This window comes from Pipra filicauda, unplaced genomic scaffold (assembly GCF_003945595.2).
Source record: "Pipra filicauda isolate LSUMZ 115617 unplaced genomic scaffold, ASM394559v2 scaffold13_size5146498_pilon, whole genome shotgun sequence".
NCBI classification, from domain to species: domain Eukaryota; kingdom Metazoa; phylum Chordata; class Aves; order Passeriformes; family Pipridae; genus Pipra; species Pipra filicauda.
Window position 1 is genome coordinate 1,063,558 of NW_024103874.1, and position 121,896 is coordinate 1,185,453.

Sequence of the window (121,896 nt, forward strand, 5' to 3'; positions counted from 1 at the left end):
GTGGGCAGAAAAAGCTTCTTTGGTCACACAGACTGACTGGGGTGACCTTTTTCAGCTGTGATACAACAAAATCTTCATCTGGTGAGTATTTACAACACTGATTCTGTGCTGAAAACCCTGAACGGCTTGTTCACCTCCTGCAGTTGGCAGCAGGATTTCCTCCCTTCCCAAAAGTAATTCCTCAATCCCACGTGGTTTTCAGCATGTGGATTTTGTGTTTGTAGAGCAAACCCTGTGCCCAGCCCTGAACCTGTTTCTTACCCAGGAGTCCAAGCTGGAGTTTGGAGAAAATATAGGAAGGAAAAGCTCAAGGCCAGGCTGTTTCTCTTTGCCAGATGGGTAGAACTGGGTGGTCTGTGGGTGTCTGCAGAGCTGGACCAGGAGGGATTGCAGGCTCTTCCCCATGTCCTGGCCCATGGTTTTCCCCTTAGGGCAAACCCCAAGACAAAGGCCAACACAAAAACTGCATTTCCAGACCAAGCCATTCAACACACAATATCTGAAACCCTTCAGATATTTTACCTCTTGTCCTAATCTGCCAATCAGTCTATAAAGGATCTTCAGAAAACAGTGGGGTAAAAAATCCAAAACCAGTTTGGTTTAAGGAATTCATGAATTTTACCTGACTTTATGTCTGAAATGTCATATTTCTTGAACAGACCTGAACCAGAATGATACTCAGATCTTTTTTGGATCAAAGGCTCAAGTTTGCTTTCAGTGTGAGGTTTTTATGTGAAACCTCAAAGAAAAAAGTCAAAAGCTCGAGTTTGGAAACCATGAACACTTTTCTCCCTTCAAACTCTATTTTTAATTCACAGCAACCCTAAATATAAGAGGAAAGACCAAAAAAAAGGGGAGAGATGGATGCTTTTATGGAAAGCTGTGGGAAGCAGTTGGGGAGAGGGGATGTGTGAGCTGTCCAGAGTGGGGTGGGGTGCACACAGCTCACATGGGAACTGCCAGCTCAGAAAATAGGGTGTGTTCCTTCTCTCTCTACTCTTGGATCATGTTGAATCCAGGGAATGTGTTCCCAGGCATCCAGCCTAGGTGTTTTCCTCCCTCTCTCTCTGCAAATCTGGGACAAGTTTACTTCCCAGCTACTTTCAGCTGAATGTCAATATTTCCACTGATTTCCGTCTTCTCCAGGGTTATTTGAGCTCTTTTTCCATATAGAGAGGAACAAGGTCACAGAAAGATCTCTTGAAGGTTTAATCTTTCTCAAGATTTTTAAGGGAAGAACTAATTCTCTAAATTTCCAAGCAAGAAAATCATAAACCAGTCTGACACCTTCAGAGAATTGGATGGTGGTTATGAGTGAACTTCTATTTTCTTTAATGAGGCAAGAGGGAAATTGCTTAACTCTCTTTTTTTGTTTTCTGAGACTGAAATTTCCACTTAGTATAATACCAAATTTTCTCACCATGCAATGTTTCATATAGACTTAACAGTTAGTTTGTAATTGTTTTCTTTTATCTATGTGACTAATGGAATGTACATGATAAAGGACTGTACTAAGAGGCAAATGAGGATATTAGGAGCTTTTATATGTTGCAAGTTTTATATATTAAAGGTGGAAATTAAATTAAGCTTCAGTCTCTTGGAAATTTATATCTTGGCCCTCGTTATACTTCATATATTTAATTAAAATGATAATATATTTGGCTGCAGTTGTAAAATTATTTTAAAGGAAAGTAATCTCTTCTGGGACCTTATTTGGGTTGTGAATTAAAAGATGTAGAGATGCAGAAATAATAACAAAGTCTGTTGGGAGAGTGGTCAGAGCCTATTATTGAGATTTTATTTAGACCTCGAGTAAATTCAGATTAAAATGCCTCCCCAAATTAAGGTTTCTTATAATTGTGACTGCTGCATTAATATTAGAAAGAAACATTTTCCTGATGCTTTTCCCTTGTTTAGTTGTTACAATTACAGACCCAGAACTCTGCTTGGAGTTTCATAAATCCCAGAGAAACACACTAATGTCTCCATTTCCTTTATCTTTTAGTGTAGTTAAAAGAAGAGCTTTTCAAAGACTCTGTGATTGGAATGACTTATGCTGACCAGTTCCAATTTTCTCTCCTTGTAAACTCTGTTTAATGTTACAAAAACAATTCAAAGGCAGATTGTAGGTGCCACACATCTCCTCTGACCTTTAAATCAAATTTAGCATTTCACTCTGGAGGAGGCCACCAAGCAGAACTCGACAGCTTAATAAAGTGGAAATTTTAGGCAATAAATCTGAGCATTCTTCCATCATTCATGAGAAAAGGGATCAAAGCTTTGCCATATCATTGAATATCTCTCAAACTAGAGCTTCTGAAACTTGGGTAGAATAAAAACTTGTATTGTCAGAAGTGAATTCTCCTGCCCTAAATAATAAATCAAGAAGCAGCCAAGTGTCTGCTCCAGCTCTGGGAGAGCCTGCATGACATGCACCAGTCATCTCAACTAAGATCAATTAATGCAACTCTCTGATTAAATTACCAGTGATGAGCTCTGAATTTCAATGTATCCAGTCCCCAAAAGAGCTCCCTTCCCCCAGAAATAAAGGGCACATTTTAGAAAGGTTTTTGGTCAAATAACAAATAATTTGAGTCAAACTGTGGGATAATGGTACTGCTCATAATTCATATAAAATTATGTTTCTCTGCTCTAGATACAGTGAGAGGAATTCTTGTCAGTCCTTGTCAGGAGTTACATGGTGCAGGTATTTATGAAAACAGCTGTGGTTTGTTTTTTTACTGACAAAGCAGTTTTACAGAAATACCTTTTTTTTTTTTGACAATGATCTGTGTCCAAGGTTAAGGGCATCATGAAAGGTAATGACAGCGGGAAATGCAGCTTTGGGATCAGAGGCAGAACAAAAACCAAAGAGAACAATGAAAATATTTGAGGCTGAATCACAAATAAACATCATTTCTGGGGAGAAAAAAAAAAAAAAAGCCCTGGATTCAGGGACAGAACTATTAGGTCAGAGAAGGCTTTCATTCAAAGAAGTGTGTGATTGTCTTTGCCAACAAATCTTTGGAGATCAGGTCTGTTTTTCCTAAATATAGGGGATTCCAGCATGAAATCTTGCTTTTCTATCAGGATTTGGCAATTAAACAAACAAAGTCACATACACAGCAATGGGAAGTTGTTCATGGAGGGTTGGGCTGGAGCTGTGGGTGCTGTTTGTCTTTGCAGCTGAAGAGGTTTGGAGTGGTTGGGATTTGAAAGTTCTCTTTGAAGAGGGATAAATGAAAGCTCCCTGATTTCAGATATTGCACTTGTCTGGGAATCCATATTTTGTAAAATACTAGAGTTTTGAAGTAGAGTTTTTTGTTCCGTGGGAGAATCATACTCAGATCTTCTGAAAGAGTGTAAGAACTGCCCTGGATGCCCAGAGCTGTGCAATCAGGACACTTATCTGGACATCATCAGACAGGGAAGGACAAGACTTCAGGTTTTCCATATATAAGTTCCTCCTCTCTCATGGTTCTGATTAGAAATTTTACTGTGACTTTACTTGGAAAAATGTTCTTATTTCAATGAATCAACATGTTCTGATGGGGAGAAAAGGAGATTGTTTCACTTTCCACAGAAAATCCTCATCCTTAGCTCCTGGATGAATCAGCCTGGCAGTATCCAAAGGGTGATTTTTCCAAGGGTGATTTTTCTGAACAAGGCAACACGTGAGATTCCATACGTGTTATACTTGTTATATGCTTGTTTGACCTCTGTTTCCCTGGAAAAAAAAAAAAACCTGCTTAGCTTAGAAAGGAATGTGAGAGGATCGAGTCTCCTTGTGGAAGTCACTTAATGGGGCTTCACATAGGGTGTAATCCTGGACTGGAAATGCTGGGTTTTGAAAGGAATCCACACAGAGACCCTCATTCTTTTTATTCTAAGCATTTAAAGCAGAGTTTAACAAGTCCTGGGACCATTTTGCAGATCTTCTGTCTCAAGATGAGTTTCACAGTAGGACATAGGTTTCCTGTTTGCTTGGCAGGTTCTTTTTTAGCTCTTTTGAAATCAATCATTAAGTACTTGTGCAATACTAGGACTGTGAATTAGACTAGGAGAAATATCCCTTTGTGTCCCCTCTAAAGAATAAAACCAGGCTTTAAACATCACAAATGTGTTCACTATAAATCCAGGGACTTTGTTAAGTCATTAATCTTCTGGTGAGGATGGTAAAACATTGTCTACCATATGAGTCACCTACATTGACAGTATCCGATAAAAACAGTAAAAGAATTGGAATTTGCTTTTATCAGTTCAGTGTAAGTGCAAATTCAGATGGGATCCATTGTTACTGTGTTAATTTATTGTCTAGTATTAGCTAAAAAATACATCACTTCAATGGAAATATCAGTAGCAATGTATGTAATTACATTTCTTTTCTCCTTTGTTTTGCATGCCTGAAAGGGGGAGACTTAAATTAAAGGGTGGGAAAATCTTCAAATAGGAAGGGAAGTTGATTCAGCAGGGCAAAGCACAGGGATTTACACCCCTTTATTAGTGGGATCTGCTAAAGAGAAAAAAAATTCAAGCAGAAAATAAATAAATAAATAAACTAACCAAAAGCCCCTTATTTTATTACAGAAAATACAAGTTTTCTGTCAACCTTGCAAATAAGAGAAAAGGGCTTAAGTTCTTTCCTTTAGACGTAATTCATAGAGTAATAACAGATGAATTTGCTCCCATAGTAAAGATATACTATTTCAAATTGGTCCTATATTTAAATATGAAATGAGCTGGCATTCTGTCATGTCAGCTAATGAAACTGCTGGGAAAAATCTGAGGATAAAAAATAGACAATTAAATGGTTTCTTTGAAAACAAAAGAGGGATTTGCATATCTCTTTATAATGATGAGATTGCAGTTCTTTTCATCCAGGGTCCCCAAAAAGTGTAAATGTAACTCTGTAATGTCTGAGATCCTGAGCACTTCAGGTTTCTGGGATAAGAGTTCTTTGTGTTATTGCTGTCATCTGCAGCCCCAGGCTGGGAAACACTGAAAAAGTAACAGATAACAAAAACCATTCCCTTTCATGATGCCAGAACTATAATTCCATCAAATATTTGGCTTGCAAAGAAGGGCTCTGAGAAGGGAATACAATGGGTGCTGCTGAAAGCTCAGGATTCACTGCCTTGGGCATTTGTGGTGATTGCAGCACGTTCCTGTACTTAAAAGAGGAGTCACTACAATTTAGGAGATTTTAACAGCTCCCATGGCATGATTCAATGTAGGAAAGTCTGGGATGAGGCAGAGGAAATGGTGCTCTGGGACAGACACCTGATTTGTCCAGTCAGCACAACCAGAGTTCAGTGATGCTGTGGTGAGTCAGAGGAGCTGTGATTTATGTGAAATGATGCCTGGGGCAGGTTTTAAGGAAATCAGCAGGGGAAAAAAAATGTTTGTATGAAACAATATTACACTCTCATATCCCAGATCACAGCATAATCATAACCAGGGTCTACCTGCACTAAGGATTAACAGGCACGGGACAACAGACAGCCCTGAGACTTAAAAATTCTGATAAAAATAAATCTAGTGGAGGATGGTCATTTCAGGAGGAATTTCTTCCTGTAAAGGGTCTTCAGGCATTGGAAGGGGCTGCCCAGGGAGGTGGTGGAGTCCTGGAGGTGTCCAAGGAAGAACTGGATGTGGCACTCAGTGCTCTGGGCTGGGGGACAAGGTAGGGATGGGGCACAGCTTGGACTCGATGGTCTGTGAGGCTTTTCCACCATAATTGGTTCTGTGATCATCTCTAACATAGTTTAGCAGCTTCCCATGATCATCACAGTTGGAGCAAGGCTTGGAATAAGGACCAGATCCAAGGCCCTGTTTCCTGAACTATTCACTTCTGCAGTTTCAGAAGGGATTTGCTGACACCTTTATGCATTGGATCTACTGCCTTCTGTCACAGCAGGATTAGCACCTGAGGTACATTTTCATGCAGTTACAGATGATGGATATTCTGTGTCTGCACCAGTTTGCTTTGCTCATCTTTCATGGTTTCCTAGGCAATGAAAAGGGAATGTACAATGGCCTGCAAATTTTCATTTAGTTTGTGTTCAACAGTAATGGAAGGGTCTATATTGGTAATAGAAGAAAGAGGGTAGAGTCAGAAAAATAAAAATATACATAAGTCAGCCAGTATTGATGGCCAAAATCCATTAATTTTATCTCATTTTTAATATGGAATTGAAAACAACCAACCACAAAAACAAAGCAAAAAGCAACCTGACAGACCTTAATGGAATATTGGGCTATTCCACTGACTCCCATGGCATTGCTTCTGATTTACCCAGAAAATTTTGCAAAATATCCTAAGTCAGATTGTGTCATAGTTGGCATTTTTTGGTACATGTGAGAAATGTCAGTGTAAACCCCTTTAGCCTGAGAAAAGCTAAAGATTTTTACATTTATTTCCAAAATCATTGCTTTGGGCTGATACTGTTTTAAAAAACATTCTGAGTGTTGACTGCTTGGAATGACTGTTTGATGCATTAAGTTGTGAAAACTTAAGTTATTCCTGTGAATCTTTTAGTGAAGTCCAGTATATTCACAGCAGGTGAGATTTATTGGACTGGCAGCAACGTGCCAAACTATCTGATCTAGAGAAGGGCCACAGATTTTAAGCCTGAGAGCTCCACGAAGGTTTTGTCCTGCAGGATTTGCCCAGAGAGCAAGTTTTCCAGTCAGGGAGCAGTGCCAGGCACCCCCAGGCATGTCTGAGCTCCCTCATCATCCTCCTCCCTGATGGGAAAAGGAAGCATCACAAACATTTTCATCAATATCTACCAGATTTAGTTATTAAATATACAGAAGTAAGGGCCCTTTGTCATTGTTCCCTACTCCAGCTTCCCAGAAAATGCAGTCCTGGACTCTGCATCAACTGCTTGGCTCTGTGGAGGCTGTGATTCAGCTGATCCCTACCAGCACTGGAGAGGCTTCTTGCCTGTTGCCAACTGTGCCAACTGTTGGCACCAAAAACCCTTTCCCTAAAAAAATGCAGGTACATCAAAAGAAGGAATGAGATGGTAATGGGGTGACATGATCAAAAGCTTTCCTTGCACACTTAGTCATGAGCCAGATCATCCACGAGCCTTTACTGATCCTTGGGAAGCTCCAGGTGAGCACACAACCAGCAATTCCTGGTGCTGACAAGCCAAGGACATGAGCCCTAACCATCCATGTGGGCTGTGGAAGAGAAACTCTCCAACTTCAGCAGCAGTTTTCTATGGTCTCAGCAGGACCTTTTCATGATACTGGCAGAGATTCAGGCTGTGTCTCAGTGTGCAAAAGGCATTTCTGCCCTGGAACAACAAATGAGCCCCTTCTCAACATGGAAAAACCCCTCTGACTACACAGTGGAAACCAGTGTCTAAACCAGATTAGCACAGGGTAGCTTAATAAAAACTGGGATATGTATTTTTGCTGCTGATATTTGCTAAAGAATCGTTCTGCGCTCCAATGGCTTTGATAGGAGGAATAGAAAAGCTCATTCTGTCAGAAATGCCTGAATGTTGTATTGAGCTGGATAACTACTACAAATTCCTTCCCTGTATGTTATACCTTTAAATCTCCAAGGAATCCTCTGGCTTTCGAGGTAGACATCCATTTTGTACTCAAGGCAGAACAAGCTCTTGCAAAGATACACAAACACTGGGAGCTTCTTAGGGGTATTTTCTCTCATTTTTAGCCTGGTTCCCTAAGGAAACCCTCATGTTTTGCAGGTGGGTGGAAGGTTTATGCACATACATCTGTCCTTCTGTGCTCCCTTCTAAAAATTCCCATTGTTTGATTTCAGTTTTTCCAGGCAAACAAGCAAGTGAGAAAAGCTGCAGTGGGAGTTTGCAGCTTATTAGACACCAGAGAATCTACACCAGCCAGCAGCACTATAAACACTTCGAGATTCAAAATGCTGAAAAAGCTTTACCAGGGGCATGCAACTTCTCAAGCTCCCAAAAAATCCACAGGGGGGAATTTGTGACCTGGGAGAAAGCAGCTGGGCCAGTAGGATTGGGGGGGAGGGAAGAGATGGTGGATTTTAGTCCTTAACATTCAGAAATTGCTGTAGAGAGAAGCTGGGCAAAACCTGGCTGCTCAGGACTCCTTGGTGAGTGGAGCAACACCAGGCTCAGGGGGTTTGTCTGTCCTGGAAAATATTACAGGGAATCAATATCTATCAATATAACTAACTCAGGAACTGGTGACTACATGCACAAGCTGGTAGATGCAGATGACAGGAAACCTTAGTAGGATTCAGGTAGAATCATTTAATCAGGCAACACAAATCCATAGGAATCAGAAGTCATTAGTTCTCATGCTCAGCAACCTGCCTATTTTTCTCCTTTTCTCTCATTCAGGCTGGATTTAAGAAGCTGATTCTCATGACAGAAAAAATCCCAGACCACTGACCCCTATTCTAGATTTAGAGCACGTCCCAAATCTTTTGAAGTCAGAATTTTGTTTGGTTGTTATAAAATGCATGTTCAAGGCTGCATCATATTTCTCCATCTTATTCCCTGATCTTTCCAGAGGCCAGGCAGTAATTACTTTCCAACAAGTTCCCTTCCTATGTGATCATAGCAGGCTCCAGTTTCTGTGTCAGCGCTGGGAAGAGTGAAATCCATAGGATCTTTTCTTTAGCTTCTTTAGCTTTCTGTAGCTTCCTGGGAGTCAGATCCTTTCCTTAATGCCCTCAGGTGCATGCTCTTGGTGTCTCAGCCACAACGTGCATGGCACTCCTGTCTTATGGCATCCCCTCTCCTGGGATGAGGAGAGGGAACCGAGCTTTGTACAGCCCTTCTTCCATTTGGGATAAAATCAAAATGCAGGGAGGGAGCTTCAGTGCCCACCAGTACCTGGCTGTGTTGGTAGGGCAGGAGCCTGGAGCACCTGGAGAGGGCTGGTCCTCAGCATCAACCACAGGAGCTTTATGGAACAAGGGTGAAGCAACAGTTGATTGTTTATTCATAAAGCTGACAAAATAATGGCCATCAGGAGCTTTTTGAAAGTTTATTAGGAAGAAAATTAATTGCAAATTGGCTTTTGCTGTGTCCTTTCCTTAATGAAATACAGTAACAATTCTAAAGCGTCAGGTAAGGGAAGCTTATTTTTATTTCCTATTATCCCTTCAGCAACTATTCTGGTTTCTTTTTCTGTTTTCTTTCAGTATCTTCATCCCAGGGCACCAATCCATGATTATTGGCAGATTGCAAGATAAAAACTCAATAATCTCCCTTGATACTTTCCCCCTCCTCTACCATATGCTTCAGAATTAGTACTTTCTGTCAAGACAACACCAAATCCCTGTGCCTGTGAGGGGTTTCACTTGTGAGACTCAATGGGAACTGTGTGCACAGCAGAGTATAAAGGGATTTAGAAGGTGGAAGGCATTGATTGATCTACACAGGGCTCCATCCAACCCTAGTGAACCAGTGCTCTGGATACTGTTTGAATCCTTCTCGGATTCCCTATTTATGACCATGGAAGCAGAGGTAAGAAAGCAAATTAATATTAACCATCATAGACTAAGTGAATGCAATTAGAATTCCCTGCTAAATTTGTCTCAGGGTTTGAATAAACAGAGATTTATGTAGAAATCTATATCTCTTCTTCTTCTGGAGTCCAAGGCACAGAAGACATAAAAGCAAACTCATACCCTATTCCCTGTTATCTGTGGAAGTTGGATTACAGGCTTCTCAGAAGTGAGGAGGTAGCAATATTTTAATGACTTTTTTTTTTATAAAAACTGCACAATAACAAAAGCCATTGTAGGCTGGTGAATGCCTTCAAACTAATTATCAATCTGAAAATGATATGAAGAAAGGTTTTTCAGAGCTTAATCAGATTGTAAATGAATAAGACCAAAAATTAAGGGGGAAAAATATAGGAAAGGATACTAAAACAATTTTTGGAAAAAGACAGAAAAAAGAACTTAGGGTTGACTAAGGAGTCCTGCATTATTAGATTCTGGATCATATCCAAATATTGCTTTGACTGAAAGGGTGTTCTGAAATCAAATACCACTTTTCACATATTGGGAAGAAACCATACTGGTTTGCTACCTAAACTAGGCCTGTGTGACACTTCTGAGTCTCTAATCTGGAAACCAATGTTGCTTGCACGCACTTTTCTGTGAATAAAAAACTTGAGTGATAACACACTAATTTTTTCCTACTATCTAATCTAACCCTGTTCTCTTTCAGTGTGAAACCTTTCCCCCTTGTCATAAATCCCATTAAACTTAGTCCTGTTATTTCTGAGTACAGGAGAACCTGTTTCTGGTTCTCATTCCAGGTCTCATCCCATCATTTTAATCATCTATAATACAGTCCTATTCCACCACCAATAACCTGCCAGCCCAACCACAAGGATGAACCAAACATCCACGTTAACACACCTGGCTCAGAGCTGGAGATGGAGCAGGAGCTGATGTGCTCAAAACCATTGCTGAATTTGGTGCTCCTCAGAGTGAGATTGGCAGTGAGATTGTGGGAAATCCTCTAGTTTAGCAGAGCTGTGAATCACAGGTAAAGTCCGTCTTTATCCCAAAAGCTGCAAATATACACTTAGCAATGGGAGCTGAGCCTGTTCTTAAAATTAACCACACTGGAAATGCACTTTATTAATATCAGGGAATTTATTCACAGGGAGAAGGGCAGGGCAGCTTCTGCTGTGCTGTTTTGGACACAGAGAGACTGTTTTCAGGGCAAAGCAGGAGGAGTTTTGGTGTGTCAGCACAGTGACCACAGGCTTCCTCCTGCCCTTCCCTGCCCACAGGTGCCTGTGCCAGTACCCCCAGTGCTGAAAACCAGCCAGGCACCAGCTTGTGGCACCCACTGAATCACAGCCAAGGGTGTCTAATTGCCAGGCCAGTGTGAAAACTTTCCTACTGACTTTAGAAAAGTGAAAAAATGTAGGTTTTGCTGATGGAAAGACTTTCTGAATTAGCCCAGGCTAAAGCTGAAGGGCTCTAGAGGCTGTTCTGGGTGTTATGAACCCGGGCCCTGCTCAGTGCTGCCTAATAACCAGTGAAACCAAGGGGAGGAAACAGTTTCAGGGTGAATTTTTGAGTTTCTTCAAGCTTGATACTGCAAATAGCTCCTCTGAAGTCAATAGCAGTGCTCTGGGAGAAAATACCTATTCAGCAAGGATAAGGGTATAAGAGTCCATCCCAAGCTACTGGGAAAAGGCTGCTCAATACAGTATTTGTATCTAGTGTGTAATTTGAGAAATATCAGCGTTTCAACAGCGCCATGGGAGTGCAAATGTTTCAATAGACTTGTTATAATTGCCTGGAGTGGCAAAAGGCAGTTTTCACACAGTCAAAATTGTATTTCCTGTTGATTAGCAACATTTTTTTCTTCTCTGTAGCTGGAAAAGTGAAAAAGGATATCAGGGTTATAGCTGATTCACTTACACAGAACTTCTCTCTCTCTCTCTGTTAAATTGAACTCTACAAGTTAGAAATGCAAATAATCTATTTCAGCTCAGCTTGATTCCAGGGGGTGAAAATATTAAAATGTAGCATCTTGATTTCAGAGGGACTGAATTAATTGAATTAATCACTGAGTAATCATTTAAGTCATTAAGGATCTAGTAATTTGTCAGAGCTGGAGTCAGATTCCTCTCTGGATGTCAACCAGGTGAGTCTGTTTGGATGCACAGTCTGGTCCCTTGATCATTTAAACCTTTGCTGGTCTCATAGTTGGCTTTGCCAACTTTGGAGTTGCCAAAATGCACGTGGACTTTAAACAAAGGAGGGTTTACATAAATATTTTACTTCTCAAAAGCTGCTTTGCACGATGCAGGTACAGTTTGGATCAGCTCTTGACCTGAGTGAGGCCAGAATTTCTTCTTAAAGATTTAGGACTCAATCCGAAGAGATTTTACTCATATGAGTGCTCTTTGCCCCTGTGTCCCTGTGAATTATGTCAGCTTGTCACTAATTCTAATAGAAGTACTATTTTCTCTGCTTCTGTATCTACAGTCATAGCTGAGCTGCAGGGACTCCTCAAGTGAGGGTTTATATCTGAATCAGGAAAGCAGTTACTAGCACACATCATCTGGAATTTGCTGTGATCATTCAAGCCATTAATAATGAAATTAGAAAGAATTTCATTAAAATTATATTCTGTATTTGACATCACGGGTTAGTCTTAGTATATAATGGCAGACTTAGCCACCAGAAAGGCCCATTGCATTGTTTCTGCTGGAAAAATAAGATGCTCTTGATTTCCTTACCTTGGAAAATATATGAACCAGCCTAAATTTCTCATAATTACAGTAGGTAATAAAGATCCATTTTAATAGGAGAAACTAATAGTAGGTGACATCTTTATAGAGATGACAGATGATATATCACTTTGTTCTGCATATTTTTTGTAAAGTAGGAGGGTAAAGCCTTTGATTTGAGGCACTAAATAAGTTATGAGGATGCAATAAAATACTGTAGCTTTAAAAATATTTGTCCTTTTAAAATACTTCCTACAGATGATACAGAAATAAATGGATTGTGGTTCTCCACCTCAGGAGTCTCTCTGTTCCCTTTCTCTCTTCAGCAGCCCAGTGGAACGGAACCATATTTGAATTCTGGTCTCTCATAAAAAGGTTAATCTGGTGCTCCCAGTTGTGTTAGAACTTCCAAACAGTGAGGATATCAAAGGGGTCTTCATCCCATAGTGCTGGAGACATGGAATCACAGCAGTGGCCCTGGCAGGGCTCTGCTCAGCAGGATCACCAAGAGCATCAGAAATAAAGAAACATAAAAATTATTATTATGCAGCGATAGTTGCATAATAATTAGTATTAGTAGTATTATCTAATTAATCCATAATTTAATTATTATAATTATTATTTAATTATTGTAATCATTATTAGTGATTATAGTAGTAGTAGTAGTAGTAGTAGTATAGATGCATGATTATTAGGCAGAGATAACTGCATTAAAAAAATCTTGTAGCTAAGCTTATCTTTTGAGTGAAAAAAAACCCCACCTAGATCTCATTGAGGCTGTATATTTTCCTCAAAAACCATGGATGATTATGAAAGCCCTCAAAACCCATGGATGATTATGAAAGCCCTATAAGGTGCCCTGTTATAGGTTGACCTTGAAGAAGAGCAGCCTCTGAGACTAGAGATGAGCCAACGTGGCAGCATCAGCGCTGGCAGTGACAAGTCCTGGGCTGCTTTAGAAAGGCTGAGTTTGAAACTCTTGTCTATTTTTCCACGTTTGACAAAGTCTCAGTCTGATCTGAACTTCATTCAGAGAGCTGGAGGTTGATAACATGTCACAGAATACAGAAATATTTCATCTGGAAGGAGCTCGCTCAGCCTGGCTGGCTCTGGTAAGGCTGAATCAAACGTTTTGTCTGGGAATGTGTCTCCTTCAGTGGCTGTTGATGATTCCAGGAGTGGTTCACAAGACCAAAATTTTTATTCTCTTTTGGCAGTGTCTGAATCAATTCATATTGACCATGTTAATGATTTTAAGTTTGGAGAACGCTGAACATCTGAAAAGTCTGTGTAATTTGGACTTTCGCAATTTGGAACGGATAAATTATTTACTGTATCAACTTTTCACCCAGAGGAGTGTAATTAATATAGTAAAACAGTATCATTTCTTTCGTTTGAAAACATAGATTGGGCACCAAAGTTATTTTGCTGTCACTTGTATGAAAAAACCACCCAGAAACAGCTCAAGAGCAAACAAGGTGCGGGTTGAGCTGGATGAATTTCTCTGTGGTTTTGTCTTGTGCCTTTGTGGCACTTTTCCAAAGGATTCTGACCAGCAACTGCTGAGAAACCAGGAGAAAGTGCAAGTCCAGTAGATAAACTACTAAAAAAAAAGCATTTTTAGAAGTGGCTCTGTGGGTTTTTGAAGCCTGTCCTTTTCCAGCAGGCTGTGTGAACCACAGCACAGCACCCACAGCGCTCAAGGTACCTCTGCCTCCGGATTTGGGCCTTGGTGGGAAACCAGATTTGATCCATGAATCCATGCAAAACCTGGACTCTGCACTCTGGATCCTTGCTACCCATCACCACAGGAATATTGAAGCCTCCAGCTTTTCAAAGGACACTCATCTGGGATATCAGCTGGACCTGAAGCTCAGAGTCACTTCTGTCACTTGTCCACGAAAAGATTCTCTGTTTCAAAAGGGTTGACAAGAAACATAAATCCATATTTGTGTCTGGAAGTGTCCAAGACCAGATTGGACAGAGCTTGGAGCAAGCTGGGCTAGTGGAAGGTGTCCCTGCCCATGGGAACTGGATGATCCTTAAGGTCCTTTCCAACCCACGCCATCCTCTGGTTCTGTGATTCTGTGATCTGTTGGAATATGGGTTTGGGGAGAATTCAAGGCTGCCAGCAGTTATGAAGTCCCTGCTCCTCTTGCACTGGCTTGAGAGGTTTCCTCCTTCATGAGGTTCATGAGGTTAATTTTGGAATTTCAATGAAATGGACCTTTGGAAAACTGTAAAAGTTGTCCATAGGAACTTTTCTGGCTGAAGAAGGGCACTCAAAATGGCAGCTACTTTCAAAGATATAAAAGCTTTTTTAGAGCAGTCTTAATTCTATATGATTGTTACATTAAAATAAACTTTTTGGAAAAAAAATCAAAGTTCTTTTACCACAAAAGGCTACTTTCTCATTAAAATGGTGAGAAAATAGGATTATTTTTAACAAATCTACAGGAAAAAAGTTATATTCATGTATTAACTGTATTTAATCTTACTTCTTGTTCCTCTATAGAGACAAATTGCATTAAGGAATGAGTTGGCACCACTCCATAGAAGTTAATGCAGTTTCTGTTAGTTCATACCTGCTAAGAGTTTCATCCATAAAAATATAGCATAATTTCAGAAATCATTAGAAAGTGCAAAGACATTTCTGGCTCTGCATGCCAAGCCATTGTAGTCAGGGGAGCTGCCAGCACTGTTCTTATTCAAAGAGATTTTTGTGTTTAAGTGATGATTAACAGCACTTAATGTGTTTATTCTGCTATGCCTGCACACACACCACTTCCATTAACATTAATGTGGCTTCTGCATCCTCTGTCTTGGAGCTATAACCCCCTTTAAAGAGGATGCCATTTGTTTTTTCTATCCATAAAATCTGAATTGGTAAAATTAGAAATGTAGAAAAATCTCCTGCAGCTTTGATTGATGCCAATTCAGAGTCTTGTGCATTAGGCTGATGATGGAAATTGTGGGACTGACTCCTGCCTGTGTGTGTGATGGAGATGCTAAAACTCAGTAACACCTCCAGCACCTTAACAACACTCTTGGATAAAGATCTCAGATTTGAATCTTTCCCTAGGGGCCCAAAACCACAGTTTCATTTCTATCTGTATCTTCTCTTGTCATTATTTTTATCTCTATCTTTTTCTTTTTTCATTTTTATCTCTATAATATCAGAGAAGAGCAGTTCTCCTCGCTGCTGTTGGAAAGGCAGACAATACCTACAGCCACAGTGGGCATTGTCACCACAGAACATCCCAGCACTGGGTGCCTGTGGAATTGTGTGGGATTCCTGTGCCATGCAGGGGAGGTGCAGAACAGCTCAGAATGACCCCACCAGGTGCAGGACACAGGGGAGGAGGTGCCCAGTGCTGGCTGAGAAGGGAAGGACCAGCACTTGCACATCTTACTTGTTACTCCACCATCACCTGAGGAATTCTCTCATAAAGCTCCCTGGTTTTTTTTCCTTAGCAGGAAATGAGGGTCTTTTTTTTTTTTTTTTTTTTTTTTTTTTTTTAATAACCAAGGGCGAGAAGGATCACAGTTCATTTTTGGGTGAACCCACTCACCAGCTCAGTCCCACCCTCTGCCTGGGGAGCCACGACAGACACCCCAGGAATTGCCCCCATTCCCAATGCTCATCTCACTCCCCCTATTGAAGGTATTTATGTTTCAAAAAGACAGAAAGATTTAATGCTTAGATGGCACTGGGTAAAATCTTGTCCTGAGGAAGGAGAGCAGTTCTGCTTCCATATCATGGCCCAGAACCACCTCTTTGTTTTTGTCTGCAAGCAGTTTGTGTCAGGTGCAGCTGAGGCTTTAGGTGATAAAGCAAACAGATAATTTGTAATTGATTAAAAAAAGAAAGAGAATCTGACTAAGCCAATAAATTGGTCCAGTAGAGGAAGAGAAGGTGATAGAGATTAAAAGAATGAGGGGAAAAAAGGAAAGCTGTATTAATTTTTTCCCTAATAATTTCCTACATAAATATTCAGTTTTTCTCACAAACTTTATATTTTACAGTTATCAGCGGTGGACAAGAAGTAACTGTATCAATGTTCTTTTAGCTTTATTAATTACATGAGATATTTATCTAAAACTGCTCCAGAAACTGTCTGCTTCATTATAGCAGTTTACAGTGAAAAACTTTCACTGTTTGTTCTGAATGAGGAATGACCAATATCCACTTCAAATATAACAGTGAGAACCGTGTTACAAAAGTTAGATGAGAAAGAGATGCAGAGGTTTGATTCTCAGGATGCAAAATGCTGTTCCAGTTCCCATGTGTGGTAATTGTATATGCAACTGGGTGACAGAAAATATGCAAATGGATATTTAGGTCTGCAATTAGCTGACTGGAATGCACAGACATGGGAATTACTTAATCAGGTTAGGAAACCAATTGCACATGTATTTTCTGAACTGCATAACTAAACTTCACAGAAATCAGTGTTGAATTATCTAATCTGGGGCCTGTGACTGCTCTGTAAAATGTGCAGTATTGCCTCATATCTGTAAGATTCCTTTTATAGGTCTTATATATTTCATCCCCAAAAAGTTTCCAGCTGTACATTTTTCAAAGCTGTGGGAAGAACCATATTATTCTGTTTTGTTTATTTGTAATACAAGGTTATAAAATGGCTGGAGCTATTCCTGAAGCAAAAACCTCGTGGTGGTCATTCATTCAGACAATCAGAGTCAAGGCCATGCTTTGCAGTGCTCAAGGTGGATCCAGGAGTGGACATTCATCATCCATAGATGAGCTGCTCTCTCTAATTTTGATGCTTTTCCTGCCTTCTAATTTGTTCCAGCCCTGCTTTCTCCTGGAGACCAGAGGGGTTCAGTGAACACATTGTTTAAACCAACCCGAGGTACCAAGGTAATTGTGTCCCAAAGGTATCAATCCAGGGGAAAACCATTTGTGCTCACAATGGGAACTCCAAAAGAAAAAGCTTTTCTCTTTGGGGCTTTTTAAAGTGTAATGCATTAAAAGTGCCTAAAGATGCAGGTGGTAAAGAAATCCCTGCTTGTATTCCATTTTCAAATGTGAATCAAGTATGTAAGGAATTAGGGACCCATGGACTCACACCTACTTGCATCCCACCTGTTCAAATTTTATAATGCTGTTGGAATAACAGTCCTGTGTTTACTGACATGGCAGTGAAGTTTCTGTGGGTGTTACTATGGCTTTCAGAATATAGATTCTATGTAACAACTACATATTTTCTCCTAATGGAAAAGGAAAGTATGTCTGTTTACCAGCTGTGGATTCCTTGGCCAGCTACGTTTGTACAGTGTGAAATTATTAATAGAAAATAGTTCAGAATAATGAAAAATCTTCATCTCTTTTTTTTTTTTTTTAGTATTTTGTCTTTTTTCAGAATGCTTAAAAGCTTTGTCATCAAATTACTGCAATTATAAATAACTTAGTATTAATTTACCAGTGTAAACAGATATAAAACCTGAGTGGGACACTCACTTCAAAGATTTACCTATTATTCACTGAGGTTTATTTGCCCCAGTTTAGTATGTTCATGGGTTTATTTTATTTCTGTTAAATGTAAACTTATTCAATGTAGAGCATTTTCATTCAAAATTTAAAAGATTTGTTCTCTGATTTATCTCAGTGGAATTTAGGAGCAGTTCCAGCTCCCCTCTAGGAAGTCAAAGGATGTGGCTCAGTCTGAGTCCAGGATAATCATGTTTTTCATAGGCTGGATTAAAGAAAATTATAGAACTATATCATCAGTATTAACCATCTTGCCAAGCAGAACTGTGGGTGTAGAAAAACCTCTCCAAATTCTTTGCTGGTACTTCAGGAGATTAACACTCTCCAGCTCCTCAAAAACACTAAAATAGATCAGCCACTGAGTTTTTGTAAGTTCATCTCTGTGGACTCCAACAATTTAATAAATTTTCTAGTGCCAGCCTGAACTCTCCTCCAAGCTACAGCTGATGCAGCACCGGGAGCTTTTCTTATTTTTTTAATGGCTAAATCAATTTGCTTTAATCTTTGCAGTTCTGGCAGATCCCTCTGCATGTCGGTGTGTGGAGAGAAGGAAGCCTGAGGAGCCACATGGAAAACTGGTCCTTCCCTCCTCCCTCTGCTTGCAAACAGGATGGAGTTGGCAGAGTTTGCTGTCGCAGGTGACCTGGCTCTTCCCACAGACCTGCTGCACGTCTGGGAGCCCAGCCAGGCTCCTCTCCCAGCACAGCTGAGGGAATGGGAGGGCGGGAGGAGTTTCTGGTGCAGCTCAGGCTCCTCTGACAGCCCAGCACAGGGGCAGAGCCAGTCAGGGCCCCCCGGGGCCACTGCAGCTGCCAGAGCTGCACTCACAGCAAATGGCACCTAATTTTAAAAAGTGCTCTCAACTGTCCCCCCAAAAATCCCCTGATATGTTCTGATTTTCTTTGTGAAAGCACGTCTTCCTCTTTTTTGCCCAGAAGATGCACCTCCTGCCACTTTCTGAAATTGTCCAGAGCCATTTCCATACACACAATGACAAATCAGGGACTGCTCAGCAAAGCCTGATGAGAAAAACCCATGTCCTGCCTCCTCCCTTTTCTCTCAGTGAACTCAGAAGGAAGAGTTTTCTCTATCATATTGTGACAGAGTCAATATGTAATCATGGGAAAGTCCTTACACAATATTATCCTCACAGCACCCACAAGAAATGTAAAGTCCTTTTTTTACGTATTGATTCCACTAAGTTACCTACCAGGACATTTTCTGCTCCACAAAGTATCCCACAGAGGGGTGTCTGCTGCTGGCTTTGGAGTCCCTGTGGTTTAACCCGTGCCATGGGCTGGTTCTGACCACTGTGAGGGACAGGAATTTGTGTCTTTTTTAGGATGTGGTGGCAGATCCTCAAATAGCACAAATTGCCCTGGTTCTGCTGAAGTCAACACTTTTTACCAGCTGGGAAAGAGCATGAAATAGTGATCATTTGTTCCAATCTACCTCTGTCCTTAATCCAGGATTCCCCTCTGCTCAGCCAGGAGAGAAATTTAACTCAGGAGTAAGAGACCTCAAATGTGGTGAATCTCTGATTTATTAAATAGATTTTATTTTAAGAAGGATTGTTATGAGGGTGGGCAAGCCTATTAAATATCAAAATGCTACTATTTGTCAATTTGCCTGCAAGAGGAAAGAATAAAAGGCTTCTCTGTCAGTATGTATTATATCAAATATTTAACAATTATATCAAATATTTAGCAATGGTTTCTTGGAAACTGGCATGTAAAACAGGACCATTGATCTTGGATCAAGTGGTTTGTTTTATTAGATTACAAGTGAAATCTGCAAGCGGCAAAAATTATGTTTAAACAACAGGAACATTTGTGTAGCAATTGCTGTATAATGAGGAAGCTCAATAGCAGATAATTGGACAAAAGCTATTTTAATGCTAACTACCTACTTTAAAAAATTGTAGCAAGATTGAGTTCATAATTAAATTATAATTATAAGCAAACGAGAAATGGTGATTATTCTCAGCAATTTGCATGGTTTATTTTCAAGGTTCTGTAGCTCTTTTTTTCTGTGTGAGGCATCTCGGTGACAGTTACTGTGCTCCTTGTTTTGTCCCTCTTGGATTGATTTGCAATCTAGTGTTTATATAAAATAGAATACATTCCTGCTGAACTGTCATCCATAAATATGGACATTTTTAACCACAAGTCATTTGCAAGTAAAAAAAAGGATATGTATTAAAAGTCATTGACCTCTGATTACCAAAATAATAAATAAAGCAAACCAAATTTGGATATTCCACAGATGTAAAATGACGTGAGTGTTGGAGCTGCACATCCTGGCAGTTGTAAACCTCTGCCTGTTTACCCCTAAATTAAATATTAGCTCCTGTTCTTGGTGCAGCAGCTCTAGAAGGGAAACTGTTTGTGGGGGATCCTCAGGTGGACAAAGCTGCTCCCCTCAGAGGTGGGAGGAGGCTTTGTCTGATACTGAGGGCGATGCTTGAGCATCTGAGATGCCAAGATCTAAAAAAAAGGAAAGATGGTGTGTCTGGTACCTGCTTTTAAGCAGAGCAAAAATCCAGCTGACTCCAGATCAAGATCACGAGGAACAAGTCTCTTTGCTTCTTTCTTGCCCTCTGATGCAAATCCCAGGCCAGTGTGTGGATCAGACCTACACTGCTCAGCTTTTAAAGTTGCTATTTTGTAACAAGCCATTTTTAAAGCTGTGACTCACAAGGTGCTTCTGCTTGTTGGGTTTGGATTTTAGTGAGAAGTGAAAAGACAAAGGAAAATGATCACTTTGTATTGAGCCCTAAGAGATTTCCTGCATGGTTGGAGGAGTTTTGCTTGTTTGCACCAGTTTGGAAGTGTGAGAAATAGAAATTTATCCCAATCTGCCTCTGTCCTTAATCCGGGATTCCACTCTGCTCAGCCAGGATAGAGGGGCAAAACTCCTTCACCCCGCCTTTCCTCCTCCTGGAAACTGGAAGATTCCTGGAACTTCAAACAAAATTTCCACTGAAAATGGAAGTCTTCTTCCCTTCTGCCATTTGGTGCTGGGGCACCAGCCCACATTCCTCTTCTTGCCATGTAGGACAACACCATCCTTGTCCAGAGCAGGTTCACTCCCAGCAGCCCTGAGTCTTATCCCCAGTCCTTTCTGTTTCTCAGTGCTGACTTTTATAAAAGTTATTTAGATTATTTTTCAAGCCTGGGCTGTGCAATATTTGCAGTCATGTTTTATGCAAGCAAAGGGTAGAAAGCTTCAATACAGGAGATGAATAATCTGCCCTATAAAGGCTTGTTTCTCTCTCTTTTCTTGTACACTGCGCTCCTTGCATATGAACACGCTCTCACAGGGGGGAACTGAAGTCACAAGTCCCTTGTTTTAAGAAGTCTGAGTCCTCTCCTGCCTTTGGAGAGCTAATACAGCACGTCAGTGTTAACACCACCCAGGAGCTGGGGGTTTGTGCTGAATTTAAAAGCCTCTCTCAGATCGTTCATATTCCTCCAATGAGCTCCACCACTTTTACTCAGCGTAAACGAACCTCCTCCCTTGAGCTGTGCTCAACATAAATCAGACCCATCACATTAATGTCAATAGTAGTTATTCACACTCATGAAGAGACAAATAGCCCTTTCAGTTCTTTTCATGCACACAGAAATCCTGAAGTATTATTTTAATGCATCAATTTAATGACAGATCTCATTTGTGTCATCAGACCTGTTCCTCCTTCCTCCCTTTCAGACAAGACAAAAACAACCCAGAGCTGCTTTTTGAAACACTCACATAACCAGCAATATGCTCCTAGATGTGTCCTTTTCCTTTTCCCTTTCTTTTCTGCACACAAATACAATGTCACAGCAATTTCCCTCATTGTGAAAACAATGCTGTTCTCATGTTAATATTATTTAAAGAGTAAGTTATAATTTAGCTACTTTCTGCTAACAGCTGCAGGGCTGAAGCCGAAAGAGAACACACTCATTTTTGACAAGGCTGGAGGAGATTTTTCATAGACAGGGTGAAGCAGGTGCTTAAGATGAGAGAATTGGGGTCTGCTCTCCTGGACTCTGCCTGTGACAGGGACCTGCTGCCTAATCTAGAGCTTGTCCCATCTCCTCTGTAGCACTTTTGTCCTATGGATGTCGTCCCTTCTGGGATATTCTGCATCACCAGCCTGTCTAGTGCTCCAAATATCACAGATGGAGAATGCAAAGGGAAATATTCTGCAGGAAAAGCCCCATCTTGCTGCAGGAGGGGGAAATTTGCTTCCAGTGAAGCTGCTTTGAGCTGTCCTGCCTATGTGTTCTGGTGGGGAATTGTGTTCTGCAACCACAGAGCATCAAACCTACATCAGGTTTCTACAGGTAGCAGCAATTTAAAGTGTCTTTCCCCTTCATGTCCTCCATAATAATGATGATATTTAATATAAAACATTAAATAGCATTTTATTTAATACATGTGTCTACAGGATTCAGTAATCAATATTGTCTTTCTCCTGTTGAACACAGTTGGTATTCTTAGGTGGAAAATATTTAGAGCTCCCAGGGGTACATCACCACTCTGTGGGAAGTCTAAGCAGTCTCAGTTGCTTCCTGCAAACTCCACATATTGGGAAGCAGAAGCCTCTGTGGAGCCTTCAAGACAATCCCACTTCACTCTGAAAATACAAGAGAAAGCACCAGTTTTGGTCTTATGGTCTCTCACGTTGCTGGGATGCACTTCTGCCATAAAAGCAGAAATGAGCAGTCCTGATGTAATTCCAACAGTATCAATTTTATTTATAGGTAATCTAGTTTGTTCGTTTATTGTCCCTATTTTTATAAACATAAAACAGTTTTGGTTGTGAAAGAGAATAAACTTAATCCCTTGTGGAAGACAATAAATGTAGTAAAATAAAAGTTTGCAAGTAAATCATCCTTTAGTTGGATACTCTTTTATTTGCATCCTTGTGATATAAATCTTTGTCTTTCTACTCTGAAGAAAGACGATTTCATTCTCTCTTTTTCTCTCTTCCTCTTGCACACTCTGTTAGTATAATCCAAATCCCTCACACTTCATTAGAGGTTCATTTTATTTATAATTAAGCAGTGATGCAGTCCTATGTATTGTTGCATTTGAAGGATGTTCTCAGCTATGCTGGAAAGCTGGAGATTCTGAGCAGGGCGCATTAAGGTTAATTGCCCAATAATTTCCAGTATAAAATACACTTGCAGACACTTTGATTTTCACGAATCGTGGCTCTGAACAAAGTAAATAAGAATTTGCTTGTATTTCAACACTGTGACCATGGGAAAAAAATAATCCCTTTGTGGCATTTATGATGCCCTTTCTTTCTCCTTGGCTTCGATGGCACATGGGCAGCCTTCAGTGGGGAATCATCCAGAGCACTGGAGTCTCACAATATTCATTTTATAATGATTTTCCTTTCTTAATACAATTCAGATGTCAAATGCAGAGCAGCTGACTTTTATTGCATTATAGGATATCAAAGGTGTTATGCTACAGAGACAACATTAATAGGGTTTGATGTGTTGGAAAGGCAACTTTGAGGGTCTCAGGACAAAGTGGAAGGACGTGAAGCCACGAGCACGAACAGAGAGTTAAAATCCTGAACTCTGGGATCTTGCTCTCTCCTGAGACTGTACAACAGTGTGTATTGTCAGGTGGGGAAAATCCCTGTAGCTTCACTGAACTCATGAAAAACAGGCAGAACACTCAGTGTGAGAGGAGAGAGGTTTAAGTGTTCCCATCAGGATGTGCCACTCTCCCTGGGACTGTGCTGTGGACTCCGGGTGTGTCGGGATCGCCGGGACCGAACGCTGAGCCCTCGCTCACGGGCACACTCCGAGATATTCCCAGCTCATGGAGCGTGCAGAGACAACATTTCCAACTCCCACTTCACGTCTTGCCGACAGCTTTTTTTAGGGATTCTCAGATGAGTATAATCAGCTCTAAATAAGACAGCACAGAGCTGAGGGACTTGGAGGAAGCCTATTGAGCAAAGACAAAAATCTCCAAGGGAAAGGGTGATAACCTGTGGGCCTGGACCTGTCCTGCCTTATCTCCAGCAAAAATAGGCAGTAATTCATGTTGTCAGGATAATTCCTGAGTATCTTACTCTGCCAGAAACAGATTTTTTAATTATTTTTTTTTTTATGGTGAAAGTATCATTTGGAGTTTAAATGTTCCATGTTATGTAGCAGCATAATTCCCTATCTATCAGTTCAAGTTGTTTTCCTTAATTCTCCCATCCTGAATTCTACCCCTTTGCATGGCACCAGAGCATGTCTCTGATTCCCCAGCTAACCCACCCCTCTGTGCAGGAGGGATTCATTCAAGTGTTTGGAAAGGGGCTTTTTGGTTTCTTAAGGATGCTTTTTTTTTTTTTTTTAATGCTCTGTTGAGTAGCTGAGAAAGAAATTGGGATATTTTTGACTGCTACAAATAGATGCATCTCACCTATTGTGGCAAGCTTGCACATCTTTTCTATTAGGTGTTAACAGTGTGTGAAAGCATTAATTGCATTGAATAAATACTAATGTTTTTAAGAAGGAGCCTCAGTGGCTTTCCAGCCTTCTGTGCTCAGCCAAAAGCAGCACACGGGAGCAGTGAGGAGAAGCTGAGAAACCCTTCACCCCAGGAGACATCAGCCTTTACAGAGGGGATAAAAAGATCAGGCTTCAATATTTCATGCTGCAGATGGTCAAATACTTTGCCTTCTCTTTCTTATCTTTCTTTTTTTGGTGTTCAAAATCCATTCAGAAATTTCCCATTAAAGGTTTCTCAAAAGTTTCGCTCCAGACTGAAACGACCATTCTTCTTTCAGCTGGATTCCAGCCTGATAATTTGAAATAAAAACTTGGGTCTTTTCAATTTCCTCCCTAGGAAAATAGGAGTTATTTGGGGAACAGATTCCCCTCATCACTCCCACTGTCCAACATTTCTTAAATTCTTTTGAAGAAAGTTGTAACAAAGTGAAACAGGGAGAGTGTAAAGATATTTTTCTCACTTTTGGCTTCTTTTACTGCAGGAAAAACTTCATGGAAAGCTAGAAAGGGATGAGCAATGGGGTGGATCAGAATGCATTCTTACTTAATAATTTTAAATACTCTGAATGAAAACATTTAACGCATAGTTAGAGGACAGGTTTGGAGTTTTTTACAGCTTCCTTGCTTTAGACTTTTCCTCCAACATTTTCAAGGAAAAGTTTTCACTTAGAAAAGTGAGCAAGTAGAAGCTCTGAATTGTTCTTTGTTCATAGGCTCTTAATTCTTTGTCATTCCCTCAAGAATGGAAATAAGGAAAGAGGGAATATTTTAAAAGAATAGGAGAAGCAAATCCAAAGAAGCACAGAGATTTTAGAAAATAAAGCCAACAAAAAATTAAAGAACCCACAACAGAAAGCAACACATACACTTGGTCCAGCCTAGCCTGGCAGGAGCCACACTTCTCATCCTAATATCTTTATTTATACAAGGAGAAATGAGCCAGATTCCATAACCTAAATCACTCTGAGAAGTGCTTGTACACCCCACGGGCCCACAAATACAACAAATTGCAACTCAGGGTAAAGAGGAGAAGATTAGGACCTGCTGATGAGCACATAAAAATAAATCTCTATAATGGTAGTTTACTTAAATAAGCAGCAATTAGAAAAAACAATTTGCAATGTATATAGGGGGTCTTGAACACTGATAAAATCTTTGTTGTAACGTATAAGAAACCTTTCACTATTAAGGATCAAAACCACCTAATTCTTAAAGATTCATTCTAAACAAAATTGCTAAACAAAGGGGGATTTATTGAGAGAAGACTTTAACAAACCAGGCAGTCACTTCATCTTTAAAACACTTTTGTTGCATCCAGTATTGAACTGTGAAATCTTTATATTTAAAAGGAAATCAATATCATTGATTAAACAAAATAAAAGCTGCTTCATAAGAAACTATTGCTAAATCTGGCTGTTGGAAAAACACATTGTTTTAAAATCCAGCTGATAAAAATCAAGGTGAGTTTCTTACAGCCAGACATGATGACAAAAATGCACGATGAGTAACAGGGAATTATAAATTTTATCAAGAAAACATATGCCAGGAGTCTGAAAAAGCTTCTCATGTCCTTGCTCCTTTCTCATGCAAACAGCTCTGTGAGCAAAGCAATTTGCTGGGGGCTTTTATTTAAGTGAAACATTTTAATGGGGGTTTTTTTCTCTTCCACACGGTGCACACAGCAGTCAATCAAATTAGTGTCAAATCCTAATCACAATAAAATAGCCAGCTTCCTACAACTCCTGAAGGCACAGCCCTCAGATTCAGCTCTGTGTGTGTTCATAATACAGCTCCATCCAGCAATCCTTGCACCAAACACCTTCCACAGAGGAAGGAAATTCAGCTGTGCCAGTTTTGCTGACAGAACTAAAGGGCTGTTTCTCAATTTTAGTAGTACTATTCCAACCTAGTACTGAATTTCTATTTTAATAGTTTTATCAGTCTTACAGAAGCTGACATTGGATAATTAAACTGGCATCCAGATCACCAATGTAAATGCACAATGTTATATTTAAAGGCACAAAATAAAGTAAATTATGACTTAGGCTGACATAAACCAAAATTTTGTGTGCAAAGTAGTTACTCACAACTTTCTTAAAGAGCTTCTTTGTTAAAGCCACACAGTTCCTTAAAAAAAAAAACAACCTGTCTGTCAGAGATACTTCAATTATCTTTATTTTACATTGGTTTTCTTCTAGAAATAATAGTAAAGAAGGTGCTAGGAATGCTTTTATCTGAAGCAATAAACCTCCAGGATATTCAAGTATAATTAATTGCATTGCTTAAAAGTGAGGGTTTCTAGCAGAATATACAAGCCTTGACATTTTTGTTATGCATAAACTCGATTAGGCTTATGCCATAATTAAGCATCTGGATTATATTTTCCTTCCATTCTTAAATTTTCATTAAAACTAGAATGAGGGAAACTTATAACAAAAGCTACACTTGAGTAAAAAGTGATGACACATTCCAGGATTGAGGTATCTGAGAACTGAGATCATCATGTCATAAACACATTTCTTTCACGTTTGTCAGACGAGCTATTCACTTGAAATTTAAAAAAGACAGTAAAAGTTGCAGAAAGCAAGTCAGGCTTCTGCACTGTGCAAAGTCTTCTTTTATAACACAGTTAACACAATTTTCTTCTGAGTTCTAAAGCGATTCAACGTCATTAGGCAGCTGCAGGGATGGACTGGGCACAGCTCAGAAGGGTCTCATCAGAGTTTCAGGGGGACTTTATGTGTTACCAAACTTCTCTGCAGCTCAGGGAAGGGTGAGACAGCACCACGTGAGAAAGCTGCAGCACAACACACAGCAGTGTCTGTTCTGCCAGATGTTGCTGCTTCATAAAAGACAATAAATTGGTTTATTTTTACCCAAATCGAGACAGGCTGCGGCTTCGAAAGGGGAGATGAATCCTAAAGACCTGATGCAGTAAATCCATGGTGTGGGTGAGGACAGGGAGAAAAGGAGTGAGAACTTCAGCATTTAACAAATTCCTTCCAAAGGACTCAGATTTCCAGATTCTCACTGGCTGGTATTTTTCATACATCAGCTTGAAGATTTCCAGCAATCTAGATTCCACCAGAGGTTTTTAATGGGAACAACCTTGAGCTGCTCTCGATAAAGGTTTTTAGCAGCTTACCCAGAAATGTTATTTTTCCACTTTTAGTCTCCTATTTTGACCTTTAATCTGTCTGTTTAGATCCAGACTGCAGGCAGAGTATGATCCAACAGAAAGATTTCTGTTAGCAGTAGGATATTTCTCCTATATCAACACTGACTTTCCTTATCATGTGTGATCCCTCTCTGTTCACAGTCCTTATAGCACTTACAATCCCTCTCAAATAACAAAATGTCTATCCCATAAGTCAGTGGGATCATTCATAAGCTGCCTCAGTCTCAATTTCTTTCTGTCTGGCACATGGTAGTTGTGGCTCTGCTGGCTGAACTCAAGTTTGACTGAACTAAAACAAGAACTCAAACCTATGGTTTGACTTTGGCCATCCCTGAGCTGATGGAAATAAGGAAACAAGCCAGATTCCCAGATGTAGCCCAGTTTCTGTAGCTGCTTTCCTGCTCTGTACATCACATTCTTTGCCTTCTCCTACCCTTTATCCCCACTCCTTCCTCATTGTGTAGATCTGAAGGAGGGTGGCCTTAGTATATAGGCTGAAAATTATCCCATTAATGGCCTATTTATTTAAGATTGTATTACCTGTGTCTACACAACACATTCAGAAAACCTTGGCAGAAGGAAATGAGTAGGACTTCATGAGAACAGTCAGCAGGCTGTGAGGGCAATGCTGAGTTCATCACTGACTCGATATATCTTTATTAGTAGTCAGGACTAATTTTGTTCCTGTGCTTTCTTTGTGTTGGAGAATGAAGAATTATCAACTGAGGTCCTTGAAAAGAGGCCTTTTTGAGTTGTGGCCACTTAGTAAATGCCTAAAGGATCCAAGAAGGACAAAGCAAATAGCTTTGTTATCACCATGCAAGGAAAGGAAGTGCCAGTGCCCCTAGACAGGAATGTCCCATTAGGAGATAATTCTCTGTTTCCATGTTTTTACCCCTGACTTCCATTGTGTAGGCTCTGCAGTCCTTCTCATTAAGAAAAGTTCGTATCTATGATGCTGAAATGTCATCAGATCTAGGCTTGGAGAAAGAATATACAGTTCAGCTCCAGGTTAGGGATGAGCTGAGTCTATACAGGTTTCAGATCCAAATTCAATAGAAAGTCTCTACACTCTTCCTGAGCAATTGCAGACACAGTGAATGAAAGGGTTTAGTCAGAGCCTCACAAAAGGGAGTGAGGCAATTTTAACCATCTCCAGTGGGAAGTGGAAACAGGCAGAGCTGGCCCAGTTAACAGGTCAGCAAGTTCAATTCTTGTGCCCCCTCCTTTGTATTTGCAAATACATCCTGCATTTGAAAGGGTTGATCAGCTACATTCATCTGCACTCCTCCAAGGTTGTTTTACCTCTAAACTGAAAATTCACACTGACTCAAGCTCAAGTCTCAGTACGAAATATGTAGGATTTTCTCCCACAATTTCTCTAGAAATAATTCTGTTTTACATTTGGATGTGACTTGTACTAAAATCTCAGGGATAAATTAGGACTCTTTGTGTTGAGTTCAGTTCCCCCATCCTTAGAAATCTGAAATTCAAGACTGCAACTTAGAACCCTCTTCTCACATCGCTCTGCAATTCATTCCACTTTCTGAAGGGAGTTTCCTATATTAGGAAAGAACTTTGTATTTTAAGGATCTGTTGGACACACATATCATCTGGTGAGTAGCTCAGCTCTGGCCACACCACTGCAATAAAGCATAAGTTTTCTTATTTTTGTATGCTCGAGGCTGTAAAAAAAAAAAAAAAAAAAAAAAAAAAAAACAGTAGCAGAGGGTCTTGTCACCTCATACACACATTTTAACTCTCTGTATTTTGAATCCCAGACTCTGCAGTCAGTTGTGCTCCTTTTATAGCCAAAAATCCCCTGAGGCTTGCAAATTAAGTCCTCAAGGTGAGCGTGAGTGTGTCCCTCTGGGCTCAGCTGGGACCTTTTCCAGTTCCCCCTTCGTAGCCATCAGTCCCCAAACTGATGGGCTGAACAAGACCCAGGTTTTAAGCACTTTGAGCCCTGACCCTCACTTAGTGCATTAATGTATTTATGTGGCTCACAGGTATTTCTGCAGCCTACAGAAACACGGTAATGAGCACAGAGCTCAGGAAAACTGTGCTAAAGTGTGCTGTTGGATTCTGTAATATTTTTGTTAAATAGCAGCCGGAAGAGAGCTGGGAGCAAAGAAACATCCCTGTGCTGTCTGGTGCTCACTTCCTCTGTGACCAACTCCAAAAATCTCCAGCTTCAAAGGGAAAAAAAATTACACTGTTGGTGTGTTACATTTTGCTTTGCCTTTGAGCACCTTACTCAGTTTTTAAAGGATGGGAGTTATTTCACTCCATCTCCTACAGATGTGAGATTTGAATTTAGAGTCTGGCCTCAAATTAAGGTGATTTAATGCTGTTACATTTAAGGTCCTCAGTTCTGTAAGTAACCAGGATCTCCAGCCTCCTCCCATTGAAATTTCATGTTGCAGGTGAATTAAAAGCAGTCATATGGCCAATACTGAAAGCCTTTCAGAACTGTCTCTAAACTACTGTTTTAACTACATTTTAATGACAGTGCTGTGTTCAAGGCCAGTCACCTGGGAGCTCATTGCCACAGAAATTAATCTTGCTGTAACCAGTTCCTAGCAGTGTAGTCATATTCTGCAGTATTACAACTTCACTCAAACTAATATTTCTAAGTCTAAAGGGGAGCTTCTTATCTCTTGGTAAAGAATGGGCATCTAGAAATGCATAAATACATAAATAATCCAGTTCCTAACCATTTCAAAGATGAATACCAACCACTCTCCTCAATCTGTGTAGACAACATCAGAGGAAATGCCAAAGGGAATGTGAGTGTTTCTAATGCCAGTATGAATTTTGAGAAAGCATCTTTAATACATTAAAGGGTAGTATATTTTGTAACCCACTGCATGCTGGCACTTCTGCTCTTGGTTATTTGGGAAACTAAAAATACATGAAATGTTAGAGACGATAAACAAGTTTAGATTTCCCAAACCTATATAATGACTCAGATGTATGAAACCTATTGTGTCTCTCTCTGTAAAATACAGGACTAGACTGAGGGAGGGATTGAATTGCAGCCTCCCACTCTTGCAGAGTCCAGTCAATCCCAGTAAGTGCATGATAATACTCTGCTTCATTACCTGCATCAAAAAAAGGTATTAAAAACCTCTCTTGGGTAATTTGCACCAGGTCAGATTCATCTGACCAGGCAGACCTGGTGCTCCTGTTTCCCTGTTTCCCTGTTTTCTGCCATCCCCCTATGTACAAAGCACAGTTTTCCATTCCATTGGGTGGGCAGTGAGTACCCCAAAATGAGGGTGGGGGGTGGGGGGCTGTGGCACAGCAGTTAAAGCAACACCTGCTCCCACAGCCCAACCTGGGCTAAAGGGGGGATGGTTCTAATATTTATTATCTTGTCATATCCCTTCCTTTGCCAGAAAACTGCAGATTTTTTTTTATTTTATGAATACTAACGTGACTCATCCTGATTTTGGCCTTCTCTGAAGGTGCCCAAATCCACCCACACTGTTCCAGTTCGGTTGGAGCCTCCTGGAAGAGGGGAGGAGGTTTCATCTGTGAGCGATGCCCTGAGTTTAGCACAGCAAGAGGAGTTTGCTTGGCTGCCTGCGTGTCAAATTCCTTTTGAAAGCATTTAAAATCTCTTCTGTTGGTGCAACAAAGAATAAAGCAGATGCATAACTTCAGACGTGGAAGCGAGTGCACCAAAATCCATGAAATCACGTCAGATTTGAGCATTATACATGTGCTTAACTGTCTGCTGGATCTTGTCCTTGCTTACGTGTGTAGTGATTATGTAAAGACTCTTCAGAGTCTGCCTTACAAATATAAATAGCTTTGGGATCTTTTTCAGAGTCTTTATTTTGCCAGTACCAGAAAGATTATGATCCTCCAGAATTTCTCCAGTAGATGGTTTGTCTTTCACCATTCAAGGCATCAGTAATGCCTATACTTTTCCAGCTAATTTAAGTTGGATTTGGTGTGTCATCAGTCTAAATCTCACTCCAAAATTCAATCAATTCAGCTTCAAAACGTGCTAAATTGTTCAGATATTTTAAAACTCTTCTTCCTTAAGGCTTCTGAGAGAAATTCTACATTTATTTAATAAAGCAGCCAGGATTTACTACACTAGTGCTGGTAAGCACTTTTTACTTTCCTCAAGATAGATTACAGTTGACTGTATACTTTTTTTGCTACAACTGCACAAGTTTACAAGTCACAATTGAATTACCAAACTGAGGAAAAGAAAGATTATTCCTGTGGGTGCAATGCTGGTTGCAGACTTGTTTTCTCTCATAGAAGGGTTTAAAGAATTAGCAATAAATGTTATCAACTGTAGCTAGAAAATGATGCTGACTTATTACTTTGTGGGGACCCTAAGGGGCATCATGAAAACCAAATTCCTTAGCTGAGCTTTCCAGAAGAAAATGGGGGGGGGGGGGAATCTAACAATGCCTTTTGAACACCTTAAACTCAGATTTACTATAGAGAAAAAACAAAGCTTAAGCAGTGCTTAAACAGTTACTGATTTGTTTACTGTTTAAAGTGTCACTCAAAATGTGTGAGGTGAGGAGGTTTCTATTGACCATCACCCAAAACAGGGCCAGGCAGTTCACCCACTTTCAGTACAAACCTCCAAGAGCACCAGGAGAGGCTGGTTTTTATTTCATAGCATGCTGGAGTGATTGCTCCACTCATCTGGATGGACATCACTGCTCTGCAGATGTTCCCTTTAGTAATTATCACCAAATAACCCCCTGGCTTTAGGGGTACATTTGAGGTCTGGAAGACACAAACTCAGGGCAAAGCAGAAACTTTGACCTGACTCTTCCATGCCTCAGTCGAGCAGCCCTAACTGCAGGCAATATCATGATGTTCCCAGAGTTTCTTCAAAAGGCTTTTTGAATGTTATTTTTGCAAGTTTTGCAGGTGCTGTTGCACACCAGGCTTTGCGTGGGGTTTTTTTTCTTCATCTGAAAAAAAAACAACATTGTGAGGTGTCATCTTTTTTTCTCCATAAAATGTACTTGCTACATTTTGTCCAGCTCCACTGAGCAGCCTTTCATCTTGAAACCGTTGGACCATGTGCTCAGCAAAATCTCTCATCTCAGGGTGAGTTCTTGACAAATCCTCAAGTTTAGAAATGCTCACAATTGGCATCCTGCATGTCATCCTTACTGGAAACCCCATTTAAGCCAAGTCTGTGTCTTAGCCAGGACTGACAATGACAAGCACAAGAAAACCCCCACAGCCTTTTCCACCAGATGTATGTGCATAATATTGAATATGACTTATAAAAACTGGGGACTTGTCTGCAGCCTACAAGTCAGAATTTTAAACTCAACATATTATCTGTTTCTGGCATTGTTACACAATCACAGTTACACACCCTCAGCTGTCTCTTCTCTCAGAGACCTGAAGAAAAGTGTCTTCCATCCTCAGGCACTGAAGTAATTCTTGTACCAAGTACATGACAGCTGAATCATGCCCAGTGAATCACTGTTTGCAGCAGACTAAACCCAGACCACCTCAGTTAACTGCTGTTGAATTCAAGGCAACTAAGAGAGATGCTCTTGGACTTCTCTCCTTCAGAAGCCTCCACCACTTTTGCAGGAATCCATTTAAACAGTCCACAAAAACTGAAACACGTGATGCCACTGCAGAATTCATTTCTCTTACACAGACATGATGTTCCTTAATATTCCCGTGGTTTAGGTATTCATTCTTCAATCTTTTCATTATTTGGATCCCAGTTTTGCTTTCTAGAAATGATCTATTTCTAGATATATTTTATCTTATATCTCCCAAAGACATGAGAAATGAGTTCCTTAAACAGATGTGTACCTCAGGTTATCACCTGCTGTTCTGGCTGTAAATCTGTGTTGTTTGAGCAGTTCCACCTGGACAGTGATGGCTGCAACTGCTCTCTACAACTTTTTGCAGTTTCCAAGCTGGTGTTGAAGGCCTTCTTAGGCAGCTGGTTACTGTCTCTCTTCAGTGCCTATAGAGGTTTATGATTACCTCATTAATAAAAATAAAAAATTGCCCAACAGGAACCAAATGACATAGTGTTGGTTAACTGAGTTAATACCTGTACCAATAACTGTCAAATTAAGCCAACATGATTATCAATTTTTAAATATTGATTTAAATATATGTGGTTGGCCTCAAGTCCACCTCAAGTCCCTCAAGAGGAAGGGAATGCAGGGAGTTTGTTGCCTGAAATGTCCCTTTTCCTCAGCTTTGAAAGGACTGATTACGATTCTTGGCCAGACATTTGGCCAGTTCTGAGGGTCCCACAAGACTCTCAGAATTAGAATTTATGAGAAAGCTTAAATAAATAAATAAATAAAATAAACTAGTCACCAACATCGTATTTGGTAGCAGTGACTGTGGGGGAAGGTGGAGTCAAAGAAAAATCACCTTCTGTGTGAAAGCTGGAGCCCTTCTACCCTGACCCCAAAGTATCCAAAGTGCCCATGGAAATTCCTCTGAGCTTGAATCTGATCTGAGCCTCCAGTGAGTTCCTTAATCCAGGTGAGCTAAACGTGATCTTGGTTTTCTCAGTAGGAGAAATCTGCAGTGTTTGCTCCTCCCTGAGAATGAAAACAGCCCTCCCCAGGACATTAGAGGTACCTTCTGAAATTAAAGAAGTTTATGAAGTCTTTGTGTGGTCTTTTCAATGGCCAGTTTTGTGTGCTTTAGAAAATCAATGAATAGGATGGAAATAATGATTATGGGAAAATGTTTGCTTTATGTTAAAAGGAAAAAATAGAGAGAGAGATTTGGAAATATAATAATAAAAAAAAACTGAACAAACTTCCAAAACTGTATGATTTTTCCCTAAATTAAATTCCAGTGGCAAAAACAAACAAAAAAAACCAGAAGCAAAAAAATCAAACAAACAAACCACCAAAAAAAAAAACCAAAACCACAATCCCCCTGCAAAACAACAACAACAAACCACCTTAAAGCAGTATGTGTTTAAATGTTTTATTTGCAAATATTTATTTTGAAAGTTCAAATGCTTTATTTCAGTTTCAATTCTTTCCCTTTTCTCTTTGATCCAACATAATCTTTCAAATTAAAAGTGAGCATAAAATTAAATGTAAGAGCTTTTGGATTCAAAATAATTTTCTCTTTTTTTTTTCCAAAAAAAACAAAAAAATAGTTTCTTCTAATGCATCTACTTTTTGCTAGCAATAATTGAATCCCAAAGGTGTTTTCTGGTTGGGAATGGCTTTGAGAAAAATTTTCCAACCTGCAGTAGGTGGGAACCTTGTGAAGGCTGCTCGGATGGTTGGGAGGCTCTGGAGGAATTGCACTGAGCCCTGTTGTCCCAGGAAGATGCTCCAACATTGGCACTAACTTGCCTCTCATGAAAATGCTGCCCTGCAGCTGTTTCTACTCCTGGGCAGCAGGAAAAGGTGGAATAATGAACTCTCTGTTGTATTGAGTTTCCAAGCTGGTTTGTACGTACATGGGAGAGAGGCCAGAATCAATTTTGCTCCTTTATATTTAGTTGTGTAGTAGAGCACAGACTATTTTAATTCATTTTGCTACTTAATTGCATGGCTTCAACTTCAGAGAAATGCAGCCTTGCTGTAGACTTTTTTTTTTACATTTATTTTCTCTCAGCGTTAAAGATGGCCTTTGTTTGAGAATCCCACACGTTCACTGCAAATAGACCTTGCTTTACAAAGAAAGGGATAAAATAAACCCCCAAACACTGATTTTTAAATTGAGTGGAACTCCAGGACAGCCACCAGCCTGTCTGGCTGCCACAGCACTGCTCAGACTCCTACAGCCCCACTGGGGTCAATACAGACCCTCCACCTGGGCAGGTCTTGTCTCTGGTCACTGTGCCCAGTGCTGTGGAGATCTCCCTCCTACCAGCATCAGGACTATACAGCACCACTAAAACTCCTCACTCAGGGATTAGGATGCAGTATTTTCCCTGTGTCAGCAGCGATTCCAACATATCCACACTCACAGCTGGTTTCCAAGTGTGTCACAGTTCATCCACACATTCGCCCTTGGCACCGAAATGCCCCCGGGGTGAGGGACCTGCTGTGCAGGAGTAAATCCAGGCACACACACACAGATAAAGCTGTTTTATTTGATCATTTCCAGTGCTCTGTACTACCCTTCTACATCCAGTTTCCTCCAGCAGGACCAAAAGCCATCAGAAGACAAGTGGTGGCTGTAAAGGGATGGGTCGGGGTCATGCACTGTAGAAGAGTCTTACCTGTATAAGCAGAACATATTTAGGTATTTCACTGAACTGGATGCTGGGTCAGGAACATATTTAGGTTTATTTTGTTGTTTTACCCCGCTCTCCTCTTTGGGTTTTCCCCCCACATCAGATACCAGCAAAAAAAAACCCCAAACAACCTCTCATCCCTCTTCAGAAATGAACTTTTCTTAAGTCGCTGCCGATCACTTTCTTCCTTTGCAGCCAAGCAGAACCACGAGACAGAAGGGAAATGGCGGGGGGGAGGAGAATAAAAAAAGGAAAAGAGCCTGTTAAAAATGATGCAACTGGCTCTTCCCTTCCCCCAGTCTGTGAAGATTAAAATAGTGATCACTTCCATCAAACGCCTCAGATCACAGCTCTCACTAAACACACTATTCAAGCCACTTCCCCATTATTCTCATCCTCAGTTATATAACAGTGACTGATTTTATTATTATTCTTTGTATGCATTCTCCTTAGTGCTTTAGGGTAGGAAAGGGTTTTTTTTCCCTCCCCATTCCTAAGCAGCAACAGATAAATAAGTTTAGCTCAGTGTCTAAGACAATTTCTTTTCTCAAAGGAGCCTTTTCTGTCTGGACAGCAAGAGCACAAAAAATATGTTGTTGTGTCATGTGCCAGCCAGTAAATTCTGTCACTGGGAACCTTCACTTATTTACACTGAGTCAGCTGGTTAATGTTGTCTTTAGAAGACAAAGAGTTTGAATACTATAAAGAGCTCTTACAATATGAAGGGCAATGAATTGTTAAGGTAAAACATGCTACCAACTCAGAACCTCTTCTAAAAGGAGCAGAACATTTATGTGTTTCTCTTCTTCAGCCCATATTTCATGTTAATGGTTTGGCTTCCTTGTTGTGGTTATGACACACAACTTCTTGCATTTCTTTCTCTAAGACCTGCTTGTAAAGATGCTGTATGTGCAGATGTGTTGATTTGGGGGCTTAAAAAAAAAAAAAAAGAATTGAGAGTTAATTGTGAAATTTTTGGGGCATTTAAAGCTGTTTCACTGGATTCAACTTTCTAGGAATATTATTTAGAGATAATATGAAAGGGGAAATACACCAGAATACCATGTACTCCAAAACTATAATTTGTTTTTAAAAAATGCCTCATATCAGAAAAAGGATTGATCCAGCAAACTGAACAGAGCCAGTCACTGGTACTGGATATGTTGACACCCAAACACTGTCTCCATTTTCTCAGTAGTAACACTGAGGTTTCAATACTTACCCTGCCATGACCTGGCCAAAGTAATTTAATTAACACTGAGAAAATGTTCAGGTACTACTAGAAAATGATGTAACACGAAACAAATACAAAATGTTGCATTAAAAAAAAATAAAAAAGGAATTTTTTCCTTTCTCTATGCTTCAAAGTTAGTTTTTCCTTTTTATGTAGAGACAAAAGAGCTTGTGAAAATTTCAAAGCTACCTCAGTGCCTTTTCCAAAAACACTGCTGCTCCCAGGCTCTTTTGAACAGTATCTTTTTTGGCTCTGCAGGCATTTGGCATGTGCAGCCTAAACTCTTCATAGTGCACAGGAATCCACAGAACAGAGCAGGTTTCTACACTGGGTGAACCCAGGGGAACAGGGGGACCTGGCTCTACCAACAACATTTACATCACTCAGGAGTGAAAGAAAGGAAAATAGAGAGGGTTTTTTCCCTTAATTTTACAATAAAATAGGGATAAAATATAAATAAAACAGATCAAAAAAATAGAGAGATCACAGATAATTACAATATATCTGTTATTTTCAGAAAGTAAGTTCTTTCTTTTGTCCTTACCTCATGTGGCTAAAAGGTTTTCTTGCACAATCAACCTTTGGAAGCTACAAAGTTCACTGCAAAGTGGATTTATGCTCAAGGCTGTGGGTGTAGATCCTCAGCACATTCTGCAGCAGGGATACATACAGAGGGAGGAATAATTCTGCCCTCTGCAGAACCAAGAGGACTGGATCATGGAATAGAACAGGACCAGAAAACCAGCTCTAACCTTTACAGTGCAGCTCAATGCAGGTTTAAGTTCTTGAAAAAGAGTCAAACCTCTAACCTTAAATACCTTTTGAAATGTGGAGTGTCTCCTGAGCTGTTGCTGCTGAACAGGAAAACTGCTGTAGAAGTAACACGGGAAGGCAGAAGGGGAAAAAAAGGGATGAGGAGAGAGAAGAGAAACAGGATTTTCCAGACCCGGCTCATCCTTCTCTTTTGGGAGTGACTCCTCTGGGGCAACACAATAAGATCTGCAAAGTAGCTCAAATTGTGGTCTAACCCCCATAGTTTGTTGCTATTTAAACATTTAAATGTGAGCTGAGAGCCCTGCCTGTCCCCAGGGCCACCTCTGAGTGCTCAGCACTGTGTGACAATATCAGGAGCTGCTTTCCAGGGACTCCAGGGAAATTTCTCCTTTAACTGGCAAAATAAGGATTTCAGAAGCTGATGGCAAAAATTTAGGATATTTCAATCAAAGTGTAACTCCCTAACTGAATAACTTCCCAGCCTCTCTAGCTGAAGTTTAAGTAACTGTTGAGGACTGAAGCAACCACAAATGTTTTGCCAAGGGGAAATCACTACATTAAGGTAGTTCAAGATTATTGTTGAATGCTGAAGGCAGCTTTTAAAGATGATATGTTTACAAATTAAAGAAGTTAGATACATTTGATCGTTCTGAAAGTATACTGACACCTTTAATGCCACTTTTCTTCTGTCTGTGTAGCAACATGTCTTTTACATTACATATATTTCAATGGGTGAGATTTCAGATTTTACCAATCTTATACAAAATATTGATGTTCCCCTCTGAAATAAACCCTTATGACAAATAACCTCTTTATAACATCATGCATACTATGTGCTGTAATCCCAGGGGGGTTCAGATATACATATATATATATACACACACATTTGGGGGGTACAGCAGTAACACTTTTTGATTGGTCATAACAATTTTTTATATTTTTCAGCCACGTAAATCATTAATCATCATTCATTGCCAAGTCCTTCTACTTCCTCCCAAACTGCAGTGCTCAATATTGTGTCTAAAAAATCACCTCCTCATCTGACATCTCATAGAGGGGGAATATTCCCACCTACCCTCCTGAAATGGCCCAAAAAATCCTGTATGTTGGGTGTTGAACAATAAGGAATTTGGGCACAGTGTTGGGCACTGATTCCCTGGCATTTTTAATCAGGAGCATCAACCAACCAACTGACTTTAAATCAATGAAATATCCATTTACAGCAGCTGGAGCAACATGGCACTGCACTTGACTAACAAGTGAACAAATTGGAACCAGGTCATCTAAAGCAGCAAATTCCAGCCTAAACTGGCTCTCAGGGAAGGTCCCAGTTGCTGCAGGTCCTTCCATCCAGAAACATTTTCAAGTACACAGTATTTTTTAATTTAGAACCATATCCTTCATGATATGCAAGGCACAAAGATCCATCGATTCAGTGTCTATTTTGGGCACGAGGGATGAAGGTTTCATTAGCAGCTCCTGTGAAAATCATTTTATTTAATATTCAATTTGATGGCACTGGAGTTTCATGCTGATGGTAAAAACCTAAAGCAACAGGTTTCATCCAAAACCCTTTGGAATCAATGTGATTCTTAACAGTAACTTCAGTGAGGCCAGGATTTCTGCCTAAATCTTTTTGTTTTTTAAATAAAATGCATAGGTTATTTTTAGATCCTTCTGATTACCTCTAGGATTCTGCCAGACTAACTTATGGCAGTTTTCCTGCCTCCTGGGGTAGTTTCTGTGAATCCCAAAAGCTTACATTTTGCATATAATAATTATATCCAATAAAAAAATAGCATGAAGCAACTTCCAAAATCCAAAGGTCAAAAATTAAGCTAACATATATTAATCTTTATTATGTAACAGTGATATAATAAATAACTTTATGAATTCACATGACCTGTACAAAAAGCTGAAAAGCTTTTGTACCAAGTTAGGTACCAGCTATTTGGATTTAACATTTGTTAAATATATGACCTAAAATTATATACAGTTGTGGAGTTAAGGCAAAATCAGATTTAACACAACAGAAGGTTTGAAAAATACACATAAATACAAACAAGGGGGATCTCATCTCCAGCTAACAAAGTGGTTGTGGCTAAGGATTTTAATAAAGCAGTTTTTATCGTTCATGTTAATTAAAATTGAAGAATAAGTGTGAGACTTCCTGCAGGGCAAAGCTGTTTTGCAAAGCTGTGCCTGAGTGATCACCTTTAACCCTGGTAAGTTTTGTCTTAATGGTTATAATCTGCTGTTCTTTTCAGAAATCAGCAGGTGGAAAAGAGGAATATCTTTCATATCCGACTAAAATACACCCATGACCCTTTAGTTTATGTGGGCTACACTTGATGGGAGCAGTGACAGAGCTTAAATATCTGGGTGAACCAGGTACACAACACTCAGAGGAGAATTAAAGTCAACCACTTATCAATAATAATTACCTCTCTCAAGACAATGGAATAGATCATGGCAGTAAAGTCCCAGTGACAAAAACATGTATGACCAATATATCAATATACAGTTCTTTGGCAGCAACACACTAACTCTTGATTGAAGTCTGAACTCAAACTCTCCTAAATTAAAGACCTGGTTGCCAGTTTTTTTCATAATTAAAGAAAATCCACTTCTCTCATGAATCCAGTAAGTCCAGAAAATGTGATTGGAATAAATCTTGCAGGCAGCTTTAGACCGTAATGTTAAGCATAAATATTTATTGTCTGCTTTAGTCTCAGTCCAAATATATTGTATTTAAACACACAAAATTCTGTGAAACTTCTGAGTAGTTCAAATGGGGCCAAAATCCATAGGGAGAATCCATGAAAAACCAATAAAGAAACATCAATCCCATGATGATAAAATGATCTTCATGTAACAGAGGCAATGGTGAGTCCACACCTGGATGAATGTCACAGGAAAATTGACTTTACAGGGGGAAGACCAGAAAGCCAGAAAACGTAGAATACTGCCATCCACCGACCAGATTACCTTTCTCCAGTTTCAGGTAAACCTTATCCTCCTTGTCCAGATAGAGCAGGACTCCATTAGTGGCAGCTTCACGTGTGACATCCTTGTCCCCAGCAAAAGCAGAAATGACTGGCTTTCCATTCAGCATCAAATTAACCTGCGAGAGAAAAACCACTGAAAAGCTCCAATTAACAGCAAAACACCAAGAACTACCCTTGGATATTAACTACAGAATAAGAGCCCTGCTAAGGTCCCAATCTTCACTGGTTTTTGGGTTGTTTAAAACTAATAATTACATTTAATTGGTGTGTACGAGCGCATTGGTGTTCCATGGGCTGGACTTGCAGAGGGAGTTATCACCTCAATTTGCATCACTTTGCCTGTGTCAGGGGTTATTTAGGGTTATTTATACTCAGGGGCAAAAAAAAAGGCATTTTCAAGAAACTTGGGCCCCCAGAGATGTGATGCAGGCACCTAATGAGGTGTCAGAGGCACCACAGTGGCCTGGGAGCTCACACTTCAGTGGCAGCAAAATCTCTGCCCCTCCCATCACCGATGGCAGCTTAGTTTTAAAGTCTGGAACCAATCTTTAGCTTTATAAACCACGGTACTGGCTCCAATTTTCTGTAAAACCCTTCTGAAAGTCGGCACAGCCTCTGCTCTGAAAGCAGCATCACAGACACTCTGTAAACAGAGATGGGCAGGGCTGAGGGAACGGACGGATCCGGGTATTTTTCATTTCCCCCATGGCAAACTGTTAGCTCTGCTTTTTCTTTTTAAACAGCTCTAATGCAGTCACACAGGGGTGAATGGTGAAATGCTCTTTCATATGGAGTGTGCTGGCCTTGCATATGCTCCCATTAATTTTAATGGGAGTCACCACGGGATAAATCACTGCTCAGCAGAAGTCAGGGCAGCAGAATCTGGCCCTTATTTGAGATTCACCTATCTGGGAAATCCACTTAATCAGATGTCCCTGGGGAACAAACTGCAGTTTAATGATATTTAATGGCACTAACAGATGTTCCAGGAGCACAGTGATATCACTTGTGTAGGAAGCCTTGAGGTGATTTAGTGGTGTTTAAAGTCTGCATGAGACTCAAGCCAGTTTGTTCCACTGCAATGGTTTCTGGTTCTCCTTCCTAAGTATCAAACATGCAGAAAAAGGGCATCAAGGGTTCGATTCTCATTGTTTGGGTTTGATTTATCCCACTCCTTCTGTACCATCTCTCTAGGTTAGGTTCCCCTGCAGAGCATCTTACAACAATTTTAATCACAGCAGAAGACACATCACAGGTTTGCACCCGATGGTCTCACATTAACTGTGCCAAAACTTTCATTACTTTAGAAACTCTCGATGTATTAAATATTTCAGGCCATATCACAGGTTGTAACATTTCCTGTCACCAGCCCCAAACTCCCAGGTTTGAGTCCCCGGTGTGTGAAACACCAGCCTGTGCTGGATTTCCAGAAACCAAGCCTTGGCATCTTCCTTGGCAATATGCATTTTAAATCCAATGAACTGGCTGGCATACAGTTATTCAAGGCCATTTCAACCTTCAGCATTTAAGAGAGTGAAAACAAAGTTCAAGGACATTAAACAGCTTATAAGCCCATTACAGAGATTTTCATGAGGTCAATATTTCACTTAAGGCTTTTACCATTGCCCTGAAGGGAATTAAGATTTCCCACTGTAAAATGAAGGCAAATTTCACCAGGGATGTGACTGTGTCCTGCACCAGGTCTCTGCCATCTCCACCATTTACACTTTTCCCAGGAGCCAGAGCTGCCACAAAGCAAAGTCTGACCACTCCTCCTGCAGAAATCCATTTCACCTCAGCCTTGCACACTGGAAACCACATCCAGGAGCGAGACAGAGCAGGGAAAAGCATCAGATACTTCTCTGAAACTGGTGGTCTCATGGGTGGAAACAAAGGAAGCCACAGATGTCATTCCAGATCTAGAAAGCCAGGATGTATATCACAGAAAATGCGGGACCTGGCCTGAAGATTAAGGAATGCACTCTAAGGAATTTACTGTTGGCTCAGCAAAGGGATGTTCAGGAACTTAGAGGCTTTTCCTCTAAGCTAGTACATATTTATATTTAATTAGGTAGTTCAGCTGCTATTAAGCTACAGAAGAAAGTGCAAAATTACTCCTTTTTCTCTAATATATGGCACATCTTTTATATATTATGTGGTAAAAAAAAAGTTTAAAGTGCTATAAAGGTTCCTTAGAAGACATCCCCGTAGAGATACAGCATTTTGGTGTGGTTACAGAACAAGTAGACCACGTTGACTAACCTTGGCCCACAGCAGACTAAGGGGATAACCAGCTACCTGGCATCAGGAGCTGTCAGCCAGGTCAAAATGTTACAAAAATAGTCAAATCTGATGTAGATCCCCAGAATTCCTGTGTTCCAGACAGTTTAACCTGAAGGAAAATATGACTCTTCAATAGTATTTAAGCAATTAAGTGAAATTCAGAGCTCTCTTTTACTATTGGATCATTCATTCATTGAATTCTTTATATCACCCCAGTTTTATGAGTGAAGCTGTGGCAATTTATCTGAGGTGAGGATCTTGCATTGTCTCAGCTATTCAGTTTAAATTAATTCACTCAGCTACTAGGAAGTCAACACCACAGGTTGCTGTAAACTAAGCATTTTTTCCTTGAAAGAGTGTTGAATACTCCTGTGTTCAGTCAAGATCCCATTCCAAACAAACAATTTAGGGAAAAGATTTTACAATCATATACTTGATCGACGTACCTGAATTGTTTGACTCTGATAGACTTTAATTACGTGGAAATTGAAACTGTAAATTCCTTTTCTTGGTGCTACAAAGACAGACTCCAATGTGAAAAAATTGCCCACATTTACTAGGATCTACAAACAGAAAAATAGAACATGGGAATTAGTACTGGTATTGAGTACTAAATAAAAACACAGATTATATCTTTAGAAACCATTCACCCATGGAAAATTTTTAATCTACATCTAAGCTGGTTTATTCATGTTCTCTCAATTAAGTTGGAATAGCTCATACTATGGATATTTAGTTGTATTTATAGTACAACTTTACTACAAACAAACTAGGGTGGAAATTGTTTCCTACTTTGCTACTATGTCATACCTTCAAGTCCTTTCTTCCCTACATGTTTAGAAGGGATTAAGTAAAAGCATTTTTATTCATCATTCCCCAAAAATGACATCAAACCCACTAATTCTGGGAGTGGCAAATGGTTTTAAAAAGCAATGGTCAAGCCAACACTGTCTTCCTCAAAGTACCAAGCTGTGAGGAAGGACACACATGAATGATACAGTTCATTCCCCAGTTTACAGCCAGATTTGCTGAAAAACCTGGCACATCCCAGAAAAACTGGCTGTGAGCCTTTGCTGCTTCAGTTGTTTTTGTAAGCACTAACAATAATTTGAGTTTGATCAAACAGAGACAAGTAACAGAGGAGAACATATTAAATGAGTGCCTCATCCATATGCTGCCCATCTTCTCTAATGACTAGATTGTGCTTTCTTTCCGCTTAGTTATGCTTTATTTTTGATTGCTATTTTCAGGCTCCTTTATGCCAGGCACAGCCCTAGAAAGCCACTAGGAACGTCCATGGAGTTATGATCATTTCACACTCCCAGCATTGGGCTGTGTGACATATCTGGCCCCAGCTGTCACGACAATTTACTGTTCATTACAACAGGGTGTAGGAAGAAGAATAACCCTCAATCTCGATTACTTTGGACCTGCCCCAGGACAGGAGCCGGTGTTGAAACGTGTACTGGCACCTGCACGTTAATACTGGTGCTGAGCTGCACAGGGCTGTGCCGCGAACCTGGGAGTGTTCAGGGAAAGTTTAAGGATTTTCCCTTGAAATTCTTTCTTCTTCCCCCGCTCAAAAGGTGAACAAACCGTCTAAAACCTACACAGGCTGCTCACACCTGAGGACCCCCTGTCCCCAAGCCCCCCGGGGCCGTGTCCCCCCACCGGTGCCCCCCGAGTGCTGCGGCCGCGGTACCTCCCTGTGCTCGGTCCCCGCGTCACCCCGGGAGTTGCTGGGCTCCATCCACCAGGGGCTGGGGGGCTGCGGAGGTGCCGGTACCGCCCTCCCCTGCATCCTCCCCATCCCCGGGGGGCAACCGCGGCACTGCTGCAGCCCCTCCAGCTCCCCCCTGCCCGGCCCCTTCGCTCCGGGGGTGCCCGCAGCAGCCGCCCCTGCACCCCAACTTTGTGCGGGAATTTAGGGAAGCGGCGGCACCTGTTGAGGATGGCGGGGGAGGCACCGGCCCCGCGGGGATGCCCCGGGGCGCCGCCGCTCACCTGGTCGAAGTAGATGATGCGCGTCTTGTTGCTCATCTCGGAGGGCTCGTGGTTGGTGCTCCGCACGGCCGAGAAGGCGACCTTGGAGTTGGCGGCGCGCACGGAGATGCCCAGCGGGGACGAGGACGAGCCCTTGGCGTCGGTGGCCGGGTTGGAGTCGCAGACCACCAGGCACTTGCCCTCCAGCACGATGGGCTCCGTGTCGTTCTGCGCCCACGCGGCGGGGCCGCCCAGCGCCAGGGCGAGCAGGACGGCGGGCAGCAGCCGCCAGCCCATGGTCCGCACCCGCGGCCGCCCGCGCCGCCGCTCCGCGCCCCGCTCCGGCCACCGCGCCCGGCACCGCGCCCGGCACCGCACCGCGCCCGCCGCGCTCAAAGTCTTCTCTCCGCCGCCTTCTCCCCTCCGTCTCTTCTCTCCTCTCCCGCTCTTCTCCTCCTCCTCCTCCCCCCGCCACCACTTTGTGCCGTTCTTTTTTTTTATTTATTTATTTTATTTTTTCTTCTCTTCTTTTTTCTCTTCCCGGGTCCTTTCGCGAGCTCTTTAAAACACGCCTCGAAAAGCTGCCGGACAAAATACACGCTGGCCGGGGCCCCCTTCCCGCATCAAAAAAAGAGAGTGAGAAGGGGGAGTGGGGAAAACAAAAGCCCTCAGGTGAATTATTGATGAGAGAGAGAAACGAGAGGTCGCGAAGAAATAAAGCCATTTGACGTTGCCATGATCGCCGCTGCTAGGCTCCCTCTCCCCTTCTAGCTGGAGATCCAGGATGCTCGGAGTGGTGGAGCGGAGAGGTGGTAGCTCAACCCAAAGCTGCCAGATCCTGTCTCTGATAGCACTGACAGGGTGCTGCAGACTCCACTTCTCTCTCTCTCTCTCTCTCTCTCTTCCCCCGCTCTCTCTGCCACAAATTCCACACCCCACCCCCCCTCCAGTAGTTATGTCATAACAAACCTGCCCAGCTCTCACCTAGCCGGGCACATGGGACGCTTCCTTACTAGCGACCCTCCCCTTGGAATTGCCCCCTACTCGTACACACACTCCAGTCCTCCCAGGCAACTTTTTAAGTAGCTACAAAGCCGAAGGGAAAGCACCAAAGCATTGCAACGTCCCCTATTTTCAGAAGAAGGAGGGGGAAAGCACTGCAACCTGCTTGAAAGGCAGCCCCTAAACCTGGAGGAGTCTCCAGGACACAGACTTCTTGTGCAAGGATTTGCAAGTTGAATTTTGGTGTGACACCCCCACCCTGTGCACGCTGCTGCTGGTTCCCTGTCTCAGCCAGGAGAGAAGCAGCTTTCCTAAAACCTTTCACACACATTGACATCACCAACAGGACTTTACTATCTGCTTTTTGAGTATCAACATGGCCAGGTACCACCTCATGGTGCTGCCACATGGCAGCTTCTGGTAGTGATTTGATTAAACCTCTGTCTACTATTAATTTATTTTTTGATGTGTGCTGGAAGGATTGGAGCAGGAACCTTAGCTTAGTACTCCCATATATTTCAAGATTATTAAAACCATGACTGGTTTGGTGCTGCTTGATGTCTTCCAGAGAGGATCTTTCCTGCATCACCTGGTCCCACTTGAAATAGTCTCATGGTGAAACCTCAGTCCACTTCAGGGACTGGCAGAAATGACCAAGTGCTCCCAGAAGCCGAATTGGCCAAACAGGTTCCATCCAAAACACCAACAAAGGGCCAATAGTTTGTAAGAAACCAAGCAAATAAGATTTTTAGAAATCCAGCATCTTCCTGCCTCCCATTCTGTCGAGGAAGAGGCTTGGGATACAGACCCAGCACCTCAGCTCTGTGCACTAACTAATGCTGGCCATAAATCTGGGCACTAACAGACAAAACAAATTAAAGAAGCAACAGGAGACTAACAGTAGCAATAAAAAGCACCAAAATCCCCTCTCTACTGGACACCAAGTCTTTCTGCAGGCAAATGAGCTGGAACTGTTTTTCAGTTGATGTGGAAAACTGAGGGTGAAGCATTAAGTCTGCAGAACTCAGCAAAGCCTTTGAGAAGCCATAAAGCAGGCAAAGTTCCTCTTAACAAGCATCAAATGCATTAGTCTCCAAAATTCAGAAGGCTAGACTCAGGAATCCCATTAATCAGGCAAGAGGCAAAAAGAAATGCTACTGTTTTCTAGGAATGCATCAATACCCTCTTACTCAGTGACACCAATAAAGATGAATAGAAGAGTCCAATTGAGAAATTGCACTTACTGCAAGGAAAGGAAACAAGAAATTAAGCAAATACTTGCAGTACAACTTTGTCCCTGTTGTAGAAATTGGATCTCCAGATTAAAAGAAGGACTCCTACAAAACAAAGCTGTGTGAAAACAGGAAAACCTCTTGTGCCACAATATTTTGTGAATAAATACAAATGTATAAATACTTCCACACTATTTCAACATCCTGTACTTAAAAACTCTTCTGCACCTGAAGTTGCTGAGTAGCCTCTTAACTCTGCACAAGTAACAGCAAATCTATTTATAACATGCACATAAATTTCAACTGGAATTGGATACTGCTGATAATTTTGAGAGATAAATCATTTGCCAGAGATTAAAAAATTTACAATAATTTCAGACAACTTGGTTCTAATTTCTTTCTGTTGTGGACAATAACATCATGTGTCTCTATAGATATTCTGCTGGAATGGCCATGAACTATCTTCATGTGCTGCTCCCAGAGAGGCTGGATCTATAAATAATATCCATAATCCAGCCTCAAATCCAGGCCTAAGTAAACAAACTGAAGAGTCCCTATCATCAAAATACCTGAACCTGAATATCGTGAAACATCTCCTCCTTTTTTTCCCACCCATCCAGCAGGAAGAGAGCTCCAAGGTTATTAATAACAGTGTTTGTTTGGGTGGTTGAGCTGGGATTTAACTGCTGAGCAAAATGAGGGAAGTTTGCTGGGGATGCTGTGGACAAGGTGAGCTGAAAAGAGGAGTTTGCATTACATTCATAAGCAACAAGGTTAATGATTGTTCTTATTTTATCTGACAAAGAATTTCTTGGTATTGATCCAGCTCCCTCTAACAGGAGTTATTTTTTCTCCTTCCTTTGAAAGAAAAACAAGTAAAATTAATAGCAACAATACTCAACAATGGAAATTCAGACAGATTAAGCTCACAGCTTCTTCTCCGTAATGGACACAGAAAGGGAAGTCTAAAACTGTCTCCAGTTAGAAGAATTTTGCTGTTTCACAGAGAACTTTCTGCACTGAGGCAGGTTTCTGACAAAAGGAAGAGCCACAGGGAGAATAAGGAAAAAACACGATGTTTGCATTTACATTTTCTTTTACCACTTGCCTTGTAAACCTGCATCAACTACAATTTCTGTATCAATATTGCATGATACCTTTCAAATCTCTTTTGAGAAAAAAAGATCTTGCTTTGTATAATTAGTCATTTGCCTTACAAAAGGGAGAAATAATCTGCCTCACACTTCCTCTGCTGCTTTTGAGCTCGTTGCCGGTGTCTGGAGGCCTCATGAATTCTATAACCCCGTAACAGGAGCCCTCCTTCCTCTGCTTCTCTTTATTCTTTATCCTAATTATATTTCCCTTCTGTCAGGCTGAGCTCTCTGTTTGCTGAGTGTGGAGCAGGCTCTTGCAGGGAGCAGGCTGAGCACCCCCCAGCTCCTCCCAGGATTTAACCCCCAGCCCCGTGTTGTGCTGAGCTCACCCTAATGAGGGACGAGGGGGCACAAGGGGTGGATTCAAAGCCAGAATACTGATGGCAGTTCAAACCCGTGTTTATCAGCTCAGTGGTCAGAGCTTTTCCCATCTTTTTACATCCTTTCAGGGTGGATATTGCAACTCCTGAGCTGGCTGTTGTCTCCATCTGGTACTTGGCTCCCGTACAGACCAGCTCCTCTTCCAGACAGCTGGGCCTGTGGCTCTCCCCTGGTTAAACAGTTTGTTGGCCAAATCCAAGACAAATTCACCTGCCTAATGAGCTTAGAGGCTCTTAAGAAGATTCCCTAAATATTTTATAAAGTAAATTTCACTTCATTTATAAAAGCATAAAATGTAAAGAGATCCTATAGGAATATAATAAAATTTCATGTGCATGTGGAATGACTGCAATGAACAGAAGTTTTTGGTCTTTAATTCAGACATGCAGAATCAAGCCTAGATTTTTCCTTGCTTTATTTTTGTCTTAAAGTCAACCTTCTCTGGATTTTTAAGTAAGCTTTTTCTGTATGTTTGCCTATTTTAATGTACCTCTCCTCAATCCATCCCATCTTCAAGTATTTTTTAAACATTCTGCAGCAGCAGAAGAGAGAAAATGAAAAACAATTGTCTACTTATATTTCTTGGGCTGCTTTAGTTTCCCTGACACTCTGCTATGATAAATTTGTGTTTTGATGGCCTTCTGAGGAAACGGAATGTTAAAATTCCCTGTGAATTTTAGAGGTGATTAAGAAAATGAGTCAGCAGGATGCCTGCATGTGTAAAGGTAAAACCATTCAGAAATGCTGACAGCATTGGCATTTGAGGTCTTTATTCAGCATTTCTTATGCAGCCAGACCTTTTATTTGACCAACACTGCAAAGCTGAGCACACTTAAGGCCCAAGTGCAAGTCAGGGTCTGAAACACTCGAGTCCTCCCAGTAGCTTGTCCTGCAGTTATTCCTTGATGGATGTCTGGAAATATTCCACAGTTATATTGTTACACTGAGTCAAATCGACTCAGTCTGGATTTACATCACTGTGAAAATGAGAGCAAAATGTGACCCCTTGGGTTCTTTTTGCTCCTTCAAAGATCCTCGATATGTTTCAGTTGTTTGCAACACCTACAGGCCAGTAAATTTCATCTTTAATTTTCACTAAGTTATCCACAAACAGCATAGTATGTCTTGTGTTTATGTTTATTCAAAATATTTCCAGGAAATATTTCTACTTTACATGTTTGACCCTCCTGTAAAAACAGGGCTTTGGTGGATTAAGACCATAAAATCAACTCACGTGCCTTTAAAGCAGGTACTTGCAGCTGTATAGCTTGTTATAAAGTAAAATTTAATTCTTGTTTTGCCACTGTATTTCAGTTTATGTCTAGGAAAGAACTCCTCATTTCTTCCATGTTTCCTTCTAGTTTATCCAATACATTTGTGCAATTCTATTAAATAAATAATTTTGCAAGGCACTGCACTGGTCCGTGCAACAGTCTTAGATTTTTCAATTGCATTTTAATGAGGCAAGAAGTGTGATTTTTGCCCAAATGGAATGAAATTCGATGATATGGTCAGAAAACCAGAAAAATAGCCTAGCAGGGAAAGCTTTCCCTTGGGGTAGGAGGGAAGGATCATGGTTTGTTACCTGCTCTGGGCTCCAGAGCACATTTCACCAGGTGGTAACAGTGAGCTCAGGATGGAGTTTCCAAAGGCTCCCACAATCTGTTGGTTGTCAATTTAGCTTGAACTGTTGAATATATTTTATGGGTACAGCATGCTAATGTGGTGTCAAGGAAACAATTAGATTGTGAAGTAGTGTCAACTGCACCAATGTGCCATTTTCTCAACTTAATATTCTGGTAATAGGTCGTTTGGATGGCAAATATTATAATCTCAATATACATTTTCAAATTGTGGAACTAACTTAGGGAGGGCATGTAATTTATGCAGCTTAAACCTGCAAAATGTTTAACATCAAGTGGCAATTATTGAGTTTCAATATTTGCAGTTCACTACTGGATGTGGGTTAGAAAGTGAGCAAATGAGTCTTTCAGTCAGAGAAATTAAATAATTCAGTGTCATTTACCAACTATACAGGCAGCTGGAATAGCAAGTCTTTTACTGTCTCTGTCTCCTCCTGTTTGGGGATTCAGGACCGAATTTCTCTTTCTCTTGTATTTGTACCATTACCTTCAGTGTTTGGAATTAAAGTTTAATAGACAATTTTAAAAGAAAACATTCTTGGATTTTTTTTTTTTTTTCAATTTATCTCCTACTTCGTTAGTTGGTATAATAACTTTCAGCTATAATTTAGCAACATATTTAGAGATAAACAAAAAGTATGAGCAACCTAACCTTTGTAGCAGATGGGAATTGATGAATCTGGGTAAATATTGTGATGATTTTTAATCAAATCAAAGTAATGCAAGACTTTCTTCCAAGGTTTACTTGCCTCCAGCAAGCCCAAGTAGTGCTTCTCCTGCATCTCTCTAAAATGGAATCCTGACAGAAACCCATTTTTCTCCTTGGTTGGGTATTTAATACATAGTTTAAATAATTTCACGTTTCAGCTTTCTGTTTGTGTGTCCCTATAAATGTTTAAAACTGCTCTTGTCATAGAAATTCTGTGTCAAGAAAAGCAGTGGGCATTACAACACTAATTTTTCTTTCTTTTATTGTTTGGGTTTTTTGTAAAACACAGTCATATATAAGCAGTCATTCCCCAGGTGTTAATAGCAGGCTCCTCCAAATACTCCTGTTGAAATATCATATATGGATAAGGACAGAGACGACTCCACTGAAGATGATCATGTGCATAGAGAGAACAGCACTGCAAGAGCTGGGTTAGAAGTCCTCCAAAACCCCCCCAAACTCCCCAAGGGAAGCAAATTCACCCCAAAGAACCCCAACATTATGTTCATTAAATATATGTAACCTGGAACTCCTTATAGATAAACTGCAGCCACCTCTGGGATGGAAAAAGATCAAGTCTTTTAAAAGTAATTTTCCATTACGTTTGAATAATTTCCTGGACATGTCTCTGAGGAATCCTTAACCAGACCTTTCTGATTCTGCCCAAGCAAAGATGTCAAGGACAAGAAATATCTGTTATATATCTTTGTCATAGTGACCACTTTAAAAAGATGCAGGGAAGAAAACAATACATATATTTCACAGCTAAGGAACCAAGTCCATCAGCCCCCCCTATTTCTCTCCTTTGGCTGATGGGTGTCTTTCCCAAGTGACAATCTCGTCATTTTTTTTTAACCCATTTTTTAAGGAAATGAGGCTCTGAGGCCAAATTCAGCCTTTGTTTTGATAATAACTTTCAGAAATGTTAAATTGTGAAATATCCATCTTCTCCATCAGCAAAAAGATTCAAACCCACTCTGGACATGGTCTTGGACACCCTCCTCTGGAATAAATGATCTCCAGAGGTGCCTTCCAGCCTCCTGCTTCCTGTGATTCTGCCAAAACTCCTTTAAGCTCCAAAAAATATATCAAAATATGCAGAAGAAATACTAAGCAAAGGAGAAAGAAAAATTTAAAAGCCATCCAAACAGTCAAAACTCCTGAAGAGCTGCTTGTTTTCAATAATCACTGCGAGCTCAAAGTCCTCGACAAGGGTGTCCTTCCCCAAGACTTCCATTCCACATGTCATTCCCTAACATGCTTCCCAGCATTATACCAATCCCAGTCCATGGAATTTTCAGCTGGAAACACTGGCTGTCTTTCAGCAGTTAACAAAATTTCACTGACTGCTTTGCATGGAGATTCCTCTATGGCTGCTCCAAGTTCTTCTTAAGGATGGTTCATCAAGATAAAAGCTGTGAGCACTCACCTGAGTCTCAAAGGATTCAGACAAAAAAGCTTTAAGACAGAAGTTAATTTTTGCATCTAGGGTGTCAGAACAGCCCTCCTGCTTCCAAAAATGGAGAGACAAATGGATAGAAAGGATTTATGCACCTAAAACCAGGCTTTGCATGACTTTGGGGCGTTTGGTCTGAGAACTGGGGAGTTGCTTCATCAGCTGCAGCCAAAGCTTGGAGAGCAGAGTCATCACAGCCACGTTGTCCTTTCACAGGGCAAGTTCAGTAAATCCATAATCTAAGGGATTTGGACGGGGTTTAATTTTCCTAATCAGCTTAATTCCTGACAACAAAGTGAGAGATCAGATTGTTTTAAATGGCAGGACTCCAAGCAACAAACTTCAACGTAAGCATTAATGCCAGCAACTTGGGATATTATCTGGGAATTATTTACTGACTGAGAAAAGTTCCTGGTTTGAAAAAGAGTTGAGCAAATTTCTATTTATAATTACTTCGTTTCAGGGCACATCCTGTAGAGCTCTTTCAGGAAAATTTCTAGGAGCTACAAGAAGGATTTTGGTATAAATATGCCCATCAGTACTTGATCTTTATGGACAATAACCTTTGGGGTTTAGGGTTTTTTTTAGGTCAATGCTTATGAGCAAGTGACATCACCAGAGCACAGATCACCACTTATTTACCCTTGTGCAAGCAAAAGAGTGTCAGTTATTGATGCTTCAAAACACACTGCAGTATTTTTATATTGCATCCAGAGACCTCAAATTTACATCTGAAACCTTTTGTTTCAAGTGTCTTATTTGTAAAATGAGCTTAAAGCAATATTTAGCTATTTCATGGGGTTTTGTTGTTAAATTACTGCTGACTGCCCTTGACTAAAGTATTTCAATGGGCAAAATGCATCTCTTGGTAAATAGGCAGCAAATGTAAAGGCTTAAGCCATTTAGCATTCCCTGCAATTATTTCAATGTGCACCCAAACAAACCCACTGCTCTGCTTAGACATCTCATGTCAGGTGCAATAACATGCTGTGACGTGAAATATTCAAGTTAATGCTGAATAAAATTATTATTTGCACAAAATATTCATACCTTCCTGAGTTAGAGTTTTCAAAGGCTCTCCTTTTGTTTGTTACTCTGGGAAGAAAGTAGGTGGTTCAGCTTTTGGGATATTCTCCTTGGGCAGTGAGCAGAGAGAGTGAAAAAATGAATAACTACATTTAATTTGGTGAGAAAACTTACTACCTGAGCATTTAGGCAGCTTGAAAACATCTTTAAAATCAGGGAATCAATTCTTGGTTCTATGAATATCCAAATCCAAACATCTGTGTGTGAGGTAGGGAAGGATCTCTCCAAGGGCTCTTTAAGCAGCCTCTTGGCTTGAAGCTTTTAATATGTTCTTCTCTAAGATGAGCAGCTTGAAACCTGTCTGTGGTTCTTCTGAGCATCATTAGCAGCAACTTCTTAAGCACAGGAGCATTTTCCAAGAACACTTTGAGGCTTCAGTTGTTGTACAGTGAGTGCCCAACAGGCTCCCTTTTAGAGACCTCACATTTTTATTCACTTTGTCTTAACACCATTTTTTCCCTTCTCCTAAAATTGCTGTTTGGAATTGAAAAGCATGAATTCAAACTAGAAGACCAGCACACATAAGTGACATCAAGGCTTTTCTGCATAGAACACCTTCCAAGTGACCACAGTTTTTATTTTGACTGTTCATTTATACAAATTAGCAGGAACACTCTGCCTGTTGCATGGTAATTCAAATAGGAAAGGGAAAAAAAAGAGGAAAACTGGAAGGCAAAGTTGAACCACTGCCCTAGGATACAATTGTCCCTTTCTGGGAGTTCAGTTTTTTCCACTGAGTCTAGTGTTGGATAATCTCTGCTCTTTGTATTTTTGGTTCGAAGAAACTCTGGGAAGTTTCTGCCTTTGTAGAAAGATATTTGTATTTCAACCTATTTTTTGGAAATCCCTTGTGAGTGGTGGTGCAGGTGTAACACAGGCCCCTCTGGGAGCTCAGATCACTTCAGTGGCCTGTCCCTGGAGGAGCTCCATTTCTCACAGCATTTCCTGGGGCAGATTAGAAAACACTGAGACTCTGGACAGGTGGATAAAGTCAGGGATTTCTTCTGGGACTTTCTTCCCTGAGTCATGTTTTTGCTGAACAACACCAATGTCTAATGTGAGCTACAGAAATTTTCTTTCCTGTTCCTGCTGAAATACTGCTCATCCTACCAAGAGTGTGCATTTTAGGGAAACAAAGCATGAAAAGAGATTTCTACTTCCTTTTCAGTTTCTTTCCTTTTCAGGGAGCAGGTTTTACCCTGGCAGCTGAGCTGCCAGGAAAGGAAAATCTGTGCAGCATTTGACCCACAGCCTTACTTCCCACAGCTCAATATTGAGAGAATTTCACTGAGCAGAACTTCTTATAACACCACCAATCAGCTTTCATATTAAAAAATATACCAAAAGTCAGCTCTGTGGGTTTTGTAGGGAAACAAATGATCCAGATTATTGTATACAAATATATATTATTTACAAATATATATTACTATATACAAATACACAAAGAGGTTCATCCAACGCTTAGATTTTTATGACTACAGGTTTGCAGGATAAAATCATCATCTGCTATGAAGGATTCCAAGGATATCATCCATATGGAGACTTTGAGCTTGTCTAAATAATTTGAAATAAATGTTGAGGCATAAAAACTATTATTCTTTATGCCACTAAAACTTAGTGATACAGTGATAAGTGATAAGATTTGAAAAACCCAGCCTTATGCTAAATAACACTTAAGAAATAAAGAACAAGGTAGAGAACAGGGTCTATTTATCTTACATATAAATCAGGAGGTCTCTGAAACTCACAGGCACTGAAGAAGCAGCTTATTTGGGAAAATTGAAACATTTCTCCTCGGGAAGATCCCACTCCAGAGGAAAGTTCCCTCTGAAGGGGAGAGGACTTCTTGACAAGAAGATATTTGGACATTAATTTTTTTAATTAATGCTCCAGGATATTCACACAAAGACACAGATATCGACTACTATGTAGGATATATTTTTAATTGGAAAAGGCCATGCCAGCTGAGCTATAAAACAAGCACAGGCTGTTAGATATAATAATAGAGAAAAAAGACTGGGGGAAAAAAGTGAGTTGTGAAAAAGAAAAGAAAAAAGTCTATTTAGTTAAAAGAGACTTCCCAGGACCCTGGAGCCAAGGTAGAAAAAACCTGGAACTTATCATGACCATCACGAACACTGCTCAGGGATGCAGGGATGTTGATACCATGGAAATGGCTCTTGTATTCAGGATTATCTGACATGATTCACATATAAATGAAGATAGTTCAGATTTTGGAGCAGTAATGACACGCATCCAAACCTGCAAGTGTTAACAGTGCATGTCCATGTCCTGCATAGGGCACTGTGGGATAGAGAGGCAAGAAATTAAAAGGGAATTTTGTTTTCCCCTTTCAGCCAGAAATGAGGGGTGTAAGCTGCAGCTCCTGATGCACAGATACATGCCACTGACTTCAGGGTCAACCAGATCTCACTGATCTGATGCTGACCTGAGGCAAATATAGCCAATATTTCTGTAAAATTAAATCCCTTTATTTGCTTCTGTAAATATTTTTATATAAAATAAGTATCAGAGGTACTAATTTTGCTTTTATTTTACTCTTTTTGCTTCTGAGAAAGATGACTGCATGTGGTTAACTGGGAGAAAGGTCTTGACAAGGCTGTTGAGAAGCCAAAATTGTGCCCTTTGCAAGTGCAGACATGGAAGAGCTGATGGAGGGGAGCAACACTGGTGGTGCAAAGCTGAGGGATCCCACTGGCTACTTGGCTGCTGCTGCAATCATGGAATGGTTTGGGTTGGAAGGACCTTAAAGCTCATCCAGTCCCACTCCCCTACCATGGACAGGGACACTTCCCACTAGCCCAGGTTGCTCCAAGCCCCTTCCAACCTGGCCTTGGACACTTCCAGGGATGGGGCAGCCACAGCTTCTCTGGGCAACCTGTGCCAGGGCCTACCCACCCTCACAGGGAAGGATTTCTTCCTAATTAGCTGCAAGAACACTTTTCTACCTTTTCCCAGCGGGCTGAGCTGGCAGACACAGCTGTAACCCCCTGGGAGCTGCGTCCTGTGCTGCCCTTTGGAGCACCGAGGCCAAGACAAGAAAGAAAATCCTGGGGTTCTTCCATCTCCACTTTCCAGTGTCCAAGAGTCTCTGCACTCGTGGTGATTGTCCTTTACCTGTGTGACACTAGCACTAAAAATCTATGCATTGCAGCACCCAATGGGGGGGTGCCCAGATCCTTCCTGGCCCTTTTCCTAAACTCCAGGATGTTCAGTGGTCCCACCTGGAGCAGCCAAGGACATGCTGGATATGGAGCAGTGTTATCTGCCAGCTGAGAGAGAGCTGTGATAATGTAATTTTTGGATGTAAGTTCATCTAACCCCTTCAGAGGGATTAGCCCCAACTCCTTTTAGTACTGAAGTCAGGGAGAGTGTTCAGCATTTCCATCAAAGCCCAAACACTGCAAGACCTGGGCAGTCAGACCTGAAATAAATCAGGTAAAACGCTTTTTCTAAAACACTGTTTGCAGAACTGGTGAAGAAAATGCCAAATTTTTTCAATGACCTTTTAAGCTATTTTCTGCTTTTAGTGTTAAAAACATCCATTTTGTCTTTGCATTTAGAGGCCTCCTTTTCCTCTCATTTATTTGAGCTCTAGATAATTATTCTAATTAAAAACATGTAAAAGCCAACAAATGCAACAGAAGTATTTTCTCTTTTGAAAACCATGGATAATTACCTCCCATATCCATTACTTAGATACTTTGTGACACCTTTTTATTTTGCTTCTCTGACATTTTTGTCTTCCTGCAAATGCAAATCTCACATATTGATTGATTTCTGTAGCATTTTATCCCAATACATGACATTAGCCATAAAAAGCACCATTTTATTGTACTACAAAACAAAACACCTAGCCAGATACTTTCTCCATTCCATACTAAGGCTTCAGTGCTTTAATAGCATAAAAACAAACTAGAATTTTGGTTAAATAGTCTCCTCTGTGGGTAACAGCTCCCCATTTCATTATTAAACTTGGGAAAGTATTATTTAGAAATCAGAAGACCATATAGAAACTTACTCATTGAAAATAATAGTTAAAACTGAGTCAGAAGGCTGGGTATCAAAGGAGAAGATTGAAAAGAGAAGTTATAAAATGTCAGATGTGTTTCCTTTCTAAATATACAGGAATCTCAAGGTACTATAACATGTACATGAGAAAAATTAATAGAGAGGCTCTTAAGTCATCTGGGATTCTACAAATACCACTTACAAATTACACATTATAAACTGAATATCTCTCAAAATCAGGTGTTCTGCTGTACAGATACTGGTTATGTGGTTTTTATCAGTAAGTAACAAACCAAATAAATCTTGTTTCCTGGATTCCTCTTTCCCTCACCTCTCTATAAGGTCTGTGTTCTCCTTATGGTGTGACTTCAGCACAGGCCTTCCTAAACTCACTAATGAAGGAAGATATCCATCCAAAGAGTTCTTGGGAGTCCAGGTCTTGTGGCTCCCCAAACTTTACCTGTAAATATGAAAGACAAAAATATTTAATATTAGTGTATCCAAGGAATCTAAACCATGTCCAGGATCTTAATGAAATTTTAAAAAGCAAGATAAAAGTTAAATACCTTCATTACTGTTAATATTAATATAAAAAGGAAGAAGAGGTGGACGAAGAAGGGGAAGAGGAGGAAGAAGAAAACTTTGAGCTGTCTGAAATCTCCAGGGAACTGAAATCCTAAATATGGTTTATATTTCATGGCAGGCCAAAATGTTTCCCTTTTCTGTCATTTTGCTTTGCAAACAAACAAAAATTATTCATAAGGAAGTAAATATTTTTGGGCAAGAAAGTAATTTATCAGAGAGCCTTTCCCTGTTCCTTCTTTAATCTGAAAAAGGTGAACAGATAGGAAGTTTTTAAAAATTCCTCTCTGTGAAGGTGGTGAGGCCCTGGCACAGGTTACCCAGAGAAGCTGTGGCTACCCCATCCCTGAAGTGTCCAAGGCCAGGTTGGAAGGGGCTTGGAGCAACCTGGGCTAGTGGAAGGTGTCCCTGCCTATGGCAGGGGGGTGCAACTGGATGAGCTTTAAGGTCCTTCCAACCCCAACCATTCTGTGATTCTATGAAATCCAAAGAACATGCTCCAAAGGCTTCATCATAAAGAGACTCCAAGTGCTGATCCTGGCTGTAATTGAGAGCTCCCCTGTAATTGTGGGATCAGCTCTCCCAAGGCAGAACAGCAATGAAGTTGTAGTTCACAACTTCAAATTGCAGCTGAAATACAGGGGGAGGTTTGGGCAGATCTGGCATTCCCAAAAAGTGTCCACCTGGACACCATCTAACAGCTCTTAGGAGCAAACCCTCTGCCTGGAAATCAGAAACACAGCACCAGAAACCACTCAAATACAACCCAGTCACAAAAACTTTAACATTAAGCACTGACACCTGATTAATAGTTTTGCCTGTATGTTCCTAATTGCACCTTCTGGGTTCTCCAAGCCCTTCATCTCTGGCACATCTGGCCCATGATGTGCCATCAGTTAAACAGTAATGAGAGAGGCATTTCCTGGAGCTAATGACCATCTGTGAGGAGCTGAGAGCCCACAGTTATGCCACAGGCAGTTGTCCCCAACTTATTGCTCATCCCACAGAAATGTCACATGCCAAGGTCACTATTGATTTCATAAGCAGGATATAAAAGCATCAAGGTGGGCCTGTGGAGTTTTGGGTTATGTGTAACATGATTTCCATGGCTATTCCAACACAATTCCAGATCAGCTATTCCAGGTGAGCTGGACTATACCTGTCTAGTGCTGTTGGGATGATAAGGTGGCTTTTGGTCACCCATTCTATTTTATATTTGCTTTACATTTGTTGATGCTTTATAAACATGCAAAAGGATTTGCTTTGCTTGTTCAGAAGAAAAAAAATTCATTCTAAAGGAGAGAAATACATCAAAAAAGTTATTTAGAGAATAACAGGGAAAGGAAGGTAAAAAGGATCTGGCTTAAAGGTTGAGAAAACTTCCAGCTACGTGGAAAATGAAATCCTCTTCAGATGCAAATAAGAGTCTCAGATGTTCTTGGTTTTCAACTTTTTTGAAGGCTTGGGACAGAGTTCTCTATGTGCTGCAGACTAATCTGGCTTGCTGCCCTAAGCTGAGGTGTTATTCCAGTTTGCAAGAGCCACAAAGAAACCCCTGTGCATTCTTACAATATTACTTTTACTAAAACATCACTAATTAAATTTCCTTGGTCAAACATCTCTCTAATCTGCAGTGTCTGTTCAGGTAGGACCCCAAAGGCCTTCCTGGCTGCATCTTCTGTGTAACATTTGCTCATCATTGAACTTCTCTGCTTTTAATCCCTCCCTCTGACAAAAAAAAAAAAAAAAAAAAAAAGGAGAAAAAGAAACACCACAAAAACCACCACCACACTTAAAATCATGTCCCAAACCAGGACATTATTCTGGTTTCACAGGTCAGCACTGCATTTCAGCAACCCCCTTCCTTAAAGCTTCTGACCACTGTTAGATGAAAGGTTTTGCTTTTCTTTCTATAGACTGTATAACTATCAAGCACGTGGGAATTTCTTGTGCTTCTTTCCACTTCTTTCTTCCCCCTCTTTTTTTTTTTCTTAAAGAAATGTAGATTTATTTTCATTGCATTTTAATATGATATGTACCAGTACGTTGCTATAAAGCTTCTTCATTTCATCACATCTTTTTGACAGCTGGGATAGATCCCCTTCATATTTCTGAATTAAATCCTGTAATAAAATAAAACTTCTTAATTTGCTGTAGGAGAATAATATTAAAGCAGGAATTAAACAGCAGTGAAAACAAGATAATTCAAGTCAAAATTTTCATGTCACAAAAATTTCACATTTCACAAAAGAGAAGCCTACATCAAGCACACATATTTCCTTGCAAGTATTAAGACTTCAAAGATGGGAAAAAAAAAAGAAACATCAAGGTTAGAGAATTTTAACTGCATTATTCGATGACATTACCTAAATCTATTAAAACTGGTAGAACTAGATAAGCATCAGAAGGTCCTAATTTCCACCACATTTGGCCTTTTTGCATGTGAAGCAAACACTCCCAGTTGCTGGTTCTTAAGGAAGCAGAAATAGAAACTTAAGTTTTGGAGTTAAATTCCTTAATTATGGTTCCTTTGTAATCTATGTATTTTTGACAGCTGAACATGTACGGAAGAAGCACCTGGCAAGGTGTTCCAAAGCAGAAGGAAACACATGGATTGAGCAGATGCTGACCCTGCCCAGTGAAGCTCAGCACAGAGATAGCTGGGACAGCAGAGATGGACGTGTCCACACCAGAGTGGGGAACCCCTGAGCTGGCATTAGCCCAATTCACAACCAGCACAACAGTGCTCCTGAGTTATTAATTCTCTGTGCCTGAGCTATCGACCCCTCTGCTTCCTACGGCCTGCTCAGCTTCCTCCCCCTTGTGTCCTCCAACCCATCTTGTTCTGTAACCAGCAAGGGCAGAATAAACTTAGATCAGCCTGTAATCACAAATTAGGCATGGCCTTGTGTGATGCAAGAGCAGAGCCATCTTAGATCAGCCTATAATCACAATTTAGGCATGGCCTTGGATGGTGTTTCTTGGATGGTCTCTTTAACCAAGTAACATTGACAGGACAAGAGGGAACAGCCTCAAGTTGTACCAGGGAAAGTTGAGACTGGATATTAGCAAAAATGTCTTCTTTGAGAGGATTATCAAGCATTGGAACAGGCTGCCCAGGAAGTGGTAGAGCCACCATGCCTGGAGGGATTCAAAAGACATGTAGGTGGGAGACCTGGGGACATGGTTTAGTAGTGGCCTTGGCAGTGACAGGTTTATGGGTGGGCTCAATGCACTCAAAGGTCTTTTTCAATCTAAATGATTCTATGATTGTCTGTGCTATCTCCCCTTCTATCCAAAGGCAGAAGAAATCATTACAAATTTATATGTGCTCAAAAATTCCTATTATTCCTTTGTCCATGACAAAGTGCTTGTCATGGACCACTATGGGGCTGCCTCATCCACTCCATCCCATTTGTCTGGTGAAGCAAAAGCAAGAGATGCAGAAACCCTGAAAACCCTTCCCATGCTGCAATTTACACTGTGAAATACTCTCAGAGGGGAATAAAAAACCACTTTTCCTCAAATGCTCCTGATTCCCTTATCAGGGCAGGTCTCAGACAAACTAACAGGTTACTCATCATTTACCTCCAGCCCACAAGAAAGTTGTAGTAACTTTACCTTTAGTTCCTTGCAGAACTGTAATTCCTGGGGTGTTGCCTTGATTGTCTTGGGTTTAATAAGCCTCCTGCACTGAATAATGTTTTCCAATTCTTTTCTTAAAACTAACAACAGAGAAAGAAAAGGAGGAATGTCACCAGCATGCAGATGTGACCAAAGGACTGCAAATGTCTAATTTAGGACACAAGGAAAATTTAGGAGAATATAGGCCTATAATATGTTCATCCAGGAATATTAACTTTCTATCTTGAAGTAGAAACCCAGAAAGGAACATTTTATTATGGAAAAAGTAGTATGTGATCACATCACTGCAGAATAATGAAGAGGTCGATAGCATGGTAATGCAGTGGTCATAAATCTGGCCTTTCCTAGCTCTGGGCATTGGGATTAGCCATGAAAATAACACACTTCAAACCTATGTTTTTGTGCAGAAAGTTCAGGGTTCCTTTAAAGACAAAAGAACAAAAATTCTCTTCTATGCAGCAGTGAGAAACGTTGTCATTTGGCACTGAGCACAACACTGGTCTGCTATCCTGGGAGCTCCCACTCTGGGAAATGGGGGGAAAGAGCTCACTGGCATCTCATGGCACTGTTCAATGGTGAGTTGTAAATATCTCCCCAAACCAATCTGACATTTAAACAACCTTATTCTCTTCCCTCCTCCCGACTTCACTGGTGTTGGACTCCTTTCTAGAGAAGGAAACCAGTTTGGTTCAAAGAAGTTCTTGAAGTCCAGGACTGAGCTGCAGGAAGTTTTCTCCTGGTGCATTCCCAGCTCCCAGAGAATCTGCTACAGCTGTGACTTTGATGGAGCATTTGTAGCACTTAACATTTGTACTCTATGATAAACTCTATTTACCATCGGCAGTATATTTATTTTTAATTATTTCTAAACCACCTGGACACACTTTAATATTTCTTTTTTTTTTTTTTTAAATTCTTTCTAGGTAACATGGCAGCTTAAGCATCACCATAGCAACACTTCACCTCAACGTTTTGAACCTTTACCTCTCTTTACAAACTACAGAAGTGCAATGAAAGCCTGTTCCAAATGACTGCACAATGTATGAAAACCTTTCTCTGGATGTAGAGACCACATTTACATACCATCAACTTCAGCACTGAGTCCCTTCATGGAAGCTGGAAAGGAAGAGAGGGGGAAAAACATGTTAAGAAATATCATTCATATCGTGAGGATGGGAGTTTCCACAGAAGCTGAAGGACTTTATTTTTTATTTGTTGATTATTTTTCCCCCCTCCCTCCTCTTACCATCAGGAACAGCTTCAAATTCTGTCAACTCCTGAGAAAATGTGGCCAGATCAGGCTCATGTAAGAGGATCTGTTCCACAAGGGCGTGAAGCAAAGTGAACGTCCTCTCTTTACCCCTCAGCAGAGGTAACTGCAAATAAACCAGAGCAATGATTGACATACTGAGCTGTTACACCTTAATAAATAAATAAATAAATAAATAAATAAATAAATAAATAAATAAAAGAACAGCAGGGCTGTTGATAGTTCCCAAGTAAGCTTGACAAGAATAGAACACAACAAAATTAAACTTCTCCTTTTCAATCTGCCGTTTCACACACATTCTTGATTAAGATCAGCTTTCCACTTCCATATCCCTTGACCTTGCTTGTTCTTCTCTGTCTTATTCACACAGATCTTTTTAAACTGAAGGTATCCTAATTGATTGCAACTGATTTTGGACCTCCAAGCAACCACAGTCATTATTCCTTTCCACTCAGAAGTAGTGTGCTGTGCTCATGAAGAGAGAAAAGTTCCTTAATTGAATCTGGGAAGATGCTCTGTGGCAGAAAAAGATTTTGTAGGCATTTTTCATTATGATAGATGTGGTATTACAGGCATTATATATATAAAAATAATAAAAAAAAGAATGCAAGTTTTGTTTCAGAATTGTCACTAGACTTATAAATCATTCACTCATATATTAAAGTCTCCAGATGGGAAAGATATCTTATAAAAACAAAGTAAAAATCCTTCTCTTCTGTTTACAGATGAGGCATAATTTTACAATACTATTAAAGGCACAAGCAGCTTAGGAAATTTGTATCTGTTTCTTACTTTTTAGGTAAGAATATTATGCTTTGCAACTGCTGGATGGAGGAAGGGGGAAAAAACTCCTATTTTCAGCAGCAGCATTTTCTGATGGCAAATTCTGATGAAGAGGGGAAAGCAGGTTGCTTAAAACTAATGGAAAACTCAGGCTAATGTCACACAAGTGGTAGGTCAGTGAAGAGGCAATTAGAGAATTAAGAGCTAGATGATGCTTGTTGTACAGCAGCTCTCTGTTAGGAAAGAGTGAAGACCACAACTTCAACTTTCATCCCCTATTAATCATCCAGCAGAGCAATGATGGGGGTTAAAAGCATTGCAGGAAATTTCACTCCCTTCCAATTTGTTAATTTGTTTAAATTCTGCTTTTGAAATTTTAATTTAAAATGGCCACGTACCAGTTGTTGCAAAAGATGCTTAGATTCATGGAATCATAGAATGGTTTGGGTTGGAAGGGACCAACCTCCCCATCAGGGCCTCACCACCCTCACAGGGAAGAATTTCTTCCTAATATCCCATCTAACCCTCCTCTCTGTCAGTGTGAAGCCATTCCCCCTTGTGCTGTCACTCCAGGCCCTTGGAAAAAGTCTCTCTCCATCTTTCTTGTAGCTCCCTTTCAGGTGCTTGAAGGCCACCAAGCCCCCACCCAGCCAGTGCTGCTGTCTGAAATGGGGAAATGCATCTTTTTATCACAGTCATTCAAGAATATAATGTCAAACAGGATTTTTAACAACAAGAAAATATTTACTCACTTTGGCCAAAGATGACAATCGAAATCCTTTCACCACCTCTTTTCCAGCCTTCTCATTTAGATGGTTCCCAATGGCTAAAATGTACTCCAAAACAGCAACAAACTTCTGGCTGGATTGCAGCTGCTTACTGGCTTGGATCTTCTGGTTTATCAGCTGAAAAACACACACAGATCTTCCTTCAGTTCAGATTGGAAGCGTGGGTAAATCCCTGTGCCGAAGCCTCACTGTCCCCACCTGAAGCAAGTCACACCTCACCAATGACATCTTCCTACTCAAGTCCCTCAAGGAAACAGGCCCGGGGTTTTTAGGAAGGACCAGTTAAAACTCTCCCACCCAGATAAAGCTGTGTTGGCACAGTGATTCTGCCCAAAAGGAGGTCACATCCTCTCTGGCTGCCAAAGCCATTTCAACTCATCTCTTAAAATGCCTCTGCAGAAGAAGTGTTTTGCTGTTTGAATGCACCAGATTGCACCAAATGTCAGGTACCAGGGGAAGCAGAGCCTGGAGCTCAGTGTGGGGCTCTCCAGCTTCCACCTCCCTCCCTTCTGTTTATACCAGCTGAAAACTGTTATCAGAATTCTTAGCACAGTTTCCCCCACAAGGAAGAATAATGATTTCCTGTAATCAAACCCAATATAATTCTGTTTTCCCAGGGAAGCCACCTCCCTTCTAAGGCTATGGACACAAGAGGTGGTTTTGTTTTCCACTAGGAAATTTGTATTTTTTTAGCACCACACCTCCTTTCGTCAGTCACCAACACACAAACTTAAAAACAGGGAAAGGTGGAAACACACAGGAGAGCTGAAAGCTGTTGTTAAAACATTTATAACACATCTCAGGGCCAGAGAGGGCTTAAAGCCAGTAGTCAGGTTGTCCCATAGAATTTTAAGTGTATATTCTATGATTTAAAAACAGATATTAGTGAGCATAAGTAAGAAAATACTTAGACAACTGATCAGTGAACATTCAATGAACATCAAACATCAGCCAAATCAAACAGTGCATATAATAACTTCTAAATATTCAGGTATTTGGCTTCATTGGAGGACAGCAAAGGCGTGGCAGTGCACCAGGCAGGGTCAGAAATCTGGGCATGTCCCCTGTGTTTTCCATCTGCTCCTCTTCTGAGCTTTGTCCACTGTCACCATGGTTTTAGTCACAGATAAAGGACAACAACTTGGTCTTGCAGAACTTTCACATTTTGTTTTCATTCTCATGCAGAAGGAGAGCAAAACCTCTGAAACATTTTCATAGAAGCAGAATCGTGTCAAAATACTTGTTTTGAGCCAAAGCATAGACAAAACCTGGCAGGGAAGGCAGTGGCTTGGAACAGGAAGGTCCAGTCATGAGACCGTTTATTTGCATCCCCTCCCCCTTAGGTCATCCTGAAAAAAGGCAGAGAGGGACTTAATCTCTGGTTCCTGATAGTTCAGTTCACTCCTGTAATCCTTAGGAGGAACACTCTCCTTCAGTCTTCTGCAAAGAGGAAATTCTCTATGAATTTCAAATAAACTTGCTCTATGTCTTTCAGCTTGATTCTTTCAGCTTGTGCAACAACCTCCCCACAAACTAAGTTGAATTTTAGTGGTGAAATTCACTTCTCACAAGTCAAAGAAAGAGGAAAGTTTAACAACACCAAATAAAAAATTTGAAAATCCTTTCCTGTTCTTTTCTCCCTCTTTTGTGGAAGTCTATTCCATTGCCAGGCCCATCAGCTACTGCTTCTTGCATCTTGGTGGAATAAGGATGATGTTAAATGCACATATTAGAAAAAAAAAAGGATCTGCATTGAGGTTATTTGGCCCTCTAGTATCAAAGGGGTAGATTTTGATGACAAACACACTGTGAAGGACTCATGTTACTCACAGGCTCCAAATCTCTCATGCTCTCAGGGAGCTCACGAACAGTGAGCAGGAGATCCAACCTCTGGCCCAAGTGAGGGATTTTACACATCTGCACAGAATTGAACAGAAAAGGAATCAAAACTCATGTTTATACCAAAACATGCACATATACATTGTAGTTTATTGAGCAATTCAGCTAGACCATAGTTTTCCTAATTTCTGTGCTCATTTCTTAATTTTATTTGAGGTCTGTGGATTTACTATGGTGCACACCTGAATGTGCACATTTGCATACGCAAATTCAAATATGCTGGTAGGGCCAGACATTATTAAAATCAATGACACTCCTTTCTTGTGAACAAGAATGTTTAATTACACACAATTTTCTGCTTGTATATTTTGGAAACCTAGCTCAGAATAAATCAGCTCCTACTTTGGAGCAAGGGGAGGGGGTGTGACTTGGAGAAGCAAAGGACTCCATAGAGCTCTCTTCTGATTATTAGAATATATTATCAGAATAATCTGAATATATATCAGAATAATATTATCAGAATAATCCTCTTATGCTGATTCTGGGTGAGTTGTAAATTTAAGTTCCAAACAACAGTGGTTTTACCTCAGAGAATGCCCTAGAAATGGCATGTGGTGACTTTTAATGCTTCTTACCTCTAACATAAACTGGTCAACCACGTGCAGCTCTGAACACGACCCCTTGAATGACTGGTACCTTTCTGCATCTTTTGCTGTTGGCATGTATCTGTAAAACAGGAATTAAAATTGAATGTCCTCTTCCTCTTCATTTTGTATTGTTGCGACATAAAACAATCATTCCATTCCATGCACTGGAATTTCTTACATTTAGTGTGGTTTATGTGTTGCATGTTAATTCTTTGATCAGTGGGACTCCTGGCTCTGCACAGACACCCCACCAATCCTTGGGAACAATGATCTTCTTTACCATTGTTTTTGCAGGTTTTTTCACTTGCTCAAATAATGGCAGCACATAACACAGACCCACAACTTCCTTCCTTCTGCACGAGGCCACAGAATATATTCTCCAGGGTCAGAACTCCAGGGCCACAGATCTTTAGAAAAATTGATGTCTTCAAATATTGACTCCACTTGGAAAAACAAACACATCACCACAGTTCTCCTTTGGAGATCTTCCTGCCTGTCTGAGTGCTCACTATGGGAATTCACAGCATATCTTCAGCAAAATGAAATCAATGTTATAGCAAACATATGAGAAGGAGTGTAAAGAATCTTAAATAAGTATTCGGGTCTATCTTCTCTTCAAAAAACCTACTAAATTTGTAGCAAGTGTGATTAAACATTCATGGGGATAGCTCTACATTTTCATTAAAAGTGATTTATTCAGAAATGGAAAAAATAAAGCAAATATTTTAAATGTTAAATACAGGACAAGAAGTAAGATTTTTTTTTTTTACTGTTGTCAGTAATTTGACATTTCAATTCAATAATGGCTAGGGTTTGAATTATTAAGTCTATATTAAAGCAGATTACAAAATAGTACTTTTTTCACTCTTTATCATAAAGAAATAATTGAATTCTCATTTAAAGATAAGTTAACTGTTGGCAAATGAAAGGGTGTTTATCACTGAAAAAAGTTTGACTTTTTAAGCAAATTCAAACAACGTATTTTTAAAAACTGACAGCAAATATCTTCATTTAATCAAATGTCTGATATTCCATAAAATTGTTTAGATGTCTTATGTATATAAAACAAAACCAGCAGATTATCTAGGAGGTTTAAAGCTTAAAGCACTGAACAATGGAAGCCATGAAAAAGGAAGCACAAGAATATGTGAATGCGTTCCATAAATATCTTTGTACATGAATGCAACTCTAATGGAATTTGCACAATGAAAAAAATCCCATTGCTCTGAAAAAAATTAAGAGACAAGGAGTGCTTTCCTATTGATTTTAAGACATCAGGATAAAGAATCATTCAGAGAATTATGGAAAGGTTTCCGTGTCAAATTAAGTCCTGAAGTTTCTAATAATATCCCACCACTGGACACATGAGCAGAACATTTAACTCAGAGGTCACAGTCTTGAAAATGTAATCTTGGGTTTGACTTTAAATATTTTTTCATTCTACAATAGTAGAATTTTGACTTCCTGCTCAGGCTCAGGCAGTCTGACAGGAACAATTTGCACAGAGAGGGATTTTCCAGCCCTGGATTATCCTGTTTGAACTCCTGTCCTGACCACAGGTTCTCCACCGACTGGAGGCCACAGTTTTCAAAGGTAAAGTTTTCCACCATGACACCAAAATCAAACGGAAAGGTTTTCAAAAGTGTTAAATGTCCTGCTAAATCCACCACAGCTCTTCGTACCAGAGAGACTTGGGAGTGCTGATGTTCCATGAGAATGTCTGTCTGCTCCTTTGATTTTCCACTTGGAAATCCGAGCCTTAATTCCGAGATGCATCTCGTTTATTTCACTCACACTTAAAACTGCTGGGGTGGAAAAAAATTATCTCCCTTTTACTGCAAGATTTGTATGTGCATTCCTAGATTTTGGCAATAAATAAGAATTTCAAGGACAGAATCCTTGAACCCATAGCTTGAATCCTTGAAGCCACATAACATATAGCAAATACAGCATCCAATATCTCTTACATATTCCATTGCTAGAAAATTTCCTCAGCATTATTGCTCTCAAAGAAAGACTTAAAGGAAAAAAAAAAACAGGATCTTTCAAGCTTCATTGCCATCATTATTACTATTATTATCTGATGGCAAGGAGCCCAGATGCTGTAAATCAGGGATCTCAGTGGTGTCACACTGGTTTCAGCAGCGTGGAGATCCTGGACTGAACCTGCAGTGCTGCAGGAAGAGGTTTCTTTTTTGAAGGAGCCTTTCAGATCAGTTTTTGAATGGCAGCAGAGCTCCATCACCCTCAGTGGGGCCATGCACCTTTCCCCAGCTCATAATTGTGCACCACTGGGGGGTGTAACTGGTAAAGCACTGGAGCAGCAAGGAAACGTCCTCCAGAACACTGGGACATAAAAAACATGTAAATATTCAGTTTCCTGCCCACGTCCCTTCACACTTGAGGCAAGCTCTGCACAAGTCATGTCACAGAATAACATTAATTCTATGTTAGCTGTCTCTTCTTGTGCTCACAACACTTCCTAAGTGCTCACATGATCCTGCAGATCATTTTAAAATTGCCTCTGATGTACTGATTTGGATCAGGATTTTAAGGCCAAGATTAAACTGATTCCATGAGAAGTAGAAACATCAATTATTTACTTCCTCACTTTCTTTGTCAGCCTCATCTTTTTCCCAGCTCACTTTAGCAAAACACTCTAATCTTTTCTCATTTTAAAGGAAGAAACAGTTTCACATCAAGTTTTCGTGTGTGAATATGTTTATTAAAGTAGTCCAAGTACCACATGGGGACTGGGATGTATAAGAGATACTACTCTAGGATCCCACTTCTTTCCTTTCTTTCTATGTCTTAAACTATTCAAAAAGATACAATGCAGTTCCTATGAATTTCATATAGTTTGATTACACTCCTGAAATCTCTTCAGTTTTGCTAAAGATACAGAAATTTGCATTCTGCTTTAAACCCACAAATCTCTGCCACTGACATACTGATATTCTTAACACCCCATCACCACATAAAGTTCCTTTAACACTTGTCTGCCTTCCTTATCTCCAAACCAGTCTTAAATCTTTCGTTTCTCATCCCACAATAGGTTGTAAGGCTGTAGTAAGAGATCCTGTAAAGTCTTCTCAAGTCAACACCTGCTCACTGACACAACTTACTATTTTCCCAACTCTACTCTTTGTAACTAGTTCACAAAATCATGGTGGATTTGCCATTGCTTTGCAACCCCCTTTCCTACAAAGATGGGGAAAAGTGATATTTTGGGGCTGTATTCAAAAATCTCAGTTGCAAGAGCTGATTTCTGTGTGCAACCTGATATCCACAGTCAGGATAAATCCAATGTCTCAGTCCATCCATGAGCTTCACATTATTTGCAGAAGGTTCTGCCTTCTCCAAAGGGTACCTTATAACATAAACAAACAATTGAACCCCCAAAATTACCTCCTCAGTGCTGTAATCTGCTCATCTGTGAGTCCACCACTCTCCTCATGTATGATGTACAGTTTTTCTTTCAGCTCACTTGGTTTGATACGGAAACTTTTAAGAAAAATGTCTGGAGGAAAAGGATTCTTAGATTACTTGGAAGGAAAATCACCAAAATATCTCATCTGTACTTATCAGATTTAAAAAAAAAAAAAAAAAAAAAAAAAAAGGAAGAGAGAAAGAAAAAACCCATCACAAACAAACAGGAAAAAAAGTAAAAAAAAACACCAAAATATTTAGTAGCTGCTGTCATTAAAGCAATAACTCAAACTTTGTATTTTCTTTAAATTTACATAATAGTAGTCAAGGAAAACCAAATTTCTTTCATAAGATAGTCAATGTTTAGGATAGAACTATTAAGATACCATTTTGGGAATGTACTCAATACTTGCTCATATGTATTTCTTTTGTACTCAGCTCAACAGTTAAAATCATTTTTTTTCCACATAACAGTACAATAAGTTGGCACAATATTTTGAAGGTTAAAGGAATTACACTTTCCATTTGTTTGGATTTTGTTTACTTGCTTTGTTTAATCTCCAGCAAGAAAACTTACTCCCAAAATGAAGGCAAACTAGGAAACAGAAGTGCTCACTTCTTCCTAAAATCCTAAAATCTGATGTTTTTGTAAAGTTCAAGACTTCTGTGCTGATACAGGGCTGGCTCATAACATGCATTATGACAGGAAAATGCAAATAAGATGCCTCTTCCCCAAAGAGGTGAAGGTCATCATTTAGACAAGTAAAAATTTGTAAGGATGTTGCTCCCAAAAAGACCACTTTGTCTTGCCAGTTATTCTTTAATTACTGTCTGTCTCCCTCATTGGTACTGGAGGATGGAGGTAAAAAAAAAAGAATCACAAGGAAGTGAACAAAGGGCAGCAGCAGAGAAAGGGAAAATGTTTAAATGCTTCCCATTGCTGGCACGAGACTTGCCCTGGAGTCTCTGCTACACCAGAACTCCTCTGAGAAGCATAAAGGGATTGTGAAGGAGAATTTTGGAAGGATTTGTATGATTTACCTTCTTTTCAATTCAATTCTGTAAAGGAACAGAGTTTTTCAGGTTAGAGGAACTTGCTGTGGCCCGAGGCAGCTGTTAATGGTTCTAGAGACTGTTGGCCAGTGGAGTACAGACCATTTATTCTTCCTCTGACACACTCTACACCCTCTGAATTTTGTTATAAGATCTGAGCTTTAGTGCTAAGCCTGGCAGAACTTTCCTTTTTTCCTTCTTGTGCTTTTTATGCCTCATATCTATTGCTTCCCTATGCCTTTTAAACTGTGTGTCTCTTCAGTGGTGGGGAATCACCATAACAGTGAATAACCCACGGTAAAACGTTGATTTTAAAATCTTCACAACCTGTCCAGAAAGCATTTAAAATTGTCTTGAACGTTTTCAGTAACTGATATCAAGACACTGAAGAAATTCTAGTCATCAGACTTCGTCAAAGTATTTTCCCGGGCAAAATAAGGATACTATGTGGGAAAGGGGGTCTCATACAGAGAAACAGGCAGCAATCAAGACACAGAAGCTGGTATTTTGACTTCTAAATCAGTTTTTCACCCATTAGATCTCATCTTCTTGGGTTAACATATACATTATAATGTCTCCCAAAATTTTGCATTGGAAATCTGAGGATGTTTTTCTTGTTTCTTCCCGATACCTGTTCTCTGTATGGCAGAAATTTATTTTGTCTACAAGAATCCACGAGATAACTTAGCTTTTATTTGTATTTTCTCACACATTAGACTCAAATTCAGTGTATAGATCTACTCTCAGAACTCTCATTTCTCTCTTGTGTTCAGAAACCCACTCAAATTCTCCACAAATTTTAACCTACTGGCAATTTTGGAGCTTCATCCTTTTATTCATTAAATTAAGAACTGCAGTTTGCAGCACTTGCAGGAAGATTAATCAGAATTCTAAGGATCAAATTAACTTTTGATCTAAGTAACATCCATTATAATAAGTGTATGCCAAAAATCTCACTGATGGAACTTTAAGGATAAGATTAAGAAACGGATGTGTAATGTCCCATTGAAAAAACAGTTGTAGGAGGAACAGGATCAAAAGGAGGAATGGTGCTATTTGCCAACCAAAAGAAAGAAATTTCCTCAAAGAAACTGCAATCATTTAGTAGATAAAAGTGCTATTACAAGATTCTTTTATCTGCAACAGCACTTCTGTATCACTCTCTTCCTTTTAACCCTTCAAATTGTTAGTCAAGGGATGCAATAATTCCAAGTTATCCCCATTTAAAGTTCCCAATTAAAACTTTACATGATCTCCAAAATACATTCTTTCTTATTAATATTCACAGAGAAGAAATCATTAAAACTTCAAAATTAACTGCCCCAAATTCTTTACACATGTAACACTTCTTGAAACATCTCTAGGTTATAGAGCTTTTTTGGAAAGCCATCTCTGTAACAGAAATCAGAGTGGTCTTTGAAGAACAATTACTCTTGCTCCTTTAATATCTACCAATTCTCATTAAAAGGATTGAAAGACCTTTACATCATTTTATTAGAAAGAGCAGAACTGTGTGTTGAACTCCTTCATTAGCTGTGAAAGACTGTTCTAGGTCAGGTCTTTGGTAGAATCCTGTGATATGAGAGGGAAGGATCCTGTTCAAGACAGTCATTCACAGCCTGAGCCTTCAGCCAGAGGAAGGCCAAGAATTCCTGAAACCTGGCTTGTAGCTGCCTCAAAGGCCTCTTATGCCAACACTCAAACTGCCAGCACAGCACTCAAACTTCTGGCTCTCCACCTGCTCCTGTTGACTTTTCTTCACCTGAACAACCCACAAAATTTGAAAAGCCTCTGAAGTCAGTCTTACATTGATTTCACAGGTGACACACATGATTTCACATGTCTGCTCTAAGACAACAACATCACAGCTCAATGGCACTTCCACATGTTTTGTACAAGAAGAGAAGAAGCTTTGGGCTTCACCTCTACATCATTAAGGACCACATTTGGAGCAACTCAACCATGAGGTCTTCTTTTATAAATCAGTAGAGGGGCATTGAATTAAAACATGATCCAGAAGTTTGTCTCATTGCCTGTTGAATGGCAGGAAGTACAAAGAGAAAATGTGTGCAATGTTCAGCCCAGCTCAGAGAGGAGAACACAGCTCTTATTAACACACTTACTGAAGTTATGTGCAACTTTTCGGTCTAACATGATGTGCTGATTCACTGAAGGCTCATTGCCCGAAAATACTGCTGTGTCCTGGATCTGGAACTGTTCACAGAGCCTGGATACATCAATTTTCTTCTTAAATGGGTCACGTGATCCCCAGACAGATTTGTGAATCTAAAAAGATAGGAGTGACACAGGGTAAACAGAAAGCCAGAACAGAGGCACTTTGTTCCATCCAAACACAGAGAAGGTCATTTTGTGGCACAGTTGTACTTTTATAACTATAGATGTAACACTATATATACAGATTTTTTTTAACAGCCACCATCAGTTTCATCCTCACCTTATCAGAAGGAACAACATCCCAGTGAAAGGCTTTGGTTCTCTTTGCTGCTGGAGAGAGGCTGCAGGGCTGTGGAAGGGCAGGAGGGGCTGGTGGTACCTCTGCCCTACTTATGGGAAGTGGAAGAGATGGTGATGCTGGCCCTCCTTCCCCCTCTGCAGGCTTTGTCTGGGGGCTTGGAGACTTGTTCAGACTGGTCCTTTCAGGACTCACACCAAAGTGCAGAGTCTCCTCTTTCTGTTCATTCAGAGGTACAATAAATTCCTCATAATCAGCTTCAGGGGAGGTGCATCCTTGAGATCCCTCCTGAGGCGGGGAGGCCCCCTGGCCCAGCTGACAGTACCTTTCTAGGAGAGACACCCATTCATTCTGGAGCTTGCCAACATCCTCTGGCCTGCTGTTTTGGACAGTAAAGGGTATTCGAAACCTGAAATTTAAGAATGTGGTATATAAACACAAGACAGTGTAAATAACATGCTGACTAACACAGCCACAGATAGTTCTGATTTAAGCAGAATGATATTCAGCACCTTTACTTGTCAAAGCAGCCCAGTGCTGCTGACTCTGACCTTTTCAGGCAAAGTTAATTGCTTATGTGTCTATGGTTAGAGAGCTGAAGTTTTGCCATATATTGACTTTGTGGTGCAGTTACCTCATAATTCCTCCTCTCCACCTTGGGGCAAGGTGAACAGCTTGTTACACCTTGCTGTGCTTGTTGCACAAGCAGAACCTGCTCACACATCTGTCCCACCAAGCTGAATGTGCATCTCCTCTTCCCTGACTCCTGCCATGACAACTAGACAAGTTGCTGTGGGCAGTATTTCAGTTTCATGATGTGGCACTTCTGATTCCTCCTGAAAATCCTCATCAAATCACTGCAAAGCAATGGGAGCAGGAATCTATATAATTCTGATGGCCTCATTTCTCCAGTACTCTTATTTTATTCTGAAACATTGAGGCCCCCTGTTGCTTGACCTTGTTTTCAGTACTTCTGCGTTAATAAATTATTAATTACCAACTATACTTACAAATAATTGTGATCTTTGGTCTGAACTGAAAAGGTGCTGCATCCATTCTCCTTGCTGACACTCACATCCCCACCTGACAAATTAATTGTGTTTGCTCCAGGGTCTGCAGTCCTGTTCTTTCCTCCCAGACCTATGCAATATAAAGTCAATTCTCCTTCACGTAGTTGCACCAAGTACCTGAAGGACAAGGAATGGACATACAGCTCATTCTTCATTGGTTGCTTAGTTACACAAGCTTTGCTTTTGTTAAGGCACTTCCTAAAATCAAAAACTCTCCACATTTTTACAGCATCTTCCATGGGACAGGCAAAAAGTATCAATGCTAAAGCATAAAGGCTTTGAGATATTCTTATTTGAGGGCTTCTTATTCTTATCTGACACATAAGTAAACTGACACCAACTCTGAGCAGCCTGCCATGCCCAATGAGAGCTGAAACAAAGATCTGACCATCAACTAAAAATCACCCAAGTCCTGTTAATTTTTTAGCCACGCTCTGTCCCTCCCACTCCACTTATTCCTCTTGTTTGGGAGGGTGGATCACTTGGACTATGAGCTTTTAAAGGAATCCCCTGTGTGACTGAGCAGTACATAATAAGACAAGGCTTCAGAGCTTCTGTGTCTTCCAGGTTTCACTGCCCCCAAGCTATAAACAAGTCACCAAATTTAGTTCCCAGTCATATAGGTCAATATTCCTCCCTCCCAAAAATCCTATTACTCCATGGGAACTCAGGCTGGTCCCACAAGTCACTTGGCAGGAAAGGGACAAGGCTCAAGGGCTTCCATCAGAAATGACCATGGCAAAATTTGGGTGAAACCTATTTAAAGGACAAATTAATCTTGGAAAAACACTGTCTTGACCATACACAGCTTGTAATTCAGCAGAACCTTCTGCTTTAGTCTCCCCTCTGGGATTCTGTTCTGCTGCTCAAAACAAAGGTCCCCCATTCAAGAACAGATGAGGTTTTACTGTATATGGGTTTAATTCTTATTTAAGCATTTGTGGTTTCATTTTTCTTGAGGATTTCTGCCTTTCTTTATCATTCTGACAGTTCTATCAAACCTTCCTTTTCCTCCACTCTCTCTTTAAGGTGTGGCTGGTTGATTAAGGTGTTCTATGAGAAATTTAAATAAGTTTAGCTGCTCCAGAAGAATTAAACATAAAATATAAATTGCATCTATTCCCACATAAACAGTCAAAGTGATAAGAATTGTTTAATGGAGCTGGCAGTTATATTGATCTCTCCTTTCTTTAAGGCAGAGACTTATAGTTTAATCGGATCTCCAGATGCTTCCACCATTATTTACTTTGCCAAAAAAAGCAAAAAAAAAAGGAAAAAAGAGAGAGGATTAATATAAAGAAGAAAGCAACAAGGGCTTTGCTTCACAAGATAAATAAAAATCAATTTTTGTTTGTTAACAAACTTGTTAACTGTTGCAAGGTAACAAATCCTGGACACACTTGAGGATAGTGTTTACAAGACATGCAGGAGTAGCCTTTTAAAAACAATTAAAATCATTTTCTGTGGAGGGTGTTGAGATAATTGCTCCATGCAGATAATTACAATGTTAAATTTTTTCCCTTAGTTTTGCTAGACAGACTTTTTTCCCCTCTCTCTTTCTCTCCTTTGATAAAATAAGCAGTTTCCAGGTATTTTAGGAGCTGGCTCAGGGAAGGGTGATTTGTCTGTGGAATGGGGAGCAAACTGTGTAAAACCACTGGGGCTGCTTCACTAATCCAGCAACAGAACAAGCAGAAGCAAAAGCTCTGCTGATCTGGGATGGTTTAGGGGTTGAAATGGTGATGACAGCCCATTTCCTACTGAATAATGATTCCTGTCTCCAATCCCACCACCCTATCAGGCCTCCATGGCTGGTCACCCCCCAGGAGGGGAGTTCAGAACATTATGAGAAGGAATTATGAATTTTGGGGCAGCCATTTGGCCAGTGTGAGTCAATGTTCTCTAGAAGGACTCATACTTCTCCAGCGTCTCCTTGTCCTTATTACTGAGAGTGGAGGGAAAAATAAAGATATAAACATAAAGTCCCACCATTAAAATCCCTCTGAGCACCATCACCATTACATATTTGTGTTGCTAATGGACCCAGCAGGCTCCAGCACACACCAGAACTTTGGTTTGTTGGGACCACTATTGCACTGAAAGTTTACTTTAATGTTCCCATCTCATGCAGATTTGCCATCCACCTTTTAACTTTCAAAAGCAATTAAATAATTAACTCATTATCAGCAAATTAAAGTCTTAATGCATTTATCAGAAATTTTAACGAAATCCACAGCCCAGAGTTCATACTTCACCCATTCAGTGGATGCAAAAGTGTTCTGCTGCAAATCCAGCAGCCCTTCATGTATCACATCCCATTCTGCAGGTCTCCCAGAGCAGGACTCCACTGGTCTCTTGTATGAATTGCTCTGTAAAACTCTGCTCAGGAGGTATATTATCTAGACAAAAAGTGGCAGCAGAGAGAGAATACTTTCCATGTTAATTCCTTTGAATAAGACATCAATAGTTGGATTTTTCAAGTCCAAAGATGACAGACAACACTCTAAGCTGCAGCCAAATAGGTAAAACAAATGAACATAAAATAAGTAATTTATGCTAAACTACTTAACTGCAATTTGGCTTTATGCCCACAATTCTAAACCCATCAGTGTAAGGAGAATACAATTTTATTTTGAAGGGATTACTGTAAAACTTTACTTTTTTAACTCATACACAAAGCAATCTAGGACAAAGTGTCTGTTCAGATCAGCTCAAGTCCAAGTAGCACCCGATTGATTAAGTTGGAAACCTCAGACAAACCCAGTACAAAATGAAGGTTTGGCTACAGTGGAAAATATTATGGATTAAGGTGAGTGTGAATTTAAAGAGTTCTTTGTGCTGTACAGGGCCATATCTGATGTTCTTATTACTAAATACATGTTCCTTTTTGAGCTCTTCTGCTTAATAATCTGTTTTGAACAAAATTAGGCCAATCAACCACGAGGTTCTGCTCATCTGGAAGAAAGGTTTCTGCATGTGGGGTGAATCGCTGGGTTTTGCAGGGAATTAATCTTTCTGGGGAAAAAAGCCCCCTAAGAATGAGTCACAGCAGAAGTTTGGATGCAAATTCTTCCATGAGGTTTAAATTTTGTACCTCATCCTAAATTGTGCAGGATGGATTCAACGACACAAACTCCAAGAGCTGCCCACCCCTGGACACCTGCATTCAGGTGAAAAGCTCATGACTTGGCTTTCTCATGTTTCAGTAGAACTCAAAAGGAGCTGAAATCTCAAAGTGAAGCAGCTCATACAAAATCTCGCAACACTGAATCATTCAGTTAAACAATTAGTTGTACCTAGACTTCATTCCTCTGCTAATTGTGTCATTTCAGCTTCTTTTGATGGTGAAAGATTAATTACTAGGTCTTCTTTTCACAGCATCAGGATGACCTTGTTCATTATTAAAAGCAGGCATTTTAAGAAGTACCTTATGCAGAGAATAAAAACTGCTTAGAAAGTTTCAATTAAGATTCAACTGTACACATCACCAGGGTTTTTTTGCTTGTTTTCATCCACTCTCAGAGGGGTTACATTCCAGGTGTAGTTGCAGAACTGCATCCACTTTCATATCATGTCTCGAGCTGGCTTTACATCTGCAGTCCCAGTGAACTGTGCCCAAATCCTAAGGCCAAACTTTATCTTGAACTCCCGTCCCCTTTGTTCTGAGCACAAACACACACGGAATAAAGACATTTCTCCTTTTTTGCTCGCACAAAGCACAGCATAACAATGATTGGGACCTGCTGGGTACCACCAGCACATCAACTGTTATTTATAGCAATCTGTCCATGGCATTATAAAAACTTACCTTCCTTTTATCATCAAGAGACACAGCTTCCAGCTCATAATCTTGTCGCCCATGAAACACAATGCTGAAGCGCCTCCTTTCAGTGTCTTCACAGGCTTTGACTTGAGAGAAAGGGAACTGTTTCTTAATAATTCCTTTTTCAATGTTAAAAATGGTCCTTGTGTTGAAATCAATCTGGAATAGAAGATTCTTCATTACTTGACTCCATCGCTTCTTGTCACAGAAAGGCAAAGACAACATCCCAATATCACCATGCAAAGGCATTTAGGGAAAGGACCAGCTCAGAATAAATAGGATAAAAAAATGACATTCCATCATCAAGATGGAATTACCACTGTATGGTAATAGAATATTTGTTTTAGTTACAAAACAGATATTCCGTGCAGATGTGTTTCCCTGTCTCTTTTGATGAATATGTATCAATTTATCACTCTGAAACATTACTTGTTTTTAAATTCCCCTTGTCTCATACAACCCAGTGCAGAATCTTCCCATTCAGCAGCACTGGTAGCAAGAACTAATGGCAGGACCATCCCAGCAGAGGTTCAGTTACTCCTTCAGCCTGTGCCCCAGCACTGAAATGCTGTGAGGGTGGTTATAGCAGCAGCTTCCATGTTAGGAAAAGAGGGGACTGTTGAGGGATTATTTTCTGATATAAATATTACTGTGTGTTGATTTAGATCTTGCCTAACATATAGGTTTTTGACACAGAATCACAGAATGGTTTGGGTTGGAAGGAGCTTAAAGAACCTTCCATTCCACCCCCTGCCATGGGCAGGGACACCTTCCACTAGCCCAGGCTGCTCCAAGCCCCATCCAACCTGGCCTTGGACACTTCCAGGGATGGGGCAGCCACAGCTTCTCTGGGCAACCTGTGCCAGGGCCCCACCACCTTCTGAGTAAAAAATTTTCTCTCTTAGTTTAAAACCATTCCCCTTGTGTTCTCTTACTACCTGCCCAAGTAAAAAAATCCCTTCCTCTCTATTTATACACATATATATATGTACAAATAGGTGGAGTAATAATAGCCAATAAAATAACTTTAGTGCAGTTTCATGGCTATAACAATTAAAAATTGTTTGCTTCAAGATGAGATCCTTCTTCTTCCACTGCCCAATCTATATTTGCAGGGCTAAAAACTTGTATGTGCTGCCCATGCCAACCAAATGCCCACACTGTGGCCTTTCCCTGCCTTCTGTTTATAGCTGGAAACCTTCAAAGCAGAACCATTCTCATTATTATCTCTGACTTTTGAAGGCTGCTGTTAAACTAGAGAACTGAAATTAAATGACTCCAGATTCACAGACTGATAACTTCCACATCTACTACAGCTCTCTCCATTTTTTTCCATCAGTTTTATGTCTAAAGAAATAATCTTTTAGTTCCAAAACGTGGTGGATGTTGAGGGAAATAAGGAGATTATACATTCTACAGTTTAGATGTAGTAAATAAAAAATACCCTCTAGCATATGTGATTTGGACTTGCTCATTTTTAAATTTTGTCAAAACTACAGGAAAACTCAGTGAAATCCAGGTCCCTGGAAACAACATGAACCCTTTGTCCCTGACTTCATGGAATCAAATCACCATCAGGTGTTGTCAACACAAGTTTGCTTTAATATCATGCAAGTCAATAAAGTCTTAAGGGTTCATGATATCCAAAAAACAATTCACAGGGTAGAGTAACCAGAGACAAACTGCACAGTCTGCCAAATGCACCTTGAGTATCCCAGGAATGTTTCTTCCCAAGGTTTTAGTGGGTGCAGTGGAAGTGATGTCCTGTCAAAAGGCACAGATATTTAGATGTGTTTACATCACTTGTATGCATTTACTCTTGGTAGTTAATAAGAACAACTCCCAGGCAGAGCCCATTATCATCCATCACCCTGGGGACAACTCATGTTTTGCGGTGGTGAAATAACCTCTTAGATCATCAGGTCCCCTCCACAGCCCTCCCAGGGGCCTCAGTACAGGGAATGGCAGATATTACCCTCAGAATACTTCTGGTGTAAAAAGTAGAGATTTTTTTCACTATCTTACACCTCTCTGATGGGCTGCTGAACCACAGGATTTTTTTTAAGCTGTCCACTAACATTAACCCAGCAACTTCAGCATAATATATTTTTATGTATTGCTCCAAAAGGGATGATCTTTCAAGTTACCTGCAAAATTCGCTTCTGCCACCGATAGTGTTTGTATTTGTAGATAATGAAGTTAAATTGTGATCCAGTCAACAAATCCTGGGAATCCTGAAAAACAGAACAGAAATCAGCCATACATCCAGCTCTGGGCTAAAGTTTGTCCACTCAAATCCAAACACATTCTCAGGTGAAATGTCCCTCAGTAGACAGTGTTTAAACAGCTCTAGAGGCTCTGGAGAAGAATTGCACATGGAGATGCACAGCAGCATCCTCCTGGCCTTTTTTAATCACATTAACAAAGATAGAGAGAGACTGTTTGCAAGGGCAGGGAGCGACAAGGGGAAATGGCTTCACACAGGCAGAGAGTGGGGTTAGATGGGATATTGGGAAGAAATTCTTCACTATGAGCATGGTGAGGCCCTGGAACAGAGAAATTGTGGCTGCCCCATCCCTGGAAGTGTTCAAGGCCAGTTTGGAAGGAGTTTGGAGCAACCTGGGATAGTTGAAAGTGTTCCTGCCCCTTTTGCGGCATCGACACGGAATATCCATTCCATAGGACACAGGCACCATCAGCCATCAGTACATGTCCTGTTTTGTTAGAAACTTGAGTGCATTTGTTTGCACAAGCTGGGATTGTACCTTTGAAAACAGTACAGACATGCTCCTAGTGCTCATACATTTGAATATCTCGCAAAACAGATCAGAGGAGTGACCTTACCTTCTCAGTATACACCTCCTTCTGTGCCAAATGCAAAGCCCCCTCAATGCTCACTTCTTTATTTTTCACCATGTTCATAATTTTGAGGATCTTTTCCTGGCTTAACTGGAAAATAAAAAAGTCAACCAAATGTTTTTAGAGACTGCTTTTTCATGTGGATGTGGAGGACACAGAGGGCTCGTGACAGTTACAGCTCTAGTGTCTGCCATAAAATTACAATTTCATTCATATTTTATGTTCTATCGACAACCTGCCCAGCAAATAGAAACTCCCTTTGAAACCTGGTAAAAGTCCACAAGATAGCAAATACACAGGAGTTTTTACAATTTTAGGGGATGGGGTGGTAATATCTGGAGATAAAACTGCCGGGGGAAACCTTTTTTAGTTAGAGTCTGGCAAGAAGCGAAAACATCAATTTTGCTTGCTCTCCTGTGTCTTACCCTGAGTGTGAAGTCCTGTATACCAGATAACTTGAAAGAAAAATCAGGAGAATTTTGAAATTTTCAGGGTGAAGAGGGGGCAAACTGTTGTTGGTAGCAGGAGGTGCAGCTGTCCCATGAACTTAGTGAACCACGTTAACAAGTCGGTGTTATACTTCCCCTTTCTTTTACCAAAACAGCTTCATGTGCTGCCAACCAGCTTACACACAAATTTCTGTCACTCTTGAGAGAACCAGGTGGGGACTGCAATGGCAAACAGGAACCAAGCAAAGAAAAAAGGCAAGTGGAGTCACCAGAGACCCAGAGCTACAGCTGTTACACCACTGGCAAAGCTCTTTCACAGACTTTGTAGCAGGAATAAACCTTCCTTTGAGACAGACCAAAGAGCTCCCGTGTGTGATATCCATTCTTCAATAGCAGTAGAATCGGGAATTGGAAAGGAATGTGTAGGTTTTACCACCAGAGCCCAGAAACTCGTGATATTTTATCCAGTAGCTCCACTACTCAGTTAGCTACAACATCCGATGTTCCCCTCCCCTGGGAGAACAACTTCACCACCAGGAGAGGAGTTACTGCCGTGAAGTCTTTCTTTGCAATCATCCTTTTCAAACTCTTCCAGGTGGGCATCCAGGCAAACAGCCCACCCCAGGCTGTGCAGGAGCAAGAGGAAGGGGCAGGAGGCTTGGGAAGGAGCTGGAGCTCACAAGGCACCTGCCCTTGCTACGTCTCTCTGCAGATGGAGCATCCTCTGCTAAACAGCCCAGCAGCACAAGATCCTCTCAGAATCACAGAATCATCAAGGCTGGAAAACACCTCCAAGGTCATCATCCAACCTGTGACCCAGCCCCATCTTTTCACCCAGACCAGAGCACTGAGTGCCACGTCCAGTTGTTCCTTGGACACCTCCAGGGCTGTGTTTCTTGAACACCTCCACCCATCCAAGCACCACAGCCACCTGACACAGGTCTGATGGGGCACATAAAAATAACCGGTCCCACCCCAGAGGTGGTAAATCCACATATTCTCTCCCTTTATTCAAACCATGCTACAGCAACCACACTTCAGCCTACTAGATTTCTAAAATCTGAACCAGTGTCTGACCGACAGACACACTGTTTTTACAGCCCACAAATAAAACCGGGAGTAAAAGAAATATTTTGGTTTTAAAAAGCCTTGGAATTTTCAATGCTAATATAAAGGTAACTTATGGCATAGCTCCTAGCTGCCAACAGTAATGTGAACAGTGAGGGAAGCAGGAAAACAGCCTGATAATTCATTCACACTTGCAGAGGCACAGGAGTTTCCTACAATGACCTCCACATTCGCTATTTGAATTTTAAACGGCCATATATTTACAACCTCACATGCACCGAGTAGGATTAGATCTTAACAAGATAATTCCCCACTGAACAGGCTCTGGGTGAGTAAACAAGAGTATGGATATATTTGGATTGAAAAATATAGTTTCCTTAAGGCTAAGCTCTGCCAGCTTTAAAATGCAAGATCCTATTTATTCAGGATAGCAGCTCTTGAGAGGAAGTTGTAGAGTATTTTTGCCTGTTAGGCCTTTTTGACATGGAGAAGGGTTCAAAGATTTTTGCAGCAGGATGACAATTTTTTTCAAATTTAATTTTTAATATATTTTTTCTTTTAAAAAAATTGTAGAAAGAAAGGCACCTTTGGCTCTGTGTAGTACTCAACTCTTCATTCTTCTTACCTTCACCGAGGTCTCCTTCAGACTAGAATAAAATTCTGCCCAAGACATGAAAGCAACAGGGAACAGCTCTTAATTTGCTTGATGATGTATGAAGAAAGCAATGTTTACAGGAGAGAAACAAATAATTCTATGTATTTCAAATTCAGAGAGTTTAGTTAGGAACTTAGACCACTGACAGAGTCCCTTCCCCAGAGACCACACGAGGCAGTGCTTTGGGGAGGTTATTTTTAACAGCACTCTGTTGTTTTACTGCCTCTGTTAACTCTCTTTCTCTCTGCACATCTGTAAGCAGGAGGGAAACATTTCAAAAGACAAGAGAGGCAAAAAAGGCACTTTTCAGCTTATGAGAACTGTCAAAATTATTTGTCAGAAGTCTTTTTGACTCACTTAGGTTTTTGACAGCCACACGTTAACATGGTATTTTCACTTGCAAACAAGACTTGAGTAACAGATCCTGACCTTTATCACTGTGTATTTGCAGGAGTTTTCTCTCAGCATGACACGATTTTTGTAGTGTTCATTCTCGTGTTTGTTTTGGTTATATTTTTTTCTTAAAAGGAAAAAAAATTTGTCATATTATCCACCAAAATGCCACTAAGTTAGTCTGTGCTATGTTGCCTGATAGAACGTGACTGGGACACCCAAGCAGAATGTTTTTATACAAGGCTGGATCACAAAACTTAGAAAAAAATTAAATGCTTCTATTATAAAGCAGGCACATTAAGGAAATACATGAGATTGTGTTAATAATGCATTCATTTACCTGCCAGGTTAAAGCAGCTTGTTTAACACAGATTAAATTTTCATCACCCACCCAAAATTCAGCACAGCCACGCAAGTGATTTGGAACAAAAATCAGCATGCACAATTGAAGGAAGAGTGTGGGGCTCCAGATATTCTCTGGAATGAGAGGTGAGGTTTTTATATTTTTGGCCTAGACATGGTATTAAATGTGTTTAATGGTGAGACAGGAGATTTCTGGCTTATTCTTGGGCACCTGCCAACACAGCACTGCACATGAGCCCTTCCAGGGCTTCCTGCCCCTCTCCATTTACCCAGCACCAGTCTCACTGGAGCCCTCAGAGGACCTCCTGGAGGGTTTTACATGTAGTCTCCACACCATGGAAACATCACTGTAATGATTCCATAAAGGTCCCCTGACCTTCCTGGGACTAAATCAAGAAAGAAGGGTTAAAGCCACATCATCTGAGCCATCCACAGTTGATTGAGTAAGGCAGTGGAAGGCACACAGGATATGGGTAACTGCTCAAGGATAGCACAGCAAACATGTTCCTCTGCCTTTTCTTTCTGACTCTCAGCCTTTAATACACACTTGTTCACACCTCCCAGGCAGCCACAGGATGGTTGTGACTCCTGTGCACTCACCTGAGACACCTGAGCTTCTCCAGGGGGGGCAATTCAACCTGCCTTGATATCTGACAACTCTTTCCCTTCGCTACCCGCAGAGGAATTTGAGCTACGTGGCTTTTACTCAGCTTATCCTTATTCTGTGGACCATCCTGCCCGAATCATCATAATATGACAGCAGCCTAATGCAAAAATACTCCTGGAATGTGTGCACGTGCACACCCAGAACCCTGGCTGTCAGTGAGCCCTGCACAGGATCACAGTCATTGCAAACATTGGCACAACTCGCTGAGGCATTATTTCAGCATTATTTAGGAGAAGATCATAGCTAATGTGCACCCAGCTCTATCGTTTCCTGTGACAACAAAACCAAGCCATGCAGAAATCCTGCTCCCTGTGCAAATGAGGAGTGATTTTTATTCAAGTCTAGTGAAGCTTTTCGCTGTTAAGGATTCCTTACACTTGTCCTTGTTAAACATTAACAGTGTTGAACATCCTCATCTACTCGCTGCAAGGAGCAGGAGACACAGCAGCTCCTGGCTCTGCAGGGCCCAGAAGGGAGGGCTGGGCTCAGGGAGCCTGTTCCTCACACTCTGTGCTCCACAGCATCTCCCTTTTAGCCCTTCTCAGGTCAGTGCTCCAAGGGGGCTCAATACAAGAGAAAAAGGTCAAGTAGTGGCTACATGTTGCTTTACAGAGATCTCATGAACTTCTGGGCATCAATCTGAATGCTGGTGTTGTCCACGCAGCCAGAAATATCCCGGAGTAACATACACACTTCACATCTTTTATCCAGCACCAGGTCATGTTTTCATTCATTTTGGAGTCTGTTTTTTTAATACAGCTTTCAATAAAAGAAGATTTTGGTTTCTATCCAGAACAGCAGGATAAAATGTCTTTGAGGTAAAGCCTTCTGAGGATTTTCTGTTGACTCAGTGCCTCCCAGCTACAGTGCACAACACTTTCTGCTAAGCAAGTAGAGTAGAGAAGCTTAAAGCTAAGAGTTGGGATGTGATGCAGTGATTGACCTGTGATGAAATTTAGAGTAGCTACTTCCTTTTCCAAGCTGTGCTTCCAAAGAAAACACTTATTATTTTTTGTTAAATCAAAGGCACTGGCTTACTTTACAGTGGATTATGCTGAACTCATTCTACCTGCATGTTGAACATGTCATTTAAGAGATTTTAACGGCAGTGGACACAACTTGGGTTGTCTTAAAGTTCCAGTTTGGTGTTATCAACTTTCATCTCTTAATATATTCACTTTCATCAGGTTTGAACTTGGCCCAGAGTGCACTGAGTGCTCCCATTTATTTACAGGGGAGTGGCTGTTTCCTATGTCTGGGTATCTGAAAGGCCTTCACTGGCCATTTACATGGAATATCAATACAGGTGACTGATGTGATATTTTGATGTGGCAATACCATCTTCTGTAGCCAGTCCTAGAGACAGACTAATATTATTTGTCAAAGAGAGCTGCTATTCGTCACATAAATTATCCATCCATAATAATGTTTTGCATTATTTGTTCGGGTCTATATCGGGCTGAATAGTATCTGTCAACATTTATCCAAAGAAGAAGGTATTCATCAAACAGTAGCTTGATTTCCTTGAAAACACTGGAAATTCTGTCGCTTTCAGTAGGAGCTGGAGGAACCTGAAGATATTTTGTTGTAATTCATTTCTTATTGATATAAGGGTACAGAGTGATTGATTATAACAACAAAGAAATCTCAAAGAGCTTTTTCCAAAAATATTTAGGAACTTAAAATGTAAACTGGTGCCCAGTGACACATGCATAGCACAGTGTGCAATACCAACTACTTCAGCTATTTTTAGTATTGAAAACATCACCATATTGAAGAATCTCAAAGCCTTAACATTTCCCCCTGAAAAACTGACATTTTATAAGTTATAGGTCTCACGTGAAGCAAACACTTCAGATTCTCCCTCGATCACCACTTAACAGACCAGCATGGACCCTCCTGCTCCAGCAGCGCTGAGAACTTGTCAGGAAATGACACTCAGAAAGTAATTACTGGAGTTTCACTGTGGAAACTCAAAGGATAAATTGAGTGGTGTTGCACGGGAGACTGACTCTGCTTTGTACTACTCAGTTTTTCATTAGTGATCCAGTGATTGACTAGAGATTTTGGTTGTTAAATTCATGGACTTTGACACGAAGGTGGAAAAGAATTGCAGACGGGTTGAGAGGGGGATTCAAATCCAAAACAGCCTTGACAAATGAGAGAAGCAATAATATATAATTCAGCAAGCAGGGGAAAAAAATCCTGATGTTCAGCAGGAATTACCAGCTTCACAAGCCCTGGCTGAAGCACATGTTTTCTGCAGAAAAAGACCCAGAAGTTAAAGCAGCTTGCAGAGTGACACCAGTTACAAACGTCCTGCTGCTGGAATAAAAGGGAATATTCCTCAGCGAGGTTTCAGGCAGTGGCACAGCCAAAACACGAGTCCTCCTGCAGCACTCAGCACTGAGAAAGGGTTCTGCTGGAATAGGGTGTGAAGTTTTCCATGCCCCCAGAAAAGAGTTGGAGGAGTCCAGCTCAGGACAATGAGAATAATGAGAGCTTTGGAAAAACGTGATTTGCAATTGAAAAGAGGAAGGACTGGATTTCAGAGCCCAGAGAAGGCTGGGGCAGGCACAGACCTGCAGGTACATAAACAACTGCTGCAAAAAGGAAAGGAGCAGGTTGCTCCCTGTGTGATGGGATGAGAGGAAATACAGTTTAAATTACAGCAAAAGAGGTTTGGAAAACAGTAAGGATAACACTGAGTTGTCCAGGGAAAACTGTGCAATCTCCCACTGCTAAGCATCTTTAAGAATAAAGAAAAAGATTTATGGAAACTGTGGGGTGCAAAAGCCTTGGATGGTGCTTTGTGCCAAACCCAACCTTCTCCTCATTTGAACCACAGTTTCCACAGTTGTTTTGCACTTTCCAAGCCTGAGTGAGAAGAACAGGTGGTTTCACTGCAAAGTGTCCCTTTTAGGGGAAAGTGGCAGTCAGAGATTTAAAGCTTTTAGAAAACTTCACCCAGGCTATGAGTGTTTATTTCCAATGCAAAGATGGTCCCTGGAAAACCCTCCTTCATGTTAGGCACGTGCAATTTTAAAGGAAGATTTTCAAAAGCCTTCAGGGATAGTTTTACACTGAGCACATTCAGTGCAAGAGTAAAACTCCCATTGATTTCCATGTCCTGCCCCCATAGAAGCACACAGTGTGTCCTGAATATTTTAAATTATACTTGATTTCAAAACAATACTTAAGTGTGAACTTACCTAGCAATTTCTTGGTGTATTGAGGTATAATTTAAATGCTGTAATACAAAATAGACTGAAATAAAGAAGGTGGCTCACATAGAAATATTTCAGTTAGTTACTAAAATAATAATGTTCTATGCCTTTAGCTACAGTAATTAAAATAATCCACAGTGATAAGAACTATTGAGGATTATCATATTTGCTTATTAGCATGGTAGTCAAATTAATCTTGGGCTATTTAACAGCAACATCTAATCATTTTGGAGGAAAACATGCATCTTTCTGCTCACAGGCTTACAATCTCATCTTGTGCCCTAATGTCTTGTAAAAGAAAGATTCATATCAAGCAAGAACAGGGTTGCTAAAATTATTAAATGTTGAACAAGACTCATTTCATTATACTCGAGGTTTATTAGATCATTTTAGTTAACACCTGTTAAGCAAAGAGTATGAAGTGCAACACAGAGAATGTAACACTGATTTCATGCACGTTTAACTGAGGATCCAGGGTCTCCATGAATTTTACATTAATTAGGTGGAACATTTAATGAACAAACCTTTCATTATGCTCTGATCAAAACACAGTCTGAGAGCTCATGGAAAATCCCCAAAGAGCATCCACCTGCTTGTGTATAATTTCTGACCTAACTTTTTCTTTTCCCAGGATTCTGATTTGTTAATAAATCATCCAAGTAAAATGTTTAGGTAAAAATGGGCTATTTCTCTTTCTCAATCTCCAACAGATTTAGCAGAGTATGATCCTTGTCTGTATAAATGTTATGTTCTGAATACTTGCCTACAAAAAGACACTACATTTTCCGAATAGGATCAGATTCCTCAGGAACAGTTCTCTGGACATCTATTTAAGGTGAGTTTTAAGGTCCTTTCTTAAACCCAGGGAATAATTTCTATCCAAAAAAAAAAAGGTTGGCAATATTCATTGTCCTCCCAGTTTCAGGAACTTGGACAATGCTGAGGATGAAACGGGACAGATGGAGCTCCAAATGGCTCAGTGGTGGGAAATTTAACTGAGGGGCTTCATCTTTGCCTGAGGAGAACATACCTCAGGATGTGCTTTATCCCTGTCCCACAGGCATTTCTTACCCTCTTTGTTTAATGGGCTACTTCCTGCTAAGCAGCAAACATCAAAATTCAGAGCAGCCTCCCTGGACCTTTCAACACATTCCCAAGTTTTGAGGTGTTTTTAGACGGATCAAGCAAAGGTGAGCTCTGATTCACACACAGAATGCTCATATTGATGTTTTAGCCTGACTCCAAGTGATCCTGGCTTTAAGGACAGGTACAGCCTCAAACTCACATGCACTGATAGAGCATTTCTCACCCTTTTCTCACTGCAGAACCCCCAGACAGCCAGGAGGACCAAGGGAGCTGAACAGTCTCCAGTCCTAGGCACCAGCTGACATTTGACATTAACTGCAAAGACCAGATTCTGGACAGCCAAAACATCAGAAGCCCCAAGAGATCAGCAAAGCATCACATTTCTGGTTTAGAGTCCTTCAAAAATAGCCCATCTCAAAGGCTACAAGAGCTGCTCCCAAGGCTGGGCACATGTTCATGAATATACATATCTGAAGATATGGGATCATTTGGCCTTATTTAAATGGAATTGATCCCTTGGTAAGTATACAGCGAAAATCTGCTTTAAGGTACCTTGGAGGAGATCAGGGAAATAAAAATTGGGGAGAAAAAAAAAAAATCAATCACTTAAGATAGGTGGCCTTTAACAAAAAGTCTAACAAAAATTGTAGGGGAAAGCCATGGGGATAAAGTACTTTAAAGTAGCTGATTAAAGTAAGGCAAGGTGGAAAGCAAAAGATCTGACAGCCATTCCACCTTGCACCTTGATCTTCCCAGCTCTCAGAAGACTTACATGAAAAACCTCAGGAAGGCATACAGTCAAGTTCTGAAAGGAGTCCACAAAAAGTTTAAAACACACATTTTTCTCAGACACAGTTTAGTTTTGCAAATGTTTTAGTGATTGTACAACCTGAGCTTTGTACATGTGCTTTATTGCAGGCTTTGGGGAGTGAAAGAGAGTGAGAAGTGGCACCATCTGGTTGTGGTTTCCTGTTTTCAGATTCTTATTCATGTAAAGCCCATTCTCGTAGCAAACATTTGGTTATTTCCACATCTGTGCTGTCCCCAACCTCCCCAGCAGTACCTGAGGTAAGAAATAAGAGCAATGATTCATCACTGCCACTCGTGCCTGTGTGTTGGTGCCAAGCAATAAACACACAGGTTTCAGATAACAAAGAAAGGGAAAACACTCCCAGGCTGGATATGTGCCTTTCCAACCCCACTGTTGTCAACAGCTTCTCCAAATAGATCCCAGCACCTCAGGACACTGAACAGAGCCAGATGGGACCTGCAATTTTATAACACTTCAGGTATTGTTACTTGAGGTGCAGCAATTCACTTCTGTCAGGCTCCAGGACTCAGTGTTTGGATCACCTGTTACACTGCTCTGCACAAACCTTCCAAGGCCAAGGAGGTTGATGTTGTGTGGAGACAACCAAAGGCAGGCACCTGTCCCTTCCTCCTCCTTGACAAACCAAAGAGCAATAAATAGGAGAAACTTATTTTCTCCCTTCAACTTCTCTGGGTTTGTCCAGAGTCTTGCCTAGAAAATCTGTCCAGTGGACATCCCATACTCAGGGAAGAAGTGGAACCATGCAAACAGGGCTGGATCCTCCCCAGCCCCCCTTGGTGGCTGCCCAGGATAAGTCAGACCCCTCCATCACCTTCTCAGCCCGTGTGCATCAAAATCATCCTTTTTCCTAATTGCTCTTTACTCCAGGTCACACACCAGGGAGCCTCTGCCAATACATCCCATCAGCTGTCCTAGTTAGACTTAGAGAGGAGTTTTCCACTACTCAGTTCTCCAGATAATAGACTTCCAAACACCCAAGTATTGAAACAGGTAGAATGCTACAAGACTGTATCTGGCAGGCACTCAGACAAATCCAATAGTGCTGCAAGCTGATGTATATTCAATTCTGGCATATCAGTCACTTCAGATTCCACTGTGATTATCAAAAGACTGCTTTTGCCTATAATATAAACCATTTTTTTCTCCCCTCCAATTACTTTATGGAAATTTTTAGCACAGATAATACATAGTATTAATAAATCCTCTCTAGCATGGCAATAGAAAGACTGATTTTATCTCTTTGTCCCTCTTCTTGTATCAGGAAAACCTCACAAGTTTCAACTTTCTTAAGAATAAAGCACACACAAATATTGTCTCATCCACATCTTCTGCAAACCCTTTCTGAAATATTCGACCTATCTGAGCTTACATTACATAATAATCAATTACATCAAACAATCTACTGCAAATTCCTTGCCAGTAAAGTACAAAGTCATTTTCAGGTTCTGAAATGCCTTCTCCAGTTACACACAACAAATAGCACTTTCACACAAGCCACAACAATTTCTGCCTTTACCTGTGAAAAAGTGTCTTGTGTTCTTGTATTATCCATGTCTGTGAAAATTCTATTTGTTTCATCAGTATCCTACAGGGTTGCAAAGTACAGTTTATTCATGAATCACACCTGCTTTTCCACACCACGCTGCTCGTTCTCTCTCTCTGCTTCTCTCTCTCTTATGAAATCTTGCAGCCAATGGCTTTTATTAAGTGTTACTTCCTTTTATGCTGAGAACTGAAAGAAACAATAATGATGCTTTGCTTCCTTATGGCAGCTCTGTGAAAAGACAAAAGAAATGTAGAAGTTGCTTGTTTGCTTTTCCTGAACTGATATTTATGTTCTGGGGACTTCCTGAAATCACCAAGCCATGAATATTGAAAATTTGATTTATTACTGTACATTGAATTTATCAGAACACCCAACACGTTAATTGCCCAAACAAATTTTGTGCTAAATGTAATGAAGTTTGCTGAGGAACTGCAAATACAGTGCTCAGTTTTCCCAGCAGTGTTTTTATGCACAGCAACAATCTTTAATACGTCTTCAAACTCCAGCATGAATATGTTCATGTTGGATGAAAGCACAAAGGCACCTGCAGCTTAATGTACCAGATTCCTGTAAAGACAAAGAGCATTTCAAACTTTGCCTTTGGTTTCTGTACTGGAGGAGAGAGTCTAGTGATTAGAAGAGGGAATTACCAGTAGGACATTCCTGAAATCTAACCCTGACTATGACAAAAATTGTTCAGCAGCTACAGGGAAAATATACCTCAGTTTTCCCACTGATATAAGGCAGCTTCTATTGCATCACAAAACCATACTGAAATCAATTTGGAGATTAAAAGTTATTAACAGACATGGCTGGAAAGTGGACTCTTCATATTTCGACATTTCTTCTCCTCCAAATGGAGGCAAAAGGGAAAATCAAAAGCTAGGAAGTATCTCCTGCAAAGCACAGCTTTTAAGAAGTGACAGGAATTGAAACATTTTGATGACGAGTCTCCTTCCTCTGCTGGTCTAGAGGCAGCTTTTTAATAGAAACACGGGAAGTTGAGAAGTTCAGTGCAGAAGAGGTGCCAATGGACCACTCTGGGCTGAGAGTGGTCGCTGGCTTGGCCCAGCACACCCATGGCTATAAATCCCACCTGCTCTTTCAGCTGATGCAGTTATGGATCCCCACTGAGGAGCTGGACTGATTTACCTGCCAAAAGAGGCAAATTCAGGCTGGAAGGCAGAGACGAGCTGAGGAAAACATCGCAGTACAGAGTTGACCAACACATTCACCTTGCAGCAGGTTGTCAGCATCCCAGACACAGACCTCAAAGCTGTGCCTCAGGGCAGGTTCTGGCAGCCCCACAGTCAAGAGCCTTTAAACCCACACTCACTGAACCAAATGGACCCAAGAGAGACCCCAATATCAAACAAGTGGGAGAGAAAGGATTAGGAATTAACTCTCTCAGATTACTTAAGGCAGTAGAAATTAAACGGAAGGTCAATATATGATAATATAAACAGGTTTTAATCCTTTTAACTGGTTAGAAGTCAGTCCTATTCTTTGAAAGAATGTTAACAACACAGGCCAATAATGTAACAGGGCCTGACTGAGCCCAGATCTTCTGTAGGAATATTTAATAAAAGATTTTCTTTCAATGTTCTCAATTCTGACTATTCTATGTCCAGCGTGAGAACCTGGAAATTTTTTACTAAACTAGAAAAAGAAATCATGGGAAATATGTTTCTTTGATAGCTATCTCAAATCATTTGGTTAAAATAAAATAGCAACTAATTCACTCAGAATCAAATTTCTAGTACCAGCCTATTCCTCCTTAGAGTCCTCAGCCCTTGAGGAACTATGATTTTCTTTTTAAATTAAACAATCCCAAGGAACTCCTTTTTATAATGTGATTATAGCAGCACAGAACATTTCAGAATGGGAAAATGACAGGTCTTTTATAAAGGTTCTGCGGAGATATCAGATGGCCTTTTCCCCTCCACTGCCTGCTGAACAGCACGTTCTGCAAGGTTACAAAGCCTGAGAGAAAGCAGTTAATCAGGATACAGCTCAATTGCTACTCTTAGAAAAAACATTTTCAATTAATCTGAAGTCGTTAATTACACCTCCCTTTAATAAAGGCTCGGGTGTAATTTTCTTTTTTTCCTCTCAGTTTATCGATCCAAACATATGCCAGACTCATGTGCTGCAACAAACACGTGGGAAAATTCACTGCTGGAATAAACTGAAATAAAATACTCTCCTCGATAAACCACATCATGAAGATGCAAATTATGGGGGAAAGAGTTTTGGAATAACTGTGGAAGAACAAGAGCACTTTGTGCATTGTCTGACCAATGTATGAGGCAAATGTGTTGTACCAGCAGTGCACGTTTCACTTCAGAAAAACATGAACTCTGACCATAGGGAATGAAGCTGGTGTCAGACATGACTTTGTAGGACTTCTTTAGTACTTGTACAAGGTGTGTTTGCTGCCAAGGGCCTTTTGCCCGTGCCTTACCTTGTCACGACCCACCTGAAGCTGCTGCTGCCCATCACTGACCGGCCACGACCCCCCAGGCTGGTCCCACTCCCACCTGGGTCCTCCTGACCTGCTTTCATAGAATCACAGAATGGGTTGGAAGGGACCTCTCATTCCAGCTACCTCATTCCACCCCCTGCCATGGGCAGGGACACCTTCCACTAGCCCAGGTTGCTCCAAGCCCCGTCCAACCTGGTCTTGGACACTTCCAGGGATGGGGCAGCCACAGCTTCTCTGGGCAACCTGTGCCAGGGCCTCACCACCCTCACAGGGAACAATTCCTTCCCAATGTGCCATCTAACCCTACTCTCTGTCAGTTTGAAGCCATTCCCCCTTGTCCTGTCTCTCCAGGCCCTTGTAAATAATATCTCTCTATCTGTCTTGTAGCTCCTTCAGGCACTGGAAAGCCACAATTAGGTCATCCCAAAGCTTCTCTTCTCCAGGCTGAACAATCCCTATTATCTCAGCCTCCTGGGTTTTAGGCTAAAAAGACTGACTTGTCTCAGATTTACTAACAGAAATTCTGAAACACCTTTTTCCAAACTTCCTTCCAGCCACGAGGTGTGAACCTCTGTGCCAGCCTTCTGCTTCCTTTTATCTCAGCCCTGGGAGTGACTTCACATGCCAGAAATTAGGGACTTCCCTACCTGTTTTCTGAAATGCTAAATCCCCAGCAGTTTTCCAATAGCATATTGTGGCCAACCCTGTGCAAACTCATTGTCTGGTGCTTTTTGTGGAAGTTAAACTAAAAAAAAAAACTTCCTATGGCCAGTATGATTTTAATCAACCTAAATATGCGTTTAATGGGCAAAAGTAAAAATGAATGTTTATGTCTCTTTCAATTTATTAAAAGAATTCTCCTAAATATTTTCATACAAAAGAAAAGGACATCGTGAAATAAGTTATTTTAAGTTAAAAAATGAGAGTTGAATGAAATTATTGTTTAAATAAATAAATAAAGCATTAACTTCATAGAAACATTTTTGCCTCTCATTCAAGCATGAATGTTCCAGCAGGGCTGGAACACTCTCAGAAAGTATTTAGAGCTGATAAAACAAAGCCTTTCACTGAAAACTTGTTTCACCTGAAAATTACTGCCTAAAACCTGTTTTATAAAAGGGTTCTTTCTTTTTTCTGTGGAATGGTGCTGAAAAACAGAGGAAGGCAGAGCTCCTCGTGACTCCATCACATGAAGGGGGGGTTGACTTTGTACCACCAGCACACCAAGGGTGCTGGTCAGCAGAAAGGAATGAGGGGAGACATGCTGGGGGTAAATCAGGAAAAAAAAACTGGGGGAGAATAGATGAGCAATAAACAGAAAACAGTTTGTTTTTCTAACAAAGAGGAAGAAAAGGCTGAAAGGACCAGAAGGGGCAGAGCATCCACTCCAAAGGAAGCATACTGCAATTGTATCACTCCTTAGACCAGGTAAATCAAGGAACTGACTGAGATACTGGATAATAAACATCCTCACATTAAGGGTTGGTGTGAGAAAGGACTTACATGTGCTGCTCAGTGGCCAAATGAGAGGCTGTGCCTTGAACTGCAACAATCCCTTCAGCTCAGCCTGGATCTCACAGGGACAAGAGACATCAGGCTGAGAAACTTCTGGTGCACAGGAGACCAGCAGAGAGGTAACTCACCTGTAGGATGTTGGGTTTGCTCTTTACATTAAATCTTTATGGTTATTAGCTGGCTAAGCACTGGCCTTCTTCCATCTGTCTGTCTGCAACTCCATCCATCCTTCCTTCCTTCCTTCCTCCCGTGAGCTTATTCCTCCTGCCATGGAAGTTTCATGGTTTAGGAGCTCTCAGTAATTTTATTTTAGTTGCTATTTTAAAGCAACCAGTTTGGCAATCCTGGGGGCCTGACACCCTTCATTTACCACATGAGCTGCCCTGCCAGGGAGCTCCAGATCACAGCTGAGACACCTTCAGCTCCTCTGTGCCCCCTCTGAAGTCAGTGATGCCAAGAAACAGAGCTGGGAATCACTGATAGGACAAGGGATGAGGGAGGAGTGGGGAGCCTGGTCCTTCTCACACCTCTAAGGGATAATTGTCTTTATTTTTAAAGAGACAGAGATATTTGGGGCTATATGACAGGGATTATTTAGGTTTTCAGGATGAATAGAGCCCTTGCAGTGTTCTTTGAGTTCACTGAAGTTTGGCTCAATGCAGAAGCCAAGAAGTAAAAAAATAGAAACCCCTAGCAACTCAAAAAAGATTACTAAAGATTATTACCTAAAAATCACCTGTGCTTGGTAACATAAGCAAAAGTCCAGTATTTTGAAGCAAAGAAGACCTTTTGGGCTGAAATGGACACCCTCCTCTTCATTTCACAGGGTGGGTAACTGTGGCAACCAGATCTGAACGGAACTGGAAAACCAGCCAAACATGTTGGAAGGAAACCCTGCCAGGGTGTTTTGGTTTTGCTGTTTCCTCAGGGATTATCTAGCACAGAAATTGATGGTACTGCAAATTCTAGTATTTCTATTTGACCTAATTTTGATTCTGGTTTTCAGCAAGAAAAATATCGATGCACAACAGTTTATGCTCCACTGAACTGGGAGGTCCCCTGTGCATTAAGTGCAAGGGGAAAAAAATGGTGGGGGTAGTGAATAGAAGATGAGTAATTTAAAATTAAAATTTCTGACAAGCAAATGAGTCTGTGAAACTAAATTCAGGTCGAGGGTGACATCTAGTGATGCTCAGCACACAATCCTCTCACAAATTCTGCCCGTTTTTGCAGTATTCTCACCCATTAATCTTTCCCAAGGTACACAGCTCCACCCAACTTAGCTTGTTCTATGTCTCTACAAATTTTTTTCTTAAACTGGAAGCAGAAATAATACATTTCAATACAAAAAACGAACAGTTTGTGTTCAGTTATTCCTATTGAAATCAGGCTCCTGTCCAAAACCTGGTCCAGTCTTTCCTGGCAGGGTCAAGAGGGAGAATTTCACCTCAATTCTCAATTTCACTTTATTTTTATTATTTAGTTTATAGCTGTGACTAAGAAATAAAGCCCGAGGAAGACAGGAGGGAACTGGGAGGGATGAGGTGGCTTGGACAGGACAGTGGCAGAGTGTCCAACCCAGCTGGACACTCAGATACCCAGGGAAAGGAGGCACTGGAGCTGTGCAGTGGAAGCCCATGTGAGCCAGGCTGGCTGGACATGTGGCAAACTTAAATTTTCCATATGTTTCACCAGAAATATCATAAAACAAATATTTTCCCATAAAATGTGGGTTTCAAAATTTTTCAGGCAATATGAGTTAATTTTTTAATCCATTCAATGTGTCCATTTTGGTAAATAGTGGGAGAATTCAGAAAAGGAAAAAATAGAGTAGAAACTAGGAGACAGAGATAATATATCTACTCATTAAAATGAAGAAGTTGGTACACGATGCCTAGTTGATGGAGGTGTAATTTTTTGGCTTCTTTTATAAAAGCAAATATTCTTTTCTCATTCTTCACTTTTTTTGTACAATACAGCTGCAAAGCACAGTGGCAGCTTGATACATAAATAAAGGAAATCTGTCATTAGCAGTGAGCTGTTAGTTGTTCCTCTGTGAATTGGTGATGCACAAACTACTTAGTTGCTGAATTTTGAACAACAAAATGTTTCCAGCAGTTTTCTGCCTTTGACAGTGGTTCATTGTCACCATCAAGGAGAGAAAAGCAACAACCCACATGTTTCTAAAAGTAACAATTCTTCATCTATGTGAACAATTTCCTTTAACTTCCTACTGTGTGCAACAAACAATAATAAAGGAAATCATGGAATCATAGAGTGGCCTGGGTTGGGAGAGATCTTAAAGACCATCTTGTTCCAACCCCCTGCTGTGGGCAGGGACACCTTCCACCAGATCAGGTTGCTCCAACCCCCATCCATCCTGGCAGCACAGAGGTAAAATCACTTACCTGAAAGGGGTGAGCCAACCCTGACAAGGAAAACTTCGTAAAATTATGATGAAGTAACAAACCCAAGCAGTGAAAAGTTCCTCTCAGATTTAACTGAAGCTCAATGGCCTTTAGGTAGCACAGATCACTCCTGCTTCCCCTACAGCCTGTGCCTTAGAGTCAAGAAAGCTTTGCTCAAGCTGGTGACACTACCCCAATTCATATTTTAACTTATTTTTTCAACTGCTTAAAAGATATTTCATGCAAAAGTCTCGTCCTATGAATATATCTGGTGGTGTCCCCCTGTTAATCTGGTGTTGCATACAGTGACACACATGAAAGCTAAGATATGTTAAAACCACACTATTCCAAGGTAAAAAGTGACAGCTCTGTGACACAAGATGGCACCAGACACTACCTGAACTTCAGGCTATTAAAAAGTGCACCATCAAAGCAGTATAAAATCGAAGAGCCATATACAAGGGTTTAAATGGGATGAGAGAGAATATGACAAACGCTTCAGTGACTGTGCCCGGGGTGTCCCCCAGCTCCTGGGAATGGCTGGGGCTCAGCAGGGGCAAGCAGCGAGTGCTGAAAGCTTCTAAATAGCAAGAAATTGGCTGTGGAATCAAAGAGAGAGCTAAAGCAACGCTGAGGGCTCTGAGGGTAAGTCGGATCACCCTTCCGAAAGCTGTGAAGCACAGCTGCAGCATCCTTTAATGAGGCACAGGGGAGTCAGAGGAATCAGGTTCCTCTGCAGTCCAGGATGGCCTTTGCATCCTGGAAAGAGCTCTGTGACCAAAGGATGCCTCTCATCCCACAACCTCCTTTTGAAACTTTGAACCTTTCATCAATCAAAACAGATATTTTGGTTTTGACAAAAGCTAATATTAAAAAGGATGATAGATTAGAGCTGCCTCCTCACCTTCCCCCTTTTCATTCTGATCATGGCATCCCAGACTGGGACAGCTCTAGTACAGTCCCCTCCTGCATTTTCCATCTTGGGTTGCAAGTGCCAGGGTCAGAATAATGCTAAAGGCATTATCTCTGTGTCTCAGGTCAGGGATGTTGCTGGCTGAAGCTACACTTGCAGATGTTCATCTCTGCCCAGGCTTTAGTCAGGAATGTTGCAAACAGTGACCAAGTAGTCACCAAAATCCTCACCCTTTATGCACTCAGTGGTGTAATTTAAGGCTCGACCAAGGCAGCGAGTCGCCAAAACTTGAACAAACACGTTTGAAAGGCCATCATTTCTGAAGTGGGGGCTATGACACATCACAACACTGAGAACACAGCCCAGCTCCCTAGGTGCTGGCTTTAAAAATGATTGACAAAATTGGTGTTCAAATGAGGAAATTCGTGGAAATAAAACTTGCCTTTGAGCAGCCCCTTTTGGCACAGTCTCTGGAAGAGCATCCCCAAGAGAAGAGGCCTGAGGGCACAGCCCTGGGCAACAGCAGCAACAAAACACTGAAATGGGTTAAATCAAGCCCTGGTGATTTTCCCTTCAGGAGTTATTCATCATTATCCCCTGTTTTACAATGTAGGGAGCACTCAGCTGCACTCTCTTCTGTGTTATCAGCCATAGCTGCTATTAGGAAACCTAAGCCCCCAATGTTAGCCAGTGGCAGGTTGTTACTAAGAGCTTTTTTAAAATTCCAGGCTTGGTGTCAGTGAGTTAGTCATCATCAGGCTATTTGCTAAGCTATGGAGAGAGCAGAGGGACATCTGCAGGGCTTGGTTGTGTTCAGTTATCACTTCCCACTTCATGGGGATATTGAAGGAAGAGATTACAAGGAAAATACCTGCCCAGCTACAGAGGAGAACACAGGATGCTCAGACTCCCAGACAATGAGCTTCCTGCTCTGCTTTCCATGGAGTCAGAGGGAAAGGAGTACTATATTTGAGGGGAAAAAAGGTATCTTGTAATTGAGATATAGGAATAAAGCATCAAATCTCAGATCTCCATTGTGAAATGGTAAAAACAGTATTTTGTGCCCTGACATTTAATTAACCAGTGAAGGAACAATAACCCACTAGGCAGGGAGTAAATTTACAGCAGTGACAGATCTCCAGACACCCTGTCAGCAGAGAGTCTCTCCAGACCTTCCACACCAGCTGGCATGGCTTGGAGGAGGAAAGGCAGCATTGGCTCACATAAAGAAAACCCTTTGTAATATTATCCCTATGTATTGTATTTAGACACCCTTACTATGTATACATATATATATAAATTAATAAGTAACAACCAGTCCGGAAAACAAAGGGAATAATAAAGCACAGGTTCAGAAAAACCAAATTCAGGGGAAGCCAGGAGGGGTTTGAAGGTTCACTCTGCAAAAGTTAGTGAAGCAGTGACACAAAATGCTTCTATGAATGAGAGAGGTCCTGAGGTCAGGCTTGGGTGGTTTAAGGTTCTGGCATCTGGCCTAGAAGAGCAAGGAGAAAAAACATTTTAGGAAGTTTCTAAGCAGCCACAAAAGTGGCCTTGGTGAATTCAGCTGCAATTTTCTTATTTCTGCCATCAGAAGTTGTTCAAGATGAGTGACAGGGGAACCTTTTCATCACAATGACTTTTCTGGTCAAGACAGTGTTCAGTACAAACAAAACCTAAAATATCCCCTTGTTCTCTTGTGTTGAATAGGAAAATATGCTATTCAGAAACACCTAACTAGAGATTACTATTAAATATAAAGATATGTAAATAGCCTTGTGTACTTGAACTGAAAAAAAAAATAATAAGGAGGAAGAAGAAATTGTATGAATAACTAGTTGTCTCTTCTGTTTTCTGTAATAAATGGACACAATGTTACATGAATCACATTTGCTTCCCAAATCTATTTTGCTTTCCAAATCAAAAAGATTCTGTTTCTGACAGAAAATATTCCCTATTAACACTCTGTGATTTGACATTACTCAAAACAACGGGCTCATATTTCAAATTTCAGAGTCTAGAAAACCTCTGAAACCTCTCTAACCCTGAAGAGCGTTAAAGTCCCATCTTACTGTTGAAGGGCAACATTTTGAAGGGCAGCAGTATGGCTGTGCATGTATGATTTGTTTAAGAGAGTTGTTTGTTATTCCCAGTTATCCCCAAACCATAACAAGTAAAGATTGCCTTGCTCTGTTCTGGAAGTTATTTGCAAAAGAAATGCAGATAAAAGCAGTGGAGTTGAATTTTTTTTTTTAACTGTAGAATGGTATCTTCCAAACAGAAAAGGAGTAGAACAGAAAATCCTTGAACAAAAAAAGAAAGGCAGAAGTTAGACCTAACTGGTAATTAAAATTAAAGGATAAGTCCTGACAGCTTCTGTCACTATTTTGGAAAAAGCAGCTGGGAGAGCTCTTCTGTAGCCAGAAAGAGAAAATCACCCATCCCGCAGCCTTTCCCACCTATTTCAGGAAAATCCCATACACTGAAACGCGGCTGACAACCAAGTACTTCACAATCTCACAGAATCATTAAGGTTGGAAAATGACCCCAAGGTCATGGAGTCCAAATTTTGACTGATCCCCACCTTGTCACCCAGCCCAGAGCACTGAGTGCCACATCCAGTCATTCCCTGGACACCTCCAAGAATGGGAATTCCACCACCTCTCTGGGCAGCCCCTTCCAATGCCTGACCACCCTTTCCATGAAGAAATTCCTCCTGATGTCCAACCTGAACCTCCCCTGGCACAGCTTGAGGCTGTTTCCTCTTGTCCTGTACCTCCTTCCTTGGGAGCAGAGCCCCACCCCCTCAGGCTCCCCCCTCCTGTCAGGGAGTTGGGGAGAGAGAGAAAGTCCCCCCTGAGCTTCCATTTCTCGAGGCTGAGCCCCCCAGCTCCCTCAGCCTCTCCTCATATGATTTACTCTCTGGACCCATTACCCTTCTCTGGTCTGGGAGTGGTTGGTGACTGGCACTGCAAACAATCCATCTCTGTCAGGTGAGAAGTGGCAGCATCAGGGAGAAAAAACCTTCATCAATTTTCTGTTTGTGGGATTTTTTTTTCCATCCCTCTTGTATGACTTCTCTGGGAGAAAGCAACACTGGACTGCAAGTACAGCAACAAATTGAGACACTCTAAGCATCAGCAGAACAATTTGTCCCAATATCCATCCACCCACAGCATCTGACAGCTCAGGAAAATCATCTTGAAAGCTTGCCAGTCTCCAAAGTCTTACAATTCTCTGTAGTGCCAGGAGTGAGGTCAGTCAGCAGCATCAGGCTTTTAAAAGGCCAAATGCACCCCCTGCTCAGCCCCAGTACCACAGGGCAATGAGATTTATAAAGACAAGAGCTTCCAGGGAGATGAGGAAGATATTCCAGGGATTTTTTGGCATTGATGAAGCTGAGTAACAGAAGGCAGCTGGCTCAATCATGTCTGCTTGTCTTTCACTCTGTAAAGGAGAGAACAAAACTGATACTGAGTATTATTAGTTTAAAGCACTTAAAATCCCTTGAATATGACAAAGCACCTGCAGGTGCTGGTGAGTGTTTTGCAATCAGGTCTGCTTTGTCTCCTTTTACCCAGGGATGAGAAGGAAAATCGTAGATGATGTCCAGAAGTTGAGTCTGTTTAAAATAACCTGTTAACTGGCTGAAATTATAGAAATACTCATCTGAAAGCTCCCTCATTTCAATCATCATCACGTGCCCCTTCTCACTCATCACCAAGTTTGCCAGGCTGCCTCCTCACTGGTGCTTTTTCCTCCAGCCAGGGGTGAAGGAAAATTTGGTGGGTAACATCTTAAATGATGCAAACTCCTAGTGCTTGGCTTCAGCTGGGATTCAGCTGGTTGTATCAGGCAAGGATTTACTCTTCCAATTTGAAAATTTCTTCCAGAAACCTGGTACACACATGTGTAACTTCTACTGTCCTCAGCTGATGTCAGATCTTGTCTCAGATCATAAAGTAATGTCATTAGCTATGTGAGAAATATGAACCACAATTTTTCGGAGGAACAACATTGAAATCTTTTCAATATTGCACCTGATACCTGACATTGCAAGTGATTCTGCAGTCTGTGACTCTGTTACCATAAGACATTGAAGGAAAAGACAGCATTTTAGTAGACAGCACTTAATCACCTGAGTGTTTACATCAGTTTCATCACAAGCCAGGTTCTTGTGAGGCTCCTACTTCCACGATTTTTGGAGTTTTAGAATCTCTAAAACATCCCAAACTGCATTTCTGCTATTTAGTATAACTTGTGATACCTCCATGTTTTCAGTGAAAAATAGTCAACAGGTTTTTTTCTTGAACTAAGTCAATACTCAAGCAATTCATGATTTAAAAGGTGAAGAAGATCAGAAATATCATTTACTGCATTTGTCAAGTGTTCTATTATCAAAAACTTAAACTCTACTAAGGCAGCTCTTCAGCACTGAATAACTCTGTGGGTCAGCAGAGAGTTAAGCAACCATCCTGGAGTGCCCAGATGATGAATTCAAGCACATGTTTACAGATATTCCAAACCAAAACACTCCTGAAATGTGCACAGAATTCAAACCCAGCACACTTTGCTTTGCTAAGATTAAATATTCAATCTTTTAAGTCCTTTTTTCTAAAGAATAAAACATCAGAGGTCTTCAAGAGTTTTTCACTCACTATTTTGGCTACTTGGAACTACAGGAGAGTATTAAATACCTGCTGCATGGGAGCAACCACATGGGAGCAACCATGCTCTAATTTCCTTCAAAATTTCCACTTTTGTCTGCCACAAACTATTGTGGGAAAAGAGTGAAAATAAAGGAAAGTGATATGCATTTATCTACCATTATCAGCTTAATCTCACGTCAAGCATTACACGAGATTTTTCATTCAACAACCTCACAAGGGAATTTTCTGAGAAATACTCCATTATCCACATTTAGCAGTAAATGTTACTTTCACTTTACCTTTCCCTGAAGATTAAATAATTTCACTAGTGAAGAAACAACTAAATAATAACAACACAAAAAAAAAAAGAAGCTTTACAATATTAACTGCTTTGTAAAATATGACAGAGGGTTTCACCAAGGAAAACTGGTCATTTCTGCTGGTAGCTTAAACAGCTAAATCTTTGCCTTCATCACAGCCAATATGACATAAACTACGCTGATATCCTCTTATTTACAGCTTTTTTTTTCCTTAGGGAAGAACATGAACAAAAGCATCCTCAGTAAGAGACATCCCAATAATTTCCACATTTAGCCCATTTCATCTATGTGGGCTTGGGGTGGGTTGTCCTGACAATTTTTTAAGGGCTCTCATAATTTTTCTAAAGATCCATCTGCTCAATATGAAGCACACATAACTTTCAGTACCAGATTCTCAGACTAGATAATAATTTTAAGTTTGGAAGCCTCAGCAAAGAACAGCCCTGGCCTCGGCAGATAAGCAAATACGATGGCAAGGGTGTATCAGAGGATGCTGTAAAGAAATGGTTTGCTGGTTCACAGAGCACTGAAAGTACAGGGCAAACCCCTGACAAATCCAGGCTTGTGCTGATGATACACGAAAAGATAAACTGTCTCATCTTTTCAGGTAAAAAAAAGGAATGGAAATTAGATCTTGCACTTTCCTGGCAAGAACTCCAATCAGTAGCCCAGAACACAGAACAGTGAAGATCCACTTTGCTCTAAACTCACTCTAAAAGGAAAAGGCCACTAAATATTGTCAAATCTGGGCACAGGTACAGTGTAGTGAGGTACCTGTGGGTGTCTGTCCAGCTGCCTTGCAGACCCTGGGCAGGCTCAGGCACAGCCAAAGCTGAGACATGAACAGGCTGAGATGCAAAAATCCTGCTGGAGTGAGTCCAGAGGAGGCACCAAAACAAACAAGCAGCTCTTCTGTGAGGAAAGGCTGAGAGAATTGGGATTGATCAGCCTGGAATAGAGAAGCTCTGAGGTGACCTAACTGTGGCCTTCCAGGACCTGAAGAAGCTACAAGAAAGATGGAGAGAGACTATTTACAAAGGCCTGAGGGACAGGACAAGGGGGAATGGCTTCACACTGACAGAGAGTAAAGTTAGACAGGATATTGGGAAGAAATTGTTCCCTGTGAGTGTGGGGAGGCCCTGGCACAGGTTGCCCAGAGAAGCTGTGGCTGCCCCATCCCTGGAAGTGTCCAAGGTCAGGTTGGATGGGGCTTGGAGCAACCTTGGGCTAGTGGAAGGTGTCCCTGCCCATGGCAGGGACATATTTTCATAATAAATTCATTGTTCATTTTTGCAGTCTGGCCTTCAAGCTGCTAAAAATTTTTATTTTTGTGGGGTTTTAAATTATTGTTTATAAAAGCACAGAAGAGTGTTTTCTTCAGTTGAACCGTCCAAGTTAAAGAATTGATAGCAACTACAGGGACAGTGACCAAGGACTTCTCTCATTCAGCACATCATGGGATTAAAAGGCTATATTGGTATTTTCAACAGCGGGTTTGTATTGTGAGTGCAGAGAATAAACAAGAGCACAGCTGAAATAGGACCCTGCTCTTGGTGTCAAATAAATGTACTCTCACAATACTTGGAGAGAAGGCTAAGCACAGGAACATTAGTCAGGGACTGCTGAGCCCAAGACAAGAGGTGAGAAGGGTCTTTTAGTCACTGATTTAAAATAGAAGATGGCACTTCACATACATTAACAGAGTTGCAAGGAAACATTCTGAAGTACCACAAGCTTACTGACTCACCATGATCCAGCAAAGCCCAGAGATTCAAAACTTTGACTGGTCCCACCCAACCTGCAGGAGTTCCATCCTGGATCTGCACTGACAACAGCCCTGAGCACATCCCAGGCTGCAGGTTTTCCCCTGGAGGCCTTGGAAAAAGAGGTGGAAGGGGCTACACACAAGGCAAAACTGGGGGAGTACACACAGACATCTCACATCCCTAACTCTCCAATCTTCTCTTCACCAGGTCATGGTGAAGGGAGGACCTAAACCAAGTTTAGGACCTAAACCATTTCATTTAATAGGCTCTGGATTGCAGCAATTGCTAAAGCTCTGCTCCCCTGCCCAAGACAAGTGGTTTTCACTATCTGGGAGATGGAGGACATGAATGTGTAACATCATTTTAGTGCATTTTAGTGATTTGCCACCCCTCAGATGCAGTGTAGCAATATCCAGGACACAAATCCACTGCCACCCTGCTTGGCACTGCAATAGTCACAGTCACTACCTCTGTCTCTGGCAATGAGGCAGGAACTGACAGCTGAGGGGCAGCAAATTCTTATATAGGTTGCAAAATATATTGTGACATCTCAGATCATGTAGGTTTTCCAATGCTGAGCAGAGAAATCCCCTTACACCTTTTGAAAATAAAGGCTCACACGTTGCTGTCTTTTGCGCAAAAGCAACTTTTTCCCATTTTTGCAAAGATCTCAGAGTCAGTTTGAGCTTGCTATCAGATACATGAGGCTCTAGCCCACTATTTTTAGCATTTAATGGGAAAGCTGATAGTGCCATTAATCCACTTTGGTATATAACATTCAATTTCCACTTCAAATTGCATCTCAGAGCAAATGGTAGCTTGATTCCTGCTGTCAGATATATTCAGAAATTTATGATGCAACGCATTTAATGACTTCCTGCTCTCAGCTGAAGCTGGGAAAATCTGTAGTAGTCTTTTGAGACAGTGTGGCATCAAGGGATGGAGCATTCTGGAGGGGAGCTTTACAGGACTATCACAGGATGTTGCTGAGGCTGTCCAGGTGGGCAGCACAGGACTGGAATGTAAATGGCAAAGCACTCCTGTAAATTGGTGTGTATGTGGGTGCCTCAAACCTAAGTGCCCCTCCACCAGCAGGTAGTCCAGAGCCAAGCCCAGAAGGATGTTATCCCTGCAGGGAGAGCTCTCCTGCACGGATGGGAGCCTTTGGATCCTGTGCTTGCCCTGGGAAGACACAGCCTCCACCTGCCACTTCAAAAGAGAGCACACGAGGACAGAGCTGGCAGGGAGGGACACCTGCCCAGCCTTGCTCCTGCTGGGCTCCTGCTCAGCTGCAAAACAACATTTCCAAGGGCAGTGATAGTTATTATGTCTAAAAATCACTATCTTGAGTGTACTCCATCAGCTCAAAAAAGCTGGAAACCAGGAACTGAAGCTCAAAACGGAGAGAGCTGCTCAAGACTTAAATCCAGACACTTGGACAGATGGAATATCTTTTCCCTACCATGGTATCAGAGGCATGGGGGAGATAGCTTGCTGCTATACTTGTTTAAAGATATTTTTAAGATATCTGCTTTAAAATACACCACTGTGAATTTAGGGAGAGACCAATTAAGGTCTTTAAAACGTTAACTGTAAAATTGGTGAGCAAGTCCCCAGCCATTTATTCAACTTAAAATTACTGCAGTGAATATTGTCCTTGTAAAACGATCATGTGGAGGTTGAATTTGAGATTTGTTGCGTCTTTCTATTGAATTACGGGTGCATGATAGTAATTCTGCGGGCTCGGAAGGAAACTGGAAAAGATTTGTGACTTTTTGAGCTGTGAGAGAAGCCTCAAACATTCGTATAAGTGATATTGTATGGCTTTGACTTTAAAATACTTCTCAAAAGCATGAGTTGTGAAGTATTCAGACACCAGCAGGTGCCATCAAAAAAAAACAAACTAAGAAAATTCACCAGAGAGATGTAGAATGAATAAAGTGCAAGGAAAATCTACTTTATACTTAATGATAAATGAAAATCTCCCTGGTCTTTCATAGGTTTAAATCAGTACAACCCCAGTTAAGACCAGTCACAGTGGGATCCTGTGAGCAAAAGAAGTGGCTGGGGAGAAAAATTCTTTTTTGAAAGAGAAAAGAAAGGAAAGGCACAGGGAAATTTGTTTCACTTCTCCATCAGAGATGTGTCTTCCAGTGCAGGTGCCCAAAGGTGCAGGGACGGTCCATCCCTCCCCTGGGCAGGACCCGGATGCCCAGAATAGGCATAAAGTTTTGCTGGATGAAAATCCCGCTTTTCAGAGGAATTTTCAAGCCAATCCCTCCTGTTCGGTACCTGCAGAGGGCGTCAGACGGTTTCAGATGTGCTGGGGATGCTGCACCAGGTGCTTGTGGCTGTCAGTCACAAAGGTGCTCGCTCTGGAATGGCCAATGCTCTGCACGGAGGACGAAGTAGGAGTTGTTTTTTCTTTCGTGCACGTATAAATCCCTTAGTTCTCTTTTCCATTCTTGCCACTGAAATAGCAACAGATACTTCTCTGAGCTGGAACATGCTGGCAACAAACCTGCCCCAGCAGACGGGAAAACTCCCTACTTTTAATCACCGGGAGAGCTAAAACCAGCAATGTGCTGCTGCCGATTTTTCCCTGCAGAGAAAACTGTTTGATGCCTGCGAGGCTTGAAGCTCACTTTCTTACACAGGAAAAAGCAGTGTGTGACTGACATAAAACTCGCTGTAAATGCATAATTTTTTTTGTGTTTCCACTTGTAAAAGTGACCAAAGAAAAGTCCAGCTTGATTCCACCCCATATGCACAGCAGCAGCTTGGAAGGACTTGTTTTCCTTTTTCTTTCTTTTTTCTCCCTTTTTTTCTCTTTTTAACCTGTGCTCTATCAGGTCCATAATCAGTTGTGAATTCAGCTCCTTTGCTGACAATGAATACCACACACTCTGCATTTTCATTTCAGCCTGTGCAGCTTAATGTCACCGAAGACTTCAACGACTCCACTCTGAACAGCAGAAGTGGCGATGGATTTTGTGAGCAGGTCTTCATAAAAGCAGAGGTCTTCTTGACTTTAGGGATCATCAGCCTCCTGGAAAACATCCTTGTCATTCTGGCAGTGCTGAAGAATGGAAACCTACATTCTCCCATGTATTTCTTCCTTTGTAGCTTGGCTGTGGCAGATATGTTGGTGAGCATGTCAAACGCCCTGGAGACTGTCATGATTGCAATCCTGAGCAACGGCTACTTGATCATTGATGACCACTTCATCCAGCATATGGACAATGTTTTTGACTCAATGATTTGTATTTCTTTGGTAGCCTCAATTTGCAACCTCTTGGTTATAGCCATTGACAGGTACATAACTATTTTCTATGCTCTCCGTTACCACAGCATCATGACTGTGAAGAAAGCTTTAACCTTGATTGTGGTCATTTGGATCGCTTGTATCATCTGTGGCATCATATTCATTGCCTACTCAGAGAGCAAAACTGTCATTGTGTGTCTCATCACCATGTTCTTTACCATGCTCTTCCTCATGGCCTCCCTCTATGTCCACATGTTCCTGTTCGCCCGCCTGCACGTGAAGCGAATCGCAGCCCTGCCCGTGGAAGGGGTGCCCTACCAGAGGACCTGCATGAAGGGAGCTGTCACCATCACCATATTGCTGGGTGTCTTCATTGTCTGCTGGGCACCTTTCTTCCTCCACCTCATCCTCATCATTTCGTGCCCGATGAATCCATACTGCATCTGCTACACCTCACACTTCAACACCTACCTGGTGTTGATAATGTGCAACTCGGTGATTGACCCACTCATTTATGCTTTCCGGAGTCTGGAGATGAGAAAGACTTTCAAAGAAATAGTGTGTTGCTGTTATGGCATGAGTGTGGGACAGTGCATGCTATAAACCTCTGGCTTTGGGTGGAAAATGCCCACAATAGGTGTATGCATATATATGTATGTATTATCAAGATACACAGCAGCTCACTTTTAATGCAGTGCCTGAAGGAAGGGTGCAGGAAAGAAAAATGCCTTCTACATGATGCCTTGTTTCATACTTTTCAGAATGAGAAACAGTTTCAACTGAATTATATGAAGTTTTTTAAATAGTTATAACAGAAGGAAATCCAGAGTGGCTTAAAAGTAGCTTAAGAAACTTACTGGGAAAAACAAATCCTGAAAGGGAATACTACCTTCTAGAGACTGAAAAAATGTTCTCTCTACCATTCATTTGTGCCTGTTGCTTTATCTTTGTGTCATCACCACCAAGTCAGTGTTTTCTAAAAGATTTGATTAGTCACCTCTGTGGAAAGGTATTCAAAAGCCCAACAGGTAACAACATTGTTCCACACCTACTCCTATGCCTCCACCTTTTAATGAAAGAACAGACTGATATTTATGCTGTTTGCTCTAAAGCAACCCAAGTACAATTTTGGAGGGGTGAAAGTAAACATTTCTCTTGCACTGAGATCAGTCAAATGAAAAGGAATCACAGTATCAGTGACAGTGTGATTTAAACAGCTGCCTGATAAGATTGACTCATATGAAGGCTTTTACATTATTTATTGTAATATAGGAGTATTATATCCTTGAATATTGAATTATTTTTTTAAGCTGGAATGCACTGATTAATGTAGTGTTTGGTCTGTTCATAAAAAGTCACAGAAATCGTCTTTTGATAAACCATCACTAATGAGACCCACAGATCTGACAATCAGGAATAGCTAAAATGCAAAATAATTTGAATCTAGCTTTGTGTAAAAGCTGCATGGAGTCATTAGAAATATCCACCTGGCTAAGTTCAGTTCCTGAAAAAATAAGATGTTTATAACAGATAGAACTTCTATTCATTGAGAAATTAATGTCATGGGTCAGTCTCTTGTTACTTAAGCTTTCCCCTGAACTCAGGGGATGGACACTCCTGCACTGGGAACAAGGAAGCAACATGCTCTTTGCCATCATTTCCAAACTCTGTGTGCAAGTCAGTGGCATGTAAAGCACTCAACTTCAGCTGCAGTAATTTAGTCTGTGCCTCTGCTTTTTGTAGGAATAAACCATGTCAGTGGCCTTCAAACAGCACTTTGTAACTGAGCAGAGGCTGATGCAGTTTGTGTGCAACAGGTACAGGCACTAGTGCAGGCAATGCCAGGCTAAGAAAACTCTGAGCCATCCTAAAGTCTATTTAGCACCTTTCTGGTACCTTGCTTTTAGGAGAGGCAGCATCCCAAACCCCTCAGGGTTGTCTATTGCTTTCAAACATCTAAAAGATCTCATTTGACTTAAGACTATCTTTTTTATTTCCTCCTCCTATTTCATTTGAATGGAGTTGCTCGGTTATTATTATTAGAGTTATTTCTGGGGCTCTCTCTGTCAGGTCAGGAACAGTTAATCCAGCCCAGAGCTTCCCCACCTATTCTGCCTCCAGTTCTGCACTCACACTGGTCCTGGTACCCTCCAGGCTGAAGGTGTTTTCCTGCCCCTGGCTCCAGATCCAGCTCTGGCTGCTGTGAGGAGTCACATTTCACACTTTGTAAATACTGGCCTGTGTTTGATTCTCAGCATCCTACAACCTACATAGGGAGCAACCCAACATCCCAATCCTATGGCCAAGGAGCCAAGAGCCATCTCTCCCTGTGCTCTTCCCACACTGCCCACCAGCACTAACCCACCTCATGTTCCCTAATTCCCTTCCCTCTGATTACACCCTAAATTCCCTGAGTTCTTATTTCCTCCCACAATCACATCCTCCAGATATCCCCCCTCCCAAATCTCCCACTGTTCCAACAATTACCTAATTTCAGAACAGAACAGGCACAAATGAAAATTTTCACCAATTTTGGGCAAAAATTAGAGAAAATCCCAACCACTGGCAAAGAATGCTTTCAGCCTTACCTGTGCCTCACAGAGTTCAGCACTACCAAGATCTGTTCTGTTAGCTCAGCCTGTACACTTTGCAACACCTGATGTGACACATTAAGATGAAATCAGCACAGGAAACCACACAACTGGCCTAGTGTGGAAAGACTGTACTTGTAAAAAAATCTCTACCTGTTGTCATTGTTCTGTATCTTTATACTCTGGAGCATGGTTTGCCATGATATTCTGCTCAGGTTATTGTGTATTTAGCTTTTATTGCACCTGATGTCCTACTTATTTCCTTTTAAAAGCGATTTAAACAAGACCGATTCATACTGTGCTTTGCCTTTAAACAAAACATCCGTGTGCTGAATAAAACAATCTGAAGAGATCACTTAGAGCCATGTTTGCTTCTATCAGAGCACCACATCATGTCAAACCAGTCTGTGGGCTGGCTCACAAAACTAGAAATAGAGTCTAACACTGGGCAAAACCTCTTAATTCACAGAATCATGGAATGGTTTGGGTTGGAAGGGACCTCAAAGCTCATGAAGTTCCACCCCCCTGTGACGGAGAGGGACACCTTCCACTAGACCAGGTTCCTCAAAGCCCCATCCAACCTGGTCTTAAATTCTAAACTCTGCCCACAGAGCTACACAAAAGTGAGCAAACACTCCAGATTTCTCAGTCTCACATGCAAACAAGTTGGGGAGAGAATCCATAAAATCCCCCAAAGATCTCTCACCCTTTCTGTCACCACCCTCCCCACAGGTTATCCACAGAGATGGGTGATGGGTTTGTCCAGCTCCAGTTCCAGATTCTCAGCTCTAACTCATACTTTGGAAATCCATGGTGCAGAGTTCTGCACAGAGCCAGGATGATATCCATCACAAGCCTGGGAAGGGAAAGAGGCAGTTCCATGGGACTGAACCCCCAACAGGAGTTACTGAATGAACACTCACAGCTACAGCTCCAGGTGTAACGTGGAAGTGGAGGGAAGAACAGGACTGTACCCTAAGGAAATATCCCTGCAATCGGAGGGACAGACCTTAACACTTGGATGAGAAAGGAATCTTGAAACTGGAAATCCCCTCAGTCCTCAGGGACAGCAGTCAGGACTCATCCAAGAGATACAGAAGCACTGGCAGAGCCCAAACCAGCATCATTTCCCAGCAGTGCCCCTATAGGTGTGTCCATACAGCAGAACAAAGACATCACAACACATGCAGGGACAGGAGAGCAGCCCCTGACCCGAGCTGGTAACCAGAGCAACATTTCTATCTCAGAATCTGCCCCTGATCAGAACTGCAGTGAAATGTGACCACTACCAGAGTTGTTACTATTAAACCAACATGTAATCTGTTCATAATAAGAAATATTTCTTCCTTGATAACAGTGTTGGGCTGAACAAGATATATGCAGTTTCCCCCTAGATGATCTAAGAAATGGTAGGCTGAGAAAATATTTTTTTCATCTAAAGGTGTCATTAATACAGATTCATTGATTCAGTTTGTCTGCAAAAAAATTAGGCAATTCATAGGCATCACTGTGAACTAATAGGATTAGTAGGATTAGCATTTGCTCAAAGACTTGTTAGAAAATCCTCATATATTTAAGACAAATATTTGAGTTCACAGGAGCATGAGTAATCCTCCTAAGTCAACTCAACACAGCACATTCTGTTTCTTTCACATTAAATTCAGCACTACACAGGCAATTTTCCCATCAATAAGTGTCTAAATATTTTATAATTGACAACATTTGTCTTAATGGACAAATAACAAAGTCCAGGCACAGAGTGCTGCCTTCAAACAAGGTCATTATTAGGGCCATTAGTACAAATAGCTTCATTACCTCTTCACTGAAATAAGATGGTTCTATTTGTTGAAGCTTAGTTTGGGACCAGGGTTTTTTGGCTGTACTTAAACCATTAAGGAGATTTTGAAGGAATCCAGTAAGGAATACAGCTTCACAACATACACTGAGAGCCCCTTTGCTGGGCAACACAGCCCAATCTCAGCTCCAAACCTCTGAGACGGTACAAGAGAAACCAGGTGACCTGGGCACTGAGACACCCAGCACGGGCACAGCAAATGCAACTGTTCCACAACAGCTTCTTCCTTCCTGCCCCACCATCCAAGAGCACAGGCACTCAGACCTGCTGATGTGAGATGATTTCATGTCTTCAAACTGACAGAGAGTAGAGTTAGATTGTATACTAGGAAGAAATAGTTTCCTGCGAGGGTGGGGAGGCCCTGGCACAGGTTGCCCAGAGAAGCTGTGGCTGCCCCATCCCTGGAAGTGTCCAAGGCCAGGTTGGATGGGGCTTGGAGCAACCTGGGCTAGTGGAAGGTGTCCCTAGGGGGTGAAATGGGATGAGCTTTAAAGTTCCTTTCAACCCAAACCATTCTATTCTATTTTATCCCTTTTAAATAAGGCACAGAAATCTGGACAGCATTCAGTGGGTTAGGGGGTGCAGAGCAGAGACGCTGACACAGCCTCCTCATCTCACTATAAATGGTGCTACCAAGCTACAATAGGGCTCTCTGCTGTTCCCTTTTCAGAACAGCTCTGGGTACAGGCACAGATCTATTTTTTTAATGACAACTGTAACACAATGCCCTTGATCAATCCACTTTCAGGTGGAAGGCAGAGGAAAGAAACACCTTTCAAAGAACGCTGCAAAGACTCATCAAAATTCCTGTCCATGTATATCTCTGTGTAGAATATTCAAATGGTGCTGTTCTGCTCAGTTTTGAAGGTTAAAGCTTAAAAGATTAAAATGCAGCCTTGTTCCTAAGTGGTTCAGTTAAAAATGTACATTAAGTGGGTAGAGGCATTGAGAGGAAATTTAAAGTAGATTCTTAAGGCCAGAGCCACAGGTGAACCCACTGTGCTGGCGGTGGTGCAGCATCCCAGCTGCACGTTTCATTGTGTTCTTTCCTGGGCTGGCAGGTAATGGGGTCACTGCTCAAGTCAGATGTTACACTGATGAATGGAAATAAGCTCTATCAGATTCATTCGAAAGAGAAAAACATTGCTTTTGATGTTTCAAATCTGTTTGGAAAATAAACATCTTTTTGTTCTTCATCCCAGTCATTATATATTTCAAAAGCATTTTAAATGGTAGCACAGGGCTCTGCTCATTCATCACTCTCACAATTTACACCTGTTAGAGTCAACCTAAAATCACTGGGTGAGGTCCCAACACAGCACTAGGGCTGATTTCAATAAAAGCACATTTCCATCCCACTCACTAAATCAGTGTTATACAAAGTAGCCCTAAATCTGCCTGATGTGGAGAGGATTGGATGTCACAGGCAAGTCAGAAATGCTTCTGAAACAGAAACCATAAAAACTGTAACATGCAAATTTAGTGTTTGGACAATGTGTTGGTTGGTGGGGCGGGAGTCCAGGGGTGGATACTTTATCAGGAAGACCAGGACCTCAAAGAGTTAAGATAAATTTGTGTAATATTCACATCATTCTGAAAACACTAGTGAAAAGTAGATCTACTTGCTATTTTTACTCACTCAGCTGACTGTGCACAAGAAAAGGACATACCTGCTTGTTCTGGGATGGTGATGGAAATATATTTATTACCTGGTAAAATAAATAATCTGAAACTTTCATAGTTCCACAGTTAAGTACCTGCCCTAAGCTGTTATGAATTTCCAAGGTTCCTTTGTCCTGTTTTATATTTTTCATTTGTTTGTTTATGAAAACACAGTTTTGATTTGAGGCTATTTATCTCTTGTGATTATAAACAAAGGCACTGCTCAAGTGAGATTTACTTAGGAAATCCATAAATCCATGATGTTATTGCTCAAACTGTCTCCATGAGTAACAAACGCAGTCAGAATTCACCTTCAAGCCCAACTGATGCAGTTTGGGTTTGTTCTGTACCTATTACTGATTCAAGGCCAAAAATGAACATTCTAGAGAAAAAATGAAATATAGAGAGCAGTCCTAATTCACTGCAAAGGGGAGAACAGGCAGCACAATACTTTCAAGACATGATTGATATAATCATTACTATTTCAAGGATATTTTCAAGGATCACTACTATTTTTGGCATATGCTGCAACTGAATTACAAAGCCAGAGGCCAAACATTATGGACTTGAGACTACTCTGTATTAACATATAAATATTATAACCAGGTATTTATCAATGTAACAGTGAACACACTTTAAATTAACAGGATGAAAACTTTGGGGTTTTTTGAAATAAACACCCACACACTGAATCAGAAACACTTCCAGCTATTTAAACTTACTAATTCAGCTTGAATTGGCATTTAAGTACAGACAGACCAACAGACATTCTGAGAAATGAATGTTTCTTTAGACCTACACATTCACAGAGGTACAAGAAACTGGAGGAGAGGTTAGAACAGCTACAGACCTGCTACACATGTTCCCCTTCCAGTTTGCTCACTCGATGCAATCCCACATTATCCAAGTAGTTGAGTAGCAATTGCAGCCCCTCTCCAAAGAAGCTGTGCCACAGAAACCACCTCCCCCAGAGAGGCCATTACACCGAGCTGATAATCTGAGCAGTGAAAAGGTGCAGCTGGGAGAATCACTCTAACCAGTTATTTCCTGTGATGAGAAAAGGCAGCCAGAGCCTATTAGCACTCATTTCATTAGGGGTTCCTATTGCATCTTAACAGAGCTTGGCAGCAGTGTTTGCAAGGCTCGAGTGAAAGCTGAGAAAAGCCTCCAAGTGTGATTCAGAATAAGTGCATTAAGGAGTATTTCCTCTGCCACTCTCATACAGCTGAGGGTCATCTCAGGACTTCTTCAGCTCCAAGTGTATTTAACTCATTTTCTGGTTTTATAATACCTTGTTGCATAGTGAGGAATGTTCCCAAAGGGTAATGCTGCAGGCAAGGAAGTTCCTTCCAGCAGTCGCTGGAGAAGATGAGGCTCTTCTACTTGCTGTCCAGCAAACTCAAATTAGGCCACTGCTGCACCAGATCCATGCCAGAAACCACTTTCTTCCTCAGGTAAAGGGAGCTGACAGGGACTGCTAAAACTGAGCATGTTAAATGTTTTGTGCCTAATTGTTTTGTCAAGGTAAAGCAGTCACACAAAATTTCATATTGAGGAAAAAGTAGAGAAGGAGCATAACTTTTTCAAAATAACTTGTTTAGGGAATAGGGAGTCTTTTTATATTTACCTCAGTGAAATACTGAATTTCTGTCCAACCTTGTAGACCTTGACCTTCCCAAACCTCAAAGGAAATAGTGAAAAATTTACGAAGTTGAATTTTTTATGAAATTCTGGAAAGGATCAGGCAGAGTCATCTCGATCCCTTACGGTTATGCCATCACCTCTGAGATACTAGAGAAAATCTGGTTTCAAGATTGTCCAAACACTTGGAGATCTGGAGTGACAGGACAAGGGGGAACGGCTTCCCACTGACAGAGGGCAGGGTTAGATGGGATACTGGGGAGAAATTGTTCCCTGTGAGGGTGGGGAGGCCCTGGCACAGGTTGCCCAGAGAAGCTGTGGCTGCCCCATCCCTGGAAGTGTCCAAGGCCAGGTTGGATGGGGCTTGGAGCAACCTGGGCTAATGGAAGGTGTCCCTGCCCATGGCAGGGGGTGGGATGAGATGAGCTTTAAGGTCCCTCCCAACCCAAACTGTTCTATGGTTCTACAGCACTGCCCACAGGCAGGAGTCCCAACATGCCATGAACTAATTCCATGAATCAGTGCAATTCAGATTTTCATCCCTACAGGATCAACACCTCAAAGAAACCATAAGGCAAAAATGAGAGGCAAGAGAAAGCTGGATGGGAAACAAAGTCTGAACAGCTGTGCAAAACAGCTACGGGATGCATGTGGTGATATTTGGGACACAGGAGAGGGAAAGATCCAAGGATGAGTATCTTTGGTGCTGTTTAGCAGAAAAGAACCATTAACTATGAAACCAAGAGCCCACAGCTAATTAGGACAGATATCATGATTAGTCCTATCTGATTTCACAAAGCCTACATGTTACTCCTTCAGCCTTTAAGAGCAAAGAACCTCTTCACAAACCACTTGTCTCTCAAAGTGAGGCTGAGCTTACTCTTCATTCTGGTAAAACACCAGACCTTGTACTTGTAGCTTTTTGTTGCCTTGCTCTTGGTAGCAGTCAATTATGAGATACTTGTGAACAGCTTTGCCTTTAGTAATCTTAAAATTGTACAGCATGTACTTGGAAATGTGCTCTAAATCAAGGACTTGTAATTGCAAGTTCTGAAATGGTACATGGACAATAAATAAAGATAATCTTTCATTTTCACATTTCTCTGCATGCAAGCAATTGAGGTAGACTTGGTAATTCAAAACTGTTAAAACAAATCAGAAGTCAGGACCAAACATGAAGCAGGCAGCAAACTTGTCTCTAAGAAAGCAACTAATGGTTTGCATATACAACTTGATGTACAAAAATTAAACCAAACACTGCACTAGTGTCATAATCAAGTGTTCTGCATTATCTTTTATGTTTACATAACAGACCATCTATTTCGTCTGAAGGACACAAGTGTCTGTCTCAGCACCAAAAACATGACAGCAGGGGCTACTTAAAAACACTAAACAAGGGAGACTGTCAACTCCTGCATTGTGGAGTGAGCTGAACATTCAGTTCCAGGGGAAGGGAACAGCAGAGAAGGACAGTGTCCATCAGTTGGCACCAAAGCAGAATCACAGAATATTCTGAACTCGAAGGGACCCACAGGGATCATCAAGTCCAACTCTTAAGTGAATGGCCCACACAGGGATCAAACCCACAACCTTGGTGTTTTCAGCACCATGCTCTAACCAACTGAGCTGAGCTCAGGTTCAGCCTTAAAATAGATTTTCCGTTTTAACAGAGTCAAGAAAATTCTCTAAAATCAATGTTTCTTTCTCAGGTTTGTTTAATCTTACAGGGACACCATGCTGCTCCCTGTGACATCTGTCACAGCAGGCAGTCACAAACAAAATCTGACTAGAAGATGCTGGTTTAGTCATTTCATTGCTATTTTGTGTCCCCTTGCCAGCCATGCCATGGTGCTTCCAACCCTATGCAGTGTCTCAGCTCTTACCCCTCTCCTCTACACCGATGGCTGAGGTTACTCAAATGACACTCAGCAGACAAATAATTCCCCTCATTCCCTAAGTACTACTTGGCACTGCTTCCCTGTTTAATGCCAGGTGCAACAACTGGGAACTTCACAGGATGAAGGCTAAAAAAAAAAACAAAACAAACAAACAAAGTCAATAATCCATGTATACAAGTGGACAAACCTAGATTTCTATAAATCACCCTACAACTGTGTAGCTGCAGTTCATATGCTGGTGGGTCATTACTATTCATACCAAAAAAAAGCAGGTGTGTGCACAGGGGTAACTCTGAACAACTTTCTATAGGCAAATATACTTTGGAGAGTACAGAAGTGAACATTTAAAACCAACTCAGGCAAATGCAATCAGTCATTGAGACCCCACAGTGGATCATTCACGAAATCAAAGAAGTTCCCTTTGGTTAAAATGAGAAGAAGCAGAAAAATGCACAGAAGGATTGGGAAGTGTGTGTATTTGTAGACAAAGGGACAGTTGCATATTTCAATGATAAAAAGTTTTTACTAATGAGCAATTGTTCCCTTCTGCCACCTGCATTTAGATCCACAAACGTGGGCTTTTTGCTTTTAACTGAGCGAGAGAAGTTGAAACTGAAATCAGTTACCACTGAGAACATGTACAAGTGGACTTGTGGGTGTAATAACAGTGCAAACATTGTTTCCATCACTGGTTCTTAGAATTTAGCCCCATTATGCACCATCTGACGTGCAATTTGATGTCTATCATATTGTTGTTGCCCAAAATTCTTTTGTTTGTTAAAGTCTCTTAGAATTGTAAACCAGAAATGCCACCAATTCTGTTACAAAGTTGATAACTACAAAACCCTAAAATTTAAATGCAAAGCTAGAAAAATGGGAGTTATATTGGAAACAAAAGCAGATTATCATAGGACAGTGACTTTTATTAAGAGAAAAAGATGGTACTTCTCTTTTGCTTTTTAATCAGAAATTCTACAAGTGGGTACTAAGTTGTTACAAAATCTACTGAAATTAAACCAGGCATACATGGATACAGGGGATCAATGAGACACACATAAGTGACTAAAAAGTGTTCTTAAAAATTAATCCACCAGGTAGAAAAACATGATGTTCTCAGATGTTCGAATTCATTGTTTTCTTCTCTCACATAATATCAATTTAACCTGGTTTAGGTTTGATTTCTTTCTAAATTCTGTGTGGTAACGCAAGTACAGTGAAAATCAATGTTCCCCTCTCAAAATGGAACCAATTACTCTTTAGATATGGTAGATTTTAAATATCATTTTTTGACCTAAGTGCAGCTCCTTACCAGAATCTAAGAGCTGTTAAATTACTGACAGTCCGAATGTATGAGAAATATTCCAACCCAGCTCAATTATTGTCTGAAAAGCAATATGTGAAGAGGTATTGAATATCCTACCGGGCACCTTTGGTTGCTTTACTTAATAAAAGTGGAATGCAAGGCTTAGTTCTCCCTTTGGTGCTGGTTTACAGACCAAAATGGTACTTAAGTGGTACCAAGGGCAGAAGCATCTTTTGTGTCCTTCCCTGCCTTCTCTTAAAGGAACAGGATTTCTTGTTTAGCCAACAAAACTTGCTCCTTCTGAGTTTTATCTTTGAAGGGAAGATATCAGAAAAGATGCAGGGGACCATGTCTTTATTAAAGTCAAATACTGAAGGCAGCCAAGTTGTCAGGGAGGAGATTTAGTTCAGGGAACAGTATTTTCCAGACTGTAACAGCCAAGAGACAGCTCAGAGAACACAATTTTCTGGGATAGCTAGAGCTATGTGACAGTTTGGTGTTTTGTTTTCTTAAATGCTGTCCCTTTGGTGGTTCTCCTTAATGAAAAATTATTCAGACATACTGAAGTAATACTTTCCTTCTAATGTGATAATTACTTCCAATTTGTTGTATAACTGCTAATCAGAAAAGGCAAATAACTTCCTTGGCATATGCACAAATATTGCTATTTAGAAAATTAAATCACTGATATACTACCCACTTTCTTGCTTTATTGGAAGCTGGTAAGAGCAGAACATGTAACACAAGGTTTTACCATTACTTTTCCTGTAGAGAAAAGTACATTAAGACAGCTCTGTAAATGGTGAGTGAGAGCTCTGCATGATCAAAACCACCACATCAAAGGACATGGAGCAATCAGATATTCTGAATAAAGGAAAAGATGGAATTAACAAAGAATACAGTCCCCACATTGAAATAGCAATGAGTACAAGATCATTAAGTCATCTGCATAATCAGTGAGCATGTGTTAAAAGCAAAAAGTAATTTCTGTAGGGCAGAAAAGTCTAGAAACAAGCCATATCTTATTGAGAAGTTGCTATTATGAAATATGCAATTGTTAAAAAAAATTTCTAACATGATTACATTGATGCTGCAATAGACTTCAAAATTCTTTTTGTTTCCATTGTGAATTCAAAAGCACAGTGTGTTGGCACCTGTGTAATCAGAGCCACTTTGGCTGTACATTTATGGGGTCTAAGTAGCTAAAATGTGTATTTTCACATCCTACAATTAGTAGATCACAGGACAAAATAGCAGCCTGTTAAGAACTTTACTGTCATCATGAGTTATACTTCTTTTTATATATGTTTATATATTTTCATATGTATATATGTATATTACAACGACCTGCAGTGACAGGACAAGGGGGAACTGGTTTCAAATTGAAAGACAGTAGATTTAGATGGGATATTGGGAA

General features: G+C 40.9%; 3 protein-coding genes across 3 annotated transcripts; 1 reads left to right on the plus strand and 2 right to left on the minus strand.

Annotated features, from left to right (window-relative positions):
• Window positions 1-38,339: 38,339 nt before the first annotated feature.
• Window positions 38,340-45,365, minus strand: CBLN4 (cerebellin 4 precursor). Its single transcript, XM_027710716.2, has 3 exons — window positions 44,988-45,365; window positions 43,430-43,546; window positions 38,340-40,816 (listed from the first exon to the last, which is right to left on the minus strand). Exons 1-3 carry the CDS (start codon window positions 45,261-45,263, stop codon window positions 40,619-40,621), a joined length of 591 nt encoding a protein of 196 aa, XP_027566517.1. The 5' UTR covers window positions 45,264-45,365; the 3' UTR covers window positions 38,340-40,618.
• An 11,985-nt stretch (window positions 45,366-57,350) lies between these two features.
• LOC113982423 (formin-F-like) lies at window positions 57,351-92,344 on the minus strand. The gene is made up of 17 exons (XM_027710650.2): window positions 92,179-92,344; window positions 81,908-82,012; window positions 81,211-81,297; window positions 79,049-79,222; window positions 77,491-77,639; window positions 75,181-75,357; window positions 74,153-74,579; window positions 73,821-73,983; window positions 70,624-70,735; window positions 67,204-67,294; window positions 66,560-66,646; window positions 64,694-64,846; window positions 63,135-63,264; window positions 62,972-63,004; window positions 61,865-61,968; window positions 60,283-60,366; window positions 57,351-58,121 (listed from the first exon to the last, which is right to left on the minus strand). The coding sequence occupies exons 1-17, from the start codon at window positions 92,212-92,214 to the stop codon at window positions 58,017-58,019; spliced, it is 2,217 nt and encodes a 738-aa protein (XP_027566451.2). The 5' UTR covers window positions 92,215-92,344; the 3' UTR covers window positions 57,351-58,016.
• Window positions 92,345-108,720: 16,376 nt separating this feature from the next.
• Window positions 108,721-112,475, plus strand: MC3R (melanocortin 3 receptor). The gene has a single exon (XM_027710700.2). The coding sequence runs from the start codon at window positions 109,155-109,157 to the stop codon at window positions 110,130-110,132; it is 978 nt and encodes a 325-aa protein (XP_027566501.1). The 5' UTR covers window positions 108,721-109,154; the 3' UTR covers window positions 110,133-112,475.
• The last annotated feature ends 9,421 nt before the right edge of the window (window positions 112,476-121,896 follow it).

Excerpts from the sequence above, each read along its gene's own strand:
- CBLN4 (XM_027710716.2), bottom strand. The coding sequence starts at position 45,263 with ATGGGCTGGCGGCTGCTGCCCGCCGTCCTGCTCGCCCTGGCGCTGGGC. Across the intron at positions 43,547-44,987 it reads GCATCATCTACTTCGACCAG|ATCCTAGTAAATGTGGGCAA; the intron begins GTGAGCGGCGGC and ends TTCTGTTTGTAG. Across the intron at positions 40,817-43,429 it reads ATCAGAGTCAAACAATTCAG|GTTAATTTGATGCTGAATGG; the intron begins GTACGTCGATCA and ends TTTCTCTCGCAG.
- LOC113982423 (XM_027710650.2), bottom strand. The coding sequence starts at position 92,214 with ATGGATAATACAAGAACACAAGACACTTTTTCACAG. Across the intron at positions 82,013-92,178 it reads CACAAGACACTTTTTCACAG|TTAAGCCAGGAAAAGATCCT; the intron begins GTAAAGGCAGAA and ends TTTATTTTCCAG. Across the intron at positions 73,984-74,152 it reads ATGTTGTTCCTTCTGATAAG|ATTCACAAATCTGTCTGGGG; the intron begins GTGAGGATGAAA and ends CTATCTTTTTAG.
- MC3R (XM_027710700.2), top strand. The coding sequence starts at position 109,155 with ATGAATACCACACACTCTGCATTTTCATTTCAGCCTGTGCAGCTTAAT.